Source organism: Salvelinus fontinalis, chromosome 42 (genome assembly GCF_029448725.1).
Source record: "Salvelinus fontinalis isolate EN_2023a chromosome 42, ASM2944872v1, whole genome shotgun sequence".
Taxonomy (NCBI): Eukaryota; Metazoa; Chordata; class Actinopteri; order Salmoniformes; family Salmonidae; genus Salvelinus; species Salvelinus fontinalis.
Genome location: NC_074706.1, coordinates 23044435 through 23188613, shown reverse-complemented (window position 1 = coordinate 23188613; position 144179 = coordinate 23044435). Strand labels below are relative to the sequence as shown.

At 42.9% G+C, this 144179-nt stretch overlaps 7 protein-coding genes across 13 annotated transcripts; all 7 read right to left on the bottom strand.

The window, feature by feature from the left end:
- Positions 1-10553: 10553 nt before the first annotated feature.
- On the bottom strand, positions 10554-21640 carry LOC129841180 (uncharacterized). The gene is made up of 7 exons (XM_055909329.1): positions 21127-21640; positions 17554-17684; positions 17209-17373; positions 14338-14496; positions 14107-14218; positions 13841-13962; positions 10554-12457 (listed from the first exon to the last, which is right to left on the bottom strand). Exons 1-7 carry the CDS (start codon positions 21389-21391, stop codon positions 11594-11596), a joined length of 1818 nt encoding a protein of 605 aa, XP_055765304.1. The 5' UTR covers positions 21392-21640; the 3' UTR covers positions 10554-11593.
- Positions 21641-25222: 3582 nt separating this feature from the next.
- LOC129841175 (uncharacterized) lies at positions 25223-44024 on the bottom strand. Its single transcript, XM_055909323.1, has 6 exons — positions 42227-44024; positions 41852-41979; positions 41486-41659; positions 29578-29742; positions 29078-29189; positions 25223-28855 (listed from the first exon to the last, which is right to left on the bottom strand). The coding sequence occupies exons 1-6, from the start codon at positions 42483-42485 to the stop codon at positions 27882-27884; spliced, it is 1812 nt and encodes a 603-aa protein (XP_055765298.1). The 5' UTR covers positions 42486-44024; the 3' UTR covers positions 25223-27881.
- A 2395-nt stretch (positions 44025-46419) lies between these two features.
- Positions 46420-67200, bottom strand: LOC129841156 (zinc finger protein 205-like). 2 transcript variants are annotated; one of them, XM_055909294.1, is made up of 7 exons: positions 66906-67200; positions 55345-55475; positions 54989-55162; positions 51405-51566; positions 50909-51020; positions 50458-50582; positions 46420-47633 (listed from the first exon to the last, which is right to left on the bottom strand). In XM_055909294.1, the coding sequence occupies exons 1-7, from the start codon at positions 67198-67200 to the stop codon at positions 46704-46706; spliced, it is 1929 nt and encodes a 642-aa protein (XP_055765269.1). In that variant the 3' UTR covers positions 46420-46703. The 2 variants fall into 2 exon arrangements, with proteins under 2 accessions (XP_055765269.1, XP_055765270.1); XM_055909295.1 differs by having other exon boundaries at positions 50485-50582.
- A 14144-nt stretch (positions 67201-81344) lies between these two features.
- Positions 81345-97919, bottom strand: LOC129841153 (zinc finger and SCAN domain-containing protein 2-like). 3 transcript variants are annotated; one of them, XR_008757283.1, is made up of 9 exons: positions 97421-97919; positions 96210-96340; positions 95848-96021; positions 88531-88695; positions 88034-88145; positions 87694-87821; positions 85101-86122; positions 84340-84424; positions 81345-84045 (listed from the first exon to the last, which is right to left on the bottom strand). XR_008757283.1 is itself a non-coding variant. In XM_055909292.1 (8 exons), exons 1-8 carry the CDS (start codon positions 97695-97697, stop codon positions 84409-84411), a joined length of 2025 nt encoding a protein of 674 aa, XP_055765267.1. In that variant the 5' UTR covers positions 97698-97919; the 3' UTR covers positions 81351-84408. The 3 variants fall into 3 exon arrangements, 2 of the variants coding, with proteins under 2 accessions (XP_055765267.1, XP_055765268.1); XM_055909292.1 differs by having other exon boundaries at positions 81351-84424; XM_055909293.1 differs by lacking the exons at positions 81345-84045; positions 84340-84424; positions 85101-86122 and having other exon boundaries at positions 86388-87821.
- A 3717-nt stretch (positions 97920-101636) lies between these two features.
- Positions 101637-109566, bottom strand: LOC129841169 (uncharacterized). The gene is made up of 3 exons (XM_055909314.1): positions 108715-109566; positions 108208-108338; positions 101637-108022 (listed from the first exon to the last, which is right to left on the bottom strand). The coding sequence occupies exons 1-3, from the start codon at positions 109001-109003 to the stop codon at positions 106832-106834; spliced, it is 1611 nt and encodes a 536-aa protein (XP_055765289.1). The 5' UTR covers positions 109004-109566; the 3' UTR covers positions 101637-106831.
- Positions 109567-117700: 8134 nt separating this feature from the next.
- Positions 117701-122753, bottom strand: LOC129841172 (gastrula zinc finger protein 5-1-like). Of its 4 annotated transcripts, none has more exons than XR_008757284.1 (5): positions 122250-122751; positions 121735-121865; positions 121365-121529; positions 117928-118277; positions 117707-117794 (listed from the first exon to the last, which is right to left on the bottom strand). XR_008757284.1 is itself a non-coding variant. In XM_055909320.1 (4 exons), exons 1-4 carry the CDS (start codon positions 122506-122508, stop codon positions 118173-118175), a joined length of 660 nt encoding a protein of 219 aa, XP_055765295.1. In that variant the 5' UTR covers positions 122509-122751; the 3' UTR covers positions 117701-118172. The 4 variants fall into 4 exon arrangements, 2 of the variants coding, with proteins under 2 accessions (XP_055765295.1, XP_055765294.1); XR_008757285.1 differs by having other exon boundaries at positions 117709-117794; positions 118060-118277; XM_055909320.1 differs by having other exon boundaries at positions 117701-118277.
- Positions 122754-123955: 1202 nt separating this feature from the next.
- On the bottom strand, positions 123956-142607 carry LOC129841161 (zinc finger protein 205-like). The gene is made up of 7 exons (XM_055909300.1): positions 142117-142607; positions 141353-141483; positions 140977-141153; positions 137424-137519; positions 136728-136839; positions 133485-133594; positions 123956-127987 (listed from the first exon to the last, which is right to left on the bottom strand). Exons 1-7 carry the CDS (start codon positions 142364-142366, stop codon positions 127061-127063), a joined length of 1803 nt encoding a protein of 600 aa, XP_055765275.1. The 5' UTR covers positions 142367-142607; the 3' UTR covers positions 123956-127060.
- Between the last annotated feature and the right edge of the window lie 1572 nt (positions 142608-144179).

The following is a 144179-nucleotide window of genomic DNA, read 5'->3' as shown; positions in this document are numbered from 1 at the left end:
TAACGAAGGAACCCCTTTCAAGTTCAGCTGCAAGTTATTACAGGAATTATGACTCGTCGACTATTTCTCTCTAAACCATATACCTTTGACTATTACGAGCCTGCTGCTGCCTACCACCGCTCAGTCAGACTGCTCTATCAAATATCAAATCATAGACTTAACTATTATATAATAAACACACAGAAATACGAGCCTTAGGTCATTAATATGGTCAAGTCCGGAAACTATCATCTCAAAAAATAAAACGTTTATTCTTTCAGTGAAATACTGAACGATACCGTATTTTATCTAACAGGTGGCATCCATAAGTCTAACTATTCCTGTTACATTGCACAACCTTCAATGTTATGTCATAATTACGTAAAATTCTGGCAAATTAGTTCGCAACGAGCCAGGCAGCCCAAACTGTTGCATATACCCTGACTCTGCGTGCAATGAACGCAAGAGAAGTGACATAATTTCACCTGGTTAATATTGCCTGCTAACCTGGATTTCTTTTAGCTAAATATGTAGGTTTAAAAATATATGATTGATTTTAAGAAAGGCATTGATGTTTATGGTTAGGTACATTCGTGCAACGATTGTGCTTTTTTCGCAAATGCGCTTTTGTTAAATCATCCCCCGTTTGGCGAAGTTGGCTGTCGTTGTTAGGAAGAAATAGTCTTCACACAGTTCGCAACGAGCCAGGCGGCCCAAACTGCTGCATGTACCCTGACTCTGTTGCAAGAGAAGTGACACAATTTCCCTAGTTAAAATAAATTAATGTGAGCAGGCAATATTAACTAAATATGCAGGTTTAAAAATATATACTTGTGTATTGATTTTAAGAAAGGCATTGAAGTTTATCGTTAGGTACACGTTGGAGCAACGACAGTCCTTTTTTGCGAATGCGCACTGCATCGATTATATGCAACGCAGGACACGCTAGATAAACTAGTAATATCATTAACCATGTGTAGTTAACTAGTGATTATGATTGATTGATTGTTTTTTATAAGATAAGTTTAATGCTAGCTAGCAACTTACCTTGGCTTCTTACTGCATTCGTGTAAGAGGCAGGCTCTTCGTGGAGTGCAATGTAAGGCAGGTGGTTAGAGCGTTGGACTAGTTAACCGCAAGATTGAATCCCCGTGCTGACAAGGTAAAAATCTGTCGTTCTGAACAAGGCAGTTAACCCACCATTCCTAGGCCGCCATTGAAAATAAATTGGTGTCCAAAAATACAGATTTCCGATTGTTATGAAAACTTGAAATCGGCCCTAATTAGTCGGCCATCCCGATTAATCGGTCAAACTCTAATTTCAATACACAATGCCTGTAAGGTGAACAAGTTGCATACACAGCTTGAGCAAGACATTCATCAGCATTTCTTTGACTACGTTCCTCCATTGAGTCAAAAAAACTCCTGATTCCAGGAGGACCATGAGCTGTTGCTATCGATAAGGTGTCTGATTCATCATTTTCACCTCGAATAGAAGTTGAGGGACTTTTGTCAGAGGTTGCTTGTTGTGAGTGCTGAGGGAACTTTATGCACTTGGCTAGATGATTCTGCATCTTTGTTGCATTCTTTACATATGATTTGGCACAGTATTTGCAAATGTACACAACTTTTCCTTCTACATTAGCTGCAGTGAAATGTCTCCACACATCAGATAGTGCTCGTAGCATTTTCCTGTAAAGAAAAAATATATACAATTCCATGTACAGATAAATAGTTAAGCAGTTAGATTAAACAACTCCTTTGTAAGATAAATGTTTTAAATGAAACATGTATGGAAAGAGGCGAATTAACACTCCTCAGTTAGCAGGCTCAAGCAACCCACATGGTAGCAAAAACTAACTAGCAGAAATTGCTAACAAGTTAGAAATTATTAAAACACACTTTGCTGTAGGCTACTATTTACTAGTTAACAAAAAATAATGTATGTCATATAAAATATATTCACCCCACCCAGTATTGTAATTGAAACATACCAGAGAGCATGTAGTCTTTGGATCAGACAGTGTAGTAGTGTGGCCTCAATAGCATCTCATTAGTGTGCAAGATCTTGAGAATTAGCTGTACATGTGATGGAAGAGTGCACTGCACATGTGATGGAAGAATGCACTGGGCATGCAGAGGGTTGCAATTCCATTGAATTGGGGAAAATGTAACCAAAATATGCCACAAGACCTAGAATTGCCCTATGTGTATCCCTATCTGTTATAAGCTAACCTTTTTGATGAATTTAAGCAAAATTCCCCAAATTCCAGGGCTTAACTTCCCATGGAAAATTTCTGGAAAAGTTCATGAAATTTACCAACCCTTTGCAACCCTAGCCCCCACACATTGACTCTGTACCGGTCCCCCCTGTATATAGTCTCGCTATTGTTATTTTATGGTTGCTCTTCGACATGGCCGATTAATTAGGGCCGATTTCAAGTTTTCATAACAAATCTGTAATCGACATTTTTGGATTCGGATTATGGCCGATTACATTGCATTCCACAAGGAAACTGCTTGGCAGGCTGACCACCTGTTACGCGAGTGCAGCAAGGAGCCAAGGTAAGTTGCTAGCTAGCATCAAACTCTTCACATAATCACTAGTTAACTACACATGGTTGATGATATTACTAGGTTAACTAGCTTGTCCTGCGTTGCATATAATCAATGTGGTGCCTGTTAATTTATCATCGAATCACAGCCTACTTCGCCAAACGGGGGATGATTTAACAAAAGCACAATCGTTGCACGAATGTACCTAACCATAAACATCAATGCCTTTCTTAAAATCAATACACAGAAGTATATATTTTTTTAAACCTGCATATTTAGTTAAAAGAAATTCATGTTAGCAGAAAATATCAACTAGGGAAATTGTGTCACTTCTCTTGCGTTCATTGCACACAGGGGTATATGCAACAGTTTGGGCCGCCTGGCTCGTTGCGAACTAATTTGCCAGAATTTTACGTAATTATGATATAACATTGACGGTTGTGCAATGTAACAGCAATATTTAGACGTAGGGTTGCCACCCGTTTGATAAAATATGGAACGGTTCCGTATTTCACTGAAATAATAAACATTTTGTTTTTGAGATGATAGTTTCCGGATTTGACCATATTAATGACCAAAGGCTCGTATTTCTGTGTTTATTATTATATAATTAAGTCTATGATTTGATATTTGATAGAGCAGTCTGACTGAGCGGTGGTAGGCAGCAGCAGGCTCGTAAGCATTCATTCAAACTTTACTGCGTTTGCCCGCAGCTCTTAGCAATGCTTGATCACAGCGCTGTTTATAGGCTGGCAATACTAAAGTGCCTATTAGAACATCCAATAGTCAAAGGTATATTAATACAAATACAATATAATACAAATACAAATGATATAGAGAGAAATAGTCAACACGTCATAATTCCTATAACCTAAAACTTCTTAACTGGGAAAATTGAAGAACTGGGAATTTTTAACCACCAGCTTTCATATGTTCTGAGCAAGGAACTCAAACGTTATATTTTTTTACATGGCATATATTGCACCTTTACTTTCTTCTTGTCACGATCGTGTGGGGGATTGACGGACCAAAATGCAGCAGTTGGAAAATAAGCCATCTTCTTTATTAACACCACGAAGATGAACACGACACAAAACTCTATACAAACTAACAAAACAACAAAACGACCGTGAAGCTACAAACGTTGTGCACATACATACAGGCTACAAACGTTCTGACATAGACAATTACTCACAAATACATGATGCCCATGGCTACCTAAAATATGGCTCCCAATCAGAGACAAATGAACAACATCTGTCTCTGATTGAGAACCAATCAGGCAACCATAGACATACCTAGACACAACACTCAACCATAGACTATACTAAACACCTACACTGAACACAACCCCATCTACTCTATGAAACCCACTCAATCACCCAAACCACACTATACCCATACAAAAAACACATACTAACCCATGTCACACCCTGACCCAACTAAAATACTAATGAAAACAAAGATAACTAAGGCCAGGGTGTGACATAACCCCCCCCTTAAGGTGCGAACTCCGGACGCACCAGCATAAAGTCTATGGGAGGGTCTGGGTGGGCGTCTGTCCATGGTGGCGGCTCTGGTACTGGTCGTGGTCCCCACCCCACCATAGTCACTACCCGCTTTTGTAGCCTCCTCCAAATGTCCACCCTCCAACTTAACCCCACCGGACAAAGGGGCAGCACCGGACAAAGGGGCAGCACCGGACAAAGGGGCAGCACCGGACAAAGGGGCAGCACCGGACAAAGGGGCAGCACCGGACAAAGGGGCAGCACCGGACAAAGGGGCAGTACCAGGGTAAGGGGCAGTACCAGGGTAAGGGGCAGTACCAGGGTAAGGGGCAGTACCAGGGTCAGGGGCAGTACCAGGGTAAGGGGCAGCTCCGGACTGAGGAATGGCAGCTCCGGACTGAGAAATGGCAGCTCCGGACTGAGGGACTGCAGCTCCGGACTGAGGGACGGCCCATGACTGGCTGACAGATCTGGCTGCTCATGGCTAACTGACGGATCTGGCTGCTCATGGCTGGCTGATGGATCTGGCTGCTCATGGCTGGCTGACAGATCTGGCTGCTCATGGCTGGCTGACGGATCTGGCTGCTCATGGCTGGCTGACGGATCTGGCTGCTCATGGCTGGCTGACGGATCTGGCTGCTCATGGCTAGCTGACGGATCTGGCTGCTCATGGCTAGCTGACGGATCTGGCTGCTCATGGCTAGCTGACGGATCTGGCTGCTCATGGCTAGCTGACGGATCTGGCTGCTCATGGCTAGCTGACGGATCTGGCTGCTCAAGGCTAGCTGACGGATCTGGCTGCTCATGGCTAGCTGACGGATCTGGCTGCTCATGGCTAGCTGACGGATCTGGCTGCTCATGGCTAGCTGACGGATCTGGCTGCTCATGGCTGGCTGACGGATCTGGCTGCTCATGGCTGGCTGACTGATCTGGCTGCTCATGGCTGGCTGACTGATCTGGCTGCTCCTGTCTGATTGGCGGCTCTGGCAGATCCTGTCTGGTTGGCGGCTCTGGCAGATCCTGTCTGGTTGGCGGCTCTGGCAGATCCTGTCTGGTTGACGGCTCTGGCAGATCCTGTCTGGTTGGCGGCTCTGGCAGATCCTGTCTGGTTGGCGGCTCTGGCAGATCCTGTCTGACGGACGGCTCTAGCGGCTCCTGTCTGGCTGGCGGCTCTAGCGGCTCCTGTCTGGCGGACGGCTCAGTAGGCTCATGGCAGACGGGCGGCTTTGCAGGCTCATGGCAGACGGGCGGCTTTGCAGGCTCATTGCAGACGGATGGCTCAGATGGCGCTGGGGAGACGGATGGCTCAGATGGCGCTGGGGAGACGGATGGCTCAGATGGCGCTGGGGAGACGGATGGCTCAGATGGCGCTGGGGAGACGGATGGCTCAGATGGCGCTGGGGAGACGGATGGCTCAGATGGCGCTTGGCAGACGGGCAGTTCAGTCATCGCTGTGCAGACGGCAGACTCCTGCCGACTGAGGCGCACAGTAGGCCTGGTGCGTAGTGCCGGGACTGGTGGCACCGGGCTGGGGACACGCATCTCAGGGCTAGTGCGGGGAGAAGGAACAGGGCATACTGGACCCTGGGAGCGCACATTAGGCCTAGTGCGTGGTGCCGGAACTGGTGGTACCGGGCTGGGGACACGCATCTCAGGGCTAGTGCGGGGAGCAGCAACAGGACACACAGGACTCTGGGTACACACAGGAGGCTTGGTGCGTGATTTAGGCACTGGTGGTAAAGGGCTGGAGACACGCACCATAGGGCTAGTGCGTGAAGGAGGCACTGGTTGTACTGGGCTGGGGACCGTCACAGGAGAGTTAGTACAGGGGGCTAATATAGGAGGTGCAGGACTAGGGAGACGTACAGGAGGCCTGGTTCGTGGAACTGTCATTCCCAGATGGTTAGCACGCACATCAGGACGAGCATGGAGAGATGACTCAGGTAACCTCACATCCCGCACACGCTCTGTCGGGTGGATCTTGTGCCTCACGCACCAACACAGCAGCTCCCTCATCTCACTCTCTTCCAACCTCCCCAATAAATCCTTAACAGTCTCTGCGTCGCTCACTTCTAAATCCGCCCTCACCGGCTCCTTACGGTAAGCAGGAGGAGTTGGCTCACGTCTCCCGACTGACCCAACTAAACTACCCGAGAGCCCTCCCCCAAGAAATTTTTGGGTTTGACTTACGGGGTTCCAGCCTTGTTTCCGTGCTGCCTCCTCATATCGCCGCCTCTCTGCTTTCGCTGCCTCCAGCTCAGCTTTGGGACGGCGATATTCTCCCGGCTGTGCCCATGGATCTTCTCCGTCCAATATTTCCTCCCAACTCCAATAATCCTGTGTAGCAGGCCACTGCTCCAATTCCCGCTGCTTGATCCTTAGGTGGGTAATTCTGTCACGATCGTGTGGGGGATTGACGGACCAAAATGCAGCAGTTGGAAAATAAGCCATCTTCTTTATTAACACCACGAAGATGAACACGACACAAAACTCTATACAAACTAACAAAACAACAAAACGACCGTGAAGCTACAAACGTTGTGCACATACATACAGGCTACAAACGTTCTGACATAGACAATTACTCACAAATACATGATGCCCATGGCTACCTAAAATATGGCTCCCAATCAGAGACAAATGAACAACATCTGTCTCTGATTGAGAACCAATCAGGCAACCATAGACATACCTAGACACAACACTCAACCATAGACTATACTAAACACCTACACTGAACACAACCCCATCTACTCTATGAAACCCACTCAATCACCCAAACCACACTATACCCATACAAAAAACACATACTAACCCATGTCACACCCTGACCTAACTAAAATACTAATGAAAACAAAGATAACTAAGGCCAGGGTGTGACACTTCTCCAACACTGTGTTTTTGCATTATGTAAAGCAAATTGAGCATATTTCATTATTTATTTGAGACTAAATAGATTTTATTTAAGTTGAAGTCAGAAGTTTACATACACTTAGGTTCGAGTCATTAAAACTTGTTTTTCCACCACTCCACAAAAGTCTTGTTAACAAACTATAGTTTTGGCAAGTCGGTTAGGACATCTACTTTGTGCATGACAAGTAATTTGTCCAACAATTGTTTACAGACAGATTATTTAACTTATAATGCACTGTATCAAAATTCCAGTGAGTCAGAAGTTTACATACACTAAGTTGACTGTGACTTTAAACAGCTTGAAAAATTCCAGAAAACGATTTCATGGCTTTAGAAGCTTCTGATAGGCTAATTGACATAATTTGAGTCAATTGGAGGTGTACCTGTTGATATATTTCAAGGCCTACCTTCAAACTCAGTGTCTGTTTGCTTGACATCATGGGAAAATCAAAAGAAATCAGCCAAGACCTCTGAAAAAAAATTGTAGACCTTCACAAGTCTGGTTCATCCTTGGGAGCAATTTCCAAACGCCTGAAGGTACCACGTTCATCTGTACAAACAATAGTACGCAAGTATAAACACCATGGGACCACGCAGCCGTCATACCGCTCAGGAAGGAGACGCGTTCTGTCTCCTAGAGATGAACGCACTTTGGTGCGAAAAGTGCAAATCAATCCCTGAAAAACAGCAAAGGACCTTGTAAAGATGCTGGAGGAAACAGGTACAAAAGTATATGTCCCCAGTAAAACGAGTCCTATATCGACATAACCTGAAAGGCCGCTCAACAAGGAAAAAGCCACTGCTCCAAAACCGCCATTAAAAAAGCCAGACTACGGTTTGCAACTGCACATGGGGACAAAGATCGTACTTTTTGGAGAAATGTCCTCCGGTCTGATGAAACAAAAATTAATCTGTTTGGCCATAATACCCATCGTTATGTTTGGAGGAAAAGGGGGGACGCTTGCAAGCCGAAGAACACCATCCCAACCGTGAAGCACGTGGCAGCATCATGTTTTGGGGGTGCTTTGCTGCAGGAGGGACTGGTGCACTTCACAAAATAGATGTCATCATGAGGGAGGAAATTATGTGGATATATTGAAGCAACAGCTCAAGACATCAGTCAGGAAGTTAAAGCTTGGTCGCAAATGAGTCTTCCAAATGGACAATGACCCCAAGCATACTTCCAAAGTTGTGGCAAAATGGCTTAAGGACAACAAAGTCAAGGTATTGGAGTGGCCATCACAAAGCCCTGACCTTAATCCTATAGAGAATTTGTGGGCAGAACTGAAAAAGCATGTGCGAGCAAGGAGGCCTACAAACCTGACTCAGTTACACCAGCTCTGTCAGGAGGAATGGGCCAAAATTCCCCCAACTTATTGTGGGAAGCTTGTGGAAGGCAACCCGAAATGTTTGACCCAAGTTAAACAATTTAAAGGTAATGCTACCAAATACTAATTGAGTGTATGTAAACTTCTGATCCACTGGGAATGTGATGAAATAATTAATTCTCTCTACTATTATTCTGACATTTCACATTCTTAAAATAAAGTGATGATCCTAACTGACCTAAAACAGGGAATTTTTACTTGGATTAAATGTCAGGAATTGTGAAAAACTGAGTTTAAATGTATTTGGCTAAGGTGTATGTAAACTTTTGACTTCAACTGTATATATTATATTAAGTTCAAATAAAAGTGCTCATTGTTCATTCAGTATTGTTGTAATTGTCATTATTACAAATAAATATATAATATTAAAATATATTTTTTAATCAGTGAATTGAAAATAATCGGTATCTGCGTTAAAATTCAATTTTAAAATTGGCCGATTAATCGGTATCGGCTTTTTTTGGTCCTCCAATAATCGGTATCGATGTTGAAAAATCATAACCGGTCTACCTCTAATCAGTACCCGACCTCACTAATGATCTTTGCTGAATGGAAGCAAGTCCCCGCAGGAATGTTTCAACATCTAGTGGAAAGCCCTCCCAAAAGAGTGGAGGCTGTTATTTATTTAACCCTTATTTTACCAGGTAAGTTTACTGAGAACACATTCTCATTTACAGCAACAACCTGGGGAATAATTACAGGGGAGAGGAGGGGGGATGAATGAGCCAATTGTAAACTGAGGATGATTAGGTGGCCATGATGGTATGAAGGCCAGATTGGGAATTTAGCCAGGACACCGGGGTTAACACCCCTACTCTTACGATAATTGCCATGGGATCTTTAGTGACCACAGAGAGTCAGGACACCCGTTTAACGTCCCATCTGAAAGACAGCACCCAACAGAGGGCAATGCCTAAGGCAGTGGAAAGGGTGACTCCTACTGGCCACTTCCAGCAGCATCTGCTCTCCCATCCAGGGACAGACCAGGACCAACCTTTCTTAGCTTCAGAAGCAAGCCAGCAGTGGGATACATTACACATTAAAGCGCCAATCAGTAGTCCCCTCCCGTTTCTGTCAAAAGCTGAGGGATGCGGTTGGAAAAATGTAACCGCTCTCAAATTTATAGGTATAGCTATGGATGCAAGGACTGACCATCCACTTGGGGTCCAGAGAGGTGCAGCGGTGGCCTAAGGCACTGCATCTCAGTGCAAGATGCGTCACTACAGTCTCTGGTTTGAATCCAGGCTGTATCACATCCGGCCATGATTGGGAGTCTCATAGGGTAGTGCACAATTGGCCCAGCATTGTCTGGGTTTGGCTGGGGTAGGTGTCACTGTAAATGTCATCAAAATTCTAGTTTTAACCATGTTTTGAGGCTATATAGTGTTTGTTTACAAATATTGGACAATTGTATATTTTGGGTTCTGATGGGGTTAGACAGTTGAACTAAGCTCATGAGGCAATTCTAAGTTATATTATTCAAGAATCAATGGGTACATATTAATTTATGAGAACAAAAATGTATGTAGAAACTGCAGATTGCCCCTTTAAAGGGAAAATCTGCAGTTACTTCATACATTTCTGGACTTATTTTTAATGGTATGCGCCCATTGATTCTTGGGAAACTCCGGTATCATCTATCTCCAGCGGATATTTTATAGCTAAACGGTTCACTCAATATGGGTGAAAATACAAATTAAAGCTGACAGCTTGCACTTTAATTAACCTCCAGCCTTCATTGAAGGGAAGAGAGGCTATTATGCTTGGTTTTTAATCAATTTAAACCAAATGAAAAAGAAAAATGTTTATTAATATAAGAGTTACCGGCATAAAAAACACGTATCTTCTCTTGTTCCATGAGTATAAACGCAATCTGCGTCACGGCTGGATAAATTGCACTTCCGCTCACAAAATCCATGCCCTTACCAAGCGAGTTACAACTAAGACCTGCTTTTCATTGGTCTTAAATGTCTGGATATGCGCTGCATGAGTGTCACTTTTGCACATGTTTTCAAGGACACACCTTAAATATTGCCACTCCTCCCACCTCAGAGCTAGTGAGCTGAGATTAGTCAGGTTAATTGCTGAACCTTGCGCATGTGGTGGAAAATGCCAGTGTCAGTTTTTACATACTGAAATTGCAAACTAATCTGTGCTTGCCCTGCCATAACGCCAGCCGGAAATAGAGCCCCACATCTCCTATGATCAGTATCTTTCAAGCTGTGAGCAGACTTGTTTAGAAAGAACAGCGTGTTAGCAACAATAGAGTAGAAAATAATATAATTACTTTATTCCATCTACATCACCTCAGGAAGGTAAATATTAAACTGTCCTTGTTCTAGTCTAGGTTGTTCTTGCCTAGGTATTGTCTCTCTAAAAACAGGTATTTACACAATCCTATTTCAAATGACAAGTTAACAAAGGGTTAATGAGTGGTTAATTGTCCTCTTACCCAGTGGTGAAGTGGTGCCAAATAATTCCCAAACAGGAAGAAAAGGTGCCCCGTGTAATTGTTTTAATGTGAAACAGTGACATATACTCTAAATGACCTAAAATAATAGAATCCATACTAGTCTTTCTCAGTCAGGACAAAACATAAAGATGGAAAGAGGCATCATCACTGTATCCGTGCCACTGAGCCTATCTCCATTTTGAAGTAGCCAATTTTATTCCTCACGATTGGCTGATCCCTCCTGATGACCCGGTTGCACACAGTTTTTTCCCCACAAATTGCATTTGGGATCATTTGCGCATAGGCCTACCACTGTGAGCACATTGCGAAAATGTGAAGAAATAATAGTTTATCAACATTGTAAGATAAACATTCTAGATCTGTACCATCAGCCTTATTGACACAGTGTATACCTCCACTACACTACTTTGATATGCATCGTGGGGATTAAGAAGTGAGTATACTCATTGCCCACTGGCGTTCTGCCCACCTCCAGAACACCACTGCTCTTACTCCAGGTCACTTCACATGATAGCTAAAGTATGGTGCCCTGTGTACATCTTCACATTTTTTTTATTTAACTAGGCAAGTCAGTTAAGAACAAATTCTTATTTACAATGACGGCCTACCCCGGCCAAATCCTAACCCGGACGGCGGTGAGCCAATTGTGCGCCGCCGTATGGGCCTCCCAATCACGGCTGGTTGTGATACAGCCTGGAATCGAACCAGGGTCTGTAGTGATGCCTCTAGCACTGAGATGCAATGCTTTAGATCGCTGCGCCACTCGGGAGCCCTCTCTAGCCACACTGCTCCGATTTCTCCACATTGTGGACACTCCTATGTCTGATAAGGCTACTCCGGAAGGAGAATCTCTTGTAACATAGTTTGCACTTAAAGGGCCTCTCCTTGGTGTGAACGGTCTGGTGCTCCTTTACATAGTTTGCCTCAGCGAAGCGCTTCCCACATGTGGAGCAGGAGTAAAGCTTGTCGGCGTCCGTCCTAACGCTCAGCCTCCCACGTTGTGACCCAATGACACCAGAGGAGGTAGAAGCAGGTGCGACCCCCCTCAGATGGTTAGTCTTTGAGCTCCCTCCTTGACCTCTATTGACCTCTCCTTGACCTCTGTTGTTGGGATTGTGTGCTGTGTTATAGGCTAGATACCTCTTGTGGTGAACACCCATCCTGACCTTGTCTGTATTAGTGGAGTAACCATGAGGTAACTGAGGAAGGCTAGACCCAGGTCCAGGCTTTCTATGAACCCAGTCACCAGGCATTAGAGGAGACTCTGAAGGAGAAGACAGATTTCCTGATAGACGACCACCAGGGGGATCTCCCACCACTCTCTGTGAAGGCTGAAGCCCAGGGTGACCTGCTCTGTTCATCATGGATACTGTGGTGTTTGTATCATAGGAACAGGAGGCTCTGTCTCTCTGATGACCACCAGGACTGAGGTTGTTCAGTCCCCCTGTCCACTGGTTGTGTTTTGTGTGGTGGAGTCTCTGTCCCTCGTGGTTCGGTCCTTGTTCCGACTCTGGAAGGAAGAGTGATGGCCCCTGATCTACGGTTCTGATCCGGGGCCATGGTTTGTGACCAGCCACCTCAGAGGTCCAGTATTTCCAGCCAGCAACACCGGATATCAGCAGGTCCTCATGGACTGCAGACTTTAAACACAAATTGAACAGAAAAGTATAACGTTTTACATAAGAAACTTTGCTGTACACACAAAAATATGACATGATAAAATGTTTACCACAGTCAAGCCCATATCAAACACTGCGATTCAAGTACCTAACAATATGGAGCCATTGGAGTTTATTATAAATACATAAATATAAATAATGTCCATATGTGTTGATAAAGAAAATGTATAATGTTTTGTTCCACTGAGATAAGGGAAACTCAGTCGCTGCAATTATATAAAAAATAGTCTGTCAATTTTATAATTCAGTTCAACAAAATGGTCATACAGTTAAATCTGGAACCTTCACTTTGATAGAATATATTTTTTAAATATTTTTAAGGAAAAATGTAATAAGACACTTGGTATTTCACTATAAACCACAGTATCAAACCAGACAAGGTTCTCACTTTTCATCAGTGAAGCATTTTTACAGACACCATCATACCAACCATCCCCATTTCATCTACTCTGCCTCATCATACACATTATTTCCTCACTTCCCTACTACATCCAAAACCAACAGAATTAATTACAAACTAACTAATACTATATTACATGTCACTATACATGGGCCGTGTGCATTTTCTGTTGGTGTATCCTGAGGTAGCTCCTCTCTGAGAACCTCATCTCGCAGTGTGTATAGGCGAACAGCTTCTCTCCCAAGTGGCCCTTCAGATGCATCGTCAGATGGTGCTGGTGGGAGAACCTCTTCTCGCACTGGGGGCAGCTGTAGGATTTCTCTTCTGTGTGGACCCTCTGGTGCCTCTTCAGGTTGGATGTGTCTGGTAAACTGGCCAGGCACAGGTGGCACCCGAATAGTTTCTCCCCCTTGTCCATCCTCTGGTGGATCTTCACCTGCTTGGGGAAAGTGAAGGCATTCCCACAGAACAAACACAGGAAGCGCTTCTCTTTGCCACTATATCTGCTGATAGTACTACTACTGCAATTTATCAATGGGCTTGTCTGAGGTCTGGTTTAACATTAGGAGAGTGTGAGGAGGATGAAGGCCAGGGAGAGTCTGTGTTGTTGCAGGGTCCATGTTCCAGTTGATAGATCCTAGGGAAGGCAGGCTGAAGGCAGCACATGTTAGGGGGTTAACCTGAGGCGCCATCAGTCTCTCTGAATCACAACTATAGGAGCAGGACGGAGCATCTCTAGCAGAGTCTGTGTCTGTTCTCTTCCACTGCATACGGACACCTCCCTGTCTCTGCAGACCAAATCTACACCTCGCTCTAGTCTCAGCTAGTCTGTCGTCATGGAGACTAAATTTGATTGTTGTTTTGTGTTCGTCAGTCTGTTTCTGGTTGTGTTTAACAGCGTTGTTCCCCAGCCCAGAGTTGAGAACGCTGTCCCATCCACTGACCTCCACTATGTCGCCTTTGGTCCTGGCCTGCTCAGTGATGTTGTCCCCTGGGCCCTTGGCTGCACCCGTATGGTAATCCAATATGGCCGCCCAGTCGCCTCTGTTATCCTCCAGCCAACCACCTTCAGGAAGAGTTTAGAAAATAGACTTTACAAACATGGCAGAGAACTCTACATATGGATTTTTTTGTCATCAATAGCCAGGTGCATCACTATTCCCATTGAAGATCTATTACTGTATGTAGGCTATATGTATTTCTCCCGTACATTGCTCCCCCATCTTTAGTCCACTCAGCAGGTCAATGCTCTCTGGTCTGTCTTCTATTGTCTCCTCTTTGACCAGCAGCAGATCAGGCTTCCCTTCCTCCATGTCTACTGACTGTAAGAGATACAGAGTGAGAGGATGTTGGATCAAGAAATCTGATATGAGCACCCTGCTATGGAGCATCTTCTGATTGGACAATGAGTTATTAATCAAGACCTGGCCCTTATCCATACCTCAGTGAGACTATGTGTGATCCTGTGCTGCTCAGCTGGTTCCTCTGTGGGTTCAGGAGGAGGTGTAGTCTGGTTGTCCTCTCTGACCATGGTCCCCTCAGGGTTCCCCAGACCCTCCTCCTCCTCCTTCACCAGCAGCACCTCTGGACCCTCCTCCTCCTGGAAGAGACAGGTGATACAGATTACACAGACATACACTCCCTCAGGTAAGTACACACAGATAATAAACATAATTTCAACATGGAGTGTTTACCCATCCCCACTGTTTGAGTCCTATACTGTAGTTACAGAATGACTTCATTGTTGTTAAACCCATCATGGTGGACATAAATATGATGTTGTGGGTAAATATAAGTCAGCTATGATAAGTCAAAAGTCATCAGACAAACCTGACTAAACTATTTTGACATACAGTTGGTGTTTGTTAGTGTGTGGGTATTTGTAGGTATATTTAGTAAGTGTATATTGGTTATAAAGCACTGTTGGGTGTATGCAGAATAGGGTGAGATCAGATGTGATGTGTACAAAAGAGAGTCTCAATGAAAGTCTTAGAATGAAAAGTCCCATTTTGTGTTTATTAAACATAAACAAGTTTTAACTTACGCCATATGAAAACCACACATACAGAACAAATTCTGCATTCATTTTCTCATTAAAAGTGTCTTGGGAAAAAAAATGTAATTGAATGGAAGCAGTGAAATAGGCATTTGTGAACATCATATACAGTACAAACACAATATGTAACAGACTTGTTAGGCTTATATATGCCTTATATATCACACATTGTCTAGATGCAATATTCTACCCAGGAATATTCAACACTGAAATCTGTTACTCTTGTTAGTCCAAATTAATCTGTGGATGAAAATCAACCTTTGTCTTTCAAGGAAGACTCAGCGTTATGAGGTTTCCACGAGCAGCACTGCAGATATTGCGATGAGTGAGATGCAAGACTTTGTTCTGACCTAGTCACAAAGAGTATCTGCGCATGTGCACAGCTGCGGGACCAAAACCGCAGAGAAGAATAGCCTCTCGCTTCAACGTTCTTAGTTGTTGCTCAAATTAACCCACTACTGCTGTTTTTACTTTGTACTTCTACATCATTTGAGTCTAGAGATTTGCTGAGTCTACCTGCAGCCAGCTCCAGGAAGAGTCTTGGTGGTTCCAAACTTCTTAATTTAAGAATGATGGAGGCCACTGTGTTCTTGGAGACCTTCAATATTGCAGAAATTTTTTGGTACCCTTCTCCAGATCTGTGCCTCGACATAATCCTGTCTTGGAGCTCTACGGACAAATCCTTCGACCTCGTGGCTTGGTTTTTACTCTGACATGCTCTGTCAACTGTGTGACCTTATACAGACAGGTGTGTGCCTTGCCAAATCATGTCCAATCAATTTACTTTACCATAGGTGGACTCCAATCAAGTTGTAGAACTTTCCTCAAGGATGATCAATGGAAACAGGATGCACCTGAGCTCAATTTCTCATAGCAAAGGGTCTGAATACTTATGTAAATAAGGTATTCCTGTTTTCGCATTATGGGGTATTGTATATAGATTGCTGAGGATTTTTTATTTATTTATTCCATTATAGAATAAGGCTGTAATGAAACAAAATGTGGAAAAAGTCAAGGGGTCTGAATACTTTCCAAAGGCACTGTATATGCCTTACATATCACACAATGTTTGGATGTAATATTCTACTCAGGAATGTTCAACACTGAAATCTGTAACTCTCGTTATTCCAAATGCATCTGTGGGCCTTTTCTGCTGACAACAATAAATTAATCTTTGTCTTTAATGCAGGGTTTCATCTAAACATCAGAAGCTATCGAGTGGAATGGTTACTTTCCATGTTATAGGCTGGAATGTTTTTTCTGCTGGTGTATCCTGAGGTAGCTCCTCTCGGAGAACCTCTTCCCGCAGTGCGTACAGGCAAACGGCCTTTCTCCCGTGTGGACCTTCAGGTGCGTCTTCAGCTGGTGCTGGCGAGAAAACCTCTTCTCACACTGGGGGCAGCTGTAGGGTTTCTCCCCTGTGTGGACCCTCTGGTGCCTCTTCAGGCTGCAGGCCTGGGCAAAGCGCATGTGACACTGGGGACAGCTGAATGGTTTCTCCCCTGTGTGGACCCTCCGGTGGATCTCCACCTTCTGGGGACAGCTGAAGCCTTTGTTACAGAACATGCAGAGGAACCGTTTCTCTTTACTATTGCCTAATGTGGCTCCCCCTCCATGAGCCTGGGCTCTAGTCGTGTCGTTTGAGTTCAATACCTGATCGAAAAGGACAAGGCTGTGTGAATCGGAAGGCTCCATCGAAGTGGAGTCTGGGTCGCGATCCTTGAACGTGTGTAAAAGGGAGTGGGTGGCAACGTTTAGATTTGTCTCTAAGCTTCCCCTGTAATCAAATAAATCTCTGCCCTGTGAGTTTCCGTCCCCTAGGTGACTATCTGCATTCCATGTGGGAGGAACGTCGCCCTCCACTTTCACAGTCACTTCATCTACAATCAGACCCTCCCCTTTAGTATCTAGGCACCCTTCAGAGTATACACTACTACTGTACCGGTTCCAGTCCCCTCTAGACAGATCAGTCTGTGTCTCTAAACCTAAGGACATGTTGCCAGGGCCCATCTCTGTAGCGTAAGAACAAGATGGATCATCACCGCCAGTGTCAAACGCGTCACCATCACCATCCCCACAGGAATGAACCGTCCTCTGGTGAAATACCGGTAAATACTCTGAGCTGGGAGCAGGATGACAGCCCAGTCTCCCCAACCCGAGTCTCTCTGGGTTTGATCTGTGGTCAGATCCTGTGTGTACAGTTAAAGTCTTGGTGTCTGTCTCTGACTTGAGGATGGCGTTCGGCGTTCCACTGACCTCCGTGATGAGGCATCGTGTCCTGGACTGCACTGGGGTCGTGGTGGGGTTCTCCGTGGCTACAGGGGGCGCTCCAGACTGGATGTCTCTGTTGTGCCGTGGGTCCTCCACTCCTTCAAACCTCTCCAGCTTGACTCCAGGACCTGCAGCCTCTGCATCTGCAGACTGACACAATAAGAGAGATTATTACCAGTACTTAGTAGAGAAGTCTCACAAGTTCCCCTATGGCAGGTAAATGAGGATGTACTGTACATGTCAGCAAGTGAATAACTGAGGGGAGCCCTACTGAAATAAACAGGCACATTTTATTTACAAAGTAACTCTCATTCTTTATGCAACACTAACCTCAATCACAATAGAGTGCTGGGTTGAGGTTCCACTCCCCTCATCAACAGTGATTGGTTGGTCATCTCTCCATGTATTGTGTCCCGCTGGCTTCACTAAGCTCCTGTGGCCTCCAGTGAGATGTCCTTCACCTGAGAGTGGGAGAAAAGTGGTGGTTAGGTAAGATACTGTAAATGCTCAAAGCTATATTATACAGTCGTGGCCAAAAGTTGAGAATGACACAAATATTAATTTTCACAAAGTTTGCTGCTTCAGTGACTTTAGATATTTTTGTTAGATGTAACTATGGAATACTGAAGTATAATTACAAGCATTTCATAAGTGTCAAAGGCTTTTGACAATTACATGAAGTTGATGCAAATAGTCAATATTTGCAGTGTTGAACCTTCTTTTTCAAGACCTCTGCAATTCGCCCTGGCATGCTGTCAATTAACTTCTGGGCCCATTCTTGCACAATCAATGCTTGGAGTTTGTCAGAATTTGTGGGGTTTTGTTTGTCCACCCGCCTCTTGAAGATTGACCACAAGTTCTCAATGGGATTAAGGTCTGGGGAGTTTCCTGCCCATGGACCCAAAATATCGATGTTTTGTTCCCTGAGCCACTTAGTTATCACTTTTGCCTTATGGAAAGGTTCTCCATCATGCTGGAAAAGGCATTGTTCGTCACCAAACTGTTACTGGATGGTTGGGAGAAGTTGCTCTCGGAGGATGTGTTGGTGCCATTCTTTATTAATGGCTGTGTTCTTAGGCAAAATTGTAAGTGAGCCCACTCCCTTGGCTGAGAAGCAACCCCACACATGAATGGTCTCAGGATGCTTTACTGTTGGCATGACACAGGACTGATGGTAGCACTCACCTTGTCTTCTCCGGACAAGCTATTTTCAGGATGCCTCAAACAATCGGAAAGGGGATTCATCAGAGAAAATGACTTAACCCTAGTCCTCAGCAGTCCAATCCCTGTACCTTTTGCAAAATATCAGTCTGTCCCTGATGTTTTTCCTGGAGAGAAGTGGCTTCTTTGCTGCCCTTCTTGACACCAGGTCATCCTCCAAAAGTCTTCGCCTCACTGTGCGTGCAGATGCACTCACACCTGCCTGCTGCCATTCCTGAGCAAGCTCTGTACTGATGGTGCCCCGATCCCGCAGCTAAATCAACTTTAGGAGACGGTCCTGGCGCTTGCTGGACTTTCTTGGGCGCCCTGTAGCCTTCTTCAAAACAATTGAACCGCTCTCCTTGAAGTTCTTGATGATCCGATAAACGGTTGATTTAGGTGCAATCTTACTGGCAGCAATATCCTTGCCTGTGAAGCCCTTTTTGTGCAAAGCAATGATGACGGCACGTGTTTCCTTGCAGGTAACCATGGCTGACAGAGGAAGAACAATGATTCCAAGCACCACCCTCCTTTTGAAGCTTCCAGTCTGTTATTCGAACTCAATCAGCATGACAGAGTGATCTCCAGCCTTGTCCTCGTCAACACTCACACCTGTGTTAACGAGAGAGTCACTGACATGATGTCAGCTGGTCCTTTTGTGGCAGGGCTGAAATGCAGTGGAAATGTTTTTTGGGGATTCAGTTCATCTGCATGGCAAAGAGGGACTTTGCAATTACAGTGGGGAGAACAAGTATTTGATACACTGCCGATTTTGCAGGTTTTCCTACTTACAAAGCATGTAGAGGTCTGTAATTTTAAGTAATTAATTTGCATTTTATTGCATGACATAAGTATTTGATCACCTACTAACAAGTAACAGTTCTGGCTCTCACAGACCTGTTAGTTTTTCTTTAAGAAGCCCTCCTGTTCTCCACTCATGACCTGTATTAACTGCACCTGTTTGAACTCGTTACCTGTAGAAAAGACACCTGTCCACACACTCAATCAAACAGACTCCAACCTCTCCACAATGGCCAAGACCAGAGAGCTGTGTAAGGACATCAGGGATAGAATTGTAGACCTGCACAAGGCTGGGATGGGCTACTGGACAATAGGCAAGCAGCTTGGTGAGAAGGCAACAACTGTTGGCGCAATTATTAGAAAATGGAAGAAGTTCAAGATGATGGTCAATCACCCTCGGTCTGGGGCTCCATGCAAGATCTCACCTCGTGGGGCATCAATGATCATGAGGAAGGTGAGGGATCAGCCCAGAACTACACGGCAGGACCTGGTCAATGACCTGAAGAGAGCTGGGACCACAGTCTCAAAGAAAACCATTAGTAACACACTACGCCGTCATGGATTAAAATCCTGCTGCGCACGCAAGGTCCCCCTGCTCAAGCCAGCGCATGTCCAGGCCCGTCTGAAGTTTGCCAATGACCATCTGGATGATCCAGAGGAGGAATGGAAGAAGTTAATGTGGTCTAATGAGACAAAAATAGAGTTTGTTGGTCTAAACTCCACTCGCCGTGTTTGGAGGAAGAAGAAGGATGAGTACAACCCCAAGAACACCATCCCAACCGTGAAGCATGGAGGTGGAAACATCATTCTTTGGGGATGCTTTTCTGCAAAGGGGACAGGACGACTGCACCGTATTGAGGGGAGGATGGATGGGGCCATGTATAGCGAGATCTTGGCCAACAACCTCCTTCCCTCAGTAAGAGCATTGAAGATGGGTCGTGGTTGGGTCTTCCAGCATGACAACGACCTGAAACACACAGCCAGGGCAACTAAGGAGTGGCTCCGTAAGAAGTATTTCAAGGTCCTGGAGTGGCCTAGCCAGTCTCCAGACCTGACCCCAATAGAAAATCTTTGGAGGGAGCTGAAAGTCCGTATTGCCCAGCGACAGCCCCAAAACCTGAAGGATCTGGAGAAGGTCTGTATGGAGGAGTGGGCCAAAATCCCTGCTGCAGTGTGTGCAAACCTGGTCAAGAACTACAGGAAACGTATGATCTCTATAATTGCAAACAAAGGTTTCTGTACCAAATATTAAGTTCTGCTTTTCTGATGTATCAAATACTTATTTCATGCAATAAAATGCAAATGATTTACTTAAAAATCATACAATGTGATTTTCTGGATTTTTGTTTTAGATTCCGTCTCTCACAGTTGAAGTGTACCTATGATAAAAAATTACAGACCTCTACATGCTTTGTAAGTAGGAAAACCTGCAAAATCGGCAGTGTATCAAATACTTCTTCTCCCCACTGTAATTGCAATTCATTTGATCACTCTTCATGACATTCTGGAGTATATGCAAATTGCCATCATACAAACTGAGGCAGCAGATTGTGAAAATTAATATTTGTGTCATTCTCAACTTTTGACCACGCCTGTACACTATTGTCACTGTCAACAATTGGCAAGGATGTAAGGTAACATGTCTCATAACTTATTGATATACTATTTATTTGACAATATACTGTATTATGTTCCATGCATCACATTGTTTTCATTGAGTAAATAAGAAATGCAGTAAAACAAGAATCTGGTTATAATATGATTGTGTCTTTGCACGTTATAGCTAAATAATTTGGGGAATTATTGCATACTATCTCCAAAAAATCCTAGACCCAATTATGGGTGCAGAGGGGAAAGGGGGACGGGCCGCAAAGTCTCGGCCTGCTGCTAAACGTACTGTACCTCTTGCCATTGCTCTGTATCTGACACTACTGGGACGACTGGTGAGGACGCGCTCTCGCATTGTCCTCTCTGCGCGCTCCCGTGCCACCTTCAGTTCCAGTAGTTTCCTACGCAATGCCCTATTTTCTTTCTGGCTTTGAGTTATTTCCAAACGAAACACTGCATAGTCGTCGTCCACGAGTTTACATATTTCTTCCACGGCTGCATTCGCTAGCACCTCCATGATGGAGGCTATTTGAGTGTGAAAAACCATACAGCTAGCCATTGTTAGCTAACGTTAGCAGCTAACTAGCGTTACCTACATAACATGTATCAACCTGTCTCCAACGCGAATTAAACACTACATGGGGTAAGTATGTGACGCTGTGCAGTTAAATTAGTCATATTTTGAGTTCCAGGGTGTTAATAAAGGTTTCAGTAACAACAATAAAAACGCAAACTTGGAAATTCTTCTTGGTCACGTCTTTGTGTGATTTTCCGGCAGACTAGACGCTGTGTTGCGTATTGTTGCCTGTCACAGGTCGGAGTGTGAATTACACTTTTGTAACAAAAAGAGGAGTTAAAAAGGGAAGTGAAAAAGTAAATCGCACCACCATCTAACCCTACACATATACACCACTATACCTCAAAAACCAACCACCCCTATCCCACTACTATCACCACTACTTTAGCCCTACCAGATCCTACTCCAGGAGAACAGTTCTCTTGAACCCCCCTGTTGATCTTCTGCACTAAACTCTTACACCCAACAATGTCTCTGCTGCTGTCACTACCACATCTATTTCCTGGGATTTATGCTCCATCAGTGCAGTACATTTAATAACCATAGCAATAAACTCAAATCCTACCTTACTAAAAATCATCCTCTCTGGATCTCTCTCTTCAGACCTACTCACTAGGGGGCTCCCAGTCAAATCACTCACCCCTATCCTCTCTTTACTGCCTCAGCATAGGAAACTTTCTGCCCCACTCAAACTGTGGTAATCGCAACCTGTCTCTCTCACAGGGCACTTCGGATCCCCAGCTGCATGAGCGCCCCCCCCATCACTAAAGCTCTGTTGATGGCCCTAACAGGATAGCAAATGTAACGTTATGACTACTGTTCCCTGAAGGAGGGGAACAAGGTATAACGTAGTATGATTGAAGGATCTAAAATTCCAATAAAGGCCAAAGAAATCCACTCCTCGCTGCCAGTCCCGCCTTCCACATTTGATAAGCGTAAGGCTCGGATTCATTCCTTCAATTTAATACCGCTCTTCACCAAGCCCAGTAACGGACGGTGCGAGGCCAAACGGGTGTCGTACCTCGTTTCCCTCCTTCAGGGAACAGTAGTTATAGCCACAAAGTTACTGTTTGAATGTTAAATGACGAGACAGAGGCATTGATGCGAGTAACCAGTCTTGTTCAGTACATTACAATACATCCGGTTATCTCAAGCACACCGGTAAAACACTGGAGTTGCAGTAATTAACATTTACCAACAGATGGCATCACTGTGCCATCTTACACCCATAACAGTTACCTTCCCTTTCAGTCAGTCAACTTTCAGTCCCCTGTCCACACAGTAAGCATGCTTTGGGCTAAACATGGAGCAGTGACATCCAAGCGATAAAACCTCTCAAAAAGTGTGTGTTGATGCCCAACTCGCCACAGCACAAATATCTCCTACAGTCAACCCTTTAAACAACGCCCAAGACGCTGCCAGGTGGAGTTGGCGCGTACAACACTACAGTAGGTAACCCTTAATGCTATATGCCAGGGAGATAGCCTCCACAATCCAGTGGGAGAGACTCTGCTTAGAGAGCGAGCTAGGTACCTCTTGTGATGAACGCCCATCCTGCCCCTGTCTATTGGTGGGGTAACCATGAGGTAACTGTAGACCCAGGCTGAAGCCCAGGGTGACCTGATTTTTTCATCATGGACACTGTGGTGTTTGTATCATAGGAACAGGAGGGTCTGTCTCTATCATCCCCAGGTACTGCTTCATCCCTGCACTGAGACTGTGAAGAGAAGGGTCTGGGCTGCAGACTTGATCCCTGACTGGAGCCTCTGTCTCTCTGATGACCACCAGGACTGAGGTTGTTCAGTCCACCTGTCCACTGGTTGTGTTCTGTGTGGTGGTAGAGTCTCTGTCCCTTGTGGTTCGGTCCTGGTTCCAACTCGGGAAGGAAGAGCGACGGCTCCTGATCCCGGGTTCTGTCCGGGGCCAGGGTTTGTGACCGGCCGCTTCAGAGGACCACTTTCTCCTGCAAGCAACACTGGATATCAGCAGGTCCTCTTGAACTGCAGACTACAAACACAAATTGAACAGAAAAGCATAAAGGTTTATATAAGAAACTCTTTGCTGTACACACAGAAACATGACATGGTATTATAAAATATTAACCACAGTCAAGCCCATCTCTTAACACTGAACAATATGGAGCCATTGGAGGTTATTATACAAACGTTCCATATGTATTGATTCAAGAATTAAGTATATTTTGGTTCGACTGAGATAAGGGAAACTCAGTCCCTGCAATGATACAAAAATAACCATGTCTGTCAGCACAGAGTCAATTTTGAATTTAATTTGAACAAAATGGTCTTACACTCAACTTTAAAGTACAGTACTTTTATTGCGATTCATGTGGAAGTAGAATAACTTTTCTCACTATGGTAACACTTTTCTGTAAATCTGGTATCCTCGCTTTGATAACATTTATTTTAGAATACTTTTGAAAAGGTTCAACATTACAGTATACACATATTCACTACTTCATGTCAAGTAAACATGAATTAAGGAACTAGCATTATCTGACTATAAAACACCAGTATCAACCTAAATGGACAAATTGTGTCACTCTTCATTAGTGAAGCATTTTTGCAGGGTGTTTGTCCACAAGGCTGAAGAGGTAGTTCCTTATTAAATTCATTCTTGATCTTAATTTTCAAACGGTTGACTGTAGGCTACGTCCCTTCAACACACAATAAATGTAATTCTACATTTCAAAGGGGGGGGGGGGGGCGTGAGATTCGAACCCTTGTCACAATCTGCGACAATTACATGGAGCTAGGCACTCTATACAAAGAGCAATTTGACCAGTCAGTGAAATACACTTGGTGTAGTTGCTTTAATTATCAGTATGTGCTGTACTTCTCTGAGGAAGCTTCCGTGAACAAGTATTGGAACACGTCCAACTACCTCGAGGGTTTTAATTGGCTGATACAGAATTTGTTACAGGAAATAATCACGGCCACCGGTGAGGTTATCATAGGGCTAAATGTGCAAGGTTATGCAATGGGAACCGCTAACATGTAGCTTTTGATCACGTGCCACTACATCAATGATTGTAATTGGTTGGTGCTTAAACTTGAACTTCTACTTTTTCCTAATGTTCACAAGTAAGGCCCCAAAGTGTTTACCCATCTCCACTATGTTTGAGTCCTATACTGTAGTTACAAAATTACCTCATTGTTAAATCTATCATGGTGAACAAATATGTTGTGGGTAAATATGAGTCAGCTATAAGTCAAAAGTCAGACAAACCTGGCAAAAATTTTGACGTGTACAGTAGGTGTTTGTGAGCATGTGTAGGTATATTAAGGCTTGGATTCAATACGATCCATCATTAACCAGCTATAGCCGATACCTGCATAGCTGTTTTGTTGGTGGAATTGTCAAATCGGTGACTAGCAGCTCTTGTGATCATTTTCACGAAGCCACACCCATCCCACTCACATTAGTAGTTCAGAATGAGAAAGTTTATGCTGTATAGAAATAATTGAAATTGAAAATCATTCAAACAAAATGAGGCCTAATCGAGGTATAGATTCCATCTCAAATTCCAGTGTTCAAAATTGTAAAGGCGGCCGCATGGGATTTCTCTTAATGCGACTCCGTGCAGCCAATGGCAATGTCCGCTTTAGGTATAATGCCTGGAATCGCTTGTGGATTCGACAGTGATACCTCCGACACCTCAAAACGTCAGCTATGCGGTTGTTGGCTAAAGTGGATTTGATTGAATCGGGACCTTTGTAGGTGTTATTGGTGTGTGCAGAATAGGGTGAGATCAGATGTGATGAATACTGAAGAGTCACAATGAAAGTCTTAGACTGAAATGTTTCATTTTGGGTTTATTAAACAAAGTGTCAAATACACCATTTGAAAACCACACATACAGTGGGGCAAAAAAAGTATTTAGTCAGCCACCAATTGTGCAAGTTCTCCCACTTAAAAAGATGAGAGAGGCCTGTAATTTTCATCAAAGTTACACTTCAACTATGACAGACAAAATGAGAAAAAAAAAAATCCAGAAAATCACATTGTAGGATTTTCAATGAATTTATTTGCAAATTATGGTGGAAAATAAGTATTTGGTCACCTACAAACAAGCAAGATTTCTGGCTCTCACAGACCTGTAACTTCTTCTTTAAGAGGCTCCTCTGTCCTCCACTCGTTACCTGTATTAATGGCACCTGTTTGAACTTGTTATCAGTATAAAAGACACCTGTCCACAACCTCAAACAGTCACACTCCAAACTCCACTATGGCCAAGACCAAAGAGCTGTCAAAGGACACCAGAAACAAAATTGTAGACCTGCACCAGGCTGGGAAGACTGAATCTGCAATAGGTAAGCAGCTTGGTTTGAAGAAATCAACTGTGGGAGCAATTATTAGGAAATGGAAAACATACAAGGCAGAGACATTGCTGTCTCTGCCTGGTCGGTTCCCCTCCACTGGGATTCTCTACCTCTAACCCTATTACAGGGGCTGAGTCACTGGCTTACTGGTGCTCTTTCATGCCGTCCCTAGGAGGGGTGCGTCACTTGAGTGGGTTGAGTTACTGACGTGATCTTCCTGTCTGGGTTGGCGCCCCCCCTTGGTTTGTGCTGTGGTGGAGATCTTTGTGGGCTATACTCGGCCTTGTCTCAGGATTGTAAGTTGGTGGTTGAAGATATCCCTCGTGGTGCGGGGGCTGTGCTTTGTCAAAGTGGGTGGGGTTATATCCTTCCTGTTTGGCCCTGTCCAGGGGTATCATCGGATGGGGCCCCAGTGTCTCCTGACAGCCTCCTGTCTCAGCCTCCAGTATTTATGCTGCAGTAGTTTGTGTCGGGGGGCTAGGGCCAGTTGGTTATATCTGGAGTACTTCTCCTGTCTTATCCAGTGTCCTGTGTGAATTTAAGTATGCTCTCTAATTCTCTCCTTCTCTTTCTTTCTCTCTCTCGGAGGACCTGAGCCCTAGGACCATACGTCAGGACTACCGGGCATGATGACTCCTTGCTGTCCCCAGTCCACCTGGCCTTGCTGCTGTCCCAGTTTCAACTGTTCTGCCTGTGGTTATGGAACTCCTACCTGTCCCAGACCTGCTGTTTTCAACTCTTAATTATCGGCTATGAAAAGCCAACTGACATTTATTCCTGATTATTATTTGACCATGCTTATCATTTATGAACATTTTGAACATCTTGGCCATGTTCTGTTATAATCTCCACCCGGCACAGCCAGAAGAGGACTGGCCACCCCTCATAGCCGAGTTCCTTCCTAGGTTTTGGCCTTTCTAGGGAGTTTTTCCTAGCCACCGTGCTTCTACACCTGCATTGCTTGCTGTTTGGGGTTTTAGGCTGGGTTTCTGTACAGCACTTTGAGATATTAGCTGATGTACGAAGGGCTATATAAAATAAACTTGATTGATACAAGACCACTTATAATCTCCCTCGATCTGTGGCTCCACGCAAGATCTCACCCCGTGGGGTCAAAATGATCACAAGAACGGTGAGCAAAAATCCCAGAACCACACGGGGGGTCCTAGTGAATGACCTGCAGAGAGCTGGGACCAAAGTAACAAAGCCTACCATCAGCAAGGGCATTGAAGATGAAACGTGGCTGGGTCTTTCAGCATGACAATGATCCCAAACACACCGCCCGGGCAACGAAGGAGTGGCTTCGTAAGAAGCATTTCAAGGTCCTGGAGTGGCCTAGCCAGTCTCCAGATCTCAACCCCATAGAAAGTCTGTGTTGCCCAGCAACAGCCCCAAACCATCACTGCTCTAGAGGAGATCTGCATGGAGGAATGGGCCAAAATACCAGCAACTGTGTGTGAAAACCTTGTGAAGACTTACAGAAAACATTTGACCTCTGTCATTGCCAACAAAGGGTAAATAACAAAGTATTGAGAAACTTTTGTTATTGACCAAATACTTATTTTCCACCATAATTTGCAAATAAATTCATTAAAAATCCTACAATGTGATTTTCTGGATTTTTTACCCCCTCATTTTGTCTGTCATAGTTGAAGTGTACCTATGATGAAAATTACAGGCCTCTCTCATCTTAAGTGGGAGAACTTGCACAATTGGTGGCTGACTAAATACTTTTTTGCCCCACTGTACACACGTCAACAAAAAAATCGGCATGAACTTGATCAACTGCACTCAGTTTCTCATTAAAAATGTGTGAAAAAAAATTGTCGTTCCATGGATGTAATCGAATAGGAATTTGTGAACCTCATATAGCGTACTCAGTAAAAACACAATATGTAACAGACCTTTGGGCTTATATATGCCCTATATATCACACAATGTCAGGATGCTATATTCTACCCAGGAATATTAAACACAGAAATATGTTAACTTCATTATTCCAAATCCATCTGTGGATCTTTTCTGCTGACAACAATGAAAATGAATTGTCTTAAATGTAGAGTTTGATCTAAATGTATTTTTTTTTTAATTAAGTGGGAAAAAATAAAAAATTAAGTGGAATTGTGTCTATTTTATAGAGTGGAATGGTTTTTCTGCTGGTGTATCCTGAGATAGCTCCTCTCTGAGAACCTCTTCCCGCAGTGCGTACAGGCGAACAGCCGTTCTCCCGTGTGGACCTTCAGGTGCCTCTTCAGGCTGCCAGCTTGGGTGAAGCGCATGTGACACTGGGGGCAGCTGTAGGGTTTCTCCCCTGTGTGGACCCTTTGGTGCCTTTTCAGGTTGGACAACTGAGAGAAACTCACCCGGCAAAGATGGCAGCCGAAAGGTTTCTCCCCCGTGTGCATCCTCTGGTGGATCTCCAACTGTTTAGGGAAACTGAAGGCTTTCCCACAGAAAGAACATGGGAAGTGCTTCTCTTTTTCACCGGATCTGCTGATATAGTTACAACTACTGTCCTTTGTCAATGGGCTTGTGTCACCATTTAGTGCACTGGCATTGTCTGAGGTCTGGTTTAACATTTGGAGAGTGTGAGGAGGATGAAGGCCAGGGAGTGTCTGTGTTGTCGCAGGGTCCATGTTCCAGTTGATAGATCCTAGGGAAGGCAGGCTGAAGGCAGCACCTGTTAGGGGGTTAACCTGAGGCGCCATCAGTCTCTCTGAATCACAACTATAGGAGCAGGACGGAGCATCGCTAGTTGAGTCTGTGTCTGTTCTCTCCTGCCGCATACGGACAACTCCTCGTCCCCGCAGACCAAATCTATGCTTCGTCCTGGTCGCAGCCAATCTGTTGTCATGGAGACCAAATCTGGATGTTATTTTGTGTTCCAGTTTGGTTGTTGTTTTGTGTTCTACTGTCTGTTCCTGGTTGACAGTGTTGTTCCGCAGCCCAGAGTTGAAGACAATGTCCCATCCACTGACCTCCGCTATGTCGCCGCTGGTCCTGGCCTGCCCAGTGAGGTTGTCCCCTGGGCCTTTGGCTGCACCGATCTGGATCTGGGAATCCAAGATGTCCACCCAGTCTCCTCTGTTAGCCTCCAGCCAATCACCTACAGGAAGAGGTTAGAAAATAGACTTTATAGACATGACAGGAAGAAAAAAAAAACTCTACATATGTATTTATTTTGTCAAGTTTATACATTGTGTTTTTGTATTTAACATAAATTGTATTGATTTCCTTTCATGAATGAAGAAAAAACTATATCCAGATGCATCACTATTCCCATTGAAGATCTATTACTGTATGTAGGCTATATGTATTTCTCCCTTACCTTGCTCCCCCATCTTTAGTCCACTCAGCAGATCAATGCTCTCTGGTTCGTCTTCTATAGTCTCCTCTTTGACCAGCAGCAGATCAGGTTTCCCATCCTCCATGTCTACTGACTGTAAGAGATACAGAGTGAGAGGATGTTGGATTCAGAAATCTGATATGAGCACCCTGCTATGGAGCTATGAGGCATTGCTAGGAGTACAGTGCAAACATGTTAATTGATTTGATACAATGTATACATGTTGGTTAATTTGATTACTTGACACTCTTTAATGGTTTGATAATTCTAAGGCATGGTCCCACACAAAATGAATCAAGACCTGGGCCCGTATCCACAAAGAGTCTCAGAGTAGGAGTGCTGATCTAGGATCTTTCCATATAATCTTATTCATTATGATCTAAAAGATAAAACTGATCCTAGATCAGTACTCCTGCTCGGAGGTTGTGTGAATTCGGGCCCTGACCTATTACCATTCAAACAGTAGTTCACAGTTGGCTCACCTCAGTGAGACTGTGTGTGGTCCTGTGCTGCTCAGCTGGTTCCTCTGTGGGTTCAGGAGGAGGTGTAGTCTGGTTGTCCTCCATGACCATGATCCCCTCAGGGTTCCCCAGACCCTCCTCACACCCCTCCTCCTTCACCAGCAGCACCTCTGGACCCTCCTCCTCCTGGAAGAGACAGGTGATACAGATTACACAGACATACACTCCCTCAGGTACACACACACAGAAACACTTTCAACATGGATGGTTTACCCATCCCCACTGCGTAAACTATTTTGATGTGTACAGTAGGTGTTAGTATGTGTAGCTATATTTAGTAAGTGTATATTGGTTATAAAGCGCTGTTGTGTGTATGCAGAATAGGGTGAGATCAGATGCATGTATACTAAAGAGAGTCTTAAATCAAGTCTTTAACACAAAATTGGACTTTATTCTATTGAACATACACGTAAAAAAAAAAAGAAAATCCACATGAATTTGAACCGCATTCATTTCCTCATTCAAAAACAGTGTCTGGGGTAAAAAATAAATAGTTCAATGGAAGTAATGAAATAGGCATTTGTTATCATATAGCCTACTCAGTACAAACACTATGTAACAGCCGTGTTAGGCTTATACAATGCCAATGAAAGTATTTATACCCCTGAGTCAATACTTTGTAGAAGCACATTTGGCATCAATTACAACTGAGTATTTCTGGGTAAGTCTAAGAGCTTTGCACACCTGGATTGTGCAATATTTGCCCCTTTATACTTTCCTAACATTTTCAAGCTCTGTCAAAATTGGTTGTTGATCATTGCTAGAAAACCATTTTCAGTTCTTGCCATAGATTAAGTATACACACACACACACACACACACAGTACCAGTCAAAAGTTCAGACACACCTACTCATTCAAGGGTTTTTCTTTATTTTTACTATTTTCTACATTGTAGAATAATAGTGAAGACATCAAAACTATGAAATAACATATGGAATCATGTAGTAAGCAAAAAAGTAGCCACCCTTTTCCTTGATAACAGGTTTACATACTCTTGACATTCTCTCAACCAACTGTAATCCGTTACAGCAAAAATATTGTAATCAGATTACAGATACTTTTGAAAAACTAGATGATTACTTCGAGGATTAGTTTTAAATTCAGAAACTATTTTCTCAAAGACATTCAAATCAGCATTGAAAAGGCCCAAGTTTAAGTTTGTTCTACCTGAGCGAGTCTGACCAGAAGTCAGAGACCACTATGATGACACACCAAATAGGTTTGATGGATCATGGGAAAAGAGCAGGAATCGTCCAATGGTATGACTGCTGTCAGCATCCAAAGATTTTCCAATAAATGCTTGAAGGTAAGGATGACAGCAGTGGTGTAGTCTACGGCAAAACAGATATCACTTACTATTGACATCTACATAGCACATTGATGTGAATCGCACTGTTGCGCTCTCATTTAGCTATTTGCGCCTTACGGATTGTGGTTGTTGTGGATGGCTGTTCACAAATTTAAAAAAATGTGTATTTGAACCCAATAATGGTTGAATTCAGGAAGTTTAAGCTGCCTATCAAATATTGTTTTTGAAACTAACTTTTGCAACAGAAGCACAGTGCGGATCCTAGCCTATGGAATAAAAGTGGGGCTTTTAATTCATGCTGATAAAAAAAAATAAAAAAAAATAATTACATCCATAGGCCTAATGGACATGTCCAAACTCACACTTTTGATAGACTTAAAAAGGGACAATCTGTAGTTGCTACATCCATTTTTGGACTTACAATTTATATATCCATTGATTCTTGAAGAATATAACTTATAAATGCCTCATGAGTTTAGTTCAACTGTCACTCCATGAAAACCCAAAATATAAGCTTGTTTTTCTCCAATGTTTGTAAACAAACACTGTATAGCCTCATAACATGGTTGAAACAATTTTGATAACATCATGGTCAGTCCTTGCATCCATAGCTCTGTCTATTGATCTGACAGTGGTTACATTTCTCCAGGCCCATCCTTCAGCTTTTGACCAAAACAGGCGACCATTTTGTTGTTGTTCCATCTGTGGATTTGCCCTTTAAACAGCTGCCTATTATCAAGGTATCAAAGTGTCACCAACAAAAAATTTAACAATAGGCCTAAAGCAAAATGCAGCATATGGCATTCATTTTTCACATGTAAATAGCACTTTTCAGTAGCGCTCAAAGCATGCCATTCCATGAGCATAGCTTTTATTTTTCAACTCGAATCATGGAGCACAATCAGTCCTCCATGACAACAAAATCATAAAAAACATAGTAGGGCTGATTAATAAGTCCTTAGTTGAGGTTATGCTCAGGTAAAACAATTTGGCTAATCTATACTTCCATATTTCCAAGTCCTATTCTTGAAGATTAAGGGGTATAACATTTATTGGAATGACTGGAATGCTGATAGACTTTGGTTTTTAATGTAAAGATAATTTCATCGTATTATTATATGTAGTAGAAAGCTGTGGGTTAGAAGAAACCTACATAACCAACCCATAAAGTAAAATTTACCATCCATATATGGCCAGATATGTAAACTTTAACATTGATTTATCCTGTAATAGATGTGGTTCAATTGCTAACATACATTTCTGTCTTCTAATGCCTCTTAAGGGGAAATTAATATAAAAGTAACTGAATGTAATCAGATTACGTTACTGAGTTTGGGTAATCCAAAAGTAACTAACAGATTATATTTAGAAAGTAACCTACCAAATCCTGCCTACTGGGTACATAATTTAAAAGCATGTCTGACATGTATTGGGGTGCACAATCACAGATTGATTTAAAAACCAAGAGAAGAATTAAAATTAATTATTTTTTAAAACTCAGGCAGCCAGTGCAGAGACCTTTAAACCGGTGTCATTGTTGCTCTCCGTCTGGTCTTGGTCAGTACCCATGCTGCAGAATTCTGTATGTTTTGCAGTTGACAAATGGCTTTCTTGAGTATACCAGACAGGAGAGCATTATAGTGGTCAAGCCTGCTTATAATAAAAGCATAGATGAGTCTCTCTGCATCAGCCTGAGAGAGAAACGGCCCCACCATGGCAATGTTCCTCAGGTGGAAAAAAGCTATTTTGATCACTTTCCTAAAGTGCGATTCAAAATTGAGTTCAGAATCTAAAATAACACAGAGGTTTTTAACCTGGTGTTTTAGCTTTATTGAATTAAAAAAGTGCGGCCAGATTCTGTGCTTTGGGTACAACAATAAGTACCTTGGTCTTGTCTTGATTTAGCTGGAGGAAGTTGTGAGCCATCCAAGTATTTAAAATCACAAACAGTCTAATAATTTATCCTTGGAGCTAAAATCCTCTGGTGACACAGAAATGCAAAGTTGTGTTTTGTCTGCGTAGCAGTGAAAATCAATGCTGTGCTTTCTGTTAACGCTGCCAAAGGGTAACATATATAAACTGAACGCCACATGTATTTTCTGAGTTATGTTCACCACGGGTGACAAACTCTTGACAGGTTAAATAGGTTCTAAACCAATTTAGAACTGGACTGGAGAGGCCAACCCACATCTCCAGTCTGTCCAGAAAGACATCATGGTCAACAGTGTCAAATGCAGCAGTTAAATCCAAGAGTACTGTTTGGACAGAGAGCTGTTTGGCATCTGTGTTGGCTCTAAGATCATTTACCACTTTATAACTAAGGTGGTGGTCTCGGTGCTGGGCCCGAAAACCAGACACATTTTTCAAAAATACAGTTGGCACTGTTTGAACACCAATTTCTCCAGAATGTTGCTTGAGAATGCAAGGTTGGAGATTGGCCGAACATTGCTAAGAGCTGAAGATTCTAGATTACTTTTCTTCACAGGGGGTTTCACCATAGCAGTTTTTAGTGGTGGGAAAGTGCCTGTGAACAGGGAGTGATTAACAATAGCTAGCACTTTTTCAGATATGCAATTAAAAACTGTTTTAAGAAGGTGGTGGGGATAAGATCGAGAAGGCAGGTAGGGCAAGTCTGTGTCAACCAGGAAAAATAAATCCATGGTGCCTTTGCGTGGTAGGCTAGGGCACATACACTATATATACAAAAGTAAGTGGACACCCCTTCAAATTAGTGGATTTGGCTATTTCAGCTAAACCCATTTCTGACAGGCGTGTAAAATTGAGCTTACATCCATGCAATCTCCAGACGTATTCGCTGTAGAATGGCCTTACTGTAGAGATCAGTGACTTTTAACGTGGCACCTTCATAAGATGCCACCTTTCCAACAAGTCAGTTTGTCAAATCTCTGCCCTGTTAGAGCTTCCCCGGTCAACTTTAAGTGCTGTTACTGTGAAGTGGAAACGTCTAGGAGCAACAACGGCTCAGCCACAAAGTGGTAGGCCACACAAGCTCACAGAACAGGACCGCCGAGTGCTTAAGTGCATAAGAATTGTCTGTCCTCTGTTGCAACACTCATTACCGAATTCCAAACGGCTTCTGGAAGCAACGTCAGCACAAGAACAGTTTGTCGAGAGCTTCATGAAATGGGTTTCCATGGCCCGAACAGCTACACCCAAGCCTAAGATCACCATGCGCACTGCCAAGTGTCGGCGGAGAGGTGTAAAGCTTGCCGCCTGCCCCAATGCATAATGCCAACTGTAAAGTTTGGTGGAGGAAAAATGGTCTGGGGCCTCTTAATTCCAGTGAAGGGAAATTTTAACGCTACAGCATACAATGACATTCTAGAAAATTATGTTCTTCCAAATTTGTGGCAACAGTTTGGGGAAGGCCTTTTCATGTTTCAGCTTGCCCTTGTGCAAAGTGAAGTCCATACAGAAATTGTTTGTCGACATCAGTGTGGAAGAACTTGACTGGCCAGCACAGATCCCTGACCTCAAACTCATCGAATACCTTTGGAATGAATTGGAATGGTACTCAGTAATGTCTTGTATTTTCTCCAAACATATGACTTTCTATTAAGGACAAAAAGTGAATTGCTTTGTAATATTTTTTTGCAGTATTACTTTAGCGTCTTGTTGCAAACAGGATGCATGTTGTGGAATATTTTTTATTCTGTATAGGCTTCCTTTTCACTCTGTCATTTAGGTTAGTATTGTGGAGTAACTACGATGTTGATCCATTCTCAGTTTTCTCCTATCACAACCATTCAACTATGTAATTGTTTTAAAGTCACCATTGGCCTCAATGAAATCCAAGAGCAGTTTCCTTCCTCTCCGGCAGCAGAGTTAGAAAGGACGCATGTCTCTTTGTAGTAACTGGGTGTATTGATACACAATCCAAAGAGTAATTAATAACGGCACCATGCTCAAAGGGATATCCAATGTATTTTAATTATTTTTAACAATAGGTGCCCTTCTTTATGAGGCATTGTAAAACCTCCCTGGTCTTTGTGGTTGAATGAGTTTGAAATTCAATGCTCAACTGAGGGACCTTATAGAGAATTATGTGTGGCGTACAGAGATGAGACCTTAGCCAAATACATTAACTCAGTTTCACAATTTCTGATATTTAATCCAAGTAAAAATCCCATGTCTTAGGTCAGTTAGGATCACCACTTTATTTTAAGAACGTGAAATGTCAGAATAATAGTAGAGTGTGATTGATTTCAGCTTTTATTTATTTCGTCACATTCTCAGTGGGTCAGAAGTTTACATACTCAGTATTTGGTGTACCTGTGGATGCATTTCAAGGCCTAGCTTCAAACTCAGTGCCTCTTTGCTTGACATCATGCGAAAATCAAAAGAAATCAACCAAGACCTCAGAAATATTTTTTGGAGACCTCCGCAAGTCTGGTTCAACCTTGGGAGCAATTTTCAAATGCCTGAAGGTACCACGTTCATATGTACAAACACCATGGGACCACGCAGCCGTCATACTGCTCAGGAAGGAGACGCATTCGGTCTCCTAGAGATGAACGTACTTATCAATCCCAGAACAACAGCAAAGAACCTTGTGAAGATGCTGGAGGAATCAGGTACAAAAGTATCTATATCCACAGTAAAATGAGTCCTATATCGACAGCAAGGAAGAAGCCACTGCTCCAAAACCGCCATAAAAAAGCCAGACTACGGTTTGCAACTGCACATGGGGACAAAGATCGTACTTTTTGCAGAAATGTCCTCCGGTCTGATGAAACAAATAGAACTGTTTGGCCATAATGACCATTGTTATGTTTGGAGGAAAAGGGGGGGAAGCTTGCAAGTCGAAAAACAACATTCCAACCGTGAAGCACGGGTGTGGCAGCATCATGTTGTGGGGGTGCTTTGCTGCAGGAGGGACTGGTGCACTACACAAAATAGATGGCATCATGAGGGAGGAAAATGTGGATATATTGAAGCAACATCACGACATCAGTCAGGAAGTTAAAGCTTGATCGCAGATGGGTCTTCCAAATGGACAATGACCCCAAGCATACTTCCAAAGTTGTGGCAAAATGGCTTAAGGACAACAAAGCCAAGGTATTGGAGTGGCCATCACAAAGACCTGACCTCAATCCCATAGAAAATTTGTGGGCAAAACTGAAAAAGCATGTGTGAGCAAGGAGGCCGACAAACCTGACTCAGTTACACCAGCACTGTCAGGAGGAATGGGCCAAAATTCACCCAACTTATTGTGGGAAGCTTGTGGAAGACTACCTGAAACATTTGACCCAAGTTAAACAATTTAAAGGCAATGCTACCAAAAACGAATTGAGTGTATGTAAACTTCTGATCCACTGGGAATGTGATGAAAGAAATAAAAGCTGAAAGAAATCATTCTTCTGACATTTCACATGATTAAAATAATGTGGTGATCCTAACTAACCTAAGACAGGGAATTTTTACTTGGCTTAAATGTCAGGAAGTGTGGAAAAAACTGAGTTTAAATGTATTTGGCTAAGATGTATGTAAACCTCTTACTTCAACTGTATATCACAGTGTCTGGATGAAATACTTTTACTCGGGAATCTTCAACACTGAAATCTTTTACTCTCGTAATTCCAAATCAAATGTTATTTGTCACATGCGCCGAATACAACAAGTTTTCTTTTACAGTGAAATGCTTACTTACTTAACCAACAATGACGTTTTAAGAAAATCCTTAAAAAAGTAAGAGATAAGAATAAAAAATAAAGAGCAGCAGTAAATAACAATAGCAGGGCTATATACAGGGGGTACCAGTACAGAGTCAATGTGTGGGGGGCACCGGTGTTGAGGTAATTATGTACATGTAGGTAGAGTTAAGGTGACCATGCATAGCTAATAACAGAGAGTAGCAGCAGCGTAGAAGAGGGTGGGGGCAATGCAAATAGTCTGGGTGGCCATTTCATTAGCTGTTCAGAAGTCTTATGGCTTGAGGGTAGAAGCCTCTTGGACCTAGACTTCGCGCTCCGGTACCGCTTGCTGTGCGGTAGCAGAGAGAACAGTCTATGACTTGGGTGGCTGGAGTATTTTTGGGGGCTTTCCTCTGACACCGCCTGGTATAGAGGTCCTGGATGGCAGGTAGCTTAGCCTCTGATGTACTGGGCCGTACGCACTACCTTCTGTAGTAGAGGTCGACCGATTATGATTTTTCAACGCCGATACCGATTATTGGAGGACCCCAAAAAAAAGCCGATACCGATTAATCGGCCGATTAAAAAAAATATATATAATAATGACAATTATAACAATACTGAATGAACACTTATTTTAACTTAATATAATACATCAATAAAAATCTATTAAGCCTCAAATAAATAATGAAACATGTTCAATTTGGTTTAAATAATGCAAAAACAAAGTGTTGGAGAAGAAAGTAAAAGTGCAATATGTGCCATGTAAAAAAGCTAACTTTAAGTTCCTTGCTCAGAACATGAGAACATATGAAAGCTGGTGGTTCCTTTTAACATGAGACTTCAATATTCCAAGGTAAGATGTTTTAGGTTGGAGTTAGTATAGTATTTATGGGACTATTTCTCTCTATACCATTTGTATTCCATATACCTTTGACTATTGGATGTTCTTATAGGCACTTTAGTGTTGCCAGTAACAGTATAGCTTCCGTCCCTCTCCTCGCCCCTACCTGGGCTCGAACCAGGAACACATCGATAACAGCCACCCTCGAAGCAGCGTTACCCATCGCTCCACAAAAGCCGCGGCCCTTGCAGAGAAAGGGGAACAACCACTCCAAGTCTGAGCGATTGACGTTTGAAACGCTATTAGCGCGCACCCTGCTAACTAGCTAGCCATTTCACATCGGTTACACCAGCCTAATCTCGGGAGTTGATAGGCTTGAAGTCATAAACAGCTCAATGCTTGAGGCACAGCGACGAGCTGCTGGCAAAACGCACGAAAGTGCTGTTTGAATGAATGCTTACGAGCCTGCAGGTGCCTACCATCGCTCAGCCAGACTGCTCTATCAAATCATAGACTTAATTATAACATAATAACACACAGAAATACGAGCCTTAGGTCATTAATATGGTCAAATCTGGAAACTATCATCTCGAAAACAAGACGTTTATTCTTTCAGTGAAATACGGAACCGTTCCGTATTTTATCTAACGGTGGCATCCATAAGTCTAAATACAACCTTCAATGTTATGTCATAATTACGTAAAATTTTGGCAAATTAGGCGGCCCAAACTGTTGCATATACACTGACTCTGCGTGCAATGAACGCAAGTGACAATTTCACCTGGTTAATATTGCCTGCTAACCTGGATTTCTTTTAGCTAAATATGCAGGTTTAAAAATATATACTTCTGTGTATTGATTTTAAGAAAGGCATTGATGTTAATGGTTAGGTACATTCGTGCAACGACTGCGCTTTTTTTCCGCAAATGAGCTTTTGTTAAATCATCCCCCGTTTGGCGAAGTTGGCTGTCTTTGTTAGGAAGAAATAGTCTTCACAGAGTTTGCAACGAGCCAGGTTAGCAGGCAATATTAACCAAATATGCAGGTTTAAAAATATATACTTGTGTATTGATTTTAAGAAAGGCATTGATGTTTATGGTTAGGTACACATTGGAGCAAGACAGTTCTTTTTCGCGAATACGCACCGCATCGATTATATGCAACGCAGAACATGCTAGATAAACTAATATCGTCAACCATGCTTAGTTAACTAGTGATTATGATTGATTGATTGTTTTTTTATAAGATAAGTTTAATGCTAGCTAGCAACTTACCTTGGCTTCTTACTGCATTCCCGTAACAGACAGTCTCCTCGTGGAGTGCAATGTAATCAGGTGGTTAGAGCGTTGGACTAGTTAACTGTAAGGTTGCAAGATTGAATCCCCGAGCTGACAAGGTAAAAATCTGTCATTCTGCCCCTGAACGAGGCAGTTAACCCACCGTTCCTAGGCCGTCATTGAAAATAAGAATGTCTTAACTGACTTGCCTAGTTAAATAAAGGTTATTTATAAAGGTGTAAAAAATAAATTAAAAAACGGCCAAATCAAGTGTCCAAAAATACCGATTTCCGATTGTTATGAAAACTTGAAATTGGCCCTAATTACAAATCGGCCATTCCGATTAAATTGGTCGACCTCTACACTGTAGTGCCTTGCGGTCGGAGGCCGAGCAGTTGCCATGCCAGGCAGTTGCCATGCCAGGCAGTTGCCATGCCAGGCAGTTGCCATGCCAGGCAGTTGCCATGCCAGGCAGTTGCCATGCCAGGCAGTTGCCATGCCAGGCAGTTGCCATGCCAGGCAGTTGCCATGCCAGGCAGTTGCCATGCCAGGCAGTTGCCATGCCAGGCAGTTGCCATGCCAGGCAGTTGCCATGCCAGGCAGTTGCCATGCCAGGCAGTTGCCATGCCAGGCAGTTGCCATGCCAGGCAGTTGCCATGCCAGGCAGTGATGCAACCCGACAGGATGCTCTCGATGGTGCAGCTGTTGAATTTTGAGGATCTGAGGACCCATGCCAAATTTTTTCAGTCTCCTGAGGGGGAATAGGTTTTGTCGTGCCCGCTTCACAACTGTCTTGGTTTGCTTGGACCATGTTAATTTGTTGGTGAATTGAACGCCAAGGAACTTGAAGCTCTCAACCTGCTCCACTACAGCCTCGTCGATGAGAATGGGGGCGTGCTCGGTACACCTGTTCCTGTAGTCCACAATCATATCCTTAGTCTTTATCACATTGAGGTTGTTGTCCTTGCACCACACGGTGATTTAACATGATTTAAGTATCCCTGCACTAAAGTCCCCGGCCACTAGGAGCGCCGCCTCTGGATGAGCATTTTCCTGTTTGCCTATGGAGGAATACAGCTCATTGAGTGCTGTTTTAATGCCAACTTCGGTCTGTGGTGGTATGTAGACAGCTACGAAAAATACAGATGAACTCTCTAGGTAGACAGTGTGGTCTACAGCTTATCATGAGATACTCCATCTCAGGCGAGCAAAACCCTGAGACTTCTTTAGATATCGTGCACCAGCTATTGTTACAAATATGCATAGGCCTCTACCCCATGTCTTACCAGAGGCCGCTGTTCTGTCGATAGCATATAACCCGCCAGCTGTATATTCTTAATGTCGTCATTCAGCCACGACTCGGTGAAACATAAGATATTACAGTTTTGAAAGTCCCGTTGGTGATCCCTGATACATGCTTTCAGTTCATCCCATTTATTTTCCAGAGATTGAACATTAGCTAGCAGTACAGAAAGCAAGGGCAGATTAGCCACTCGTCGCCTGATCCTCACAAGCCAGCCTAATTTCTTTCTGCAAAACCTACGTTTACTTTTCCAGCGAATCACGGGGTGTCCGTTGTATATCCCTCACGTCTGACTCATTGAAGAAGAAGTCCTCGTCCAATTTGAGGTGAGTAAACCCAGTTCAAATGTCCAGAAGCTCTTTTCGGTCATAAGAGACGATAGCAGCAACATTATGTACAAAACAAGTTGCAAACACAAAAAAAACAAGCAAAATAGCATGGTGGGTTAAGAGCCGATAAGACGACAGCCCTACCAGCCGGCGCCATCTTCAGTGTGCATCAAATGCATCTGAGGATGTTTTCATCTGACAATAATCACAATTCATCTTTGTCTTTAATGTAGGGGTTCGTCTAAACGTCAGAAGCTATCAAGTGGAATGGTTACTTTCTATGTTCTAGAATGGGATTGTTTTCTGCTGGTGTGTCCTTAGGTAGCTATTCTCTGAAAACCTCTTCCTGCAGTGTGTACATGCAAACGGCTTCGCTCCCCTGTGGACCTTGAGGTGCATGTTCAGCTGAAGCTGGCGGGAGAATCCACCCTCTGGTGGATCTCCACCCTCTGGGGGCAGCTGAAGCCTTTGTTAAAGAACATGCAGAGGAACGTTTGTCTTTAATATTGACTGATGTTGCTCCGCCTCCCCACGACTTGGCCCTTTGAGTTCAATACCTGATCGAAAAGGACATTTGAATCAGAAGGCCCATCGATGAGGAAACTGGGTCGCAATCCCTGAACGTGTGGAAAGGGGAGTGGGTCGTGACATTTGGATTTGTCTCTAAGCTTTCTCTGTAACCTAAGAAATCTCTGCTCTGTGAGTGTCCGTCTCCTAGGTGACAATCTGCATTCCATGTGGGAGAAACGTCGCCCTCCACTTTCAGTCACTGCATCTACAACCAGACCCTGCCCTCCCTATCTAGGCACCCTTCAGAGTATACACTACTACTGTACAGGTTCCAGTCCCCTCTAGACAGATCAGTTTGTGTCTAAACCAAATGGCATGTTGCCAGGGTCCATCTCTGTAGCGTAAGAACAAGACGGATAATGGCTGCCAATGTCTAACGCATCACTATCCCCAATTAACCATCCTCTGGCTCTGCTGAAATACCTGTAAATACTCTGAGCCGGGAGCAAGAATTCAGCCCAGTAGCCCCCCCATCTCTATGGGTCGGATCTGTGGTCAGATCCTGCGTCTAAGAGCCTGTGTGTTACAGTTAAAGTCTCGGTGTACGTCTGACTTGAGCACGGTGTTCGCCGTTCCACTGACCTCCCTGATGTTGCGTCGGGTCCTGGCCTGGGGCATGGTGACGGTGGGGAAGTCCTCCATGGCTACAGAGGGCGTCACTCCAGCCTCTGCGCCAGTCTGGATGTCTCTGTTGTGTCTTGGGTCCTCTCCTTCAGTCCTCTCCTGCTTTACCCCAGGACCTGCAGCCTCTGCAGACTGACACAAGAAGAGAGGTTATTATCTGCACATGATTTGAATTGGATAACAATGTTGTAGGGAAGTCTCACAGCACCCCTATGGCAGATAAGGATGTACATGTAAGCAAATTAATAGCCATGGGGAGCCTTTCTGAAATATACAGGCCACATTTGATGTACTCTAATTTTGATGTAATACTATGACACTAACCTCTATCACAATAACATGCTTGCTTGAGGTTTCACTCTCCTCAACAGCTATGGGTTGATCATCTCCCCACTTGCTGTGTCCCGCTGGGTTCACAAAGCTCATGTGGCCTCCAGTGGGATGTCTTTCACCTAATAGGGTTATTGGGGGGAGAAAGGGGTGGTTAAATTAGGTATTATCCACGTAGTGTAGATTTTGACTAGGTGGGATGCAGCTAATGTCAGAAGTCACTTTTCGTATCAGGTTAGCAGCAATATAGAATACTTAACGTAACAGGTTATTATAATTAGGTTAAGAAAAGTACAAGCTAAAATCACCAAATTCTCACCGACGCAACTTTTGACATTATCGGGATGACATCCCTTCTGCAAAATGTACCTCTTGCCATTCCTCTGTATCGGTCGAGGATCTTGACACTACTGGGACGACTGGCGAGGACGCGCTCCCGTGCCACCTTCAGTTCCAGTAGCTGTAGTTTCCTCCGCAATCCCCTGTTTTCTTTCTGGCTTTGATTTATTTCCAAACGAAACACTGCATAGTCGTCGTCTACGAGTTTACAAATCTCGGTCACGGCTGAATTCGCTAGCAGCTCCATGATGGAGGCTATTTGAGTGTGAAAACCCATACATTTAGCCATTGTTAGCTAACGTTAACGGCTAGCTAGCGTTACCTAGATAACATCTATCAAGTAAGTCCTGTCTCCAACGCGATTTAAATTCTACCTGGAGTGATGTTGTGCAGTTTTGAGTTCCAGGGTGTTAATAAAAGTCTAAATTCCAACAAAGATGCTAACGTGGAAATGGTTCTTGATCATTGTTTACTTGCGTTTGCACAGATGTTATTGGTTGAAGTCAGCTCAAATGGTGCGGCTAAGTAAAAAGTCTATGCGCGCTGTTCTTTGAAATACGGTATTGCTTATTACGTTACACATCAAACCTCCCATTCATGGACCTTTCCGCATTTGAGAAAAAAGTATGTCCTCCGTGAACCGGAAACCTATATGTGGTCTTCTTTGAGGTTTAACGGGGGTTGGCATGTTGCATTACCGCCACCTACTAGACTGGAGTACACCTCCCGTTTACTTTGCTTGGAATAAATCAAAACAAATACCTTACTATCTAACACTACACTCACAAAAAAATAACACCACCACTATTTAAATCTTTGTAGTCCTACATCAGGCCAACAACCTGACACCACCACTTAACACACCCATTAACTCTGATGTCAGCTACTTCTCTGCAGCCGCCAACACAACCTCAATGTTCTGCGACTTACGTCCCATCCCTGCAGTACAATCGATTATCATTGCTATAAATCCAGTCTTACTGAAACATATTGTAATGACACTGGGTTTATAAGCGCGGAAATCGACTCTGCCCACGAGCATGCTTTTGCGGCACAGTCGATAGCGCGCCGGACCTCGGGCTAGAAGGTCGAAGGTTCGAGACTTGCTCCCTGCTGTTTCATTACAATATGTCACTTGTTGTCCTGTCCATCTACTGGTACAGATATTCTACTCACACCACTCCTTTCAGGATCCCTCCTTGACCCATGTTCCTCTACTTTCTTCACTGCCTCAGCATATGACAACTTCTGCACTACTCTAACCCTGGAAACCTCAACCTGCCTCTCGCACAGAACATTTCAGATCTCAAGCCCCATGGGCACCCCTACAGGTAACACATACCACTACTTTCCTGACCAGCAGAAACACAAACAATTATCACAAGACCACTTCTTGTTACCTTCACCGATTCCACAGCACCCAACTCTGTTTTCACTCACCTGAAACCACAAATGGATCAGCCAAAAGGGTCCACTTTTTCCAAAAACTTCACTCCTACGGTCACAGTTCATCAATATCCTGACCCTCAGTGCAAGCCTCGGGCTCCGAGAACCTCCCCACACCGACCACCTCCAATACTTCGCCCTCATTCACTTCCATTTTCAGCTCACTCTGTTTACACTTTCTATCATTCTTCTTTAACAAATCTCCTTTTCCCCCGCCATTTTTAACCAACTCAAGCTCACCATCTTCCTCTCTCAGACCTCCTCTGCCTCTCCTTTGCCCCTCCATTCCTCCTCCGTATTCCAAGTATACATCTCCTTATGATAATATTGCACTTCTACTGACAAATATTGTTCTTACCTTGTCAAGGGACGCAATTTTAACCGGCTGTCACAATCTCCGTACAATCAGCACGAACCCCTCGGGATGTATTTCTCAACAGTGCATCCCACTTATAAAGCATCTGTTTCATCTTGATGTTTTTCTTTATCAAAAGCTATCGCACCGCTTTTCCTTTTCAAACATGCGCGCTCTTCCAACCACCCGGGTGTGCCTTCCGACCTCCGATAAGTGGTCGAGGAGATATAAATTCATTAGTAGTCCAAAGGAAGTGTCCCCTCCTTGGTAGTCTTTTTGGAATCTACCATGCCACCTTTGAATCAGCTTTTGTTTTGTTGCTGGAGAAAAGCATGCAAATGTTTAAAAACAAATACAGTGCCTTGCAAAAGTATTCATCACCCGTGGCGTTTTTCCTATTTTGCTGCATTACAACCTGTAATTTACATGCATTTTTATTTGGATTTCATGTAATGGACATAAGCAAAATAGTCCAAATTGGTGAAGTGAAATGGAATTAAATAACATTTTCCAAAACATTCTACAAAAATAAAAAACGGAAAAGGGGTCCGTGCATATGTATTCACCCCCTTTGCTATGAAGCCCCTAAATAAGATATGGTGCAACCAATTACCTTCAGAAGTAACATAATTAGTTAAATAAAGTCCACCTGTGTGCAATCTAAGTGTCACATGATCTGACACATAATCTCAGTATATATACACCTGTTCTGAAAGGCCCCAGAGTCTGCAAAACCACTAAGCAAGGGGCACCATGAAGACCAAGGAGCTCTCAAAACAGGTCAGGGACAAAGTTGTGGAGAAGTACAGATCAGGGTTTAGTTATAAAAAAAATATCAGAACTGTTGAACATCCCATGGAGCACCTTTAAATCATTATAAAAAAATTGACAGAATATGGCACCACGACAAACCTGCCAAGAGAGGGCCGCCCACCAAAACTCACAGACCAGGCAAAAACGGCATTAATCAGAGAGACAACAAAGACACCAAAGATAACCCTGAAGGAGCTGCAAAGCTCCACAGTGGAGATTGGAGTATCTGTCCACAGGACCACTTTAAGCCGTACACTCCACAGAGCTGGGCTTTACGGAAAAGTGGCAAGAAAAAAGCCATTGCTTAAAGAAAAAAATATGCAAACATGTTTGGTGTTTGCCAAAAGGCATGTGGGAGACTCCCCAAACATATGGAAGAAGGTACTCTGGTCAGATGAGACTAAAATATAGCTTTTTGGCCATCAAGGAAAACAATATGTCTGACGTAAACCCAACTCCTCTCATCACCCCGAGAACACCATCCCCACAGTGAAGCATGGTGGTGGCAGCATCATGCTGTGGGGATGTTTTTCATCGGTAGGGACTGGGAAACTGGTCAGAATTGAAGGAATGATGGATGGTGCTAAATACAGGGAAATTCTTGAGGGAAACCTGTTTCAGTCTTCCAGAGATTTGAGACTGGGACGGAGGTTCACCTTCCAGCAGGACAATGACGCTAAGCATACTGCTAAAGCAACACTCGAGTGGTTTAATAAGGGGAAACATTTAAATGTCTTGGAATGGCCTAGTCAAAGCCCATACCTCAATCCAATTGAGAATCTGTGGTATGACAAAGATTGCTGTACACCAGCGGAACCCATCCAACTTGAAGGAGCTAGAGCAGTTTTGCCTTAAAGAATGGGCAAAAATACCAGTGGCTAGATGTGCCAAGCTTATAGAGACATACCCCAAGAGACTTGCAGCTGTAATTGCTGCAAAAGGTGGCTCTACAAAGTATTAACTTTTGGGCGGGTTGAATAGCTATGCACACTCAAGTTCTGCTTTTTGTCTTATTTCTTGTTTGTTTCACCAAAAATATTTTGCATCTTCAAAGGGGTTGGCATGTTGTTTAAATCAAATGATACAAACACCCCAAAAAAATCTATTTGAATTCCAGGCTGTAAGGCAACCAAATGGAAAAAATGCCAAGGGGGATGAATACTTTCGCAAGCCACTGTATGTTACTTATGTTTTATCTATAAAATGTCTTGCACAACTAACTTAATTATCACTTTACACATTTATTTTGAGATCCAACCCTAAACATTATTTGCCTCATGACCCGCAAATATGGAGAAGCAGTCTCATTTCATTCAAGCGCATTTTCATCCACATTCCCTCTCCCTCACCTTTGACCTTTTTCAAAAGGAGGCCGGAGGAGAGAGGACGCCGGAGTTGCTCAAAACCAATTGAGAAAAGGCCATGATCAGTATCTTTCAAGCTCAGAGAAGGCTTGTTAAGAAAAATTACCATAAATGACCTAAAAAGAATGGTTGGCTAAATCCAATCGTTGGCAAGGACAGACACCTATAGGTTCGAAGGAAGCCAAGGAGAAAAAGGCCAATTTGAATTCAAAATGATAAACAAACAAATACAAAATCAACACATCAAAAGGACAACATGATTTCTCATTTATTTTTTTTGTACAAAACTAACTACTGTTCAGTCCTGGTAGTTAATTGCACTCCCCTGGTGTCCTAGGACGGAATTAGTCCCTTATTAGGAGAAGATAAAAACCAGAAGGGTTTTGGCCCTCCAGGACTGACATTGAACAGCGCTGAGGGACTTAGTAATCCAAAAACCCTCTTACCCCAAGACACTTCACATGATAACTATAATGTCAGCTAAAGAATGGTTCCCAGACATCCCCTGTGTACATCTTAAGCCACACTGCTATGACTTCTCCTCATTGTGGACACTCCTATGTTTGATAAGGTTACTCTGAAAGGAGAAGCTCTTGTGACACAGCTTGCACATGAAAGGCCTCTCCTTGGTGTGAACAGTCTGGTGCTGCTTCACATAGTTCGCATGAGCGAAGCGCTTTCCACACGTGGGGCAGGCATACGGCTTGTCGGCGTCCGTCTTAATGCTCGGCCTACCACGTTGTGACCCAATGACACCAGATGAGGTAGAGGGAGAAGTAGGAGCCAACTTCGAGCTACCTCCTTGACCTCTAGCCATTGTTTGGGTGTTGTTGGGATTGTGTGCTGTGTTATAGGCTAGGTACCTCTCATGGTGAACACCCATCCTGACCCTGTCTGCATTCGTGGGGTTACCATGAGGCAGCTGAGGAAGGCTAGGTCCAGGTCCAGGCCTTCTATGAACCCAGTCACCAGGCATTAGACGAGACCCTGAAGGAGAAGACAGACTTCCTGAAAGACTACCGCCAGGGCAGTCTCCCACCACTCTCTGTGAAGGCTGAAGCCCAGGGTGACCTGCTCTGTCCATCATGGATACTATGGCGTTTGCATCATAGGAAAAGGAGGATCTCTCTCTATCAGCCCCAGGTCCTGCTTCATCCCTGCACTGAGACTGTGAAGAGAAGGGTCTGGGCTGCAGACTGGATCCCTGACTGGAGCCTCTGTCTCTCTGATGACCACCAGGACTGAGGTTGTTCAGTCCACCTGTCCACTGGTTGTGTTCTGTGTGGTGGTGGAGTCTCTCAAACTCGCGTTTGGGTCCTGGTTCTGACTCAGAAAGGAAGAGTGAAGGCTCCTGGTCCCGGATCCTGATCCGGGGCCAGAGTTTGTGATCAGCCGCTTCAGAGGTCCACTCTCCCGCACCAGTAACACTGGATATCAGCAGGTCTTCTTCGACTGCAGACTGCAAAAAAAGATTGTACAGAAAAGCTTAAAGGTTTATATAAAAAACTCTTTGCTGTACACACAGAAACATGACATGATATTATAAACTGTTAACCACAGCCAAGCCCATCTCGAAATACTTTGATATAAGTACCTTAACAATATGGAGCCATTGGAGTGTATTATTAAAACAATTCCATGTGTGTTGATTTAAGAATGAAGTATAATGTTTTGGTTTGACTGAGATAAGGGAAACTCAGTCCCTAAAAATACAAATAAAAAATCAAGCTAGAGTCAATTCTGTATTTAATTTCAACAAAAAATAGCTATAAGCTCACAACTTAAGTACAGTACCTTTATCGCACAAAACGATACGTGACAAGTAAAATATATTTTCTCACTGTTAATGTAACCAGGTAGACGTTTGGGGTCAGACCCCGACTATACTTGGTACCGGAAGGTTAAAGGGAAACAGTATGGCAGTCTCTCTTACTTGGTCAAGTTAGTGTATTATTCAAGCAGTGTTGCGCGCAGTTAGACAATGGTCATCGGTACCGTATGCTTGCTTCACGGTGAGCTACAACCGACAGACGGGGATACAGTGTGTGTGAGAACATGCGTTGCGTCGCTGTTTTGGACATTACGTTGACTATTGTAATGCAGATTAGTTACTGTCGCTATTCATAAATGAAGTACATGACATGCTCCATTTCTCTCAAAAGGGAAGACTGGTAATGTGTAACCAGCCCGTTTGAGTCATTCCGTGTGGGTTACAGATAAGAAACGGTATGTTACTTTTTGCTGATTTATATTGATTTTTGTAAAAGTTCAGACACACCGGTAGGATTGTCAAACGTTTGTCTGCCGACCGTACCTCTGAACAGTGTCGACAGCCAGTACCAGCCCATGGCCAAATGTTTAGCAATCGTTAGCATATTCGCTAGCTAGTACAATATAGCTAGCTAAGGACACTGCACTAACACAGGCAGCTGTTTCATTGAAACTAATCCATTGTGCTTCAATTACTAGCTACAGTGGTTAGGTTGCTGGGAGGAAGTATTTACTGTTGTGTGCATTGCGTCTGTGCACTTCGCTAGTTACCATCCAATAGCTTACACTGCATATCGAGTGTGACTGGCTCATGACATTTAAACGTGGATGTACAGAGAAAATGCCCAATTTCCCCCCCTCTTTTGTTGTCAGTCCTCTTAAACAGTTCGTGCTCTCGGATTGGCTCAAAGTCAAGTTGTTGGCCAATGACGAGCATTACGATTCTGCAAGTAGAAACCGCAGGTTCGTCGCTACCGGGTCAGCACGCAGCAGGTACCGCTTTTGTTCTCGTAAGAGAAGGAACGACCTCCCACTGTGATAAGTACATATCTGCAGTGAGATTCTCAGTGCATTTCATGCATAACCAATTACATTTTCATCTTTAAACCATGCATTGTAGCCATGTTGTATTGCTTACATTGTTCCGTTATTGGTTTCAGATTTGGCCTTTGTTAGACCTGAATAGCTATATGAGCCTCTGATAGGCTACTAGAACTCTATGCATTAGGCATTTTACCTAAATAATGTGAACCCGATCTGCTCCTATACAGACCCATTTATACAGTATCTTCCACTTTGCTCTTTTGTCTTAACTATTTTTATAAAAAGGGAAACTGGGTTGTGCCTCTAAATGAGGGAGAACCTGAGTACATTCTCAATATTAGACTTTTCTGTACATTCGCTTTAATAAAATATAATTTAGAATACTTTGGAAAAGGTTCATCACACACATCTTCACTACTTTGGCAAGTAAACATGACACTTAATCGGTGAAACATTTTTACAGACATCACACCAACCATCACCATATCTACTCGGCCTCATCATACTCATTCCTTCCTCAGTTCACCTCAACCAGTTCCCTACTACATCCACAATCAACAGAATTAACTACAAACTAACTAGTACTACATTGCATGTCACTATACTCTATACATGGGCTGTGTGCATTTTCTGTTGGTGTATCCTGAGGTAGCTCCTCTCTGAGAACCTCTTCCCACAGTGCGATCAGCTTCTCTCCCGTGTGGACCTTCGGGTGATTCTTCAGCTGGTTCTGGCAGGAGAACCTCTTCTCACACTGGGGTGCAGCTGTAGGATTTCTCCGCTGCCACATCAGGACAAGTGTGAAACATTGGCCTGGCACAGATGGCAGCCGCACGGTTTGCAAATGAACTCAAGCTTACGCACAATGTCAAATGTGATATAGTGAAGCACCTGAGTGAGCTGGGTGCGCAATTACGCAGGTACTTTCCCGAAATGAATTACACAAACAACTGGAATCGTTATCCCTTTCATGCCCTGCCTCCAGTCAACTTACCGATATCTGAACAAGAGAGCCTCATCGAAATTGCAACAAGCGGTTCTGTGAAAATCAAATTTAAATCAGAAGCCACTACCAGATTTCTGGATAAGGCTGCGCTCAGGTTTAATATAAGGAGAGTGTGAGGACAACGAAGGTCAGGTAGTGTCTGATGTCACAGGGTCCATGTTCCAGTTGATAGATCCTATAGAAGGCAGGCTGAAGGCAGCACCTGTTAGAAGGTTAACCTGAGGCGTCAGTCTCTCTGAATCACAACTATAGGAGCAGGACGGAGCATCACTAGCAGAATCTGTGTCTGTCCTCTCCTGCTGCATACTGACACGTCCCCGCAGACCAAATCTATGTCTCCTCGTCCCCGTAGTCTGCAGTCTGTCAAGTTCGGATGTTGTTTTGTTTTTCGACTGTCTGTTTCTGGTTGTGGTAAATATGTCATTCCCTAGCCTGAGTTGAGGACGCAGTCCCATCCACTGACCTCCACTATGTCACCTCTGGTCCTGACCTGCTCAGTGACGTCATCCCCTGGGCTCTTGGCTGCACCGGTCAGGGTCTGGGAATCCAAGATGGCTGTCCAGTCTCCTCTAGCCTCCAACCAACCACCTGCAGGAAGAGGTTAGAAAATAGACTTTCCAAACATGACAGGGAAAACTCACTTCATTTTGGTAAATTAACTGGTCAAGTTCAGCCATTATAATGTGTGGTTTTGTATGTAAACATACGTTCTATTGATTTCATTTTATGGATGAGGAAAAAAATAGCCTGGCGCATCAATTTTCCTTTTGAAGATCTGTTACTGTATGTAGACTATAGGCATTGTCTTACGTCAGATAGTGAGACGATTCCTCCAGCACAGATGAGGGATGGGCCTTGCATAGAAGCGATGCCACCTGTCGGAAGACAATGGGTTATATGTATTTCTCTCTTACCTTGCTCCCCCATCTTTAGTCCACTCTGCAGGTCAATGCTCTCTGGTCCGTCTTCTATCGTCTCCTCTTTGACCAGCAGCAGGTCAGGCTTCCCATCCTCCATGTCTACTGACTGTAAGAGATACAGAGTGAGAGGATGTTGGATGTTGGATCAAGAAATCTGATATGAGCACCCTGCTATGGAGCATCTTCTGGTTGGGGTATGAGTACTATGCAACATTTAGTTAATTTGTTACTATGCAAACGTATTAGTTGATTTGATTACTTTACACTCTAATGGTCTGATAATTCAAAGGCATGGTCCCACACTTAAGACAAAATGAATCAAGACCTGGCCCCGTATCCACAAAGAGTGCTGATCTAGGATCTTTCCATATAATCTCATTCATTATGATCTAAAAGGCAAAACTGATCAAAGATCAGCCCTCCTACTCAGTCTTTGTGGATTCGGGACCTGACCTAATATAATTCAGACAGTAGTTTACAGTGGGCTCACCTCATTGAGACTGTGTGTGGTCCTGTGCTGCTCAGCTGGTTCCTCTGTGGGTTCAGGAGGAGGTGTAGTCTGGTTGTCCTCCATGACCATGTTCCCCTCAGGGTTGCCCAGACCCTCCTCACACCCCTCCTCCTTCACCAGCAGCACCTCTGAACCGTCCTCCTGGAAGAGACAGGTGATACAGATTAGACATACACTCCCTCAGGTACGTATACACACACAGACACTTTCAACATGGAGTGTTTACCCATCCCCACTACGTCTGAGTCCTACACTGTAGTTACAGAATGACTTAATTGTTGTTAAACCCATCATGGTGGACATAAATATGATGTTGTGGGTAAATATGAGTCAGCTATGATAAGTCAAAAGTCAGACAAACCTGACTAAACTATTTTGACGTGTACAGTAGGTGTTTGTTAGTATGTAGGTATATTGGTTATAAAGCGCTGTCAGGTGTAGGCAAAATAGGGTGAGATTAGATTTGATGTATACTAAAGAGTCTCAATGAAAGTCTTGGAATGATAAGTCACATTTTGTGTTTATTAACCATAAACAAGTTTTAAATACACCATATGAAAACCACACATACACACGTCTCAACTAGAAATCTCCATGAACTTGATGAACTGCATTCATTTTCTCATTAAAAGTGTCTCGGGATAAAAAGTAGTTGGAAGTAATGAAATAGGCATTTGTGAACATCATATAGCCTACTCAGTACAAACACAATATGTAACAGACTTTTTATGCTATACTGTTTGTCATTTTACCTTTGCATGTTTAGGTCATTTAGCACACACTCTTATTCAGAGCAACTTACAGGAGAAATTAGGGTTAAGTGCCTTGCTCAAGGGCACACAGATTTTTCACCTAGTCTGCTCAGGGATTCGAACCAGCCAACTTTCGGTTACTGGCCCAAAGCTCTTAACCGCTAGGCTACCTGCTGTCCTCTAAATGTGACTTATATATTCCACAATGTCTGGGCCTTGCATTTCAACACGCTTGGTTGTTGTGGAAATTGACCCATTACTGCGGTTTACTTTGTGCATGCATCTACAGTGCCTTCAGAATGTATTCAGACCGCTTGACCTTTTCCACATTTTGTTACGTTACAGCCTTATTCTAAAATTGATTAAATAAAAATCATCAGCAATCTACACACAATACCCCCTAATGACAAAGTGAAAAGTAAAACAAATTAACTTATTTACATAAGTATTCAGATTATTTGCTATGAGACTCGAAATTGAGTTCAGGTGCATCCTGTTTTCATTGATCATCCTTGATGTTTCTACAACTTGATTGGAGTACACCTGTGGTAAATTCAAGTGATTGGACATGATTTGGAAAGGCATACATCTGTCTATATAAGGTCCCACAGTTGACAGTGCATGTCAGAGCAAAAACCAAGCTATGAGATCGAAGGAATTGTCCGTAGAGTTCTGAGACAGGATTGTGTCAAGGCACAGATCTGGGAAAGGGTACCAAAACATTTCTGCAGCATTGAAAGTCCAAGAACACAGTGGCCTCCATCATTCTTAAATGGAAGAAGTTTGGAACCACCAAGACTCTTCTTGGAGCTGGCCACCCGGCCAAACTGAACAATCGGGGGAGGAGGGCATTGGTCAGGGAGGTGACCAAGAACCCGATGGTCACTCTGACATAGCTCCAGAGTTCCTCTGTGGAGATGGGAGAACCTTCCAGATGGACAACCATCTCTGCAGCACTCCACCAATCAGGCCTTTATGGTAGAGTGGCTAGACGGAAGCCACTCCGCAGTAAAAGGTACGACAGCGTGCTTAGAGTTTGCCAAAAGGTACCTAAAGACTCTCAGACCATGAGAAACAAGATTCTCTGGTCTGATGAAACCAAGATTCAACTCTTTGGCCTGAATGGCAAGCATCTTGTCTGGAGGAAACCTGGCACCATCATGCTGTATTTTTTTGTTTTCCTAGGCAGGGACTGGGAGACTAGTCAGGATCAAGAGAAAGATGAATGGAGCGAAGTACAGAGAGATTCTTGATGAAAACCTGCTCCCGCACGCTCAGGACCTCAGACTGGGGCGAAGGTTCACCTTCCAGCAGTACAACGACCCTAAGCACACAGCCAAGACAACGCAGGAGTAGCTTCGGGACAAGTCTCTGAATGTCCTTGAGTGGACTTGAACCCGATCGAACATCTCTGGAGACCTGAAAATAGCTGTGCAGCAATGCTCCCCATCCAACCTGACAGCTTGAGAGGATCTGCAGTGAAGAATGGGAGAAACTCCCAAAATACAGGTGTGCCAAGCTTGTAGAGTCATACTCAAGAAGACTCGATGCTGTAAATGATGCCAAAGGTGCTGAGTAAAGGGTCTGAATAGTTATGTAAATGTCATATTTTTATTTGTAATAAATTAGCAAAAAATGTCTAAACAGGTTTTTGCTTTGTCATTATGGGGTATTGTGTGTCCATTTGAGGGGGGACTATTTAATCCATTTCAGAATAAGGCTGTAACCTAAAATATGGAAAGTCAAGGGGTCTGAATAGTTTCCGAAGGCACTGTACGTCATCTCGCGGAGTCTACCTTCAATACAGGGTTTAATCTAAATATCAGAAGCTGTCGAGTGGAATGATTACTTTCTATGTTATGGAGTGGAATGTTTTTTTTGCAGGTGTATCTTGAGGTAGCTCCTCTCTGAGAAGCTCTTCCCGCAGTGCGTACAGGCAAACGGCCTCTCTCCCGTGTGGATCTTCAGGTGCATCTTTAGATGGTCCTGGCGGGAGAACCTCTTCTCACACTGGGGGCAGCTGTAGGGTTTCTCCCCTGTGTGGAGCCTCTTGTGCCTTTTCAGGGTGCCAGCCTCGGTGAAGCGCATGTGACACTGGGTACAACTGAACCGTTTCTCTTTACTATTGCCTGATGTGGCTCCCCCTCCCTGAGCCTGTGCTCTAGCCCTGTCATTTGGGTTCAAACCCTGATCGAAAAGGACGTGGCTGTCTGAATCGGAAGGTCTCATCGATGTGGACACTGGGTCTTGATCCCTAAACAAGTGTAAAGGAGAGTGGGTCGCAACATTTGGATTTGTCTCTAAGTTTTCCCTTTCCCTGTAATCTAAGAAATCTCTGCCCTGTGAGTGTCCATCTCCTAGGTTACTATCTGCATTCCATTTGGGAGCAACGTCACCCTCCAATTTCAAAGTCACTTCATCTACGACAAGACCCTCCCCTTTCTCATCTAGGCACCCTTCAGAGTATACACTACTACTGTAATGGTTCCAGTCCCCTCTAGACAGATCAGTCTGTGTCTCTAAACACAAGGGCATTTTGCCAGGGTCCATTTCTGTAGTGTAAGAACAAGACGGATCAACGCTGCCAGAGTCTAACGATTCACCATGACCACTTGAATAAACTGTTCTCTGGCTTTGGTGAAATACTGGTAAATACTCTGAGCCGGGGGCAGGAGGACAGCCCAGTCTCCGCACCCCCAGTCTCTCTGGTTCTGATCTGTGATCAGAACCTATGTGTAAGAGCCTGTGTGTTACAGTTAACGTCTTTGTGTCTGTCGCTGACTTGAAAACGGCGTTCTGCGTTCCACTGACCTCCGTGATGCTGCGTATGGTCCTGGGCTGTGCTGGGGTGGTGGTGGGATTCTCCGTGGCTACAGGGGGCGCTCCAGACCCTCCAGTCTGGATGTCTCTGCTGTGCCGTGTGTCCTTCTGTCCCTCAGTCCTCTCCTGCTTGACTCCAGGACCTGCAGCCTCTGCATCTGCAGACTGACAAGAAAAGAAGAGGTTATTATCAGTACAATGGTTGAATTGGATAACAATGTCGAAGAGAAGTCTCACAAGCTCCCCTATGGCAGATAAATGAGGATGTACATGTAAGCAAGTGAATAGCTGGGGACACATTTGATTTACAAAGTAACACATTTTTAATGCAAAACTATTCCACTAACCTCTATCACGATAACGTTCTGGGTTGAGGTTCCACTCCCCTCATCAACAGTGATTGGTTGGTCATCTGTCCATGTGCTGTGTCCTGCTGGTTTCACAAAGCTCCTGTGGCCTTCAGTGAGATGTCCTTCACCTGAGAGAGTGATTGGGGGAAAATAGGTTGTTAGATTAGCTACTGTCTGCTCAACGGTATAGACCCCTTTCTTGTTTCCAAACATTGCCGCACGAGGGTGACTCGTACAATTTAGTTGCAGAACTCAGGGGAGTTAAACGAGTCCATACCTTTTAAAATGTTTATATATATATATTCTTGAAGAGACTCCTTCCCCTCCAGGAGACTGTCAAACATGATGACAACACCACCCCAATGGGTGTTGCTGATCAGCTTCAATGTGGTGCTCTTATTTTTCCCACTTTGCTTGGTGAGGTAGATTGCTGCTAGAACTTGATGACCCTTCACATACCTAACCACTTCCATGGCTCTCTTGTAGTGTATCCATTCTTTTCTGTGCCGTGTTGTTGTTAGGTTCTTATTTTTCAGAGTAAATAACTCACGGACTCTAGAGAAGCTTTAACCAAGTTTAATTCTGCCCAAAGGTTCTGGACAGCTGTAATTCAGACAACCCAACATTTCTCCCATCATATATTTATATCCCACTTAAGACACTACTCCTTCTCTCCAATCCTTACATCGTATGGTTCTACAGGAAAAGAGTAACAGGATACTTAACCCTTATTACTTCCTTCAGGGGATCTGACCTCAACCCCTCCTTCACCTAATCCACAGATGTCCATCTGTCTCCCCTACATCAACACGTTGCTCTCCTCCCGTTCCACCCAACACATTCCAAAGCCACCTGTCTTTCTACCGAGAACCATTCTTCTTCTCTATCATTTATTCTATATCTCAATGTTCAAAATGTCGAACCCAACAATGGCCTTGAAGATCAGATTCAATGCATGAGCAGCACAGCCAATGGGTGTGATGTGTGGGTAGGACTCCTCCACTTTAGACCAAGCAGCCTTCATGTTCACAGCATTGTCTGTCACCAGTGCAAATAGCTTCAGTGGTCCAAGGTCATTGATGACTGCCTTCAGCTCATCTGCAATGTAGAGACCGGTGTGTCTGTGGTCCCTTGTGCCTGTGCTCTTGAACAATACTGGTTGAGGGGTGGAGATGATGTAGTTAATTATTCCTTGCCCACAAACATTCGACCACCCATCAGAAATGATTGCAATACACACTGCTTTCTCTATGATTTGCTTGACCTTCACTTGAACTCTGCATCCAGCAAATGAGTAGATAAAGCATGTCTGGTTGGAGGGGTGTATGCTGGGCAAAGAACATTCAGAAATCTCTTCCAATACACATTGCCTTTGAGCATCAGAGGTGAACCAGTTGCATACACAGCTCGAGTGAGACATTCATCAGCGTTTCTCCATTGAATCAAAAAAACTTGCTGCTATCGATAAGGTGTCTGATTCATCATTTTCACCTTGAATAGAAGTAGAGGGACTTTTGTCAGAGGTTGCTTGTTGTGAGTGCTAAGGGAATTTTATGCACTTGGCCAGACGATTCTGCATCTTTGTTGCATTCTTCACATATGATTTGGAACAATATTTGCAAATGTACACAGCTTTTCCTTCTACATTAGCTGCAGTGAAATGTCTCCACATCAGATAGTGCTCGTAGCATTTTCCTGTAAAGAAAAAAGATATACAATTCCATGTACAGATAAATAGTTAAGCAGTTAGATTAAACAACTCCTTTGTAAGATAAATGTTTTAAAATGAAACATGTATAGAAACGGGCGAATTAACACTCCTCGGTTAGCAGGCTCAAGCAACCCATATGGTAGCAAAAACTAATTAGCAGAAAATGTTAACAAGTTAGAAATGATTTAAACACACTTTGCTGTAGGCTACTATTTACTAGTTAACAAAAAAATAATGTATGTCATATAAAATATATTCACCCCACCCAGTATTGCAATCAAAACCTACCAGAAAGGATGTAGTCCTTGGCTCAGACAGTGTAGTAATGTGGGCCCAATAGCATCTCATTAGTGTACAAGATCTTGAGAATCAGCTGTACATGTGATGGAAGAATGCACTGGGCATGCAGAGGGTTGCAATTCCATTGAATTGGGGATAGTTTAACCAAAATATGCCACAAGACCTAGAATTGCCTTATGTGTATCCCACAAAAAAGGTTCACTGTTATAAGCTCTTTTTTGATAAATCTAAGCAAAATTCCCCAGTGCTTAACTTCCCATGGAAAAATTCCAGAAATTTACCAGAAAGATTCCGACCCTATTCAAGACTATTTCACAAAGTGGGTGGAAGCCTACCCTCTACGATCAAGCTGTGACAGTGGCTGAAGTTCTGACAGCTAAATGGGTGTGTCGCTATGGAGCCCTACAGACACTCCACAGCAATCAAGGCTCCAATTTCGAGTCTGAAGTCTCCCAAAGAATGTGGCGCAGCGGTCTACGGCACTGCAGCTCAGTGCTAGAGGTGTCACTACAGACCCTGGTTCGATTCCAGGCTGTGTCACAACCGGCTGTGATTGGGAGTCTCATAGGGTGGCGCACAATTGGCCCAGCGTCGTTAGGGTTTGGCCAGGGTACGCTGTCATTGTAAATAAGAATTTGTTCTCTTCCATCCTCTCTATTCCTCTTATAGCTCTTGAACTAGTTGCCTAGCCCAATGCATGTCCCAGAAGTACAGTCGTGGCCAAAAGTTAAGAATGACACACATTCATTTTCAGTCTGCTGCCTCAGTTTGTATGATGGCAATTTGCATATACTCCAGAATGTTATGAAGAGTGATCAGATGAATTGCAAAGTTCCTCTTTGCCATGCAAATGAACTGAATCGCCAAAAAACATTTCCACTGCATTTCAGCCCTGCCACAAAAGGACCAGCTGACATGTCAGTGATTCTCTCGTTAACACAGGTGTCAGTGTATTAGTCAGATATTGCTGCCGGTAAGATTGCACCTAACTCAACCATTCATCGGATCATCAAGAACTTCAAGGAGAGCGGTTCAATTGTTGTGAAGGCTTCAGGGCGCCCAAGAAAGTCCAGCGAGCGCCAGGACTGTCTCCTAAAGTTGATTCAGCTGCGGGATCGGGGCACCACCAGTACAGAGCTTGCTCAGGAATGGCAGCAGGCAAGTGTGAGTGCATCTGCACGCACAGTGAGGCAAAGACTTTTGGAGGATGGCCTGGTGTCAAGAAGGGCAGCAAAGAAGCCACTATTCTCCAGGAAAAACATCAGGGACAGACTGATATTTTGCAAAAGGTACAGGGATTGGACTGCTGAGAGGACTGGGTTAAAGTCATTTTCTCTGAATCCCCTTTCTGATTGTTTGGGGCATCCGGGAAAAAGCTTGTCCGGAGAAGACAAGGTGAGCGCTACCATCAGTCCTGTGTCATGCCAACAGTAGAGCATCCTGAGACCATTCCTGTGTGGGGTTGCTTCTCAGCCAAGGGAGTGGGCTCATTCACAATTTTGCCTAAGAACACAGCCATGAATAAAGAATGGTACCAACACATCCTCCGAGAGCAACTTCTCCCAACCATTCAGGAACAGTTTGGTGACGAACAATGCCTTTTCCAGCATGATGGAGCACCTTGCCATAAGGCAAAAGTGATAACTAAGTGGCTCGGGGAACAAAACATCGACATTTTGGGTCCATGGCCAGGAAACTCCCCAGACCTTAATCCCATTGAGAACTTGTGGTCAATCCTGAAGAGGCGGGTGGACAAACAAAAACCCATAAATTCTGACAAACTCCAAGCATTGATTATACAAGAATGGGCTGCCATCAGTCAGGATGTGGCCCAGAAGGTAATTGACAGCATGCCAGGGCGAATTGCAGAGGTCTTGAAAAAGAAGGGTCAACACTGCAAATATTGACTCTCTGCATCAACTTCATGTAAATTGTCAATAAAAGCCTTTGACACTTATGAAATGCTTGTAATTATACTTCAGTATTCCATAGTAACATCTGACAAAAATATCTAAAGACACTGAAGCAGCAAACTTTGTGGAAATGAATATGTGTCATTCTCAAAACGTTTGGCCACGACTGGAGATATATACACTGCTCAAAAAAAATGAAGGGAACACTTAAACAACACAATGTAACTCCAAGTCAATCACACTTTTGTGAAATCAAACTGTCCACTTAGGAAGCAACACTGATTGACAATAAATTTCACATGCTGTTGTGCAAATGGAATAGACAACAGGTGGAAATTATAGGCAATTAGCAAGACACCCCCAATAAAGGAGTGGTTCTGCAGGTGGTGACCACAGACCACTTCTCAGTTCCTATGCTTCCTGGCTGATGTTTTGGTCACTTTTGAATGTTGGCGGTGCTTTCACTCTAGTGGTAGCATGAGACGGAGTCTACAACCCACACAAGTGGCTCAGGTAGTGCAGCTCATCCAGGATGGCACAAAAAGGTTTGCTGTGTCTGTCAGCGTAGTGTCCAGAGCATGGAGGCGGTACCAGGAGACAGGTCAGTACATCAGGAGACGTGGAGGAGGCCGTAGGAGGGCAACAACCCAGCAGCAGGACCGCTACCTCCGCCTTTGTGCAAGGAGAAGCAGGAGGAGCACTGCCAGAGCCCTGCAAAATGACCTCCAGCAGGTCACGAATGTGTCTGCTCAAACGGTCAGAACCAGACTCCATGAGGGTGGTATGAGGGCCCGACGTCCACAGGTGGGGGTTGTGCTTACAGCCCAACACCGTGCAGGACGTTTGGCATTTGCCAGAGAACACCAAGATTGGCAAATTCGCCACTGGCGCCCTGTGCTCTTCACAGATGGAAAGCAGGTTCACACTGAGCACATGTGACAGACGTGACAGAGTCTGGAGACGCCGTGGAGAACGTTCTGCTGCCTGCAACATCCTCTAGCATGACCGGTTTGGCGGTGGGTCAGTCATGGTGTGGGGTGGCATTTCTTTGAGGGCCGCACAGCCCTCCATGTGTTCGCCAGAGGTAGCCTGACTGCCATTAGGTACCGAGATGAGATCCTCAGACCCCTTGTGAGACCATATGCTGGTGCGGTTGGCCCTGGGTTCCTCCTAATGCAAGACAATGCTAGACCTCATGTGGCTGGAGTGTGTCAGCAGTTCATGCAAGAGGAAGGCATTGATGCTATGGACTGGCCCGCCCGTTCCCCAGACCTGAATCCAATTGAGCACATCTGGGACATCATGTCTCGCTCCATCCACCAACGCCACGTTGCACCACAGACTGTCCAGGAGTTGGCGGATGCTTTAGTCCAGGTCTGGGAGGAGATCCCTCAGGAGACCATCCGCCACCTCATCAGGAGCATGCCCAGGCGTTGTAGGGAGGTCATACAGGCACGTGGAGGCCACACACACTACTGAGCCTCATTTTGAGTTGTTTTAAGGACATTACATCAAAGTTGGATCAGCCTGTAGTGTGGTTTTCCACTTTAATTTTGAGTGTGACTCCAAATCCAGACCTCCATGGGTTGATAAATTTGATTTCCATTGATCATTTGTGTGATTTTGTTGTCAGCACATTCAACTATGTAAAGAAAAAAGTATTTAATAAGAATATTTCACTCATTCAGATCTAGGATGTGTTATTTTAGTGTTCCCTTTATTTTTTTGAGCAGTGTAGTTTTTTCACTTATTGAGCAATTCAACAATCTCTCTATATATCCACAGTACCAATCAAACTTTTGGACACACCTACTCATTCCAGGGTTTTCTTTATTTGTACTATTTTCTACATTGTAGAATAATAGTGAAGACAAACTTTTAAATAACACATATGGAATAATGTAGTAACCAAAAAAGTGTTAAACAAATCAAGATGTATTTTATATTTGAGATTCTTCAAAGTAGCCATCATTTGCCTTGACTGCTTTGCACACTCTTGGCATTTCCCAACCAGCTTCATGAAGTAGTCACCTGGAATGCATTCTAATTAACAGGTGTGCCTTATTTAGTTAATTTGTATAATTTTCCTTAATGCAGTTGAGCGAATCATTTGTGTTGTGACAAGGGGGGGGGGGGGGGGGTATACAAAAGATAGCCCTATTTGGTAAAAAGACCAAATCCATATTATGGCAAGAACAACTCAAATAAGCAAAGAGAAACAGTCCATCATTACTTTAAGACACGAAGGTCAGTCAATAAGGAACATTTCCAGAACTTTGAAAGTTTCTTTAAGAGCAGTCGCAAAAACCATCAAGCGCTATGATGAAACTGTCTCTCATGAGGACCGCCACAGGAACGGAAGACCCAGATTTACCTCTGCTGCAGAGGATAAGTTCATTAGAGTTACCAGCCTCAGAAGTTGCAGCCCAAATAAATACTTAAGAGTTCAAGAGGAGACTGCGTGAATCAGGCCTTCATGGTCGAATTGCTGCAAAGAAACCACTACTAAAGGACACCAATAATAAGAAGAGACTTGCTTGGGCCAAGAAACACGAGCAACGGACATTAGACCGGTGAAAATCTGTCCTTTTGATCTGATGAGTCCAAATGTCAGATTTTTGGTTCCAACCGCCGTATCTTTGTGAGACACAGAGTAGGTGAACGGATAATCTCACCATGTGTGGTTCCCACCGTGATGCATGGAGGAGGAGATTTGATGGTGTGGTGGTGTTTTGCTGATGAAACTGTCTGTGATTTATTTAGAATTCAAAGCACACTTAACCAGCATGGCTACCAAAGCATCCTGCAGTGATACGCCATCCCATTTGGTTTGTGCTTAGTTGGACTAATTTGTTTTTCAACACGACAATGAGCTAAAACACACCTCCAGGCTGTGTAAGGGCTATTTGACAAAGAAGGAGAGTGATGGGGTGCTGCATCAGATGACCTGGCTTCCACAATCATCCGACCTCAACCCAATTGAGATGGTTTGGGATGAGTTGGACCGCAGAGTGAAGGAAAAGCAGCTCAGCATATGTGGGAACTCCTTCAAGATGGTTGGAAAAGCATTCCAGGAGAAGCTGGTTGAGAGAATGCCAAGAGTGTGCAAAGCTGTCAAGGCAAAGGATGAATCTCAAATATAAAAAATATTTAGATTTAACACTTTTTGGTTACTATTTGATTCCATATGTGTTATTTCATAGTTTGTCTTCACTATTATTCTACAATGTAGAAAATAGTAAAAATAAAGAAACCCTGGAATGAGTAGCTGTGTCTAAACTTTTGACTGGTACAGTATATTTGACAAAAGAAGCACCTTGCGCTTGCTTGCTGGATAAAAAATAGGCTACAGCGTTCACCGTGAAATAGCGGGGAGATTTGAATGGCGAGAGCTTTTCTGGTGTGATGTGATCACATTGCCTGGTGGTAAAAATGCAATAATGTGGAATCCTCTCTTCTCCAGGCACCCAATGTTTATGTTTACAATAAAATGTATTGTGTCAGAATGTCCAAATTTAGAATGCTTCTCATGAAATGTATTAAATGAAATGCAGAAATGAAAAAAAGAAACGTCTTCACTGTCAGCTGTGTTTATTTTCAGAACTTAACGTGTAAATATTTGTATGAACATAAGATTCAACAACTGAGACATAAACTGAACAAGTTCCACAGACATGTGACTAACAGAAATGGAATACCATGTCCCTGAACAAAGGGGGGGTCAAAATCAAAAGTAACAGTCAGTATCTGGTGTGGCCACCAGCTGCATTAAGTATTGCAGTGCATCTCCTCCTCATGGACTGCACCAGATTTGCAAGTTCTTGCTGTGAGATTGCCCCACTCTTCCACCAAGGCACCTGCAAGTTCCCAGACATTTCTGGGGGGGAATGGCCTTAGCCCTCACCCACTGATCCAACAGGTCCCAGACGTGCTCAATGGGATTGAAATCCAAGCTCTTCGCTGGCCATGGCAGAACACTGACATTCCTGTCTTGCAGGAAATCACGCAAAGAACGAGCAGTATGGCTGGTGGCATTGTCATGCTGGAGGGTCATGTCAGGATGAGCCTGCAGGAAGGGTACCACATGAGGGAGGAGGATGTCTTCCCTGTAACGCACAGCGTTGAGATTGCCTGCAATGACAACAAGCTCAGTCCGATGAGGCTGTGACACACCGCCCCAGACCACGACGGACCCTCCACCTCAATCGATCCCACTCCAGAGTACAGGTCTCGGTGTAACGCTCATTCCTTCAACGATAAACGCGAATCTGATCATCACCCCTGGTGAGACAAAACCGCAGCTCGTCAGTAGAGAGCACTTTTTGCCACTCCTGTCTGGTCCAGCGACTGTGGGTTTGTGCCCATAGGCGACGTTGTTGCCGGTGATGTCTGGTGAGGACCTTCCTTACAACAGGCCTACAAGCCCTTAGTCCAGCCTCTCTCAGCCTATTGCGGACAGTCTGAGCACTGATGGAGGGATTGTGCGTTTCTGGGTTAACTCGTGCAGTTGTTGTTGCCATCCTGTACCTGTCCCGCAGGTGTGATGTTCGGATGTACCGATCCTGTGCAGGTGTTGTTACACGTGGTCTGCCACTGTGAGGATGATCAGCTGTCCGCCTGTAGCTCTGTCTTTGTCGTCTCACAGTACGGACATTGCAATTTATTGCCCCGGCCACATCTGCAGTCCTCATGCCTCCTTGCAGCATGCCTAAGGCACATTCACGCAGATGAGCAGGGACCCTGGGCATCTTTCTTTTGGTGTTTTTCAGAGTCAGTAGAAAGGCCTCTTTAGTGTCTTAAGTTTTGATAACTTTGACCTTAATTGCCTACCGTCTGTAAGCTGTTAGTGTCTTAACGCCCGTTCCACAGGTGCATGTTCATTAAACAAGCATGGGAAACAGCATTTATACCCTTTACAATTAAGATCTGTGAAGTTATTTGGATTTTTACAAATTATCTTTGAAAGACAGGGTCCTGAAAAAGGGACTTTTCTTTTTTTGCTGAGTTTATGTTGAAAACGTTTTTGGGAGATGTGATGGATCATTGGGGATCATTCAATATTCCCTTTCTTTTGTTGTTCAGTGAAATCATTCCCATGTGAAGAGTCAACTCTTAATTTTTTGCTGAGCTTATCTAATTTACATAAGTATTCACACCCCTGAGTCAATAGATATTATCACCTTTGGCAGTGATTACAGCTGTAAGTCTTTCTGGGTAAGTCTAAGAGCTTTGCACACGTGGATTGTACAATATTTACACTTTATTTTGTATTATTCACGCTCTGTCAAGGTGCCCTTCATTGCGAGGCATTGGAAAACCTCACTGGTCTTTTGAAATTCACTGCTCAACTGAGGGACCTTTTAGAGATAATTATTTATGGGGGACAGAGATGAGGTAGTCATCCAAAAAGCATGTTTAACACTTATTGCACATGTGGAAACAGTCAGGGGGTGTCAATGTGACAGGTTAAAGGAAATACTCATAGCCTGTTATACATTAAAAAGTATTAGTAAGTTCATAGTATGTGAGGATCTTAAAACATCTAAGGTTAAGAAGATCATGCATTCAGTATTAGTTGATAGAGATTGATAACATTCATATAATTGTGTTAAAAAGTTAAAATCCGTCAATGGTACGAATTGTGAGAGGAATGTGTAAACGTTATATTGATTACTTTATTTTGTGGTGCCTAATGGAAGGGTAAAAGTGTTAATCTGTGATCTACTAAATGCTCTTAATCTATGAGCCTGAGATCGATTGCTCTGGTCTCCACCCAAGTTCCCGGGGAAATCGCGGTCTTTCCTTATTGCACTAAAAGTTCTCCTTGAGGAAACAATACCGTATCACTCTCGTGATTATTTCTCCCCTTTTTCAGGTACGTTATTGATGATAAAAAAAAGAGTAATTTAAATGTAATAACTCGCTAACATGTCAAGAGTGTTTAAGGTGTGTCTTAGTAACATCTTGAGGAAGTTAGAGTTAAGTTTGCAGAGAGTAATATGAGCCCTGCTCGGTTGCAGCGAAGAATAGCTTCGTACTGAGAGTAGCTGCCATTTTATGTTGATTGTGAATGAACAGGTGCGTTGTTAATAAGATATTTTGCGGTGTTATTTGTATAATGGTTTTTCAAACACTTTATTGCCTGTTGTTAAATTGAGTTATGGTTTACTGAGTTAAAGCTTTGTGCTTGACAGTTATATTGAAATTAGTATCTGTTTCAGTGAATTACAGGGTATGCTGTTGTGACTTGAATAAGCCTTGTACCCTACAAAACTATATATTTCCTGTAGATCTGTTGTTTTGTAAAATGTGTTACTTTTGTAAAATGATTGCACTAAAAGTTCTCCTTGAGGAAACAATACCGTATCACACTCGTGATTATTTCTCCCCTTTTTCAGGGGCGTAACATTTTTGGAGGCTCCGCTGAGATTGGCATGGGGTTGGGGCTGGCGCAGAGAATCACTGGCTTTGGCTGCAGTAATCGGCTCAGTTCCCACCCCTTGTTGTGGGGTTACAGTTCTCAGTTCCTCTATTCTGTGATGTGTTCCGGCTGTTTCAATGTCATGGTCAGTTTGCCCTGTTTTGTTATCTATGCCACTGATCATCTCTGTCATTTTGTCTTTAAGTAGCAACAATTCCGACATGCCGCCATCTTCTAACTCTGCAACTTCCTCTCTTTCAAGGAACATCATAATGTGAGTCATCAATGATATACGGGATTTGTCTTGAACATTTCTTCTCTGTTCGCCTGATATGTCAAGGAAATCACATATCTCTAGTAACTTGTCTTTAGTCAGGGTGTGTAATTCTCCTACTACCTCTTCCTGTAGTTCTTCCAAGGCGGTTGTCATGTTGACAGAACAGGAGGAACTTTTACTGTGCAGGAGTTTACTCTGAATTAGATGGTCCTTACTGTCTCTGATGGTCGATCAATGGCCTCAGTTGACACGTACTTAACCACCAACTTCCAGCTCCCCTCGAACAGCAACACTTTCCTCACTGCAGCCTGCCTGAGTTGTTATGTGGGGATTTAGCTGGCTCGGAATTCAGCGACCAGGATGTGGAAACTGGACATCTGAGCAGCAATCTCAGCTGAAGGCACTGTAATAGCTGGACAGGGACCGCAACTACGGAACAGTGAATGCTATTTAAGTACTATTGAAGACTGAAATCCGTAAATAATAATAATTCAACAACGGGGGGAAAAGAGTGGATTTTTCTCCATCTTCTGATTAAAAATATATTATTTTCTTAGTCATGGCACGGTTTGTTTAATCCGAAATCGTGTTGTAATGAAACAGCGGGGGGCAGGTCTCGAACCCTCGACCTTCTAGCCCGGGGTCCGGCGCGCTATCGACTGTGCCCCAAAGCTTGCTCGTGCGGCAGTCGATCTCCGCGCTTATAAACCCAGGGTCGTTACAGTATTATCTCATGCTTGGTATTATTGACGAGAGAGAATATACACCGAATTCCCAATGTAAAACAAATGTGACCTCGGTCAGTTTTGACAGTTTACATCCTTGCCAATTCTAGACAAACACTTAACTTTCTGCAAGACATCCAAGTAATCACATCAGATGAATTATTGCGTACAATCCAAACACATGCGCAGTTGGGAACGGGGCTAAATGTACCTCTTGCAATGCCTCTGTATCGGTCGAGGATCTTGACACTTCTGGGACGACTGCCGAGGACGCGCTCTCGCATTGTCCTCTCTGCGCGCTCCCGTGACACCTTCAGTTCCAGTAGTTGTAGTTTCCTCCGCAATGTCCTGTTTTCTTTCTGGCTTTGAGTTATTTCTAAACGAAACACTGCATAGTCGTCGTCTACGAGTTTACAGATCTCTGCCACGGCTGCGTTTGCTAGCACCTCCATGATGGAGGCTATTTGAGTGTGAAAAACCATAACGTTACCATTACAGTTAGCCATTGTTAGTTAACCTTAGCAGCTAGCTAGGCGTTATCTAAATAACACATCAATCAACCAAGTCCTGTCCCTAACGCGAATTAAAGACTGCCTGTGGTAGGTAGGTGTTGCTATGAAATAAAATGTGTCTTATTTTGAGTTAATAAATGTCGAAATAACTATAAAAACGCTAAGGTAGTCTTGGTCACTGCTCACTTCCGTTTACTTATTTTTCTTCGTGTAGTTTTCCGGCAGACTAGACGTTTTGTTGTGTATTGCTGCCTGACACAGGTCGGAGCATGAATTGCACATTTCGTTTACAAAAAAGGGAAATAAGAAATTGCACAACCACCCAACAAATACAGTTCCTTCAGAAAGTATTCACACCCCTTGACTTTTTCCACAATTTGTTTTTAATCTTTATTTTTAAATGAATAACATTTTGATTTTTTTTTACACTGGCCTACACACAAAACCCCATAACGTCAAAGTGGAATTATGTTTTTATAATTTTTTACAAATTAATTAAATGAAAAGCTGAAATGTCTAAAGTCAATAAGTATTCAACCCTTTGTTATGGCAAGCCTAAATAAATTCAGGAGTAAAAATTTGCATAACAAGTCACATAAGTTGCATGGAGTCACTCTGTGTGCAATCATGTTCAACATGATTTTTGAATAACTACCTCATCTCTGTACCCCACACATACAATTATCTGTAAGGTCTCTCAGTCGAGCAGTGACTTTCAAACATAAATTCAACCACAAAGACCAGGGAGGTAATCCAATGCCTTGCAAAGAAGAGCACTTATTGGTAGCTGGGTGAGAAGAAAAAAAGACCTTGAATATCCCTTTGAGCATGGGGAAGTTATTAATTACACTTTGAATGATGTATCAATACACTCAGTCACTACAAAAATACATGTGTCCTTCCTAACTCAGTTGCCGGAGAGGAAGAAAACCGCCCAGGGATTTTAACATGAGGCCAATGGTGACTTTAAAACAGTTAGAGTTTAATGGGTGCAAGAGGAATAACTGAGGATGGATCCACAGCATTGTAGTTACTCTACAATACTAACCTAAATGACAGAGTGAAAAGAAGTAAACCTGTACAGAATAGAAATATGTTTGGAATAAGGCACCAAAGTAAAACTGCAAAAAATGTTGCAAAGAAATTAACTTTTTGTCCTGAATACAAAGTGTTATGTTTGGGGCGTATCTAACACAGCACATCACTGAGTACCACTCTTCATATTTTCAAGCATGGTGGTGGCTGCATCATGCTATGGGTATGCTTGTCATCGGCAAGGACTAGGGATAAAAATAAATGGAATAGAGCAATACAGGTATGCAATGCTCTGAGACTTACCCATAAAGACTCACAGCTGTAAGGCAAAATCCTAGAGGAAAACCTGGTTCAGTCTGCTTTCCAACAGACACTGGGAGACAAATTCACCTTTCAGCAGGACAATAACCTAAAACACAAGGCCAAATATACACACATTTACTATGGAGTTGCTTACCAAGATGACATTTTTTTTTCATTTGCCTACCTGGTTAAATAAAGGTGAAATTAAAAAAATTGAATATTCCTGAGGGGCCTAGATACAGTTTTGACATAAATAGGCTTGAAAATCTATGGGAAGACTTAGCTGTCTAGCAATGATCAACAACCAACTTGACAGAGCTTGAAGAATTGAAAAAAGAATGTGCAAATATTGTACAATACAGGTATGCAATGCTCTGAGACTTACCCATAAAGACTCACAGCTGCAATTGTTGTTTAAGGTGATTCTAACATGTATTGACTCAGGGGTATGAATACTTATGGAAATTAGATATCTGTATTTCCTAAACATTTATACAAATATATTTTCACTTTATCATATCCTACAGATTGCAGTATTGCAGTTATTTTAAAGAAGTTTATTGCAAATCCGGACGCGAACCCACGCTTACCTTCCATATCCGCAGTTTTAATGGAGGAAGACGCTTAGCTATATCAGTATCAGATGGAGAATTACTTATATTTGATAAAGGCATCTAACTGTCTAATAAGAATTTTCTGTACTATAGGAATTCCTATCAACAATATAGCTATATCCTACATTCATTCACACCATATAGTGTCCTGCTTATGCTATAATTTAATGTGTGAAATACTGGAACCATCTCATGTAAAATCCATGAATTCAATGTAAAAATGCAGACCGACACAGGCTTTTTTTTGTTTTTTATCTTTTTTTATTAACAACAAAACCAATACAGGAAGTACATGCGGGAACAGAAGTATATATAAATAATATACAAAGGACAATTGGGCTAGAGGGTACAATATCACATTACACAAGGACCTTAAGGGACATACATACACTTATAATTCTAACAGCTTTTTGTTAGTAGAGTATTTAGTTGTCTTAAAATACAGTTCAGTTTATTTTTGTAAGGTAAGAAAATGTGGTGTTTTATTTGTGAATATGACATTTGGCCAAAAGAATAATGAAATGAATTACATAAAATTGTTTCAGTTTATTTATATCGTAGGTAAAGAATCCAATCAGTACAACTCTCCACAATAGTGTAAAATCTTCATAAATGTGTTCAGTTATAAATCTACTGATGTCTTGCCACAGTTTTCACATGTAGTCAAGGTCTAATCTGAGGTAAGAACAAGTTTATTTTTCCCCTTCAATAGTAAAAAATTGGCACTTTACATTTTATGCAATAAAACTTTGTTAGGTATGAATTTTGCACTGAGTAGAGGAGACAATAACATGTCTTTTGATACTTTAGCTGCAGTCCTATGTTGAGCTAACCTTTTTTGCCCCACTGTACATAGACAAAAAAACATTGTGATATTGTGTAATCAGTTCTGATAATAGTATTAAATGTAAATTGATTATTATATATATGTAACAGTTTAACTTTAGACCGTCCCCTCGCCCTGACACGAACCAGGGACCCTCTGCCCACAACAACAGTCACCCACGAAGCGTTGTTACCCATCGCTCCACAAAGACCGCGGCCCTTGCAGAGCAAAGGGAACCACTTCTTCAAGGTCTCAAAGCGAGTGACGTAACCGATTGAAACGCTATCAGCGAGCACCACCGCTAACTAGCTAGCCATTTCACATCCGTTACACTCACCCCCCTTTCGACCTCCTCCTTTTTTTCCGCAGCAACCAGTGATCCGGGTCAACATCATCAATGTAACAGTTTAACTTTAGACCGTCCCCTCGCCCCGACACGGGCACGAACCAGGGACCCTCTGCACACATCAACAACAGTCACCCACGAAGCGTTGTTACCCATCGCTCCACAAAGGCCGCGGCCCTTGCAGAGCAAGGGGAACCAGACTTCAAGGTCTCAAAGCGAGTGACGTAACCGATTGAAACGCTATCAGCGAGCACCACCGCTAACTAGCTAGCCATTTCACATCCGTTACATATACGTACAGTTTAGAGCAGCAGACATATCCCTTGCAGGCTCTGGTGTGTGTGTGTGTGTGTGCCTACTAACACACTACATGCCTACTGTATGAGACAGTATATCCACAGACACACACACTACTTAATACAGTGTCATGAATGTAGTGTGGTGTTATGAATTGCATTGTGGCAACAAGGATAGTAGACAGGGAGGTGGGCGTAATACGCCTGTAATGAATATGTAATTGCAATGAGGAAATGTGTTTTTGAAGGAAGAAAGGAAAGAAAGAGGGGAAGGAAAGAAAGATGGTTAGAAATGATAAAATAAAGACAATGGCAGCACACCACCTGGCATAATGTTAAAGGCAGTGAGGCAGGTGACGTTGCAGAACAAATCAATCAGGAGTACAGCGAAGGATTTTGACATAAATTACCGTACACTGACTATGTATTGTCAAAAGGTTACCAGAGAAGAAGTTGAAAGTCCGACAGCCAGACAACCCAACGCTGTCACTGAGAAAGCCAGAGGCAACTAACCTTGCCAGGGCAAGTAGCTTCAACAGAAAAGGCCAGCTCGGAGTGCATTTTTTTAATGCTTTCTTCGACAATGTAGCAGAAGTGCTACAGAGATCAGTTTGGACCAGGAGACATATGGAATGTCGATGAAACTGGGGTGACCACTGTACATAAATCTGACAAAGTGGTGGGCAGACGTGGATTCAAACAAGTAGGGTCACTGACCTCCGCTGAAAGGGGAACCCTTGTCACACTGGTCTGTGCTGTCTCAGCCACCGGGAATAGTATACCTCCATATTTTATATTCCCCCGTGTCAACTTCTGCAATAATTTCCTGATCAACGGGCCACCTGGCAGCAAAGGCGGGGCAAATCCCTCTGGGTGGATGAAAGATGTGCACATTGTTGACTTCCTGAAACATTTCGTCGAGCATACGAAGTACTCAAAGGAGAAGCCCTGTTTACTCCTTTTGGACAAAACCACGAGTCTCGTCTGTCCATGGACTCAATTGATGGACTCAATTATACCAAAGAAAATGGCATAATTATGCTGTCATTCCTACCCCATTGCTCTCATCAGGTTTAACCCTTAGACAGGTCTGTCTAAGGGCCGCTAAAGACGCACATCAACACCGCGTGTGATGCCTAGATGAGGAATAATCCCGGGAAGACAATCGCCTATCCTCTGGCTGCAACCCCCTTGAACATTCAGGCTGGCTTTAGGGTGGCTGGGGTACAACCTTACAACAGGGATGTATTCCTGGAAACCGAGTTTACGCCATCTGTAAGGGGTGTGTATCTGGTGGCAGGGAAGTCAGACGCAGGAGAGCAGAACTTGGTAATAGCCGGAGCAGTTTAATAGTAAAACCAACGGCATAAGAAATACAAAGTATGGGCACAATAACCCGACGCGCACCAGTCAAACAAAATGTGCACTTACAATAAACAATACCACACAAAGACATGGGGGGAACAGAGGGTTAAATACACAACACATAATGAGGGAAATGAGAACCAGGTGTGTGGGAAAATGAGACAAAACAAATGAAAAATGGATCGGCGATGGCTAGAAGACCGGCGACGTCGACCGCCGCCCGAACAAGGAGAGGCATCGACTTCGGTAGAAGTCGTGACACCATCCTACGTTACAGATCGCCTCATTCAGAACCCAACCCTACCAGGCCCCAGCACCAACCAAGCCCTGCCAGGCCCCAGCACCATTTCAGCCCTGCCAGACCCCAGCACCAGCCTGCCAGGCCCCAGCACACCATTCCAGCCCTGGCGAACACGAGCTCAGACACAGGCAGGGAAGGGGGGAGTCAAAATCTGGATCTGCAAAGAACAAGAAGGCAGCTAAAAAAAGAAAAATCGTAAAAGAGTTATCATCAGATGAAGAGGAATGCTTCTGCCTCGTCTGTGTAGAGCCATTTTCTAACAGCCTTCCAAAGGAGACTTGGGTGAAGTGTGTGAGATGCAACAAATGGGCCCATGATGCTTGCACCTCAGGCCAGGCAATGTATGTGTGCCAGAACTGTGACTCTGAAGATGAGTCTGATTAGTCAGATACGGATGTATGTTGTATAGGCTGTTTCAAAAATGTGCATTAGTGCGTTGGTGTGTTTAAACACCACCTCTGGATTGTTAATACTTTAAACGTTTAAGCAAGTTATCTGCAACATTCCATTCCGATTCCAACAATTACCTTGGTCGTGACACTTAATGTGTGCTCTGCCAGCATTATTGTTTTGATTGAAAGGCATGATTTGCCAGACTCTCTAGGCATGATTGTTTTTATCTAGAGTTCTTTAATGAGGTTGAATTTTGTTTTGAATTTTAAATCAATATTCACAATTAATTAGTTGTGTTCTTATTTGTTGATAATCCAATGTGACAATTTACCCGAACTAGTGTGACAATTTAACCGCTGATGGGGCAAATTGTCACAAGTGCACACTCTATTTAACAGTCTACAACTCCGTACTAAAATAAGATATTAAGGTGTAATGAATACAAAATATGTGCCCAAGACTTCCGTCTTTCATTTGGTATGACATTTATATCATTGTGATGTATTGTGCCCAGTAAATGTCAGACAGCGTGAAAAGTGTGACGACATACCTCGCTCTCCCCTATAGGCTATATTACATAGACGTGTAGGCCTACGCCTACATGTACAACGTTTTAAATGCGTTATTCTAATCATCCACTTCTTCACATGTGCATGGACCAGCAGTGAACTAACTGTGTTTTCCTTAACAAAAATGCTTGAAGCGAGCGGTGCTCGAACCCGCGGTTAATGAACAGTCGTTCACGATTCAGCCGCTTTAGCCGTGTTTGTCACCTGAAAAGCAATGGTCGTTACTGTACATGACAGCTATTTGACAAGTCCATGAGGCCCTTTAACTTTTTTTAACGATGTACGATCAACTTAAATGTTGTATAGGCCTTTATCGTTTTTCCGTAAAAGCACTTGATGTATGTGAAACGGATAAACAAAAAGTAAAAGTAAAGATACTTTAATAGAAAATGATTCAAGTAAAAGTTAAAGTTACCCAGTAAAATACTTTTAGACTTTTACTCTCGTATTTAGTTTTAAATGTACTAAAGTACAGGGGTGGAAAAAGTATTCAACTGTCATACTTGAGTAAAAGTAAAAGTAGATGCTATAGATCAAATTCCTTATATTATGCAAAGCAGACAGCACCATTTTTTTGTTTTTAAAATTTACGAACAGCCAGGGGCACACTCCAACACTCTGACATAATTTACAAACTCAGTATTTGTGTTAAGTGAGTCCACCAAATCAGAGGCAGTCGGGATGACAACACATTATATCAATAGGTACGTGAATTAAACCATATTGCTTTTCTGTTTAAGCAATCAAAATGTAACTGTAACGTTCTTCTTCGGGCGAAAGAGAGGAGGACCAAACTGCAGCGTGATGATTATCCATTTTAATAGGATACTTTAACAACGAACAAAAACAATAAACCGACAAAATGAACGAAGACGAAACAGTCCCGTAACGTAAACACAGGAACACAGCAACAGGAACAATCACCCACCCCCCACAATACAAAACAGGCTACCTAAATATGGTTCCCAATCAGAGACAACGACTAACACCTGCCTCTGATTGAGAACCATATTAGGCCAAACACATAGAAACAGACAAACTAGACATACAGCATAGAATGCCCACTCAGATCACACCCTGACCAAACAAAACATAGAAACATACAAAGCAAACTATGGTCAGGGTGTGACAGTAACCAGTACTTTTGGGTGTCAGGGAAAATGTATCGGAGTAAAAACTACATTATTTTCATAAGGAATGTAGTGGAGTAAAAGTTGTCAAAAATATAAATGGTAAAGTACAGATACTCCCAAAAACAACTTAAGTAGTACTTCAAAGTATTTTTCCAGTGGTGTAAAGTAACTATGGCATTCTATTTTTAGCTGATATGGGGGCAGGAATACATTCAAGGAGCATATTACACTGGGATAATGTAGGTTACGCTGGCAAGTAAATAATATTTGCCAGGGGATATTATTTAATTATAAATTTGATTACTTCCCATGGGGGAGATGTGGGAAGCTAAAAGGCTATCTTGCTTGCTGTTTTTAGTCCAGCTACAGTAGCTAGCAAGCTGCTAGCGGAGTAGCCAACTGGCAGGCACAAAATGGGGTAATGTAAAGCAAACCGAAACTTTCATTACATGTAGCTGTGTCATCTAAAATATAGATCCAAGACAATATTAAAGAATGGGACGAGTAGACAAAGTGAATATAAGTCAGTGTTTGCATCTGTAGAAGTTTGTAGGATTTTACATACAATATATGTTGACAGAATGAGACTGTTGCTGTACTTCCAGGTAATGCCCTTGCTTCCAGTACCACTGAAGGCCCCAGTATTCAGTCAGGCAGCTTGAAGAAGATGTGATACCAGCCAGGCCCATGTCACAGCATGCAGTGGGAGATAAATAAATGCATAATGTACGTTTCATCACCAAAGCCATGTTAACATTCACTGCACATGTTGCAGAACAATTCAACCCTTTTGTTAGTGAGTAAATGTTTTTTGGGGCGTATTGCCATCTTCAAGGGGTTTATATTATATTTTTATTGGAACATTTTACCAAATGTAACTTGCGTTTAACACTACATGGGGGAGGGTATGTCATGCAGTGCAGTTCAATTAGTCATATTTTGAGTTTCATGGTGTTAAAACGTCGAAATAACAACAATAACGGTAAACATGGAAATTGTTCTTGGTCACTGTTTACTACGTCTTCTTATGTGGTGTTTTAGGGAGGACTACACCAGAAACAGTGTATTGCCGCCCACTACTAGATTCAGGAAATAAAAAAAGGTGACATCCAAAACGTAAAAAGGGAAATTAACTAAAACTTTTAATCCACTCAGAGTCAGTACCCATGCAGCTCTTCACCCGTTACATCTTTCATTCCCAAGAAGTGTCCAGCTGCAGATACGAGGATATCATAGAGATAGATTAAAGGACTCATCATGGATATAACCCAGTTTAGCACAGACATTTTCATTGAGGGGTTCCACCAAGCTTCCACCATTTTAAATTAGTCAACAGGGTGGGATTAGTAGTCAACTGGGTGGGGATTACTATGGGTTGTAGCCTCATTGGAACTGCTCATACTGTCTTAGACGCTATAATGGCACAGATATAAAGATGAGTCCTCTATCTCTATGGATAATATCACTCTTTCTTGAGTTCTTATCCACTCCTGCAGTGCAGTTCATCACCATAGCAATAAATGCCCAAATAATATACTTTCTTTAAGAGAAGGGTATCTGGATCCTGCACTTTGCAAACTGCACCCAAATCACTGGACTGTGGTGTCTCCACGACAACCGAACCACTAGAAATGTTTGAACTTTTCTTGCTGCTTCAGCATAGGAGACACGCTGAACAGCTCTTATCCTAGCAATCTAGGCCTCCTTCACCCTTACAGGACATTCAGGGAACTCCTGTACATGCTTCCCACCACAATTGCGACATTCAACGTCATCTTCCACAGTAAAATAATTACTCAAGTCATACTCTCTGCAAACACAGGCTAACTCACATATCCAATCTTGACATGTGTAGGGAGCGACTCATCAAAAACAGTAACAGACTAACTATATCCTCTCTCCATTGAACATACGAGGCAATCGTCAAGCCCCAACTACACTACATGACCAAAAGCATGTGGACACCTGCTCGTCGAACGTCTCATTCCAATATTATGGGCATTAATATGGAGTTGGTCCCCCCTTTTACTGCTATAACAGGCTCCACTCTTGGGAAGGCTTTCCACTACATGTTGGGACATTGCTGTAGGGACTTGCTTCCATTCAGCCATGAGCATTAGTGAGGTCGGGCACTGATGGTGGGCGATTAGGCCTGGCTCGCAGTCAGTGTTCCAATTCATTCCAAAGGTGTTCGATGAGGTTGAGGTCAGGGCTCTGTGCAGGCCAGTCAAGTTCTTCCACACCGATCTCGCTTTGTGCACGGGGGCATTGTCATGCTAAAACAGGAAAGGGCCTTCCCCAAACTGTTGCCACAAATTTGGAAGCACAGAATCGTCTAGAATATCATTGTATGCTGTAGTGTGAAGATTTCCCTTCACTGGAACTAAGGGGCCTAGCCCGAACCATGAAAAACAGCCCCAGACCATTATTCCTCCACCAAACTTTACAATTGGCACTATGCATTCGGGCAGGTAGTGTCCTCCTAGCATCCGCCAAACCCAGAATTATCTGTCGGACTGCCAGATGGTGAAGCGTAATTCATCACTCCAAAGAAGGCATTTCCACTGCTCCAGAGTTTAATGGCGGCAAGCTTTACAACACTCCAGCCGATGGTTGGTGTTGCGCATGGGGAGCCATGGCTGCTCGACCATGGAAACCCATTTGATGGAGCTTCCGACAAACAGTTATCTCGCTGGCGTTGCTTCCAGAGGCAGTTTGGAACTCAGTAGTGAGTGTTGCAACCACAGACGATTTTTACGCGTGTCACGCCCTGACCTGAGTATTCTTTGTTTTCTTTAAATATTTTGGTTAGGTCAGGGTGTGACGAGGGTGGTTTGTGTGTTTTTGTCTTGTCTAGGGTGTTTGTACTGTCTAGGTTTTTTTTGTAGATTTATGGGGTTGTGTTCATTCTAGGTGTTTATGTAAGTCTATGGTTGCCTAGATTGGTTCTCAATTAGAGGCAGGTGTTTATCGTTGTCTCTGATTGGGAACCATATTTAGGCAGCCATGTTCTTTGGGTATTTTGTGGGTGATTGTTTCCTGTGTCAGTGTTTGTGCCACACGGGACTGTTTCGGTTTGTTCACGTTTATTGTTTTTGTATTTGTGTTCATGTTCAGTTTTCCCTATTAAAACATGGACACCTACCACGCTGCGTATTGGTCCGATCCTTGCTACACCTCTTCAGAGGAAGAAGAGGACGACAGCCGTGACAACGCGATATGCGCTTCAGCACTTAGCAGTCCCGTTCTGTGACCTTGTATGGCCTACCACTTCGCGGCTGAGACGTTGTTGCTCCTAGACATTTCCACTTCACAACAGCACTTACAGTTGCCCGGGGAAGCTCTAGCAGGGCAGAAATTTTACGAACTGATTTGTTGGAAAGGTGGCATCCTATGACAGTGCTATGTTGACAGTCACTGAGTCCTTCAGTAATGCCATTCTACTGCCAATGTTTGTCTATGGAGATTGCATGGCTGTGTGCTCGATTTTATACAACTGTCAGCAATGGGTGTGGCTGAAATAGCTGAATCCACTAACTTTTGTATATATAGTGTACTCCTGCAATTTTCATATTCTTAGCCCCAACATCCACAGAGACTCCAGAAATAACGCCCTTGATTGGTGCCCTGTTCCAAAAAGGCAGTCATCTCTTTCTCCTTGATGCTGGTGAGGCACAACACGCACACAACACACAAAATAATCAACAAAATTCCACCTTCACAGATTATACAGTACCCAAATATATATTTATTCTTCCCAATTTCGTCATATTCAATTGGTAGTTAGTCTTCTCCCATTGCTGCAACTCCCATACGGACTCGGGAGAGGCGAAGTTCGAGCCATGCGTCCTGCGAAACACAATCCCGCCAAGTCACACTGCTTCTTGACACAATGCAAGCTTAACCCGGAAGCCAGTCACACCAATGTGTTGGAGGAAACACCGTACACCTGGCGACCGTGTGAGCGTGCATTGCGCCCGGGCTGCCACAGGAGCTGCTAGAGCGCGATGGGACAAGGACATCCCGGCCAGCCAAACCCTCCCCTAACCCGGACGACACTGGGCCAATTGTGCGTCACCTCATGGGTCTCCCGGCCGGCTGCGACACAGCCCGGTATCGAACCAGGATCTGTAGTAACGCAGCAAGCACTGCAGTGCCTTGGACCGCTGCGCCAATCAGCAGGCCAAACCCAACACGTTTTTCACCATCTTGGCAACATCAAACGGATCTCCCAGGCACATCTTCTTATCCTCAAACCACACTCATACTAAAAACTGTGAAGTAGTTGCGCCATGAGCAGTAGGATTACTAGATAGTGTTTCAACTGTGATGGTAGCTCTTTTTATCTGTCCTTTAGCGACTGTAGTCCATCCAGTATTCTCATCACCTTCACTCTCATATTTGCTAACTCCATCAGATTCGGTATCCGTTTCTCTCTTCTTCTATGGTATATTGGCGATTGCACAATTTAACGTGTATCCCACCACCTACTGTGCACGATGGAAACAGGATCCTCCAAAAAATGGAAACAAACCAAACTACCGAAAAAGAAACTAAATCAAACAACTTCTCTGTAAAAAAGGGCAGGTCTTCCGACACCAGTACCCCTTGCAAATCTTCAGATGTAAAATCCTTAAGTCCCAAAAACGTTTCTGCCGCAGCCACAATAATGTCCAGTTTTTTAGAGTTCTTTGAGACTTGTACCGTACAGTTTATAACTGTGGCAAGGTCTGCCACAAAATCCACCTTAATATAGGGTATATTTTGACTGGCAGCGGACATTTACTTCAGGCTATGGTGTGGCAACTACCATACAGTGGCTTGCAAATGTATTTACCCCCCTTGGCATTTTTCCTAACCTGGAATTCAAATGGATTTTGGGGGGGATTTGTATCATTTGATTTACACAACACTTTGAAGATGCAAAATCGTTTTTATTGTGAAATGAATAAGACAAAAAAACTGAACTTGAGCGTGCAACTATTCACCTCCCAAAGTCAATAATTTGTAGTACTTTGCAGGAATTACAGCTGCAAGTCTCTTGGGGTATGTCTCTATAAGCTTCACACATCTAGCCACTGGGATTTTTGCCCATTCTTCAAGGCAAAACTGCTCCAGCTCCTTCAAGATGGATGGGATCCGCTGGTGTACAGCAATTTTTAAGTCATCCCACAGATTCTCAATTGGATTGAGGTCTGGGCTTTGACTAGGCCATTCCAAGACATTTAAATGTTTCCCCTTAAACCGCTCGAGTGTTGCTTTAGCAGTATGCTTAGGGTCATTGTCCTGCTGGAAGGTGAACCTCCGTCCCAGTCTCAAATCTCTGGAAGACTGAAACAGGTTTCCCTCAAGAATTTCCCTGTATTTAGTGCCATCCATCATTTCTTCAATTCTGACCAGTTTCCCAGTCCCTGCGATGAAAAACATCCCCACAGCATGATGCTGCCACCACCATGCTTCACTGTGGGGATGGTGATCTCGGGGTGATGGGAGGTGTTGGGTTTGCGCCAGACATAGCGTCTTCCTTGATGACCAGAGTACCTTCTTCCATATGTTTGGGGAGTCTCCCACATGCCTTTTGGCGAACACAAACATGTTTGCTTATTTTTTTAGAAGTTATTTTATTCAATTCACTTCACCAATTTTGACTATTTTGTGTATGTCCATTACATGAAATCCAAATAAAATCAATTTAAATTACAGGTTGTAATGCAACAAAATAGGAAAAACGCCAACGGGGATGAATACTTTTGCAAGGCACTTTATCTTCACTAGCCTCACATTTGAATCATATCCACGTAGGAGATTCGATTGATCGCCCTAACATTTGTCACCTCAATCTCCGTCACCCTTATAGGACACTCCAGGAACTCGGGATCATGATTCCCACCACAACTGCAACACCGTCATCCTTCTACACACCGTACTCCATCTGTCTGCACACACTTGAAACATGGCCAAATCCTTTACAATACATATACTGCAAAGGTTTGGGGACGAAAGCTCTTACAGCATATCTTACATAACCGAGCTTCATGTGCGTAGGTATTTGCTCTGAATCAAAAAACAACAGGACCGACAGATGATGTTTCTCCATTCACTAAGCGGGTCAGACGCCAGGCACCATGTACTGCCATGTTGTGTTGTCATGTTGTGTTGCTACCATGCTGTGTTGTTGTCTTAGGTCTTTCTTTATGTAGTATTGTGGTTGCTCTCTTGTCATGTGTTTTTTCCTACATTTTGTCCACATAGAAGGCCTTTTGCCTTTTGGTAGGCCGTCATTGTAAAAAATAATTTGTTCTTAACAGACTTTCCTAGTTAAACAAATAAAATATGACTCCTTTGACAGGTGCTCTACTCCGAAGTTCAAAGCCAAAAAACCTTGTGTCCAGATTCTTGTGAGGCTCACTGCAATCTTCCTCTGTTCTTCAGATATTCAATTAATCAACCACTCCTGGTTGCTCTGACTTTTCCCAAGAGCATACTTCAACATTTTCGACACCTTAAATGGGTCTCCCACATATACTGTACATCCTTAATCAACAATTGCATCCCAAAAAGAAGCGATTCATTATAATTCATACACATATCCTCCACTCCAATTTTAGACAATTAACTTTTTGTTCCAGTTTGACACTACTTGTCTATTCAGAACATTCGTCTTCACCAACTTCGCTTGACGCTCTGTTTGATCTGAACTCAGCATCCACTTACGCCATCTTTCTTGCCCAACAAAAAACATCCCGCCATTCTCTCCCACTGTTTACTCCCGTTTACACTGAAGAGAAGGATGTGTTGTGTGTGTTGTGAAATGAAAAATGTATGCACGCTGTTCTTTGAAATACGTTACTGCTTACTACAGTACACATCAAATCTCCTCTGATCAGTATCTTTCAAGTTGAGAGCAGATTTGTTTAGAAAGAACAGTGTGTTAACAAGAATAGAGTAGAAAATAATAAAATGTCTTTATTCCATCTACATCACCTCATTAAGGTAAATATTAAACTGTCCTTGTTTTAGCCTAGGTTTACTGTCTCTCTAAAAACATGTATTTACTCAAGTCTGTTTCAAATGACAAGTTAATGAGGGGTATGTGGTTAATTACTCCAAGACACTTAACATAACTAAACTAAACTCAGCAAAAAAAGAAACGTCCTCTAACTGTCAATTGCGTTTATATTCAGCAAACTTACAAATATTTACACATGTTATGAACATAACAGGATTCAACAACTGAGACATAAACTGAACAAGTTCCACAGACATGTGACTAACAGAAATGGAATAATGTGTCCCTGAACAAAGGGTGGGTCAAAATCAAAAGTAACAGTCAGTATCTGGTGTGGCCAGCTGCATTAAGTACTGCAGTGCATCTCCTCCTCATGGACTGCACCAGATTTGCCAGTTCTTGCTGTGAGATGTTACCCCACTCTTCCACCAAGGCACCTGCAAGTTCCCGGACATTTCTGGGGAGAATGACCCTAGCCCTCACCCACCGATCCAACAGGACCCAGACGTGCTCAATGGGATTGAGATCCGGGCTCTTAGCTGGCCATGGCAGAACACTGACATTCCTATCTTGCAGGAAATCACACACAGAACGAGCAGTATGGCTGATGGCATTGTCATGCTGGAGGGTCATGTCAGGATGAGCCTGCAGGAAGGGTACCATATGAGGGAGAAGGATGTCTTCCCTGTAATGCACAGCTTTGAGATTGCCTGCAATGACAACAAGCTCAGTCCGATGATGCTGTGACACACCGTTCCAGACCATGACGGACCCTCCACCTCCAAATCGATCTCGCTTCAGAGTACAGGCCTCGGTGTAACACTCATTCCTTCGACGATAAACACGAATCCGACCATCACCCCTGGTGAGACAAAACCGCGACTCGTTAGAGAAGAGCACTTTTTGCCAGTCCTGTCTGGTCCAGCGACAGTGGGTTTGTGCCCATAGGCGACGTTGTTGCCGGTGATGTCTGGTGAGAACCAGCCTTTACAACAGGCCTACAAGTCCTCAGTCCAGCCTCTCAGCCTATTGCGGACAGTCTGAGCACTGATGGGGGGGATTGTGCGTTCCTGGTGTAACCCGGGCAGTTGCTGTTGCCATCCTGTACCTGTCCCGCAGGTGTGATGTTTGGATGTACCGATCCTGTGCAGGTGTTGTTACACGTGGTCTGCCACTGTGAGGACGATCAGCTGTAAGTCCCGTCTCCCTGTAGCGCTGTCTTAGGCGTCTCACAGTACGGACATTGCAATTTATTGCCCTGGCCACATCTGCAGTCCTCATGCCTCCTTGCAGCATGCCTAAGGCATGTTCACGCAGATGAGCAGGGACACTGGGCATCTTTCTTTTGGTGTTTTTCAGAGTCAGTAGAAAGGCCTCTTTAGTGTCCCAAGTTTTCATAACTGTGACCTTAATTGCCTACCGTCTGTAAGCTGATAGTGTCTTAACGACCGTTCCACAGGTGCATATTCATTAATTGTTTATGGTTCATTGAACAAGCATGGGAAACAGTGTTTAAACCCTTTACAATGACCTGTGAAGTTATTTGGATTTTTACAAATTATCTTTGAAAGACAGGGTTCTGAAAAAGGGACGTTTCTTTTTTTGCTCAGTTTATAATATGTCAACTAAAGAATGGTTCTCAGATATCCCCTGTGTACATCTCAAGCTACACTGCTACCATATCTCCCCGTTGTGGACACTCCTATGTCAGGTAAAGTTACTCTGGAAAGAGAAGATCTTGTAACATAGTTTGCACTTAGAGTACCTCTCAGTGTGAATGGTCTGGTGCTCCTTCAAATAGTTTGCCCTAGCAAAGCGCTTACTACACGTGGGGCAGGCGTACCGCTTGATGCTCGGCCTCCCACGTTGATAAACTGCATTTATTTTCTCATTAAAAGTTTCTTGGGATTTTATTTTTTATTTGATTGGAAGTCATGAAACAGGCATTTGTAAACATCATATAACCTACACAGTACAAACACAAAATGCAACATGCTTTTTTGTTAAAGCTTGAATTTAAAATAGTTAAATTCAGATTTTGTCACCGGCCTACACACAATGACCCATGATGTCAAAGTGGAATTATGTTTTTCGACATGTTTACAAATGATTTAAAAATGAAAATCAAATGTCTTGAGTCTGTATTCAACCCATTTGCTATGGCAAGCCTAAATAAGTTCAGGAGTGAAAATGTGCATGTGTTAAGTCACATAAGCTGCATGAACACACTCTGTGTGCAATAATAGTGTTTAACATGATTTATGAATGACTACCTCATCTCTGTACCCCAGAAATATCTAATTATCTGTAAGTACCCTCAGTCGAGCAGTGAATTTAAAACACATATTCAACCACAAAGACAAGGGAGGTTTTCCAATGCCTCACAAAGAAGGGAACCTATTGGTAGATGGGGGGGGGGGGGGAGCAGACATTAAATAGCCCTTTGAACATGAACTTAATAATTACACTTTGGCTGGTGTATCAATACACCCAGTCACTACAAAGATACAGACATCTTTCCTAACTCAGTTGCCGGAGAGGAAGGAAACCGCTCAGGGAGTTTAATGGCTCTGATAGGATGAATCAACAACATTGTACTCCACTGAAGAGGCACCTGAAGGTCCACACGGGTTACTCCACAATACTAACCTAATTGACAGAGTGAAAAGAAGGAAGTCTGTACAGAATAAAAATATTTCAAAACATGCATCCTGTTTGCAATAAGGTACCAAAGTAAAACTGCAAAAAATGTGTCGATGAAATTAACTTTTTGTCCTGAATACAAAGCTTTATATTTGGGAAAATTCCAACAACACATCACTGAGTACCACTCTTCATAATTTCAAGCATGGTGGTGGCTGCATCATGTTATGAGTATTCTTGTCATCAGCAAGGACTAAGGATACATTTTAGGATAAACAGAAACGGAATAGAGCTACGCACAGGCAAAATCCTAGAGGAAAACCTGGTTCAGTCTGCTTTCCATCAGACACTGGGAGACAACTTCACCTTTCAGCAGGACAATAACCTAAAACACAAGGCAAAAATTATAATGTAGTTGCTTACCAAGACAAAATTGAATGTTCCTGAGTGGCCTAGATACAGTTTTGACTTAAATATGGCAAGACTTGAAAATGTCTGTCTGGCAATGATCAACAACCAACTTGACAGAGCTTTAAGAATTTGTAAAATAATGTGCAAATATTGTACATTCCAGGTGTGTCATGCTCTTAGAGACATACTCAGAAAGACTCACAGCTGTAATCACTGCCAAAGGTGATTCTAACATGTATTGAGTCAGGGGTGTGAATACTTCAATAAATTTGCTAGTTATATATTTAATTTTCAATACATTTCTAAAAACATGTTCACTTTGTCTTTATGGGGTATTGTGTGTAGACTGAGATTTAAAAAAATATTTAATACATTTTGAATTCAGGCTGTATTCAACAAAATGTGGAATAAGTCAAGGGGTATGAATACTTTATGAAGGCACTGTTTGTGCCTTATACCGTGTATATCAAATGTCTGGATGCAATATTCAACACTGAAATCTGTTACTCAGGGTTTGATCTAAACATCAGAAGCTATCGAGTAGAATTGTAATTTTCTATGTTATAGAGTGGAATGGTTTTTCTGCTGGTGTATGCTGAGATAGCTCCTCTCTGAGAACCTCCTCTCGCAGTGCATGCAGGCGAACAAACCGCTTTTCTCCCGTGTGGACCTTCAGGTGCACATTCAGCTGGTACTGGCGGGAGAACCTCTTCTCACACTGGGGACAGCTGTAGGGTTTCTCCCCTGTGTGGACCCTCTGGTGCCTCCTCAGGTCACCAGCCTGGGCGAAGCGCATGTGACACTGGGTACAGCTGAAGGGTTTCACCCCTGTGTGGACCCTCTGGTGCTTCTTCACATAGTTCACCTCAGCAAAGCGCTTCCCACACGTGGGGCAGGCATACGGCTTGTCTGGGTCCGCCCTCATGCTCGGCCTCCCACATTGTGACCCAATGACACCAGAGGAAGTAGAAGCAGGAGCCACCACCGTCAGGTGGTTAGTCTTTGAGCTCCTTCCTTGACCTCTAGCAATTGTTTGGGTGTTGTTGGGATTGTGTGCTGTGTTATAGCATAAGTACCTCTTGTGGAGAACACCCATCCTGACCCGGTCTGTATTGGTAGGGTAACCATGAGGTAACCGAGGAAGGCTAGGCCCAGGTCCAGGCCTTCTATGAACCCATTCACCAGTCATTAGACAAGACCCTGACGGAGAAGACCGACTTGCTGATAGACTACCACCAGGGGGGGCGCCTGTCACTCTCTGTAAAGGCTGAACCCCAGGGTGACATGCTCTGTTCATCATGGATACTGTGCTGTTTGTATCATAGGAACAGGAGGGTCTATCTCTATCAGCCCCAGGCCCTGCTTCATCCCTGCACTGAGACTGTAAAGAGAAGGGTCTGGGCTGCAGACTGGATCCCTGACTTGAGCCTCTGTCTCTCTGATGACCACCAGGACTGAGGTTGTTCAGTCCACCTGTCCACTGGTTGTGTTCTGCGTGATGGTCGAGTCTTTGTCCCTCGTGGTTCCGTCCTGAATCTGAATCAGGAAGGAATAGTGACGGCTCTTGATCCACTGTCCTGATCCGGGGCCAGGGTTTGTGACCAGCTGCTTCAGAGGTCCAGTCTCTCCTACCAGCAACACCGGCTATCAGCAGGTCCTCATGGACTGCAGACTGTAAACACAAATTGAACAGAAGATAATATAAAGGTTTATATAAGGAATGCTTTGCTGTACACACAGAAACATGACATTATGAAATGTTAACCAGTCAAACCTATCTCTAACACTGTGATTAAAATACTTAACAATACAGACCCATTGGAGTTTATTATAAAAAACAAATGTCCATATCTGTTGACTCAAGAATGAAGTATAATGTTTTGGTTCCACTGAGATAAGGGAAACTCAGACCCTGCAATGATACAAAAATAACCAAATCAGTCAGTACAGTTTTTATTTAATTTAAAAAAATGGTCATACAGTCACAACATGAAGTACAGTACTTTCATTGCACAAAACGATACATGTGACAAGTAGAATAACTTTTCTCACTATGGTAACACTTTACCATTTCTGTAAATCTGGTACCCTCGCTTTGATAAAATTTAATTTTAGAATACTTTGGAAAAGGTTCAACATTACGTTACACGGATCTTATCTATTTTGTCAAGTGAATTAAGGCACTATCATTATCCCACTATAAAACACCAGTATCAACCTATAGGGACATAGTTGTCACTCTTCATCAGTGAAGCATTTTTACAGACACAATCACACCAACCATCACCATATCATCTATTCTGCCTTATCACACTCATTCCCTCCTCAGTTCACCTCATCCAGTTCCCTGCTACATCCCAAACCAACAAAGTGAACTACAAACACACTAACTAGTAATTTATGACTTGTTACAATACTCTATACATGGGCTGTGTGTATTTTCTGTTGGTGTATCCTGAGGTTACTCCTCTCTGAGAACCTCTTCCCGCAATGCATACAGGCGAATGGCCTCTCTCCCGTGTGGACCTTCAGGTGCCTCTTCAGCTGGTGCTGGTGGGAGAACCTCCTCTCACACTGGGGACAGCTGTAGGGTTTCTCCCCTGTGTGGACCATATGGTGCCTCTTTAGGTTGAACGAGTGTGAGAAACTGGCCCGGCACAGATGGCAGCTGAACGATTTCTCCCCCGTGTGCATCCTCTGGTGGATCTCCACCTCTAGGGGGAAACTGAAGGACTTCTCACAGAACGAACACGGAAAGCACTTCTCTTTGGCGCTGTGACCTTTACTGATTCCGTCTCTACTACTGTCATTTGTCAATGGGTTTGTGTAGGCATTTAGTGTTGAGGCACTGGCATTGTCTGAGGTCTGCTTTAACATTAGGGGAGTGTGAGGAGGATGAAGGCCAGGGAGTTTCTGTGGTGTCGCAGGGTCCATGTTCCAGTTGATAGATCCTATAGAAGGCAGGTTGAATGCAGCACCTGTTAGGGGGTTAACCTGAGGCGCCATCAGTCTCTCTGAATCACAACTATAGGAGCAGGACGGAGCATCGCTTGCCGAGTCTGTTCTCTCCCTCCACATACGGTCACCTCCCTGTCCCTGCAGAACAAATCTACGCCTCGGCCTGGTCTCAGACAGTTTGCTGTCAAGATCGGATGTTGTTTTGTGTTTGACTGTCTGTTTCTGTTTGTGGTTAACAGTATTGTACCGCAGCTCAGAGTTGAGGACGCTGTCCCATCCACTGACCTCCACTATGTCGCCTATGGTCCTGGCTTGCTCAGTGATGTCGTCCCCAGGGCCTTTGGCTGCACCTGTCTGGGTTTGGGAAACCAAGTTGGCCACCCAGTCTCCTCTGTTAGCCTCCAGCCAACCACCTGCAGGAAGAGGTTAGAAAATACACTTTACAAACATGGCAGAGAAAACTCTAGTTTCAAGTTTATACATTATGCGTGTTTTTGGATGGAAACATAGGTTGTATTGATTTAATTTTATGAATGATGAACATTCAGACACAAATTCCCAGGTGCAACACTATTCCCATTGAAGATCTATTACTGTATGCAGGCTATATGTATTTCTTCCTTACCTTGCTCCCCCATCGTTAGTCCACTCAGCAGGTCAATGCTCTCTTGTCCGTCCTCTATTGTCTCCTCTTTGACTAGCAGCAGATCAGGCTTCCATTCCTCCATGTCTACTGACTGTAAGAGATACAGAGTGAGAGGATGTTGGATTAAGAAATCTGATATGAGCACCCTGCTATGAAGCATCTTCTGATTGGGCAATGAGGGATTGCTATGAGTACTATTTAACTGTATTAGTTGATTTGATTACTTGACACTCTTTAATGGTTTGATAATTCAAAAGGTATGGTCCCACACTTAAGACAAATTTAACCAAGACCTGGGCCCGTATCTACAAAGAGTCTCAGAGTAGGATTGCTGATCTAGGATCTTTCCAAATAATTATATTCATTATGATCTAAAAGGCAAAACTGATCCTAGATCAGCACTCCTACTCTGAGAGGCTTTGTGGATACAGACCCTGACCTAATACCATTCAGACAGTTGTTCACAGTGGGCTCACCTCAGTGAGACTGTGTGTGGTCCTGTGCTGCTCAGCTGGTTCCTCTGTGGGTTCAGGAGGAGGTGTAGTCTGGTTGTCCTCCATGACCATGTTCCCCTCAGGCTTCCACAGACCCTCCTCACACCCCTCCCCCTTCACCAGCAGCACCTCTGGACCCTCCTCCTCCTGGAAGAGACAGGTGATACAGATTACACAGACATACACTCCCTCAGGTACATACACACAGGTAATAAATACACTTTCAACATGTAAGGGCCATACTTGTGAACATTGATTATTTCCTGTAACAATTTCCGTATCAGCCTAATAAAAATCATAAAGAGCAACTGCCAATAAAAAGCAACTAATCCCATTGAAAATGGCCCATGTGGCATTTATAAGTCACAAACATGAACTATAGTGTCAAAATTGACTACAAAGTGAAAATAGGACAATCAGTCTTGTCCAAATCAGTCTTGTCAAAAACGGAGTTTGGAACCCAGTGCTTCACAACGAGTGAATGAAGTTTGGTTTTGGATTACAATTATGTCAACAAATCATCCCCAATTTTGCCAAGCTCCACGTGCAAATCGCCCCATCCGCTTCACTTTTCAGAATGGGGCTATTTTTTTCATCGCCGTTTCTGACTGAAAAGCCCTATATGGATTGACCATGGCTCCACACAGTTATACGGTTTACATGCCCTGCCGAAGGACCCTAGTATGCGGAAAGGTGGTTGGAGTTCGTCAGTCCCCTCTGCACCACCAGTATAGTAACGCTAGCTTGGTGTGCAACGTTCGGTGGTGGTGAGTATAACCAGAAATACTGTAATATGACCTCTGGGATAATTTCGCTAACACCGTTATTGGTTAGCTATCTTTTGATAAAACGAAGTAGGCTAGTTAGCGTTTTAGCATAACTAGCTAGATAACTATCTCATTACAATTGAGTTAGGTGGTAGCTCATACTGCTGGTTATATAACGTTATCATTTGACAATTCGGATCTGCAAATTAGTTTGTAACTCATAAGTGTATTCTGTACGTTATTTAAGAGCAAAACTAAATAATGAATGCAACTATGGTGGTGGTTAACTCATGCCTGAGTCTAATACGATGAACTAGGAGCAACAACCCGCAATGGCGTCCCTGGCCTGAATCCAATCTGGAGCTACAGTCAGTCTACATCTATAAGGCATATCATTAGGGTTTCCACAGCCACAATCGATTATATGGCAAAAAAGGTCGTTCTTAATTTAAGGTTACTTTTAAAAATCACATCTTAATAAGTTAAATTGTAGAAATTGGCCTGGTTTATGACTTTGTGGCAACTAATGACGACCTAGAACTAGCTTGACCCTAGTTACTGCCCTGATGACAGACGGCTTCATCGACAAAGGTAATGTGTGTTATATGAAAAGTTGTATAAAAAAACACACAGTTTGTTAAACTAGTAGGTGAATCACACAGTCAAGTAGTACAGTCATTTTGGTTGTGACGGGCATTATCAAAAAGCTTTGTACTTTATTTATAACAAAATGCAATTTACCACTTGGCTTTCTATTGTATAACGCTGTCACAGGCTATCCCAGTCAACACCACCTCATAAGATGAGGAAGTCCATTGTTTGAGGATCGCTTGCAGCAGTTGTTAGAGAGATGTTCAGTTTGCTGCCAAACATGCAACATAGAGAAGACCAGCAAGGGGACCCTCAACATCACACAGACATGCCCTCGCTGTGAGCATTCCTATAAATTGAACAGGGAGGACGCTTGAATCAGGTTGGTGACATTTGACCTGGTCAAAGGTCGAAACAGATAAGTTTTGTTCCAATTCACCTTCATAACCAAGCCTGGTGGAACCAGCCTGATCGCTGCGTTACCATTCTATTGCAGCGAGCAGTTTGGGTCCACCATGCAAGTCATAACCACCATTGATAATGTAATCAGTGCTTTGTGTGTGACCGACCAAACAAAAACAGGGTCCATTCCCATCAACGCCATACAACACTCCTTCCGTGGCCTCCAACTGCTCTTAAATGCTAGTAAAACGAAATGCATGCTCTTAAATCGATCACTACCCGCTCGCCCGACTAGCATCACTACTCTGGACGGTTCTGACTTAGAATATGTGGACAAGTATAAATACCTAGGTGTCTGGCTAGACTGTAAACTCAGATTAAGCATCTCCAATCCAAAGTTAAATCTAGAATCGGCTTCCTATTTCGCAAAAAAGCCTCCTTCACTCATGCTGCCAAACATACCCTCGTAAAACTGACTATCACTATCCTACCGATCCTTGAATTCGGCGATGTCATTTACAAAGTAGCCTCCAACACTCTACTCAGAAAATGGGATGCAATCTATCACAGTGCCATCCATTTAGTCACCAAAGCCCTATATACTACCCACCACTGCGACCTGTATGCTCTCGTTGGCTGGTCCTTGCTACATATTCGTCGCCTAACCCACTGGCTCCAGGTCATCTAAAAGTCTTTGCTAGGTAAAGCTCCATCTTATCTCAGCTCACTGGTCACCAGAGCAACACCCACCCATAGCACGCGCTCCAGCAGGTACAGTTGAAGTCGGAAGTTTACATACACCATAGCCAAATACATTTAAACTCAGTTAAACAATTCCTGACATTTAATCCTAGTAAAAATTCCCTGTCTTAGGTCAGTTAAGATCACCACTTTATTTTAAGAATGTGAAATGTCAGAATAATAGTAGAGTGATTTATTTCAGCTTTTATTTCTTTCATCACATTCCCAGTGGGTCAGAAGTTTACATACACTCAATTAGTATTTGGTAGTATTTCCTTTAAATTGTTTAACTTGGGTAAAACGTTTCGGGTAGCCTTCCACAAGCTTCCCACAATAAGTTGGGTGAATTTTGACCCATTCCTCCTGACAGAGCTGGTGTAACTGAGTCAGGTTTGTAGGCCTCCTTGCTCGCACACGCTTTTTCAGTTCTGCCCACAAATTTTCTATGAGATTGAGGTCAGGGCTTTGTGATGGCCACTCCAATACCTTGGCTTTGTTGTCCTTAAGCCATTTTGCCACAACTTTGGAAGTATGCTTGGTGTCATTGTCCATTTGGAAGACCCATTTGCAACCTAGCTTTAACTTCCTGACTGATGTGTTGAGATGTTGCTTCAATATATCCACATAATTTTCCTCCCTCATGACACCATCTATTTTGTGAAGTGCGCCAGTCCTTTCTGCAGCAAAGCACCCCCACATGATGCTGCCACCCCCGTGATTCACGGTTGGGATGGTGTTCTTCGGTTTGCAAGCTTCCCCCTTTTTCCTCCAAACATAATGATGGTCAAACAGTTCCATTTTTGTTTCATCAGACCAGAGGACATTTCTCCAAAAAGTACAATCTTTGTCCCCATGTGCAGTTGCAAACCGTACTCTAGCTTTTTTTAATAGCGGTTTTGGAGCAGTGGCTTCTTCCTTGCTGAGCGGCCTTTCAGGTTATGTCGATATAGGACTCGTTTTACTGTGGATAAAGATACTTTTGTACCTGTTTCCTCCAGCATCTTCACAAGGTCCTTTGCTGTTCTGAGATTGAGTTGCACTTTTCGCACCAAAGTACGTTACTCTAGGAGACAGAACGCGTCTCCTTCCTGAGCGGTATGACAACTGCGTGGTCCCATGGTGTTTATACTTGCATACTATTGTTTGTACAGATGAACGTGGTACCTTCAGGCATTTGGAAATTGCTCCCAAGGATGAACCAGACTTGTGGAGGTCCACAATTCTTTTCTCTGAGGTCTTGGCTGATTTCTTTTGATTTTCCCATGATGTCAAGCAAAGAGGCACTGAGTTTGAAGGTAGGCCTTGAAATACATCCACAGGTACAAATGTCAATTAGCCTATCAGAAGCTTCTATAGCCATGACATCATTTTCTGGAATTTTCCAAGCTGTTTAAAGGCACAGTCAACTTAGTGTATGTAAACGTCTGACCCACTGGAATTGTGATAGTGAATAAGTGAAATAACCTGTCTTAACAATTGTTGGAAAAATGACTTGTGTCATGCACAAAGTAGATGTCCTAACCGACTTGCCAAAACTATAGTTTGTTAACAAGACATTTGTGGAGTGGTTGAAAAACAAGTTTTAATAACTCCAACCTTAGTGTATGTAAACTTCCGACTTCAACTGTATATTTCACTGGTCATCCCCAAAGCCAACACCTCCTTTGGCTGCCTTTCCTTACAGTTCTCTAAAGCCAATGACTGGAACGAATTGCAAAAATCACTGAAGTTGGAGACTTATATCTCCCTCACTAACTTTTAAGCGTCAGCTGTCAGAGCAGCTTACCGATCGCTGCAGTTGTACACAGCCCATCCAACCAACTACCTACGTTTCCCCATATTTGTTTTTCTGCTCTTTTGCACACCAGTATTCCTACTTGCACATCCTCATCTGCACATATCACTCCAGTGTAAATTGATAAATTGTAATTACCTCACCACTATTAGCCTATTTATTGCCTTACCTCCTTACTTCATTTACACACACTGTATACAGATTTTTTATATATTTTGTGTTATTGACTGTACATTTGTTTATCCCATGTGTAACTCTGTTGTCGCACTGCTTTGCTTTATCTTGGCCAGGTCACAGTTGTAAATGAGAACTTGTTCTCAACTGGCCTACCTGGTTAAATAAAAGGTTAAATAAAAAATTACAGGGTTTTTTAAACTATGAAATAACACATGGAATTATGTAGTAACCCCCCCGCAAAAACAAGTGTTAAAACCGATGTTATATTTGAGATTCTTCAAAGTAGCCACCCTTTGCCTTGACAACTTTGCACACTCTTTGCATTCTCTCAACCAGCTTCATGAGGTAGTCATCTGGAATGCCTTTCAATTAACAGGTGTGCCTTGTTCAAAGTTAATTTGTGGAATTTCAATCATTCTTAATGCATTTGAGAATATCAGTTGTTGTGACAAGGTAGGGGTGGTATACAGAAGATAGCGCTATTTGGTAAAAGACCTTAGAACGTTTCTTCATATGCAGTCGCAAAAACCATCAAGCGCTATGATGAAACTGGCTCTCATGTGGACTGCCATAGGAAAGGAAGACCCATAGTTACCTCTGCAGCAGAGGATAAGTTCATTAGAATTAACTGCACCTCAAATAAATGCTTCATAGAATTAAAGTAACAGACATCTCAACACATCAACTGTTCAGAGGAGACTGTGTGAATCAGGCCTTCATGGTCGAATTGCTGCAAAGAAATCACTACTAAAGGATACCAATAAGAAGAAGAGACTTGCTTGGGCCAAGAAATGTGAGCAATGGACATTAGACCGTTGGAAATCTGTCATTTGGTCTGATGGGTCCAAATTTGAGATTTTTGGTTCCAACTGCCGTATCTTTGTGAGACGCAGAGTCGGTGAACGGATGATCTCCGCATGTGTAGTTCCCACCGTGAAGCATGGAGGAGGAGATTTGATGGTGTGGGGGTGCTTTGCTGGTAAAACTGTCTGTGATTTATTTAGAATTCAAAGCACACTTAACCAGCATGGCTACCACAGCATTCTGCAGCGATACGCTATCCCATCTGGTTTGCACTTAGTCCCACTATCATTTGTTTTTCAACAGGACAATGACCCAACACACCTCACGGCAGTGTAAGGGCTATTTGACCAAGAAGGAGAGTGATGGAGTGCTGCATCAGATGACCTGGCATCCACAATCACCCGACCTCAACCCAATTGAGATGGGTTGGGATGAGTTGGATGGCAGAGTGAAGGAAAAGCAGCCAACAAGTGCTCAGCATATGTGGGAACTCATTCCAGACTGTTGGAAAAGCATTCCTCATGAAGCTGGTTGAGAGAATGCCAAGAGTGTGCAAAGCTGTCAACAAGGCAAGGGGTGGCTATGAAAAATCTAAAATATATTTTGATTTGTTTTAAACTTTCTTTGGTTACTACATGATTCCATATGTGTTATTGTATAGTGTAATGTCTTCACTAGTATTCTACAATATAGAAGATAGAAAAAAATATTAAAAAACCCTTGAATGAGTCTTGACTGGTACTGTATACTAAAGAGTCTCAAGTCTTAAACACAAAATGGGACTTTTCATTCTATTGAACAGAAAAACATTTAAATACACCATTAAAAATGAAACAGGCATTTGTTATCATATAGCCTACTCAGTACAAAAACTATGTAACAAGACTTTTTAAGCTTATATGTGACATACTGTACCATGCAATATTCTAACTAGGAATATTAAACACTGAAATCTGTCAATCTCATTATTCCAAATGCATCTGTGGACCTTTTCTGCTGACAACAATGAAAATGAATCTTTGTCTTTTTAATGCAGGGTTTGATCTAAACGTAATAAGCTACAAAGTAGAAAGGTTTCCATTTTATAGAGTGGAATGATTTTTCTGCTGGTGTATCCTGAGGTAGGTCCTCTCTGAGAACCTCTTCCCGCAATGCATACAGGCAAACGGCCTTTCTCACGTGTGGACCTTCAGGTGCCTCTTCAGGCTGCCAGTCTGGGTGAAGCACATGTGACACTGGGGGCAGCTGTAGGGTTTCACCCCTGTGTGGAACCTCTGTTGGATCTCCACCTTCTGGGAGCAGCTGAAGCCTTCGTTACAGAACATGCAGAGAGAGGAACCGTTTCTCTTTACTTTTGCCTGATCTGGCTCCCCCTCCAGGAGGCTGGGCACTAGCCCTGTCATTTCAGTTCAATACCTGATCGAAAAGGACATAGCCGTTTGAATCGGAAGGCCCCATTGTCGTGGACACTGGCTCACGATGCCTGAACGAGTGTAAAGGGGAGTGGGTTGCGACAATTAGATTAGTCTCTAAGCTTCCCCTGTAATCTAAGAAATCTCTGCCCTGTGAGAGTCTCCTAGGAGAAGGACAATCTGGATTCCATGTGGGAGGAACGTCGCCCTCCACTTTCACAATCACCTCATCTACAACCAGACCCTACCCTTATCTAGGCACCCTTCAGAGTATACACTACTACTGTACTGGTTCCAGTCCCCTCTGGACAGATCAGTCTGTCTTTCTAAACCCATGGGCTTGTTGCCAAGGTCCATCTCTGTAGTGTAAGAACAAGACGGATCATCACCACCAGTGTCTAACACGTCACTATCACCATGGGAATTAACCATCCTCTGGCTATGGTGAAATAGCGGTATATACTCTGAGCCAGGAGCAGGAGGACAGCCCAGTCTCCAGTCTCTCTAGGTCTGACCTGTCGTCAGATCCTTTGTGTAAAAGCCTGTGTGTTACAGTTAAAGTCTTGGTGTCTGTCTCTGGCTTGAGGATGGCGTTCGGCGTTCCACTGACCTCCGTGATACTGCATTGGGTCCTGAGCTGCGCTGGGGCGTTGGTGGGGTCCTCCGTGGCTACAAGGGGCGCTCCATCTGCCCCAGTCTGGATGTCTCTGCCGTTGAGTTGGTTCTCCTCTCCTTCAGACCTCTCCTGTTTGACCCCAGGACCTGCAGGCTCTGCATCTGCAGACTAACAAGACAAGAGGTTATTACCGGTACATTAGTTTAGTTGTCGTAGGGTCTCACAAGCTCCCCTAAGGCAGATAAATGAGGATGTACATGTAAGCAAGTGAATAGCTGAGGGGAGCCTATCTAAAAAAAATGGCCACATTTGATTTACAAAAGGAACTGTAATTCAATGTTAAATGTAACACTAACCTCTATCACGATAACGTGCTGGGTTGAGGTTCTACTCCCCTCATCAACAGTGATTGGTTGGTCATCTCTCCATGTATTGTGTTCTGCTGGTTTCACAGAGATCCTGTGGCCTCCAGTGAGATGTCCTTCACCTGAGAGAGTGATAGGGAGAAAAGAGGTGGTTAGGTTAACTACTGTCAATGCTCAATGCTATATTGTACATTATTGACACTGTCTAGAATTGGCCCGGAAGTAAGGTAACACTTCTCATAACTTCTTGATATACTATTTATTGATTGATGTATTATGTTCCATGCATCACATTGTTTTCAATTAGCAAATAATAAGAAATGCAGTAAATCAAGAATCTGGTTAGAATATGATAGTGTCTTTGTGCTAGATAGCTAAGTAATTAGGGGAATTAATGCATACTATCCAAAAACTGACCAAGATCCAATTTTGGATAAAACACCTGAACACATGTGCAGGCAGGGGAGCTACAGACTAACACCGGATAATGTGATTCAACCAAAACATTTTGCTATCTATTGTACTAGTAGTTACAGGTGTGGCTATACAAAACGTAGCTTGAGATTTTTAACTAACTAGGTATTGGCAGATACCCTCTTCATCCTCAATTCGTGGAAACAGGAGTCTCATAAAATGTCTGTCCAGTTGCAGGGGTCAGTTTGAATTTAGAAAATGCTCTGTTTATTAAAATCATTTTTTGGGTCCATAAACTAATCCAACAATGTTCAACCCTGTCTTTTTCAAATCTTCTCACTGGTCAGTTCCTTTTGAATGACCCAGCGGAGTTTGTGACCTTTCCATTGGTCCTTAAATGAATCTCCACTTACCAGGGGCACCGGCCAAGCAAAATTAACTCCACCATTGATTGAGACAGGTGAGTCCACCCCAAACTGTCTATCATGATGACAGACACAGGTCTCGGTTACTTAATGGACCAAAAATCTGATTGAATTTGGAAAATGCTACGTTTTTAAAATAAAACGGACCCTGCAACTGGACACAGACATTTAATTAGACTCCTGTTTCCACAAATCCGAGGACGAAGATAGAATCGCCAATACCAGGTGAGGTTAGTTAATGGTCCAAAAATGTTTAGTTAAATCACATTCATTATCTGGTGTTACAATCTGTAGCTAGTGCAGGTACTGTGCTATATACTAGGGGCGACAGGCAGCGCACCTTCGTCCTCCTTCAAAATGTACCTCTTGCCATTCCTCTGTATCGATCGAGATTTTTGACACTACTGGGACGACTGGCAAGGACGCGCTCTCGCATTGTCCTCTCTGCGCGCTCCCGTGCCACCTTCAGTTCCAGTAGTTTCCTCCGCAATGCCCTGTTTTCTTTCTGGCTTTGAGTTATTTCCAAACGAAACACTGCATAGTCATCGTCTACAAGTTTACAGATCTCTGCCACGGCTGCATTTGCTAGCACCTCCATGATGGAGGCTATTTGAGTGTGAAAAACCATACAGTTAGCCATTGTTTGCAGCTAGCTAGCGTTATCTAGATAACATCTATCAACCACGCCTTGTCGCCAACGCGAATTAAAGATGACCTGGGATAAGTATGTGATGCGGTGCAGTTAAATATTTCATTTTAAGTTCCAGGATGTTAACAATCCTCTAAATCACAACAATAAAAACCTTAATGTGGACGTTGTTTTGACCACTGTGAAGCAGACAAGATTAACTAGCTAAATACTTCCAGGTCACAGATTTTTGGAATCCTTCAGAATAAGAGTCTCTTCCTGTTACTTTGTAAATTAATAATTATTACGAAAATAACATTGTGCAGAAATGTTTATTTTATACTAGTTATCATACAACCAATAATTAAAAGTATTACTAATATATATTTTGATTGTATTTTTTTAATGTTTTCAATCCTAAATGGTCAATGTTTTGTGTGTGTACTCCTATAATTTATTGCACCCTACATCATTTTCTGTATGCATTTAAAGGGGGATCATTTTGGCACTTTAGTTTCAAATCCACAGGAGTTTACTAATTTTGAGGCCAATCAGCTTAAATCCAATCTTTTTTTTTAATAAATTTTGGACATACATATTACACAATTTTTGGTCCCGCTTTAAATGATCAGTTTACAAAGCCTTCATAGGCACTACATGTTAAAAAAGCATCTATAACCATATGTCATTCTTTATAAAGGGTTAAAAAATGTGGCATAACTGTGACAATCACCAATGTGTCACAACTCACTATGTCAAATATGATATAAACATGTGCTTTATGAAGGGTGACATGTTGTGCTGAAGGATGGCACACGCTCTAATGTGATGTCATGTTACACCTAATCTCGTTCCCTGACACTTCTGCCCTAATGTGTGGAAGGTCTGGTGGACCAACGCATCAAACTTGGCCTTCATTAGTTAGGGTTAGGTTTAAAATCACATTTTAAGAAAATCTATTCTGGAAATGGGCAGGGTTTAGCCATAATTATGACTGACTGTTTAGTGATGACAAACTTTATGCTCAGTAAGGTCACTCCTATAGAATTCCATGGTCACTCCCACTAAGGCGAACTTTGAATGGTTGATATAGTATGTGCAATAGCTTGGGGACAACATTACACCAAGAAGCACTTACCTTGACAAAAGCCCCCAACATAAAGACATTTTAAGTGTCTTTCTTCTGGAACCAAGTTACATGTCCCTCAATACAGAAATTCGCACGCAACAAAAACGAGCCATACCGCGCGGTGCTGGGCCCAGTCAGGTCTTTGACACATTCACCCACTCCCCCACTGAAAGATCAGTCACAAAATGTTAGCAACATTGTAACGGGTTGTAATCAAGCCCTGGTCTCCAGCATGGGAACAGAAGAGGAATACCTGGTGCAGTAGTCTCAGGTTGGACTACTCCAAATCTTGGTTCTGACATACACACAAATGTTGCAGGTCCATCAATCCATTTTAAATTCCTCTCACACCATACAATAACCTGTGGCTCATGAGAGAACCTTCATAAAATCAGCAAAATGTAAATAATCTACTTACTGACACTTATGTAGTGTCCTGTAATACTTAGTTTGAAGTGAGATACATTCGGTCATTCATAACACATCCATAAAGACTATCGCATGACCGTGTACTTAATTTAAAGTCAGACCCCTTTGGTAATTTATAACACATAAAGGCTTAATGATGTAAACCCATGTATTAACACTTAGGAAATTATCACTAACAGCTAAAACAAATAAACATTAAAGACATGTTTAAACTTAAGTTTCAAACAGTCTAATGCAATTACATTGAACAGGGCTGTGAAGTGTAGCTTGTCAGTGAGCTGGCAGACAAATGGTTATTGCCTCTCTTCCTGCTGGAGTTACTGCTTGTTGGTTCCACCCATAAAACTAACAAAGTGAGCAGATTCGTTTGGAAATGTCTTTGTCACATATCCTGGATGAGGGCATTTCTGTGCTCCACCAGAAACTCTAAATGGGAAGATGTGAAACTCCATTAAATTTGTATTATTATATTCCTCTTTCATTTGCAAATCTCATGACGTGGCCGTATCTAGGGGATTTGTATTTAGCTGAGTCTGCTAGCTAGCTAAATGTCGCATAGGTAGCAAATGCTGTGAAGTCACAAATTATTTGAAATGACGATTAGGATTAAATACTGTAGCTACTACCTAACTCAACACTTTACTACAAACTCAAATATATTGTAAATAACTTAGTTTTTCGCTGTCCAGTGGCAGCACAAATGGGCATTAGATATGCGAACTCATCACATGATTAGTGTCTTGTCAGCGACACTAAAAAAGTACTTTCGGATCACGGAATTTGAATAAAAGTCCCCCGCGTAAGAGTAGAAGAGTGACAACCATTCATGATATGAAAAATAATTGTCTAAACATTAACAATGATATTTAAGTGATATTTACATTAAGGTCAAATAAATGCCACCAATGCGAATAACTGTATATGGAATACACATTGGCTTAGAGCATTAACTATTCTGGGTGCCGCAGTAAAAGTATTGTTGAGAATACTTAGTTGGGTCTGTAGAATGAACAGTACATTTGGAAAGTATTCAGACCCCTTGACCTTTTCCACATTTTGTTACGTTACAGCCTTATTCTAAAACTGATTAAATTGCCCCCCCCCCCCCCCCCTTCAATCTACACACTACCCCATGACGACAAAGCAAAAACAGCTTTAGAAATGTAAACACCTTTATTACAAATAAACTGATATTACATTTACATAAGTATTCATACACTTTACTCAGTACTTTGTTGAAGCACCTTTGGCAGCGATTTACATCCTCGAAGTCTTCTTGGGTATGACACTACAAGCTTGGCACACCTGTATTTGGGGAGTTTCTCCCATTCTTCTCTGTAGATCCTCAAGCTCTCAGGTTGGATGGGGAGTGTTGCCGCACAGCTATTTTCAGGTTTCCAGAGTTGTTCGATCGGGTTCAAGTCCGTTCTCTTGCTTGACTACTCAAGGACATTCAGAGACTTGTCCTGAAGCCACTCATGTGTTGTCTTGGCTGTGGGCTTAGGGTCATTGTCCTATTGGAAGGTGAACCTTTTCCCAAATCTGAGGTCCTGAGCGCTCTGGAGCAGGGTTTCATCAAGGATCTCTCTGTACTTTGCTCTGTTCATCGTTCTCTTGATCCTGACTACTCTCCCAGTCCCTGCCGCTGAAAAACATCTCCACAGGATGATGCTGCCACCACCATTCTTCACCGTAGGGATGGTGCCAGGTTTCCTCCAGACATGACGCTTGGCATTCAGGCCAAAGAGTTCAATCTTGGTTTCATCAGACCAGAGAATTTTCTTACTCATGATTTGAGTCCTTTAGGTGCCTTTTGGCAAACTCCAAGCGGGATGTCATGTGCCTTTTTTACTGGGGAGTGGCTTCCGTCTGGCCACTCTACCATAAAGGTCTGATTGGTGGAGGGCTGCAGAGATGGTTGTCTTTCTGGAAGGTTCTCCCATCTCCACAGATGTAGCTCTGTCAGAGTGACCATCGGGTTCTTGGTCACCTCCCTGACCAAGGCCCTTTTCCACCAATTTCTCAGTTTGGCCGAGCGGCCAGCTCTAGGAAGAGTCTTGATGGTTCCATACTTCTTCCATTTAAGAATGATGGAGGCCACCTCCAATACTGTATCATTTTTTGGTACCCTTCCCCAGATCTGTACCTTGACACAATCCTATCTCGTAGCTCTACGGACAATTCCTTCAACCTCATGGCTTGGTTTTTGCTCTGACATGTATTGTCAACTGTGGGACCTTATATAGACCGGTGTGTGCCTTTTCAAATCCTGAACAATCAATTGAATTTGCCACAGGTGGACTCCAAGTTGAAGAAACATCTCAAAGATGTTCAATGGAAACAGGATAAACCTGAGCTCATAGCAAAGGGGCTGAATACTTATGTAAATAAGGTATCTGGTTTTTATTTGTAATAACTTGGAAAAAATGAATTAACCTGTTTTTGCTTTGTCATTATGGGGTAGTGTGTGTAGATTGAGGAAACATTTATTTAATCAATTTTAGAATAAGGCTGTAACGTAGCAAAATGTGGGAAAAGTCTTGGGGTCTGAATAGTTCCCGAATGCACTGTATGGTGTCATTTCTGAATAATATGGAGTGTTGCTGGTCTTTTACTCCACCCATTCCATTGGCGGTTGAATCGCATCATGTGCACTTACTGCACTACAGCAAACCTGCTAACCAAACAATGGTGCAGGGCATGCTCACTGAATTAAAAGGCAACTACACTCAAAAATAGTTACTTAGATTTTTCCCAGACCTTAAGTCATCCCCTGATGTGGTTTAAGCATAGTTGTGAACCAGTTTTGTTGTTTTCCCGCCAAAAAGTAAAAACTAGGGTAAACCTGAAAAATGGGGGAAATCCAAAATCTGGAAAAACAAAACCAAGAAAACAACTGAATTTACAAAAAAAATAAACTGAAGTAGATAAATGTAAACAAATTTTAAAAGTCCCTATCAACGTTTTTTGCTGTGCATGACTGCACCTTAGTGTGTGTCATCCTGAAGCACAGCACTTTGGGGGAATTTGAGGTCCGGTCCAATATTGACAATGCACCCAAGAGGGAAAGAGGTTGGGCCATACTAGAAAAGTTTTTGTGCAATATAAGATATTTTTATCCAAAGCGACTTAGTCATGCATGAATACACTTGTACATATGGGTGGTGCCAGGAAACGAACCCAATATCCTGCCGTTGCAATGCACTAGCAAGATGCATGACAGGGTTATAAATGCTTTATGAAGCCTCAATATAATATGATTTAAGGCATTTATTAAGCACATGTTAGTAGGTTATGTCACATTTATAAAGCATGACATAGGGTAATAGATTTGTAGCACATTTATGTAGCCTTTAAAAGCTGAAAGTCATTTAAAGCGGGGACCAATTTTCTGTACGTGGTGTCAGAGGATTTTATTTAACTTTTTTTTTTTTTTACAGGGAGGACATATTGAGGACTAGGTCTCTTTTTCAAATGTGCCCTGTATAATACAACAAATATATATATATATATATATATATTTACAGTACCAGTCAAAAGTTTGGACACACCTACTCATTCCAGGGTTTTTCTTTATTTTTACTACTTTCTAGAATTGTAGAATAATAGTGAAGACATCAAAACTATGGAATCATGTAGTAACCAAAAAGTGTTAAACAAATCAAAATATATTTTGTATTTGAGATTCTTCAAAGTAGCCACCCTTTTCCTTTGACAGCTTTGCACACTCTTGTCATTCTCTCGACCAGCTTCATGATGTAGTCACCTGGAATGCATTTCAATTAACAGGTGTGCTTGTTAAAAGTTAACTTGTGATATTTCTTTCCTTAATGCGTTTGAGCTAATCAGTTGTGTTGTGACAAGGTAGGGGTGGTATACAGAAGATAGCCCTATTTGGTAAAACACCAAGTCCATATTATGGCAAGAAAAGCTCAAATAAGCAAAGAGAAACGACAGTCCGTCATTATTTTAAGACATGAAGGTCAACTTTGAACGTTTTCTTCAAGACCCAGAGTTACATCTGTTGCAGAGGATAAGTTCATTAGTTACCAGCCTCAGAAATTGCAGCCCAAATAAATGCTTCAGAGTTCAAGTAACAGACACATTTCAACATCAACTGTTCAGAGGAGACTGTGAATCAGGCCTTCGTGGTCGAATTGCTGCAAATAAACCACTACTAAAGGACACCAATAAGAAGAAGACTTGCTTGGGCCAAGAAACACGAGCAATGGACATTAGACTGGTGGAAATCTGTCCTTTGGTCTGATGAATCCAAATTTGAGATTTTTTGGCTTCAACCGCCTTGTCTTTGTGAGACGCAGAGTCGGTGAACGGATGACCTCCGCATGTATAGTTCCCACTGTAGCATGGATGTCACACCCTGGCCTTAGTTATCTTTGTTATTTTAGTTAGGTCAGGGTGTGACATGGGGGATTTATGTGTTTTGTATTGTCTAGGGTTTTTTGTATGTTTATGGGGCCGTGTTCAGTCTAGGTGTTTGTATGTCTATGGTTGCCTAGATTGGTTCTCAATTAGAGACATGTAACGGTTGTCCTCAAGAGGAGGAGTAGGGATTGGACCAAAGCGCAGCGTTTGTATATGACATAATAACGTTTATTAAAGAAAAAGACGAATACACGAAAACACTTCAACAAACTACAAAATAACAAACAAAGTCAACAGACCTGAACAAACAAACTTACATAAAACCGAAAACAGTCCCGTGTGGTGCAACATACACAGACACGGAAGACAACCACCCACAACAAACAATGTGAAACAACCTACCTATATATGGTTCTCAATCAGAGGAAAACGTAAACCACCTGCCTCTAATTGAGAGCCATACAAGGTCAGTTAACCCTGACACTTAACATAGAACAAACAACACAGACTACCCACCCAGCTCACGTCCTGACCCACTAAACACAACTATACAAAAGGAAAACAGGAGGTCAGGACCGTGACAAGACAGCTGTCTATCGTTGTCTCTGATTGGGAACCATATTTAGGCAGCCATATTCATTAGGTAGTTCGTGGGTGATTGTCTATGTGTAAGTTGCCAGTGTCTGCACTTATTGTTTGTATAGCTTCACGTTCGTCTGTTTGTTGTTTTGATTAGTTTGTATAGTGTTCGTTTCGTTTTCGTCTTCATTAAAGAGAAGAATGTATTGTTATCACGCTGCGCCTTGGTCCTCCTCACTTAAATGTTACGACGAACGTGACAATGGAGGAAGTGGTGTGATGGTGCTTTGCTGGTGACACTGTCAGTGATTTATTTACAATTCAAACTAGAGGTTGACCGATTAAATCGGAATGGCTGATTAATTAGGGCTGATTTCAAGTTTTCATAACAATCGGTATTTTTGGACACCGATTTGCCGTTTAAAAAACAATAATTTTTTACAGCTTTATTTAACTAAGTAAGTCAGTTAAGAACACATTCTTACTTCAATGACAGCCTAGGAACGGTGGGTTAACTGCCTTGTTCAGGGGCAGAACGACAGATTTTTACCTTGTCAACTCGGGGATTCGTTTTTGCAACCTTCCGGTTACTAGTCCAACGCTCTAACCACCTGCCTTACATTGCACTCCACGAGGAGCCTGAGTGGCAGGCTGACTACCTGTTACGCTTGGGCAGCAAGGAACCAAGGTAAGTTGCTAGCTAACATTAAACTTATCTTATAAAAAAACAATCTTAACATAATCACTAGTTAACTACACATGGTTTACTAGTTTATCTAGCGTGTCCTGCGTTGCATATAATCGATGCGGTGCCTGTTCATTTCTCATTGAATCACAGCCTACTTCGACAAACGGGTGATGATTTAACAAGCGCATTTGCGAAAAAAGCACTGTCCTTGCACCAATGTACCTAACCATAAAGATCAATGCCTTTCTTTAAAGGCATATTTAGTCAATATTGCCTGGTAACATGAATTTCTTATTACTAGGGAAATTGTAATTTCTCTTGCAGTTCCGTGCAAGCAGTCAGGGTATATGCAGCAGTTTGGGCTGCCTGGCTTATAGTGAACTGTGTGAAATCCATTTATTCCTAACAAAGGCCGTAATTAATTTTCCAGAATTGTACATAATTATGACATAACATTGAAGGTTGTACAATGTAACAGCAATATTTAGACTTAGGGATGCCATCTGTTAGATTAAATACGGAACGGTTCCATATTTCACTGAAAGAATAAATGTTTTGTTTTCGAAATGATAGTTTCCGGATTCAACCATTTTAATGACCAAAGGCTCGTATTTCTGTGTATGTTATAACTAAGTCTATGATTTGATAGAGCAGTCTGAGCGATGGTAGGCACCAGCAGGCTCGTAAGCATTCATTCAAACAGCACTTTCGTGTGTTTTGCCAGCAGCTCTTCGCAATGCTTCAAGCATTGAGCTATTTATGACTTCAACCTATCAACTCTCGAGATTAGGCTGGTGTAACCGATGTGAAATGGCTAGCTAGTTAGCGGTGTGCGCGCTAATAGCGTTTCAAACGTCACTCACTCTGAGACTTGGAGTAGTTGTTCCCCTTGCTCTGCATGGGTAACGCTGCTTCGAGGCTGGCTGTTGTCGATGTGTTCCTGGTTCGAGCCCAGGTAGGGGCGAGGAGAGGGACGGAAGCTATAACTGTTACACTGGCAATACTAAAGTGCCTATAAGAACATCCAATAGTCAAAGGTATATGAAATACAAATCATATAGAGAGAAATGGTCCTACAATTCCTATAATAACTACAACCTAAAACTTCTTACTTGGGAATATTGAAGACTCATGTTAAAAGGAACCACCAGCTTTCATATGTTCTCATGTTCTGAGCAAGGAACTTTAACGTTAGCTTTCTTACATGGCACATATTGCACTTTTACTTTCTTCTCCAACACTTTGTTTTTGCATTATTTAAACCAAATTGAACATGTTTCATTATTTATTTTATTGATGTATTATGTTATGTTAAAATAAGTGTTCATTCAGTATTGTTGTAATTGTTATTATTACAAATAAATGAATTGGCCGATTAATCGGTATCGGCATTGAAAAATCATAATCGGTTGACCTCTAATTCAAACCACCCTTAACCAGCATGGCTACCACAGCATTCTGCTACGGTACGCCATCCCATCTGGTTTGTGCTTAGCAGGGAATATCATTTATTTTTCAACAGGACAATGACACAACACACCTCCAGGCTGTGTAAGGGCTATTTGACCAAAGAGGAGAGTGATGGAGTGCTGCATCAGATGACCTGGCCTCCACAATCACCTGACCTCTACCCAATTGAGATGGTTTGGGATGAGTTGGACCACAGAGTGAAGGAAAAGCAGCCAACAAGTGCTCGGCATATGTGGGAACTCCTTCAAGACTGTTGGAAAAGCATTCTAGGTGAAGCTGGTTGAAAGAATGCCAAGTGTGCAAAGCTGTCATCAAGGCAAAGGGCAGCTACTTTGATTTGTTTACCACTTTCTGAGTTACTATATGATTCCGTGTGTGTGGGTGTGTATATATGTATGCCTTATATATCACACAATGTCTGGATGAAATATTCTACCCAGCAATATTCAAAATCTATATATGCCTTCAGGAGAATGGCCTCTCTCCCGTGTGGATCTTCAGGTGCATCTTCAGCTGGTGCTGCCGGGAGAACCTCTTCTCACACATCTGGCAACGGAAGGGTTTCTCCCCTGTGTGGACCCTCTGGTGCCTCTTCAGGTCACCAGCCTGGGCAAAGCGCATGTGACACTGGGTACAGCTAAAGGGTTTCACCCCTGTGTGGACCCTCTGATGCCTCTTCAGGTGGCCAGCCTGGGCAAAGCGCATGTGACACTGGGTACAGCTAAAGGGTTTCACCCCTGTGTGGATCCTCTGGTGAATCTCTACCTTCTGGGTGCAGCTGAAGCCTTTGTTACAGAACATGCAGAGGAACCGTTTCTCTTTACTACTGCCTGATGTGGCTCCCCTTGCCTGAGTCTGGACTCTAGCCCTGTCATTTGAGTTCAATACCTGATCGAAAAGGACGCGGCCTTGTAAATCGGAAGTCGCCATCGACGTAGACACTGGGTCGCGATCCCTGAGCGAGTGTAAAGGGGAGTGGGTCGGGACATTTAGATTGGTCTTTAAACTGTAATCTAAGAAATCTCTGCCCTGTGAGAATCCATCTCCTATGTGACAAGCTGCATTCCATGTGGGAGGAAAGTCGCCCTCCACTTTCACAGTCACTTTATCTACGACCAGACCTTCCCCTTTCTTATCGAGGCACCCTTCAGAGTATACACTACTACTGTACCGGTTCCAGTCCCCTCTAGACGGATCAGCCTGTGTCTCTAAACCCATGGATATGTTGCCAGGGGCCATCTCTGTAGCGTAAGAACAAGATAGAAACTGACAATTATCTAACTCGTCACCTGAGTCCCGATGGGAATGAACCAGGCTTCGGTTACCATAAAGTAAATACTCTGAGCCGGGAGCAGGAGGACAGCCCAGTCTCCCCAGTCCCAGTCTTTCTGGGTCTGACCTGTTGTCAGATCCTGTGTGTAAAAGCCTTTGTGTTACAGTTAAAGTCTTGGTGTCCGTCTCTGATTTGAGGACGGCGTTCCGCGTTCCACTGACCTCCGTGATGCTGCGTCGAGAGCTGGGCTGCGCTGGGGTGGTGGCGGGGTCCTCCATGGCTACAGCTGCACCAGACTGATTGTCTCTGCTGTGCCGTGGGTCCTCCTCTCCTTCAGTCCTCTCCTGCTTGACCCCAGGACCTGCAGCCTCGGCATCTGCAGACTGACACAAGAAGAGGGGAAGTTATTACTGGCACATGAGTTGAATTGCATAATAATGTCGTAAGGAAGTCTCACAAGCTCAACTATGGCAGAATAGTATGTACACGTAAGCAAGTGAGTAGCTGAGGGGAGCCTTTCTGAAATAAACTGGCCACATTTGATGTACTGTAATACTATTACATTAACCTCTATCACGATAACGTGCTGGGTTGAGGTTCCACTCCCCTCATCAACAGTGATTGGTTGGTCATCGCTCCATGTATTGTGTCCCGCTGGCTTCACAAAGCTACTGTGGCCTCCAATGAGATGTCCTTCACCTGAGAAAGTGATTGGAAAAAAAGAGGTGGTTAGGTTAGGTACTGTCAAGTCTCAACACTATATTGTACACACTATTGACAGTTTTGATACTGTCTAGAATTGGCAAGGATGTAAGGTAACACTTTGCATAACTTATTGATATACTATGTATTGATCGATGTATATTGCATGCATAATTTTCAATGAGTAAATAATAGGAAATGCAGTACATCAATAATATGTTTAGAATATGATTGTGTCTTTGTGCAAGATGGCTAAGTAATTAGGGAAATTATTGCACACTATCCAAAAACAGACCAAGACCCATTTCTGGTTAACGCCTGTAAAGTCACACATGCGCAAAGGGGAGTAGTCTCGGCCTAATGCTAAATGTACCTCTTGCCATTCCTCTGTATCGGTCAATGATCTTGACACTTCTGGGACGACTGGCGACGACGCGCTGTTGCATTGTCCTCTCTGCGCGTTCCCGTGCAACCTTCAGTTCCAGTAGCTGTAGTTTCCTCCTTAATGCCCCATTTTCTTTTCGGCTTTGAGTTATTTCCAAACGAAATACTGCATAGTCGTCGTCTACAAGTTTACATATATCTGCCACGGCTGCACTCGCTAGTACCTCCATGACGGAGGCTATTTGAGTGTGAAAAACCATAACGTTACAGTTTGCCATTGTTAGCTAACGTTAGCAGCTAGCTATCGTTACCTAGATAAATCCTGTCTCCAACGCGAATTATTTATGGGATTATGTGCAGTTAAATGAGTCATATTTTGTTTTCCAGTGTGTTAATAAACGTATAAATAACGACTAAAAATACTAACGTGGAAACTCCTTTGTCACGGTTCACGTCCGTTTACTTCTTATTCTTTGGTGTCATGGCGTTCACACATTTTGTTTGTGCATCCCGCCACCTACTGTGCGGTAGTGTGGTCGATCACCTAACATTTTGTGATACAAAAATAAAATGGAAAACATTTCACCACCAACTAACCCTACACCTATATACCAATATTAACATTTTATAAAAAATCCCATTCCACTACGTTGACCCTAACTGCGGCCTGGGAGGACAGGAGGGATTCTCATTCAACACACCTAACTCTTCTGCTGTGAACCACCACGGCATCTATTTTTTTATGTTCCAATTCTGCGGTACAGTTGATAACCATGACAATGAATGCACAAATTCATATCACTCTGTATTGGCCAAGGCCTAACACTCACCCTTGACCCATCATCCTCTACTCTCTTCACTCCTCTACTCTCTTCACTGCTTCAACATATGACACCTTCTGTTCTACTTTGAAACTGGCAACCTCAACTGGTCTTTCTTGACAAGTAATTTTTACAACAATTGTTTACAAACAGATTATTTTATGGATTGTAAACTGACTCAAAAGATGTCAATTAGCCTATCAGAAGCTTCTTCTAAAGCCATGACATCTTTTTTCTGGAATTTTCCAAGCTGTTTAAAGGCACAGTCAGTTTAGTGTATATCACAATTCCAGTGGGTTAGAAGTTTACACAGTGAAATAATCTGTAAACAATTGTTGGAAAAATTACTTGTGTCATGCACAAAGTAGATGTCCTAACCGACTTGCCAAAACTATAGTTTGTTATCAAGAAATGGTTGAAAAGGTGGTTTTAATGACTCCAACCTAAGTGTATGTAAATTCCAACTTCAACTGTATTATACATGAAGTGTGAAACATTACGTGAGGATTATATAGAGATGCTATCAATGTGCTGTGAGGGGAGATTCTCCATATAATCAATAAAAGGTCACAAAATTCTGTAAAATGTCACCAACTTATTCCTCAAGCATTAAGTCATTTTCTTCAGTGGGATACAACTGTTAACTTCCGATAGCCACATTGCAACTGGTTTCTTGGCAATCGCTAGCAATATTTCTGTTAGCTTTATAGTATGGCTTTGCCTAAGATTGGAATTAGTTAAGTGACCCAGTAGACAGACCTCAGTGTCTAAAAGGAATACAGCCCCATGGATTGAGGATATGGTATTGCATACCCCCTGCCAGAAACCGTTTAGTTTTGAACACTGCCAAGTGGAATGGAGGAATGTTCCTTCATTTGAGCCACATCTAAAACATAGGGAGGAGATATCAGGGTTGAACTTGTGCAGTCTAGATGGGGTGATATAGAGCTGATGGAGGAAATTCAACTGGATCAGTCTGTATCTGGAGTTCAATGTGGATGTAACACCATCCCTGCATAGGTCACTCCATAGTCCCTCATCAAGATTAATACCCAGATCTTTTCCCCATCTAAATCAGGGTTTATCTAGCTCAGGCAGTGGTAGTCCTGACAAAAGAGCATCGTAAACGCGGGAAATGGTCTTAAACAATGGTTGGTCTGCTTGGCAGAGTAGTTAAATAGGTAGTTGTCGGTAACTAAAGAAGTCCTTGTTAGATAGGTGGTATTTCTGTTTCAGCTGTTCGAAGGACATAAGAATTCCCTCATAACAATATTCCAGAAGAGTGATACCCTTATCAGACCATTGTCTAAAGTTACTATTCTGGAAAAACATAGGAATCTATCTGTTGTTCCATAGAGGGGTTTTAGGGGAAAGAAATCCCTCTCGTCTGAACAGCTCATGCAGTTTGCACCATGCCAGAATGTATAATTAAAGGGTTGTCTGTGATAGTTGGTAAAGATTCCGTCCCATTTGTAAAACAATTCTGCCCCAGTGTCCTCATGTACCTCAAACTGTTCAACCATGAGGGAGAAGGACTATTGTCAAACCTCTGAGCCAGAAATCTAGACTGCGCAGCCCAGTAACACATTCTGAAATTGGGGAGGTTTAAGCCTCCCTTGACCGTAATCAAGGGTCAGTTTGTCATGGCAAACCCTCGGGGTTTTGCCATGCCAGATAAACCGTCTGGTCAGCTTGTTGAGAGAGGAAAATAATGCTGCGGGCACAGGGATAGGGAGAGATGGAAACAAGTATAGAAATCTGGGCAGGACATTCATTTTAATTACATTAATTCTAACCCAGTAGAGTTAGAGGTAAATCCATCCATTTACACAGGTCACCCTCCACCTTTTGCAACAAGCTGGCCAGATTGAGTTTATATAGGTTGTTCAGGTTACCATCCACCATTATGCCCAAAGGCGACCATCTAAAAGGAAACGTATGCTTGATGGTATGGTGGTCAAAGACAGACAACGGTAAGATTTCGCTTTTATCAAAATTGACCTTATATCTAGAGAAAGAACTATTAAAAGGTTCTGTAAGTGAGAGAGGGAATGTTCTGGGTTTGTTAGAAATAAGATGAGGTCGTCTGCAAAAAGTGATAACTTATGGGTATGGGGGCCCACCTCAAAGCCATGTATGTCAGGGCACATTCTAATGGCCTCAGCCAACGGTTCGATGGCGAGGGTGAAGAGGTGTGGGCTAATTGGGCAACCTTGTCTGTTCCCCCTATAGAGAGGGAAAGAGGAGGAAGTAATCCCATTGATGCAATCCTGGCTTTAGGATATTTGTAGAGTGATTTGATCAAATTTACAAACACGGTGCAGAAACCAAACTTGTCCAAGACGCGAAAGAGATATGGCCATTCGACCCTATCAAAGGCCTTTTCGGCATCGAGGAAGACTGCGACAGTAGGTATTTTTGTTTTTGTTAGCAGGGTGAATTATATCAAAAAACCTTCTGAGATTATTGGAGGACAATCTATTAATTATGAAGCCAGTCTGATCTGGGTTGACCAACAGGGGGAGACATGACTCCCATCTCTTAGATACCATCTTGGTGACCAGATTACAATCTGTATTAAGGAGAGAGATTGGTGTTTAGGAGGCGTACTTTAGCGGGTTTTCCCCTTTCTTGTGAATTACTGTAATCGCAGATTGAGAGAAAGACTCTGGAAAGCAGTTGTCCTCCCCGGCTTTTATAAGTACCTCCATAAGGTAGGGTACCAACAGCTCCTTAAATTATTTATAGAACTCTGGAGGGAACCCATCCTCCCCAGGAGATTTATTAGAAGGTAAATATTTAATGGCCTCCAACAATTCAGACTGAGAACTGTTCACTCAGGCTCTCTCTGTCTTCCTCTGACAGGCATGTGAGGTTGAGAGAGGAGAGAAAAGATTGGGAAGTGTAGAGGTCCTCGTCATATTTCTTAAGTATCATTGATTTCAGTAGGGTCGAATGTTCTCGTTAGTAAGAGTTTCTATTGCACAGGTGTCAAACTCATTCCACGGGGGCGAGTGTCTGCGGGTTTTCGCTCCTCCCTTGTACTTGATTGATGAATTAACATCACTAATTAGTTAGAAACTCCCCACACCTGGTTGTCTAGGGCTTTATTGAAAGGAAAAAACAAAAACCTGCAGACACTAGGCCCTCCGTGGAATGAGTTTGACACCCCTGTTCTATTGCATTAATTGTCCACTTACTTTCCTCTGCTTTCAGTTGCCATGCCAAAACTTGGTGTGCTTTCTCTCCAAGCTCGTGGTAATGCCGTTTTGATTTAGTGATGGCCCTCTCAGCTTGATATGTGTTCAGAATATTATATTTCAGTTTTTTATTTATCCAAAAGCCTGTATAGATCTTTAGTCGGGCCTCTTTGGTAGGTTCTCTAGCGCAGAGATTTCAGATAAAAGGAAATTCAGTTCCGCACCGTGTTTTCTCTTCGACCCTTTAGTATAGGAAATGATCTGTCCCCTCAGATAGGCCTTCAATGTGTCCCAAAGACTTAAACTGTCAGGAGTGGAGGGTTTGTTTGTCAAAGTAAAAATATTGATCTGCTCTTTGATGAATGCACAAACTTCAGGAGTGTAGAATATAGTCTCCATCTATATGCTCCCTTTACCTTGGTGGGAATGGAGATTGATAATACCAGAGGAGAAAGGCCACTAAGCAATCTGGGGAGATAATCGGTATCTAACACTATGAAACAGTTGGGTTGAAAGCAAAAAGTTGTGGGTTGAATAAAAGCAATAGTCCCTATCCTGTGGGTGCATCCGTCTCCAGATGTCTAGTAATTTGAGATCCTTCATGAATGACCAGGTGAGCTTGGCGGCTTTGATAAGAGGGGAGGGTTTATCAGATGACCTATCAAGAACTGTATCTAAACAAAAATGTAAATCTCCTCCAGCCAGTAGCCATCCTTGTGGTGCTTGAGCAACCTGAAGGAAAACATTCTAAATAAACATATGGTCATCGAAGTTGGGAGCATAAATATTCAATAGACTTCGAATACATATGCACCAAAACAAACCTGCCTGAGGGATCAGATATGGTGTTGCTGACACAGAAGGGGATGTGTTAACTTTTTGCAGTTCCTTTTCCTGCTTTGGAGTTAAAAGACGCAAAAACTTGTCCTACCCAATCCCTCTTTAATTTATTGTGTAAGATGTTTCTTGTAAAAACACAACGTCAGCCTTTATTTTCTTAAGGCATGTATAGACTCTTTTCCTATTAACCAGGCTGTTAAGACAATTTACGTTGAATGTGACATATTTTAGTGGATTAAGCATGGGTTGGGTTTCAAATATATAACCGAATGGTAATCCCTAATATGTAAATAGTCAGGTGATGTTTCAACTTTAGGTCACTTCAGAGTTCAAACTGTCTCTCTCTTTAGGAAGGAAACAACATTAAACAGAGAAAAAACCTATATATATATAAATAAAACCCAGCCACCCTGAATATCAGACTAAAACCACAATCCCAACAATCAAACATGAACACACTTGTAGAGATATGTTGTTGCTCGCTTTCCATCTTGCTCTTACTAGCTAAACCTTGGCGTAAACTAAAACCTACGAGCTCTCTATGTTGAAAACAAACGTTGTGAATAGACAGTGAAGGCTGAATATTTACTGTCAACAATAAGGGCTGCTTGAGTCTCTTTTCAGGAGAAGATGAGAAACATAAATGGGGGAAAAGGCAATGGGCCTAAGCCTACTAATTTGCTTCACCCAGTGGATATTGACAAAACCAAGATATACTCTCCTGTAAATGTAATAAAACTCACCACGGGAGTTCAGCTGATTTCTTGTGAATTTTCAGTGAAAGACCTTTGTTACCATCTTGAATTTCCCAGAGGAGAGTAGCAAGCATGCCGGAAGACTCAGGGGAGGCTGCTGAGAGCAACAGTCACCTGAGTTATGAGGGCTAATGCCAATCTTGCTAGCTGTGGCATTATCATTATCTTGGGATTCAACAAAGTTTTGGTCATCCTTCTTGCCTCTCGGCCGGAGGTCCATGTCTCTTTGGGAAGGTAAGTACTTAACAGTTTATCAGCCAATGTTAGAATATTGTTTCAACGTTGTTATTTAGGTAATAATAGGTTAACTTTGAAGAGCTCGGTTTGTTAACCTCTGCTCAGCTCCACGGCATCACGTGCTCTCCCGAGCGGTCTGTTTAAACTACTAGCACACAGCTCAGACACCCATGCATACCCCACAAGACGTGACACCAGAGGTCTCTTCACAGTCCCCAAGTCCAGAACAGACTATGGGAGGCACACAGTACTAAATAGAGCCATGACTACACAGAAATCTATTCCACATCAAGTAACTCATGCAAGCAGTAAAATCTGATAAAAATACACCTTATGGAACAGCGGGAATGTGAAGACACACACATGATAACATATGCACTATACACACATGTAGACATGGATTTTGTGTTGTAGATATGTGGTAGTAAGGTAGTGGCCTGAGGGTACACACTTAATGTGTTGTGAAATGCATTGTAATGCTTTCAAAATTGTATAACTGCCTTAATTTTGCTGGACCTCAGGAAGAGTAGCCAATGCCTTGGCAGCAGCTAATGGGGTCCATAATAAATACAAAGACATATTTTCCACAACAATTTTTCTCCTTTTCCTATTCTTTTGGACAAAACAGTGTGTTGGTAAGAATAGAGTAGAAAATATAATTACTTTATTCCATCTACATCACCGCAGTAAGGTAAATATTTAACTGTCCTTGTTTTAGCCTAGGTTTACTGTCTCTCTGAAACACAGGTATTTACACAAACCTGTTTTTAAATGAGAAGTTAAAGGGTATGTGGTCAATTACCCTCTTACCCCAAGACCAGGGTTTAAAGTTAACTTTTTGATCCACCAGCCACACAGATTTTTATCAGCCAAAATATTTTTTCGCCATAATTACATCAACAAACACAAAAGAACAGATGACCATGCTTAATGATTCTAATACAAAAAAAATGTATTAGTGAGTTATTTAATTAAATTCTTTTTGACCCGAGTCTTATTAACCAAAATATCAGATGAGACTACATGTTCAGCTGGCACTTTAAGGGTGGGAGGTTACCGTGGTAACATGGCCACTCGAGTGGTGTCACGGGTGTCTGTGATTTAGTAGTAGTTGACAGCATCTCTTCGCAATTAGTTAAAGCAGCAGACTCAAACTAACATTGAAAAACAAGCCACATTGTGAACAAAACAATGTAAATAACCAAGAAACACAAGGACAAAGTCTCATTTTGTAGACTTTAGAGTAAATTAGATAAACTTATGCCTGTGCGCAGCGCCTCCAAAAATGAATCTATCAGAACAGTGCACAAAGCTCCCCAGCCAGGCAGTGTTGCATCGCGAGGTGGGATATAGAATCTCATTTATTTGAGCGATTAGCAGATATGAAACAAAACGACAGAAGTACTTTGAAAACAGCTACTGCAGCATTTTTCTGCTATAAAGCAACTCACATGTGCTCATACTTGACTTTTTACTTATTTTTATTTGCAAATGAGAATGTAGTGCTGAATGTAGAGCCCTGCAAATTGACCACCCGCCCACGTGGCTAGTGAAATAGGTATTGGGGTAAGAATGTCTAAATCTATCTGCATTTGGCTGGTATTAATGTTATGCCCTGCCCAAGACACTTCAGGTGATAACTAATAATATGTTAGATAAAGAATGGTTGTCAGATATCCCCTGTGTACATCAAGCCACACTGTTATGATTTCTCCCAATTGTGGACCCTCCTATGTCTGATACGGTTAGTCAGGAAGTAAAGGCTCTTGTAACATAGTTTGCACTTGATGGGCCTCTCCTTGGTGTGAACGGTCTGGTGCATCGTCACATAGTTCACCTCAGCAAAGCGCTTTCCATTCGTGGGGCAGGCATAAGGCTTTAGTCTGAACACTCAGCCTCCCACGTTGTGACCCAATGACACCAGAGGTGGTAGAAGCACGAGCCTGTCTTTGAGCTTCCTCCTTGACCACTAGCCATTGTTTTGGGGATTGTATGCTGTGTTACAGGCTAGACATCTCGTGGTAAACACCCATCCTAACCCTGTCTGTATTGGTGGGATAACCATGAGGTAGCTGAGGAAGGCTAGACCCAGGCCTTCTATGAACCCAGTCACCAGGCGAGACCCTGAAGGAGAAGACAGACTATTTGTTTTGTCTCTTTTTTTTTTTTAAAGTGACAGATTCTGCATGAAAAGCGCTAAGTAAAATAAATATTATTACTACTTATCACTCATTATACACTATTAATGGTCCATGTGCATTTTCTGCTGGTGTATCCTGAGGTAGCTCCTCTCTGAGAACTTCTTCCCACAGTGCATACAGGCAAACGGCCTCTCTCCCGTGTGGACCTTCAGGTGCATCTTCAGGTTGGACAACTAGGAGAAACTGGCCGGCAAAGATGGCAGCCAAACGATTTCAAACCTGTGCACATCCTCCGAACACGGGAAGCACTTCTCTTTGCTACCAGATCTGCTGATAGCGTTACTACTACTGTAATTTGTCAATGGGCTTGTGTATCCATTTAGTGTTGAGGCACTGGCATTGTCTGAGGTCTGGTTTAACATTAGGAGAGTGTGAGGAGGATGAAGGCCAGGGAGTGTCTGTTGTTGCAGGTTCCATGTTCCAGTTGATAGATCCTATAGAAGGCAGGCTGAAGCCAGCACCTGTTAGGTGGTTAACCTGAGGCACCATCAGTCTCTCTAAATCACAAACATAGGAGCAGGACGGAGAATCAGTAGCCAAATCTGTGTCTATTCTCTCCTGCCGCATACGGACACCTCCCCGTCCCCGCAGACCCCTCCATTCAGACCCCTCCATCCCAGTCTGGGTCTGGGATTCCAAGATGGCCACCCAGTCTCCACTGTTAGCCTCCAGCCAACCACCTGTAGGAAGAGGTTAGAAAATATACTTTACAAACATGGCAGAGAAAACTATACATATGGAACTTGTGAGTCAATTACCTGGTCAAGTTCATACATTATAATTTGTTTTTCTGTATGTAAACAAAGTTGTATTGATTTAATTTTATGAATGAAGAAAATTAAGAAAAAATAGCCAGGGAGCATCAGTATTCCCATTGAAGATCTATTACTGTATATGTATTTCTCCCTTTCCTTATCTTTAGTCCACTCAGCAGGTCAATGCTCTCTGGTCCATCTTCTATGGTCTCCTCTTTGACCAGCAGCAGATCAGGCTTCCCATCCTCCATGTCTACTGACTGTAAGAAAAACAGAGTGAGAGGATGTTGGATCAAGAAAACTGATATGAGCAACCTGCTATGGAACATCTTCTGATTGAACAATGAGGGATTGCTATGAGTACTATGCAAACGTGTTAGTTGATTTGATTACCTGACACTTTATAATGGTTTGATAATTCAAAGGCACGGTCCCACACTTAAGACAAAAATGAATAAAGACCAGGCGCCGTATCCACAAAGAGTCTCAAAGTAGGAAATTGCCAGCAGCCCTGCATAGGACTACCTGCCATAACATCATCTGGCTCAGAGGATCTTCCCTTGGAGAAGAGACCATTCCCCAAACAATTTAATGAAATGTCATATTGCATTCTGTCTCTGTTGTTCATTCAGCCTGTACTAGATTGAAGTCTTGTTGTCCTCCATGACCATGTTCCCCAAGACCCTCATCAGCTCTGGACCCTCCTCCTCCTTCACCAGCAGCACCTCTGGACCCTCCTCCTCCTAGAAGAGACAGGTGATACAGATTACACAGACATACACTCCCACAGATAATAAAACACAGTTTCAACATGGAGTGTTTCCCCATCCCCACTATGTTTCAGTCCTATACTGTTACAGAACTTCATTGTTGTTAAACCCATCATGATGGACATATATATATATATATATATATATCAGCTATGATGTCATCATCAGACAAACCTGACTAAACTATTTTGACGTGTACAGAAGGTGTTAGTGTGTGGGTATGTGTAGGTATATTTAGTAAGTGTATATTGGTTATAAAGAGCTGTTGTATGTATGCAGAACAGGGTGAGATCAGATGTGATGTATACTAAAGAGAGTCTCAATGAAAGTCTTAGAATAAAAATGTACCATTTTGTTTTTAAACATAAACAAGAGTTCATTGCACCGTATGAAAACCACACGTCTCTCTGCGTACCTGGCAGATATCTCAGCTTGTATGTTGGCCCACAACCTCGACAAGATGGAGCTGCTCTTCCTCTCTGGGAAAGCCTGCCTGCTCCAAGACCTCTCCATCATGGATGATAACTCCACGGTGTCCCCCTCCCAGAGTGCAAAAAACCTTGGCGTGACCCTGGACAACACCCTGTCATTCTCTGCAAACATCAAAGCAGTGACTCGCTCCTGCAGGCTCATGCTCTACAACATCCGTAGAGTACGACCCTTCCTCACACAGGAAGTGTCGCAGGTCCAGGCTCTTTTCATCTCCCATCTAGACTACTGCAACTCTCTGTTGGCTGGGCTCCCCGCTTGTGCCATCAAACCCCTGCAACTTATCTAGAACGCTGCAGCCCGTTTGGTGTTCAACCTTCCTAAGTTCTCCCATTTCACCCCGCTCTTCCGCACACTCCACTGGCTTCAAATCAAAGCTCACATCCACTATAAGACCAAGGTGCTTGCCTACAGAGCAGCAAGGGGAATTGCCCCTCCCTACCTTCAGGCTATGCTCGAACCCTACACCCCAACCCGAGTACTCCGATCTGCCACCTTTGGTCTCTTGGCCGTCCCACGCCTACAGGTAGGTCAGCTCAAGCTCAGCCCAGTCAAAGCTCTTCTCGGTCCTGGCACCAAAGGACAGAGTGTCTTAAATGTTTCCCACGTCTTTTCTCTTTTCCTACTAGCACTGACTTTGCGGATACCTACTTTATTGAGGGAAAATGTACCCATTACAATGAGTGTCTGATAAATTACTAAAATGTAAAATGTAATGTCTCAACTAAACATCTGATTGAACTTGATAAACTGAAAAACATTTTATAGTTAAATCAGAAGTAATGAAATAGGAATTTGTGAACATTATATAGCCTACACAGTTAAGCATAATATGTAACATACTTTTTTAGGCTTAAATATGCCTTATACACTGAGTATTCCAAACATTAGGAACACCTTCCTAATATTGAGTTGCAACCCCCCTTTTGCCCTCAGAACAGCCTCAATTAGCCATGGCATGGACTCTACAAGGTATCAAAAGCATTTCAAAGGGATGCTGGCCCATGTTGACTACAATGCTTTCCACAGTTGTGTCAAGTTGGTTGGATGTCCTTTGGGTGTCTGACCATTATTGATACGCACTGGAAATTGTTGAGCGTGAAAAACCCAGCAGTGGTGCAATTCTCAACATAAACCGGTGCGCCTGGCACCTACTACCATAACCTGTTCAAAGGCTCTAAAATCTTGCCCATTCACCTTCTGAATGGCCCACATACACAATCCATGTCTCAATTGTCTCAAGGTTTAAAAATCCTTGTTTAACCTGTCTCCTCCCCTTCATCTACACTGATTGAAGTTGATTTAATAAGTGATCAAAGCCTTCACCTAGTCAGTCTGTCATGGAAAGAGCAGAGGTTCTTAATGTTTTGTATACTCAGTGTATATCACACTGGATGCAATATTCTACCCAGGAATATTGTACTCTGAAATCGGTTACTCTCGTTATTTCAAATGCATCTGTGGGTATTTTCTGTTGACAACAATTACAATTAATCTGTATTTAATGCAGGGTTTGATCTAAACGTCAGATGGTATCGAGTGGAATGGTGACTTTCTATGTTATAGAGTAGAATGGTTTTTCTCCTGGTGTATCCTGAGGTAGCTTCTCTCTGAGAACCTCTTCCTGCAGTGTGCACAGGCGAACGGCCTCTCTCCCGTGTGAACCTTCAGGTGCCTCTTCAGCTGGTGCTGGCGGGAGAACTTCTTCTCACACTGGGGGCAGCTGTAGGGTTTCTCCCCTGTGTGGACCATCTGGTGCCTCTTCAGATCACCAGCCTGGGCGAAGCACATGTAACACTGGGTACAGCTGAAGGGTTTCTCCCCTGTGTGGACCCTCTGGTGGATCTCCACTTTCTGGGGGCAGCTGAAACCTTTGTTACAAAACATGCAGAGGAACCGTTTCTCTTTACTATTGCCTGATGTTGCTCCCCCTCCCTGAGCCTGGGCTCTAGCCCTGTCGATTGAGTTCAATACCTGATCGAAAAGGACGTGGCCATGTGAATCAGGAGGCCCCATCGACGTAGATACTGGGTCGCGATCCCTGAGCGTGTGTAAAGGGGAGTGGGTGACAAAATGTTGATTTGTCTCTGAACTTCCCCTGTAATCTAAGAAATCTCTGCCCTGTAAGTGTCCGTCTTCTAGGTGACTATCTGCATTCCATGTGGGAGGAGCGTAGCCCTCCACTTTCACCTCATCTACCACTATAACCTCCCCTTTCTTATCTAGGCACCCTTCAGAGTATACAGTACTACTGTACTGGTTCCAGTCCCTTCTAGACAGATCAGTCTGTGTCTCCAAACCCAAGGTCATGTTGTCAGGGTCCATCTCTGTAGCGTAAGAACAAGACAGATCAACCCCAGTGTCTAAAGCGTCACCATCACCATGGGAATGAACCGTCCTCTGGATCTGATGAAATACCGGTAAGTACTCTGAGCCGGGAGCGGGAGCAGGAGGACAGCCCAGTGGCACCAGTCTCTCTGGGTCAGATCCTGGGTGTAAGAGCCTGTGTGTTACAGTTGAAGTCTCTGTGTCTGTTTCTGATTTCAGGGTGGCTTTCGGCATTCCACTGACCTCTGTGATGCTACGTCGGGTCCTGGGCGGCGCTGGGGCGATGGTGGGGTCCTTTGTGGCTACAGGGGGCGCTCCAGTCTGGATGTCTCTGCTTTGCCGTGGTTCCACCTCTCCTTCAGTCTTCTCCAGCTTGACCCCAGGACCTGTAGCCTCTGCATCTGCAGACTGACCAAAAAATAGGAGGTTATTACCAGTACATAAGTAGAATTGGATAGCAATGTCTTTGGGAAGTCTCACAATACAAGCTCCCCTATGGCAGATAAATTAGGACGAGGGCAAGTAAATAGCTGAGTGGAGCCTTTCTGAACTAAACAGGCCACATTTTATTACAAAGTAACTGTAATTTTTTATGCAACACTATTACACTAACCTCTATCACGATAATGTGCTGGGTTGAGGTTCCACTCCCCTCATCAATAGTGATTGGTTGGTCATCTGTCCATGTATGGTGTCCTGCTGGCTTCACAAAGCTCCTGTGGCCTCCAGTGAGATTTCCTTCACCTGAGAGAGTGATTGGGGTAAATAGGTCGTTAGCTACTGTCAATGCTCAACTGTATATTGTACACTATTTACAGTTTTAATACTGTCTAGAATTGGCACGGATGTAAGGTAACACTTCTCATTACTTATTGATATACTATTTATAGATCACTAGATTGTTCCATGCATCACATTGTTTTCACTAAGTGAACAGGAAATGCAGTAAAAAAAAAGTGGTTAGAATATGACATTGTGTCTTTGCGCAAGATAACTAAGTAATCAGGGGAATTATTGCACACTATTCAAAAACTGACCAAGACCCAATTCTGGGTAACATCTGAACAAATGTGCAGAGGTGAACGGGGCGACAGGCACTGAGCTACATATATGAATGGCAAAATGTACCTCTTGCCATTCCTCTGTATTGGTCGAGGATCTTGACACTACTGGGACGACTGACGAGGACGCGCTCCCGTGCCACCTTCAGTTCCAAAAGATGCAGTTTCCTCCGCAATGCCCGGTTTTCTTTCTGGCTTTGAGTTATTTCCAAACGAAACACTGCATAGTCGTCCTCTACGAGTTTACAGATGTCTGCCACGGCTGCATTTGCTAGCACCTCCAAGATTGAGGCAATTTGAGTGTGAAAAACCATACAGTTATCCATTGTTAGCACCTAGCTAGCTAGGGTTACCTAGATAACATCTGTCAACCAAGTCCTGTCTCCTACGCGAATTAAACAATAACCGGGGTACGTGTGCGATGCTGTGCAGTTAAGTCATATTTTGAGTCCTATGGTGTTAAAAAAGGTCTAAATAATAACTGTAAAAACGCTAACGTGGAAATTGTTGTTGGCCACTGTTCATTTCCGTTTTAAGTATGATGCCAACCAATAACACCCTTTCTCTTCAGTGTAAAGGGTGTGGCTAAATGAAAAGGATATGCGCGCTTCTCTTTGAAATACGGTACTGCTTATGTAAACTACCAGTGTTTCCCAAACCTGGTTCTCGAGTACCCAACAGTACACATTTTTATTGTAGCCCTGGACAAACACACCTCATTCAACTTGTTGAGGGCTTGATGATTCGTTGACAAGTTGAATCAGGTGTGCTTGTCCAGTGTACTCGAGGAACAGGGTTGGGAAACACTGCAACAGTGGGATACATAACAATAATACACATACCAGATTTTGGAGATTAAAGTTTAAAGAGGAGCACAAACAAATATCTGATTAACGGTAACTCCTACTTACTACCCAGTGACTTGGGAGGGCTATAGGGGAAAGGGCCACAGTAGGGGTTGTTGACATTTACGGTAGGTCCAACAGAGGAGCGCACATTTTTATATTTTTGTTCTTTATAATTCATCCACTTGACAGGCGTGGCATATCAAGAAGCGGAGTAGTATTTCTTTCTGTCTGATTATTTCTTCCTTCTAAGAACTGTCACTCAGTAAAATCTTAGACATTTTTGCATGTTGCGTTTTGAGATATACTGAACAAAATATGAACGCAACATGCAACAATTTCAAATATTTTACTGAGTTACAGCTTATATTAAATATATTCATTAGACACTAATCTATGGATTTCACATGACTCGGAATACAGACATGCATCTGTTTGTTACAGATACCTTAAAAAAATGTAATGTATTCTCATTCTTTGACAAAGCCTTCTACACCTCTTAATATCACCACAACACTTATCCAAGTCCGATGTGTGACAAGATGGGAATATAAAATGGAATGAGACAAACTTCGGCAACTCCAAATTGTGCCTTTTTAAGGCGTACTGAGATTATATAAACAGCCATTTCTGTACCGTAAACCAGGATCAGGTCTTTGCGCTTGTTGTGACATATTGGTGAATTCCGAATCCTTAAAGACAAACACTTATTTAAACACTTCGTTGGGCCTTATGAAAAGCCTACATTATTTTATAATTTACCTAGGCATTTTTGGCAATAGGATAATGATGCAAATGATGCCCACCTGACCCAGATTGCGATCTATAATGAACCGTTTTTGGATTGCATAAACAGTGGTGTGATAGTGGGGATTTAGGGCTGTGTTCCAAACTTCAGGTACTCAATGACAAAGACACAAAATATGCATTTAATAATTGAAAGCTCTTTCCTTTAGTCATAAGATTTCATTAGACAGATGCGGCAGAAAGTACAGTAAATGTCAAATGCACATAAAATCCAGTGTAATGTTTGGATTCAGTCTTGTCAGGTAAACCGTTGTGTTGTCACCTTTGGTCTGCATTTCCCCATAATCTCCTGTGTTCCCTTTCAATTACTACCATGGTTATGCATATGCGTCTCATATTTCTTCTGCTCGAAAAAGTTACATTTATATGCGCAATAATATCCCGTTATTTTTGAAGATACTCAAGTATTCTGTTTTTGAGTTGAGGCATATAAACATCACGTCCCGTTTACAATATCCCGGATAAACTCATATCCCGATTATGAGAAATCCGGCTATAGGTTATGTTGATTTTAGACGGGATACAGTGGCATGTAAAATCTTATGCCGTTTAAAGTTGTTTTTTTTCGCGGTCTGCCAGGCTCAGTTTCACATAGTAGGCTGTCATGGGTGTTGTGTGATGTTTTCATCTGCTTGTCTACAGTTAGATACATGAAGCTTCTCCTGTCATAACGTGTTGCCTTAGAAGACTAAATAAAACAGTACTCACCAGAGTAATGGCATAAATCGAATGCATGCATCACTGTTAGCCTAGGCTAATATAGTTGACACCGGTAAAGTTGTCTTTTCGACTTCAACTTCGCTCGCGGAGCAAGGAGGTTTAGGGACCTGTGGAGAAAACTCGATTCCAAAATAATGTAAAGACTGCCTGTGCAAAATGTCATCAGTAAAGCGGTTTTGTTTTGAGCCCCACATGTTTTGCTACAAATAAACAGGGTTGAATGTTATTTTGGCATTGATACATGTCACATATCAGTTATTTTTTTATTTTACATTGTTTGCAATAAAAAGAAAATGTTAATAAAGCCTCCTTACAAACATGGTCTCTTTTTTTTTTGCTTTCTTGAGCAAGGCAGCTCCAAAATGCAGGTGTTTCAGCCTAGCTCAGTGCTTTCTGTGGTGGTGGGGCAGCCAGCTGAAAATATGGAGCGTAGGGGTTGGTAATGTTCTCTAGTTGCACCGTGATTGGCTCAGTGTTCAGTCACTTATGGACACTACGTCACGGCCAAATCTAAGGGTAGAGCTCGAAAATTCAATCCCCTTGGGTGCTGCCATAGAGTTACATTAGAAGTGCCCATCCAAGAAGGCTCAAGGTCATTGGCTACAGATAAAATGTCAAATCACGTTATATCTACAGTAGTTTTGATTGGAATGTTAGCTAGCAGTCATCATGAATCAAGTGGCAGGGGCCTCCCGAGCGGAGCACAATTGGCCCAGCGTCATCCGGGTTAGGGAGGGTTTGGCCGGCAGGGATATGTTTGTCTCATCGCGCACTAGCGACTCCTGTGGCGGTCCGGGCGCAGTGCACGCTGACACGGTCGCCAGGTGTACGGTGTTTCCTCCGACACATTGGTGCGGCTGGCTTCCGGGTTGGATGGGCATTGTGTCGAGAAGCAGTGCAGCTTGGTTGGGTTGTGTTTCGTACACCTGGTGACCGTGTCAGCGTGCATTGCGCCCGGCTCCCCACAGGAGTAACTAGTGCGCGATGGGACAAGGATATTCCTTGTCAGAGCCTGGACTCAAACCCAGAATCTCTAAGTGGTACGGCTAGCACTGTGATGCACTGCCTTAGACCACTGCGCCACTCGGGAGGCCCCGGGGTGGGGGGTATTTGTTATGAATTGAACATTGGCAAAACCAAATTCAGAGGAGGAATATAACATGACAGTGTTTAGGCTATGCCAGCACACCAAACAACAAGTCTGTATCATATAAGAATATGAGCGTACCCAGACACTCAAACGATGGACCTAGTAATCAACAAAAAAAACTCTTACCCCTATACACTTCACATAACTATAATACACTACATGACCAAAAGTATGTGGATTCCTGCTCGTCAAACATTGCATTCCAAAATCATGGGCATTAATATGGAGTTGGACCCCACTTTGCTTCTATAACAGCCTCCACTCTTCAGGGAATGCTTTTCCACTAGATGTTGGAACATTGCTGCAGGGTTTTGCTTCCATTCAGTCACAAAAGCATTAGTGAGGTCCGGCACCGATGTTGGGCGATTAGGCCTGGCTCGCAGTCTGCGTTCCAATTCAGCCCGAAGGTGTTCGATGGGGTTGAGATCAGGGCTCTGTGCAGGCCAGTCAAGTTCTTCCACACTGATCTTGACTAACCATTTCTGTATGGACCTCGCTTTGTGCAGAGAGGCATTGTCATGCTGAAACAGGAAAGGGCATTCCCCAAACTGTTGCCACAAAGTTGGAAGCAAAGAATCATCAGCACCAGACAATTATTCCTCCTCCACCAAACTTTACAGTTGGCACTATGCATTTGGGCAGGTAGCATTCTCCCTGCATCCACCAAACCCAGATTCATCCATTGGACTGCCAGATGGTGAAGGGTGATTCATCACGCCAGAGAACGCGTTTCCACTGCTCCAGAGTCCAATGGCGGCGAGCTTTACACCACTCCAGCTGACGCTTGGCATTGAGTATAGTGATCTTAGGCTTGTGTGCGGCTGCTCAGCCATGGAATCCCATTTCATGGAGCTCCTGATGAACAGTATTTGTGCTGACGTTCCTTCCAGAGGCAGTTTGGAACTCGTAGTGAGTGTTGCAACCAAGGACCGACAATTTATGCGCTACGAGCTTCAGCACTCCCCGCTCCCGTTTTCTGAGCTTGTGTGGCCTACCACGTCGTGGCTGAGCCGTTGTTGCTCCTAAACGTTTCCACTTCACAATAACAGCACTTACAGTTGACCGGAGCAGCTCTAGCAGGGCAGAAATTTGATGAACTGACTTGTTGGAAAGGCATCCTGTGATGGTGCCACGTTGAAAGTCCCTGAGCTCTTCAGTACGGGCCATTCTACTGCCAATGTTTGTCTATGGAAATTGCATGGCTGTGTGCTCGATTGTATACACCTCTCATTAACAGGTGTGGCTGAAATAGCCGAATCCACTAATTTGAAGGGGTGTCCACATAGCTTTGGTCATGTAGTGTTTGTCAACTAAAGAATGGTTCCCAGATATCCCCTGCGTACATCTCACACACTTCTACGATTTCTTCCCATTGTGGACACTCCTATGTCTGATAAGGTTATTCTGGAAGGAGAAGCTCTTGTAACACAGCTTACACTTGAAGGGCCTCTCCTTGGTGTGAACAGTCTGGTGCTTCTTCACATAGTTCGCCTCAGCAAAGCGCTTCCCACACGTGAGGCAGGCGTACGGCTTGTCGGCGTCCGTCCTAATGCTCGGCCTTACACGTTGTGACCCAATGACACCAGAGGAGGAAGAAGCAGGAGCCACCACCCTCAGGTGGTTAGTCTTTGAGCTTCCTCCTTGACCTCTAGCCATTGTTTGGGTGTTGTTGGGATTGTGTGCTGTGTTATAGGCTAGGTATTTCTCGTGGTGAACGTCCATCCTGACCCTGTCTCTATTGGTGGGGTAACCATGAGGTAGCTGAGGAAGACTAGACCCAGGTCCAGGTCTTCTATGAACCCAGTCAGCAGGCATTAGACGAGACCCTGAAGAAGACAGAGTTCCTGAAAGATTACCACCAGGAGCATCTCCCATCACGCTCTGTGAAGGCTGAAGCCCAGGGTGACCGGATCTTTTCATCATGGATACTGTGGTGTTTGTATCATAGGAACAGGAGGGTCTATCTCTATCAGCCCCAGGCCCTGCTTCATCCCTGCACTGACACTGTGAAGAGAAGGGTCTGGGCTGCAGACTGGAGTCTCTGCCTCTCTGATGACCACCAGGACTGGGGTTGTTCAGTCCACCTGTCCACTGGTTGTGTTCTGTGTGGTGGTGGAGTCTCTGTCCCTCACGGTTGGGTCCTAGTTGCGACTCGGGAAGGAAGAGTGACGGCTCCTGATCCAGAGTCCTGATCCGTGGCCAGGGTTTGTGACCAACCGCTGCAGAGGTCCAGTCTCTCCCGTCAGCAACACCGGACATGAGCTGGTCTTCATGGAATGCAGACTGTGAAGACAAATTGAACAGAAAAGCATAAAGGTTTATATAAGAAACTATTTGCTGTACACACAAACATGACATGATATTATAAAATGTTAACCACAGTCAAGCCTCTAACACTGTGATTCAAGTACCTAAAAATATGGAGCCATTGGAGTTTTTTTTATTTTTAAATGTCCACGTGTTGATTCAAGAAATAAGTATAATGTTTTGGTTCGATTGAGATAAGGGAAACTCAGTCCCTGCAATGATACAAAAATAAACAAGTCAGTCAGTACAGAGTTGATTTTGTATTTAACTTCAACAAAATGGTCATACACTCAAATAATGTTACAGCACTTTTATTACACAAAACGATACGTGAAGTAGAAAAACTTTTCTCACTATGGCAACACTTCTGTAAATCTGCTACCTTTGCTTTGATAAAGTTAATTTTAGAATACCTTGGAAAAGGTTCAACATGACATTACACACAGCTTCACTACTTTATGTAAAGTAAACATTAATTAAAGAGCCAATGCAGCTGTTTTTATCTCCGTATCTAATCATTTCTGAGTAAAAATTAACCTTACTGTGACTTCTTTCAATTCAAATGGTAAAAAAGAAACAAAAATAGCTTCTTAGCAAAGAGCAATTTCTCAAGGAAGAATTTAGCTGGGATTGTCTGGGAGTGGTCTGAGTGTAGAGGGGAAAACTCAAACTATCTGTTATTGGCAGAGAGGTTTGGAACTATCTTATTGGTCTATTAACTAGTGTGCCACGAGGCAGGGACAAAACTCTACCCCAACAACACGGGCAGAAATTTCAGGCGGGCTTTTCAAACAGCTCTTACACTAAAAGGGTATTATAATTTTCACAATTTCACAGTATTATTCTGACGTCAATGAGAAAATACATCTAAATCTCTCATGTTTTTGATTGCACTGAGCCTTTAAGGCACGATCATTTCCCCATTATAAAATATAAACCTATTTGGACACAGATTGTCACCTTTCATCAGTGAAGCCTTTTTACAGACATCACACCAACCATCACCATATCATCTACTCTGCCTCATGATACTAATTCTTTCCTCAGTTCACCTCATCTAGTTCCCCACTACATCTAAAACAACAGAATTAACTACAAACAAACTAGTACTACATTACATGTCACTATACTCTATACATGGGCCGTGTGCATTTTCTTGTGGTGTATCCTGAGTAGGGTTGCAAAGGGTCGGGAAACTTTCCGGTAAATTTCCTGAAATTTATTCACCGCCAACATAGCTTTCACAAAAACCAGCAATAGAGATAAAGTTAATCACTAACCTTTGGACAACTTCATCAGATGACAGTCTTATAACATCATGTTATACAATACATTTATGTTTTGTTCGAAAATGTGCATATTTAGAGCTGCAAATCGTGGTTATACATTGTCAATACGTAGCAACAATTCACCAAAATGTCCGGAGATATTTTGGACAGTCACCTAATCTAACCAAAGAACTCATCATAAACGTTACATAAAAATACTTGTTGTATGGCAAATGAAAGATACACTGGTTCTTAATGCAACCGCTGTGTTAGATTTTTTTAAATAACTTTACTACAACATACAGCATGCATTATTGTGAGACAGCGCTCACCTATTCTCCGCCGTGTTGGAGCCAACATATTACACAAAAATACGAAATAACATCATAAATATTCTCTTACTTTTGCTGATCTTCCATCAGAATGTTGTGCAAGGAGTCCTAGGTCCAGAATAAATCGTTGTTTGGTTTTAGAATGTCCATTTCTTCTGTCGAATTAGCAACTTTGGCTAGCAATGCGGAGCTCACGTGTCCAAGAAATCTTGGCGCATGGAACGAAAAATTCCAAAATTCCCAATAAACGTTGAATAAACTGGTCAAACTCGCTTGAAAATCCTACTTCATGATGTTCTTCTCATATGTATCCAATAAAATCAGAGCCAGAGCAATTCGTAGTGTATACCGAACGCTTTTCAGAAGACAATGTGAGGTTCCCCGGCACGCAGATGAAAACTGACAAAAGAGCAGACCTGTCACTCCAAAAGCTCTTATTCGGCCTCACATCAAGCTAGACACCCCATTCAACCTTCTACTGCCTGTTGACATCTAGTGGAAGGCGTATGAAGTGTATACAGATCCATAAATAAAAGCCAGTTGAATAGGCAGGCCCTGACACAGAGCCTCATTTTCAGAATTTTCACTTCCTGTATGGAAGTTTGCTGCCAAATGAGTTCTGTTTTACTCACAGATATAATTCAAACAGTTTTAGAAACTTCAGAGTGTTTTCTATCCAATAGTAATAATAATATGCATATTGTATGATCTAGAACAGAGTACGAGGTCGTTTAATTTGGGCACGATTTTTTCCAAAGTGAAAACAGCGCCCCCCTATTGACAATAAGTTTTAAGAGAGCAGAGTTGGAGAGACTTGCAATTTCTCGTGAGATACGTTTTATAGCATACCTTTTAGGAGTGGGACGGATTTCAGACGGAGACAAATATGGGTAATCAATATTGATTTATACGCAATGTAGTAAACTATAGCCGATTCATATTTAAAAACAAAATTTCCTTGCAAAGAACTGCCCCGTGCTGCTCCGCCCATAGGCTATAGCCTACTCTATTGTATTACACGTGTACCTGATCTCGCACGTATGGCTACTGAACTTGAAGCAGCAGCAAGAATGATGGCAGTGGACACTTGCACTTTCTCTTGAGCTAGGTTTTGCATATAGCCTACATTTTAGGACGACGATTTGCAATCAGAGATAAATAAATGGGTAGCCTAATCAATATTTATTGAAAACGAAAAGGTACAATGCTCACACACCATGGTAGCCTGTGCGCCTTTTCCTTTTCAATTGTGATCACATTTTATTTTAACATAGTGATATATATAATTTGGTCAGTATAAATGCCATTTGGACATTTCTGATGCCATTTGGACATGGTTCGCTGACTTTTGACGTCCTATATAATGCAAATGAACAAAACATAGGCCTTATGGAAAAACTCAATAAAATAAGACAAAGGTGTGTTCACATGGTCGCTGTATATGTATAATTGACAAAAAAATAAATGAACATTTTTCAAAAGTGTTCCAGAAAGCACTTTTTTAGAGGTGGTTGTATTTTAGATTTTTTTTAAACATTTTTAAAATTTGACCCTTGGGTCTTGACTTTGTGTCCATTTGCAATATGAAAATCTACGGTGGAGCGCGCTCGCCATCTTTGGGATTTTTGTTGTATGACACTTGGCATTTGCCATATGCCACTTGCTATAAGGTTTGGATGATCTGCCGTCCATTTGAGTGGTATTTGCGATTGTGTATATGTTTCGTCCAATGCCAATATGTTGTCATTCATTTTTGTCCATTTCATGGGGATTGTTGTATGACACTTGGCATTTGCCATATGCCACTTGCTATAAGGTTTGGATGATCTGACGTCTATTTGAGTGGTATTTGCGATTGTGTATATGTATCGTCCAATGCCAATATGTTGCCATTCATTTTTGTCCATTTCATGGGGGTTTTCCCTTACTATATAAACACTGAAGTAAAATAACTGTAGTATATACTAGAGTAATGAATGTAGTGCTTTTGCAGACTGTAGTATACTGTAGTATTTATCCTAGAGTTTTTGCGGACTGTAGTATTTACGGTAGTGTTTTTAGTACCGTATTTACGTTAGTGATATAACTGTAGCATTTACTATAGTGATTTTGTTTTAATATCTTTGACATAGATGTGTAGGTAGGTAGAACTGGGGCCTGAACGGATAGTTACGAGCTTCTGCTCTTTTCGATAACTTCGATAACAGTGCCTTCGGAAAGTATTCATATCCCTCAACTTTTTCATATTTTGTTAGGTTACAGTCTTATTCTAACATTTATTAAATTGTTTTTTTCCCCTCATCAATCTACACAACAATTCCCCATAATGACAAAGCAAAGTTTTTTTATTTTTTACATTTTACTTTTTTTTTTTTAAACATTCTCTATTTTTTTTGCATGTGCTTAGCTCTATTCTGTTTATTTTTATCCACCAAAACTCCCTAGTCTTTGTGGATGACAAGCATACCTATAACATGATGCAGCCACCACCATGCTTGAAAATATTTAGAGTGATACTCAGTAATGTGTTGTGTTAGATTTGCATCAAACATAACACTTTGTATTGAGGACATGAAGTGAATTTCTTTGCCACATTTTTTGCAGTTTTACTTTAGTGCCTTATTGCAAACAGGATGCCTGTTTTGGAATATTTTTTATTCTGTACAGGCTTCCTTCTTTTCACTCTGTCATTTAAGTTAGTATTGTGGAGTAACTACAATCTTGCGGATACATCCTCAGTTTTCTCCTATCATAGCCATTAAAATCATTAACTGTTTTAAAGTCACCATTGGCCTAATGGTGAAATCCCTGAGCGGTTTCCTTCCTCTCCGGCAACCGAGTTAGGAAGGACGTCTGTATCTGTGTAGTGACTGGGTGTATTGATACACCATCCAAAGGGGTATTCAATGTCTGCTTTTGTTATTTTTTACCCATCTACCAATAGGTGCCCTTCTTTGCGAGGCATTGGAAAACCTCCCTGGTCTTTGTGGACGAATTTGTGTTTGAAATTCACTGCTCGAATGAGGGAACTAACAATTATCTGTATGTGTGGAGTACAGAGATGAGCTGGTCATTCAAAAACTGCTTCTTGACACACTGCTCGCTTAATCCGGAAGCCAGCTGCACCAATGTGTCGGAGGAAACGCCGTACAGCTAGCGACCGAGGTGACCATGAATGCACCCGGCCGCCACATGGAGGAGTTGCTTGAGCGCGATTGGACAAGGACATCCCAGCCAGCCAAACCCTCCCCTTACGCGGACAACGCTGGGCCAAATGTGCGCCGCCTCATGGGTCTCCCGGTCGCGGCCGACTGCGACACAGCCCGGGATCGATCCTGGATCTGTAGTGACGCTTCTAGCACTGCACTCAGGAGCACTCGGGAGGCCCTTTCATTTTTTATTAATTTGTAAAAATGTCTAAAAACATAATTCTACTTTGACATTATGGGCTATTGTGTGTAGATCAGTGACTGGATCGAAATTAATACTTTCTGAAGCCACTGTACTAGAATTACAAAACTATAGTGTTTTTGCGGACTGTAGTGTTTTTGCAGGCATTAGTGGTTTTTGGGTGGGAAAATACTATAGTATTTACTACAGTATACTACAACATTCTATAGTAAGCACCTCACGATTGAGGATACTACAGTATTTAGTATAGTATTCTACAGTATACTACAATTTACTACAGAATTCTATACCAAGTATTTTAGTATTCTATAGTAAACTGTAGTCTTTTTTAATTTGGGGCTCAGTCAGTCTGTTGTCATGGAGACTAAATTCAGTTGTTTTGTGTTCGACTGTCTGCTTCTGGTTGTGGCTAACAGTGTTGTTCCCCAGCCCAGAGTTGGGGACTCTGTCCCATCCACTGACCTCCATTATCTCGCCCTGCTCAGTGACATGGTCCCCTGGGCCCTTGGCTGCACCCGGCTGGGAATCCAAGATGGCCGCCCAGTCTCCCTTGTTAGGCTCCAGCCAACCACCTGTAGGAAGAGGTTAAAAAATAGACATTTACAAACATAGCAGAGAACTCTAAATACAGCATTTAAGTCAATTACCTGGTCAAGTAAATTAATTATAGTTGAAGTTTGAAGTTTACATACACTTAGGTTGGAGTCATTAAAACTCGTTTTTTCAACCACTCCACAAATTTCTTGTTAACAAACTATAGTTTTGGCAAGTCGGTTAGGACATCTACTTTGTGCATGATACAAGTAATTTTTCCAACAATTGTTTACAGACAGATTATTTCACTTATAATTCACTGTGTCACAATTCCAGTGGGTCAGAAGTTTACATACACTAAGTTGACTGTGCTTTTAAACAGCTTGGAAAATTCCAGAAAATTATGTCATGGCTTTAGAAGCTTCTGATTGGCTAATTGACATAATTTGAGTCAATTGGAGGTGTACCTGTGGATATATTTCAAGGCCTACCTTCAAACTCAGTGCGTCTTTGCTTGACATCATGGGAAAATCTAAAGAAATCAGCCAAGACCTCAGAAAAAAAATGATATACCACAACTCTGGTTCATCCAAGGGAGCAATTTTCAAACGTCTGAAGGTACCACGTTCATCTGTACAAACAATATTACGCAAGTATAAACACAATGGGACCACGCAGCCGTCATACCGCTCAGGAAGGAGACTCGTTCTGTCTCCTAGAGATGAATGTACCTTGGTGCGGAAAGTGCAAATCAATCCAAGAACAACAGCAAAGGACCTTGTGAAGACGCTGGAGGAAATCGGTACAAAAGTATCTATATCCACAGTAAAGCGAGTCCTATATCAACATAACCTGAAAGGCCGCTCAGCAAGGAAGAAGTCACTGCTCCAAAACCGCCATAAAAAAGCCAGACTCCGGTTTGCAACTGCACATGGGGACAAAGATCGTACTTTTTGGAGAAATGTCTTCTGGTCTGATGAAACAAAAATAGAACTGTATGGCCATAATACAATCGTTATGTTTGGAGGAAAAAGAGCGAGGCTTGCAAGCCGATGAACACCATCCCAACCGTGAAGCACGGGTGTGGCAACATCATGTTGTGGGGGTGCTGTGATGCAGGAGGGACTGGTACACTTCACAAAATGGATGGCATCAAGAGGGAGGAAAATTATGTGGATATATTGAAGCAACATCTCAAGACATCAGTCAGGAAGTTAAAGCTTGGTCACAAATGGGTCTTCCAAATGGACAATAACCCCAAGTATACTTCCAAAGTTGTGGCAAAATGGCTTAAGGACAACAAAGTCAAGGTATTGGAGTGGCCATCACAAAGCCCTGACCTCAATCCTATAGAAAATTTGTGGGCAGAACTGAAAAAGCATGTGCGAGCAAGGAGGCCTACAAACCTGACTCAGTTACACCAGCTCTGTCAGGAGGGACGGGCCAAAATTCACCCAACTTCTTGTGGGAAGCTTGTAGAAGGCTACCCAAAACGCTTGACTCAAGTTAAACCATTTAAAGGCAATGCTACCAAATACTAATTGAGTGTATGTAAACTTCTGACCCACTGGGAATGTGATGAAAGAAATAAAAGCTGAAATAAATCATTCTCTCTACTATTATTCTGACATTTGACATTCTTAAAATAAACTGGTGATCCTAACTGACCTAAGACAGGGAATTTTTACTAAGATTAAATGTACACTGCTCAAAAAAATAAAGGGAACACTTATACAACAGAATGTAACTCCAAGTCAATCACACTTCTGTGAAATCAAACTGTCCACTTAGGAAGCAACACTGATTGACAATAAATTTCACATGCTGTTGTGCAAATGGAATAGACAAAAGGTGGAAATTATAGGCAATTAGCAAGACACCCCCCAAAACAGGAGTGATTCTGCAGGTGGTGACCACAGACCACTTCTCAGTTCCTATGCTTCCTGGCTGATGTTTTGGTCACTTTTGAATGCTGGCGGTGCTCTCACTCTAGTGGTAGCATGAGACGGAGTCTACAACCCACACAAGTGGCTCAGGTAGTGCAGTTCATCTAGAATGGCACATCAATGCGAACTGTGGCAAAAAGGTTTGCTGTGTCTGTCAGCGTAGTGTCCAGAGCATGCAGGCGCTACCAGGAGACAGGCCAGTACATCAGGAGACGTGGAGGAGGCCGTAGGAGGGCAACAACCCAGCAGCAGGACCGGTACCTCCGCCTTAGTGCAAGGAGGTGCACTGCCAGAGCCCTGCAAAATGACCTCCAGCAGGCCACAAATGTGCATGTGTCTGCTCAAACGGTCAGAAACAGACTCCATGAGGGTGGTATGAGGGCCCGACGTCCACAGGTGGGGGTTGTGCTTACAGCCCAACACCGTGCAGGACGTTTCGCATTTGCCAGAGAACACCAAGATTGGCAAATTCGCCACTGGCGCCCTGTGCTCTTCACAGATGAAAGCAGGTTCACACTGAGCACATGAGCACATGTGACAGACGTGACAGAGTCTGGAGACGCCGTGGAGAACGTTCTGCTGACTGCAACATCCTCCAGCATGACCGGTTTGGCGATGGGTCAGTCATGGTGTGGGGTGGCATTTCTTTGTGGGGCCGCACAGCCCTCCATGTGCTCGCCAGAGGTAGCCTGACTGCCATTAGGTACCGAGATGAGATCCTCAGACCCCTTGTGAGACCATATGCTGACACATGCACATGCACCAAAACATCAGCCAGGAAGCATAGGAACTGAGAAGTGGTCTGTGGTCACCACCTGCAGAATCACTCCTGTTTTGGGGGGTGTCTTGCTAATTGCCTATAATTTCCACCTTTTGTCTATTCCATTTGCACAACAGCATGTGAAATTTATTGTCAATCAGTGTTGCTTCCTAAGTGGACAGTTTGATTTCACAGAAGTGTGATTGACTTGGAGTTACATTGTGTTGTTTAAGTGTTCCCTTTATTTTTTTGAGCAGTGTATTTGGCTAAGGTGTATGTAAACTTCCGACTTCAACTGTATGTGTGTTTAAGTATGTAAAACTTCCGACTTCAACTGTATGTGTGTTTTAGTATGTAAACATAAGTTGTATTGATTTCATTTTATGAATGAAGAAAACATAGGTGCATCACTATTTCCACTGAAGATCTATTACTGTAAATAAGCTTTATGTATTTCTTCCTTACCTTGCTCTCCCATCTTTAGTCCACTCAGCAGGTCAATGCTCTCTGGTTCATCTTCTATTGTCTCCACTTTGACTATCAGCAGATCAGGCCTCCCATCCTCCATGTCTACTGACTGTAAGAAATACAGAGTGAGAAGATGTTGGATCAAGAAATCTGATATGAGCACCCTGCTATGGAGCATCTTCTGATTGGGCAATGAGAGATTGCTATGAGTACAATGCAAACATGTTAGTTGATTTGATTACATGACACTCTTTAAAGACATGAATCAGATGAACTTGTGGATACCATTTTTGTCTCTGTGTCCAGTATGCAGGCAGTTAAGAGGTAATTTGGCGAACCAATGCTAACTAGCTTGCTAGCTGTGCCCAAAGACTTCCAGTGTTTGCCGCTAAGCTAGTTAGCACTCGTTCACAAAATTACCTCTGAATTATCAAAACCTTAAAAGGGAAGTTAAAGGCATGGTCCCACACTTAAAACAAAATTAATCCAGAGCTGGGCCCTTATTCACAAATAGTCTTAGAGTAGGAGTGCTGATCTAGGATCTTTCCAAATAGTCTTATTCATTATGATCTAAAAGGCAAAACTGATCCTAGATCAGCACTCCTACTCTGAGAGGCTTTGTGGATACAGACCCTGACCTAATACCATTCAGCCAGTAGTTTAGTGTGTGGTCCTGTGCTGCTCAGCTAGTACCTCTGTGGATTCAGGAGGTGTAGTCTGGTTGTCCTCCGTGACCATGGTCCCCTCAGGGTTCCCCAGACCCTCCTTCACCAGAAGCACTTCCTCATCCTAGAAGACACAGGTGATGCAGATTATACAGACATACACTCCCTCAGGTACGCACATACAGATAATAAACACAATTTCAACATGGAGTGTTTACCCATCCACACTACGTTTGAGTCCTATACTGTAGTTACAGAATGACTTCATTGTTGTTAAACCCATCATGGTGGACATAAATATATTGTGGGTAAACATTAGTCATCGATGATAAGTCAAAAGTCAGACAAACCTGACTAAACTATTATGACGTGTACAATAGGTGTTAGTTTGTGTGTAGGTATATTTAGTAAGTGTATATTGGTTATAAAGCGCTGTCAGGTGTATACAGAATAGAGTGAGATCAGATGTGATGTACACTAAAAGAGTCTTGTCTCCTCCTTCATCTACACTGATTGAAGTGTATTCAACATGCGACGTCAATAAGGGATCATAGCTTTCACCTGGTCAAGTCTAATCCCTTACAGAATGACTTCATTGTTAAACCCATCATGGTGGACATAAAAATGTTGTGGGTAAAAATAAGTCAGCTATGATAAGTCAGACAAACTTGACTAAACTATTTTGACATGTACAGTAGGTGTTAGTGTAAGTATGTTTAGTAAGTGTATATTGGTAGCCAATAGTTAAGTCACAATTGCCCATAAAAAATGTATGAAAAAGAAACATTTGCTTTTTGGTCTTAAATTAAGGTTAGCATTAGGTTTAAAATCACATTTTAAGTGAAATTATAGAAATAGGTGGGGTTTAGCCATAATTCTGACTGACTTAACCAATAATACACATTTCATCACTAGTTATGAAGCAGAATAGGGTGATATCAGATCTGATGTATATTAAAGAGAGTCTCAATGAAAGTCTTAGAATGAAAAGTCCCATTTTGTGTTTATTAAACGAACAAGTTAATACAACATGAAAACCACACATACACACATCTCAACTAAAAATCTGCATGAACTGCATTCATTTTCTCATTCAAAGAGTCTTGGGATAAAAATTAAGCAGTTGAATTTAAGTAATGAAATATGCATTTGTGAACATCATATAGCCTATACAGTACAAACAATTACTTTAGGCTTACAATGCATTCAGAAAGTATTCAGACCCCTTTACTTTTTCCACTTTGTTACAGCCTTCTAAAATTGTTTAAATAGTTGTTTCTCATCAATCTACACACAATACCCTATAACGACAAAGCAAAAAACAGGTTTAGAAATGTTTGCAAATGTATATATATAAAATTAAAATAAAAAACACATTTACATAAGTATTCAGACCCTTTACTCGGTACTTTGTTGAAGCACCTTTGGCAGCGATTACAGCCTCAAGTCTTCTTGGGTATGATGCTACAAGCCTGGCACACATGTATTTGGGGAGTTTCTCCCATTCTTCTCTGCTGATCCTCTCAAGCTCTGTCAGGTTGGATGGGGAGCATTGCTACAAAGCTTTCTGCAGGTCTCTCCAGAGATGTTAGATCAGGTTCAAGTCCGGGCTCTGGCTGTTCCACTCAAGGACATTCAGAGACCCGAAGCCACTTATGTGTTGTCTTGGCTGTGGGTTTCGGGTCGTTGTCCTGTTGGAAGGTGAACCTTCGCCCAAGTCTAAGCACTCTGGAGCAGGTTTTATCAAGGATCTCTCTGTACTTTGCTCTGTTCATCTTTCCCACGATCCTGACACGTCTCCCAGTCCCTGCTGCTGAAAAACATCCCCACAGCATGATGCTGCCACCACCAGGCTTCACCATAGGGGTGGTGCCAGGTTTCCTCCAGATGTGACGCTTGGCATTCAGGCCAAAGAGTTCAATCTTGGTTTCATCAGACCGGAGAATCTTGTTTCTCATGGTCTGAGAGTCCTTTAGGTGCCTTTTGGCAAACTCCAAGCGGGCTGTCATGTGCTTTTTTACTGGAGTGGCTTCGTTCTGGCCACTCAACCATAAATGCCTGAGTGGTGGAGAGCTCAATTTCGAGTCTCATTGCAAAGGATCTGAATAATTTTGTAAATAAGGGTTGTTATTTTTTATAAATTTGCAAAACATTCTTAACCTGTTTTTGCTTTGTCATTGTGCGTTATTGTGTGTAGATTGATGATTTGTTCTTATTTAATCCATTTTAGAATAAAGCTGTAACGTAACAAAATGTGGAAAAGTCAAGGGGTCTGAATACTTTCCAAATGCACTGTATGCCTTATATATTACAATATCTGGATGCAATATCTACTGAAATCTGTTACCCTTGTTATTCCAAATGCATCTGTGGGTCTTTTTAGCTGACAAAAACAAAAATGTATCTTTGTCTTTAATGCTTGGTTTGATATAAACGTCAGAAGCTATTGAATGGAATGGTTACTTTCTATGTCATTGAGTGGAATGTTTTTTCTGGTGGTGTATCTGGAGGTAGCTCCTCTCTGAGAAACTCTTCCTGCAGTGTGTACAGGCGAACGACCTCTCTCCCGTGTGGACCTTCAGGTGCATCTTCAGCTGGTGCTGGCGTGAGAACCTCTTCTCACACTGGGGGCAGCTGAAGGGTTTCTCCCCTGTGTGGACCCTCTCGTGCCTCTTCAGGTCACCAGCCTGAGCGAAGTGCATTTGACAATGGGTACAGCTGAAGGGTTTCACCCCTGTGTGGACCCTCTGGTGCCTCTTCAGGTTGCCAGCCACGGAAAAGCGCATATGACACTGGGTACAGCTGAAGGGTTTTACCCCTGTGTGGACTCTCTGGTGGATCTCCACCTTCTGGAGGCAGCTGAAACCTTTGTGACAGAACATGCAGAGGAACCGTTTCTCTTTACTATTGCCTGATGTTGCTCCCCCTTCCTGAGCCTGGGCTCTAGCCCTGTCGTTTGAGTTCAATAGCTGATTGGAAAGGACATGGCTGTGTGATGCGGAAGGTGCCATCGACGTGGACACTGGATTGCGATCCCTGAATGTGTGTAAAGGGGAGAGGGTGGCAACATTTACAGTTGTCTCTAAGCTTCCCCTATAATCTAAGAAATCTCTGCCCTGTGAGTGTCCATCTCCTAGGTGACTATCTGCATTCAATAGGGGAGAAGCGTAGCCCTCCACTTTTACAGTCACCTCATCTACCACTATGACCTCCCCTTTCTTATCTATGCACCCTTCAGAGTATACACTACTACTGTACTGGTTCCAGTCCCCTCTAGACAGATCAGTCTGTGTCTCTAAACCCAAGGATATATTGCCAGGGTCCATCTCTGTAGCGTAAGAACAACATGGAACATCCCCGTCAGTGTCTAACGAGTCACCATCACCATGGAAATTAATCTGGCTCTGGTGAAATACCGGTAAATAGTCTGAGCCGGGAGCAGCAGGACAGCCCAGTTTCCCCAGCCCCAGTCTCTCTGGGTCTGATCTGTGGTCAGATCCTGTGTGTAAGAACCTTTGTGTTACTGTTAATATCTCGGTGTCCATCTCTGACTTGAGGATGGGCTTCGGCGTTCCACTGACCTCTGTGATGCTGCGTTGGGTCCAGGCCTGGGGTGCGGAAGTGGTGGCAAGGTCCTCGGTGGCTACAAGGTGCTTTCCAGCCGCACCAGTCTGGATGTCTCTGCTGTGTGTTGGGTCCTCCTCTCCTTCAGACCTCTCCTGCTTGACCCCAGGACCTGCAGCCTCTGCATCTGCAGACTGACATAAGAAGAGGGGAGGTTATTACAGGTACATGAGTAGAACTGGATAACAATGTCATTGGGAAGTCTCCAAGCTCCACTACGGCAGATCAATAAGGATGTACATGTAAGCAAGTGAATAGCTGCAGGGAGCCTTTCTGAAATAAACTGGCCACATTTGATGTACTGTAATTTTGATGTAATACTATTACACTAACCTCTATCATAATAACGTGCTGGGTTGAGGTTCCACTCCCCTCATCAACAGTGATTGGCTGGTCATCGCTCCATGTATTGTGTCCTGCTGGCTTCACAAAGCTCCTGTGGCCTCCAGTGAGATGTCCATCACCTGAGAGAGTGATTGGGGGAAAAGAGGTGGTTAGTGTAGGTACTGTCAATGCTCAACTGTATATTGTACATTATTGACAATTATGACACTGTCTAGAATTGGCAAGGATGTAAGGTAAGACTTCAAATAACTTCTTGATATACTATTTATAGATTGATTATGTTCCATGCATTATATCGTTTTCAATTAGTAAATAATAGGAAACGCAGTAAATCAATAATCTGGTTAGAATATGATAGTGTCTATCTGCAAGTTAGCTATGTAATCAGAATGATTGCCTACTATCCAATAATGATCAAGACCGAATTCTGGTTAAACAGCCATATGTGGTTAACACATTTTGGGGCTCCCGAGTGGCGCACAGGTCTAGGGCACTGCATCTCAGTGCTTGAGGTGTCACTGTAGACACCCTGTATAGAGTCCAGGCTGTATCACAACCGGCCGTGATTGGGAGTCCCATAGAGCGGCGTCGTCTGGGTTTGGCTGGTGTAGGCGTCCTTGTATATAAGAATTTGTTCATAACTGACTTGCCTAGCTAAATAAAGGTTAAATTAAAAAATATATCTAAAGTTACACATGCGCAGATGTGAACGAGGAAACCGGTCCACAGTCCCCGCCTTCTGCAAAATGTACCTCTTGCCATTCCTCTATATCGGTCGAGGATCTTGGGACGACTGGTGAGGACGCGCTCCCGTGCCACCTTAAGTTCCAGTAGCTGTAGTTTCCTCCGCAATGACCTGTTTTCTTTCTGGCTTTGAGTTATTTCCAAACGAAACACTGCATAATCGTCGTCTACGAGTTTACAGACCTCTGCCACGGCTGCATTCGCTAGCACCTCCATAATGGAGGCTATTTGAGTGTGGACAGCAATACAGTTAGCCATTGTTAGCAGCTAGCTAACGTCCGCGTTACCTAGATAACATCTATCAACCAAGTCCTGTCTCAAACGCGAATTAAACACTATATCGGGTAAGTGGGTGATGCCGTGGAGTTCAATGTGGCATTTTGAGTTCCAGGGTGTTAATAAACGTCTAAATAACAACAAAAACCGCTAACGTGTAAATTTTTCCTGTTCACTTCCGTTTACGCTTCTTCTTCAGTGGTTTTTAAATGGGGGGTTGGCAACCAACTTTAGTGATGCATTTCCGCCATGTTGACCAGAGACAGGAAAGGTCTTAAGTTTAACCCTACCCAATTAAACCCTTCTCCCTAAGGAAACGGAATATATAATTTAATACAATATCACCTTAAGGTTTTCTTAAGTTCAATTAAACTTGACTCCTCAACACCATTATTCCTTAATACTAATAACAAACTGTCCCTTTCCCTCCGATATCGCTGGCACTGAAATAGAACGTGTTCTACTGTCTCCATTTCTCTCTGCCTGTGATCTAACTTCCCAGTTGGATGTTTCCCGACTAATTTCAAAGTGCTGTTGAGCCTGATGAGTCTCAGCCTTGTGATTACATCTTCATCCCTTCTCTCTGGACCTGAGGATCTCCCTGCCTCCACCTTTTCCTGGATCCTGACAGGTGTCTTTCCCTTCCTTTTCCACAACCCTTACCATGTACCTTTATTTTTACCACTGTTCTTATTAATCCCTTGGTCTCTGCTTTACTTAAGAGAACAGGTCTTATTGGTTGGTGTCATAGCTCAAAGGGTGTGGTTAAATGAAAAAGGTATGCACAATGTTTTTAAAAATGTAGTATTACATTACACATCAAATCTCCTATGATCAGTATCTTTCAAAATAAGTGTGTTAGCAAGAATAGAGTAGAAAATAATACAATGATTTTATTCCATCAACATCACATCAGTAAGGTAAATATTAAACTGTCCTTGTTCTAGCCAAGAAACTGTCTCTAAAAACAGGTACTTACACAAGCCTGTTTCAAATGACAAGTTAATGAATGTGTGGTTAATTACCCTCCTAGAAATGATAGGCCGTCTGAGCTCTTTTTCTACATGTGCGCATCCCACATTTCTGAAGGGATTACTGTTCACATAATTTCTGAGACTGAAGTGCATTTGTACTAGTAAAACATATGTTGAAAATTAGGCTATGAAAATGTAGACAGCTTGAGGCCCATCCATACCCTAAAGAATGGCTTGATGATGCTCTCAGTAGAGTACATATCCTTGATGAGACCTCAACCAGAAGGGATAAAATATATAGATTTTTTTTAAATGTGTCTTTACCACTACATATTATCCTTTTAGAGATGACATCACATCAAGGGAGCCATTAAGTAACATTGGAATGTCCTCATGTCTGATTGTTTGCCTAAAGATTGTTTGCCTGTTTGCCTAAAGATTTTCTCTGATTCACCTCTCTTCCCACTGCAGGGCAGGGAATATCATTATTCGGGCTGACACTTAGGCCCCCTCACCCCAAAAATAACAAATAATAACAGACGAATGAAAAAGGTTAACTGTTTCTACCCCTGCCTTAGGTGTGCGGCATATAGGGACTCCTGTATTAAAGTGAGCGAATTCAATAGCTCTGCCATTGGTAAACAATACACTATGAAACAGTTCCTCACATGCAGCTCTTCTAACGTCATATACCTTCTCTTGTCCATGCAATAATCAATACATGGGCAAAACAGGTAAGAACACAGGAGTGCTGTAAGGAGAAATGACCCTAAATCTGCAATAGCACGTCATTTCTCAAAGGTCGGTCACCCAGTTTCCTC

Coding starts and splice junctions, on each gene's coding strand:
- LOC129841180 (XM_055909329.1), bottom strand. CDS start 21,391: ATGGCTAGCTGTATGGTTTTTCACACTCAAATAGCCTCCATCATGGAG. Junction 14,497..17,208: donor CACGATGCCTCATCACGGAG/GTCAGTGGAACG, acceptor TGTCTCTTCCAG/GAGGAGGAGGGTCCAGAGGT. Junction 14,219..14,337: donor TCACACATAGTCTCACTGAG/GTATGGATAAGG, acceptor TATCTCTTACAG/TCAGTAGACATGGAGGAAGG.
- LOC129841175 (XM_055909323.1), bottom strand. CDS start 42,485: ATGGCTAAATGTATGGGTTTTCACACTCAAATAGCCTCCATCATGGAG. Junction 41,980..42,226: donor ATACAGAGGAATGGCAAGAG/GTACATTTTGCA, acceptor TAACCCTATTAG/GTGAAAGACATCCCACTGGA. Junction 28,856..29,077: donor ACTAAAGATGGGGGAGCAAG/GTAAGGGAGAAA, acceptor CTCTTCCTGTAG/GTGATTGGCTGGAGGCTAAC.
- LOC129841156 (XM_055909294.1), bottom strand. CDS start 67,200: ATGGCTAACTGTAATGGTAACGTTATGGTTTTTCACACTCAAATAGCC. Junction 55,163..55,344: donor AGAACGTTATCGTGATAGAG/GTTAGTGGAATA, acceptor TTTTCTTGTCAG/TCTGCAGATGCAGAGGCTGC. Junction 51,567..54,988: donor CCATACGCAGCATCACGGAG/GTCAGTGGAACG, acceptor TGTCTCTTCCAG/GAGGACGGTTCAGAGGTGCT.
- LOC129841153 (XM_055909292.1), bottom strand. CDS start 97,697: ATGGCTAACTGTATGGTTTTTCACACTCAAATAGCCTCCATCATGGAG. Junction 88,696..95,847: donor CCCAATGCAGTATCACGGAG/GTCAGTGGAACG, acceptor TGTCTCTTCCAG/GAGGAGGAGGGTCCAGAGGT. Junction 87,822..88,033: donor ACTAACGATGGGGGAGCAAG/GTAAGGAAGAAA, acceptor CTCTTCCTGCAG/GTGGTTGGCTGGAGGCTAAC.
- LOC129841169 (XM_055909314.1), bottom strand. CDS start 109,003: ATGGCAAACTGTAACGTTATGGTTTTTCACACTCAAATAGCCTCCGTC. Junction 108,339..108,714: donor ATACAGAGGAATGGCAAGAG/GTACATTTAGCA, acceptor TCACTTTCTCAG/GTGAAGGACATCTCATTGGA. Junction 108,023..108,207: donor AGCACGTTATCGTGATAGAG/GTTAATGTAATA, acceptor TTCTTGTGTCAG/TCTGCAGATGCCGAGGCTGC.
- LOC129841172 (XM_055909319.1), bottom strand. CDS start 122,508: ATGGATAACTGTATGGTTTTTCACACTCAAATTGCCTCAATCTTGGAG. Junction 121,866..122,249: donor ATACAGAGGAATGGCAAGAG/GTACATTTTGCC, acceptor TCACTCTCTCAG/GTGAAGGAAATCTCACTGGA. Junction 121,530..121,734: donor AGCACATTATCGTGATAGAG/GTTAGTGTAATA, acceptor TTTTTTGGTCAG/TCTGCAGATGCAGAGGCTAC.
- LOC129841161 (XM_055909300.1), bottom strand. CDS start 142,366: ATGGCTAACTGTATTGCTGTCCACACTCAAATAGCCTCCATTATGGAG. Junction 141,154..141,352: donor AGCACGTTATTATGATAGAG/GTTAGTGTAATA, acceptor TTCTTATGTCAG/TCTGCAGATGCAGAGGCTGC. Junction 133,595..136,727: donor ACTAAAGATGGGAGAGCAAG/GTAAGGAAGAAA, acceptor CTCTTCCTACAG/GTGGTTGGCTGGAGCCTAAC.